This window comes from Nicotiana tomentosiformis, chromosome 12 (genome assembly GCF_000390325.3).
Source record: "Nicotiana tomentosiformis chromosome 12, ASM39032v3, whole genome shotgun sequence".
Lineage (NCBI taxonomy): Eukaryota > Viridiplantae > Streptophyta > Magnoliopsida > Solanales > Solanaceae > Nicotiana > Nicotiana tomentosiformis.
In genome coordinates this window covers 109,331,317-109,453,830 of record NC_090823.1, presented here as the reverse complement: position 1 = coordinate 109,453,830, position 122,514 = coordinate 109,331,317, and the positions used below count along the sequence as shown (strand labels likewise).

The window sequence follows — 122,514 nt, the reverse complement described above, 5'->3', positions numbered from 1 at the left end:
TACAAATTTGCCTAAGTCTTCTCTATCGACCATGAGCACTCTAACTGTCGTAACTCTCTCCCGAGTAATTACCACAATTTACTAGACATATTCTCCTGAATTACGCTAGCTGGCATTAAGTACAGCTCACTCAGATCGCACCAAGGTTTCGTTATCCCTAATCCCACCTTTAAACCTCCTTATTGATCCCTCATATACGTTTAGGAGTGATGTTGTTCAACAACTACCTAAATATGCACTCTCTTCCGAGTAATACATACTAAATAGGCACAGCTAATTGAGGGTCATTCAATCAACCACAAGACTAATATAGTTGAACAAATAGAAAAAATACTACGGCAAATTTATATTAACGTAACAAGAAAATCATCCTTCAATAGGTTCCATCAAAACCTTAGACTATGGATTTAGCTACTCATGATCAAAGTAACAATATCCAAAGTATGTTGCATAATTAAAATACAAGATAAAGATAAAGTGATGTAGAATTTATTGACTCTAACTCCCGGCGATTGTTCTATGAGCTATCCTTGCCTCCGGTTGCAAAAGTCCTTCCAAGTGATGTTTTTAGGTTTATTTATATGTGTAGGAAAAGACCTAAACGTGTAGGCCAAGTCCTAGTCAAACCCGAAAACGAATTAAGTCTTCAAAACTCGGATTGGACCTGGCCCCAGGCTTGGTGTCGCCAACCTAATGCCTGATGATCCTGGCTCCAAGCCTGGCGTCGCCAGCCTAACGCATGGTTCTACTTGGCCTTTGCCTTGCGTCGCCAGCCTAACCCCAGCTTCAAGCCTGGCCTTTTCCTTGCAACGCCATCCTAACACCAGCTTCAAGCCTAGCATCGCCAGGTTCTCTCATTCACTGCTCTTGCGCACGCTTTCGACTTGTAGATTTCATTTTTCTTCTACTTTCATGATCCAATTCACCTACATATAAAATGGACCCTATTACATGCAAATAAGGTGTACTTTATTATTAAAGCGTATAAAAATTCAAGGCGAATAATGTGCTAAACCATGAATTATAGCCACACATCAATACCCCATACTTAAACATTGCTCATCCTCGAGCAATCAAACTACACTCATAGACACAACCTATTAAGCAATTCCCTTAACTCATTATACCAAAAATCTTTAAAAATAGTTTAAGCACAAAGGTGCGACATCCTTGCCTCAAAATTCGACTCACAAATACCATGCCTTATTCACAATTCACTTACTTACTCTACATGGAAGTCAACAATATTACATTTCCTTTATGAATCATATGCCCTCACCCAATCAAAGAGCTTAGTTCCACACAATGAATTTTAAGAACATAGGAACTCCAGATAGACAAAATTCACTCGCTCTCAGAAATAACATTCATATGCCACAAATGATGCACCCCCGTAGTGTAATACTCTACTAATCGAGTTCATTCAATCTAAGATCAAGAAGGGCTTTCATTGGTTGTAATGTAGGATGCGGATCGGGTAGGATACATTTGGATATGAGTGACTACACCTCCCTTAAGCACTTTGATACATATACTTTAATACGCAACCCATACTTATGTCAACCCAACATTCCACCCTTACTTCAATTTATATTACCCCATATTTCTTTAAGCACACGTATATTAAGAGTCGCCACTGATCAAAGAATATTCTTTTTCACAGCAATACAACTATTTTTTTTTCTTTTTTCTTTCTTTCATTTTTCAATTCTAGCGGCTCTTACTTTTTCAAAACAGTGCACATTTCTCCTTATTTCATTAGTTCCACTTAAAAACCAAACCAACTACCCCACACTTTAACTTTTACAATGTTCATAATAATTCAAGTGCTCATTAGAGGTGAAAAGGTTCAAATAGATGGTTAATTCAAATAATTGGGTAAGACTTGTAGTGTGGTTGCCAAAGAAACAGGATTACAAGCTCAAAGGGGTTAACTACGTTACATAACCTTTAGGTGGGTAAATTATATATATATATATGGCTTTACAAAGAAACGCCTATATCACTTTTCAGACTGAACAAGACTACTATTTCGCTTTGCACACACACATGGCAAGTTTTAGACATCAAATGCAATGCACAGAATACATACAAAACTCACACACATGGCACATAACTCACTCAGGATTGGTTTCATCGCGACACTCCAGTCAAAGCAGTTAAGCAAAATTAGGAATCTATGATTTAAGGTATTTATGCTAGAGTAAAAAAAAATGAACCTAAGCGTCATGACCATAGTACTAACTATTCTCAAGGCATAACAAAGCTAAGAGATATTTCTACAATTAAAGGCATAGCTCTGTGATTCCTACTCCTAAAAATTAAAACTAACTATACCCGGTTCAACTAAAAACCCTTGGAAAAGAATCGCGGCCTAAAGAAAAACTAAGGGAGAATTACTACACTACCTAAAAAAAATCTTTTTGGTATTTTTTCTTCTAGACTTACTTCCCTCAAGAAAACTCTCTAGGAGATCCATCGTCGAGAAGAGTCCAATTTTTCTGTTTTTTTTTCTCTAACTAACACTAAATAACTAAAACACATATCAAAATCAATTACTAAACAAATACTAAAACACATACTAAAACAAAGCAAACAAATACTAAATAACTAAAATTAACATGTACAATTCTCCATCCCACACTTAGATCATGCATTGTCCTCAGTGCATGCACGAAATGACAAAACACGAAAAATGAGTAGGGTGTAAAGAAACTCTCTGATCAAGCAGCGTCTTCATCCTCTGACGCTCTCCACTCTTCATCATGTTCGTCCTCCTCATCATCACCATCTCCCTCACCACCGGGGAGTCTGTATCCATCTCCTAACCCAACCAGCTGCTGGGCATGAGCATTGAGCGGGTACAGGTGCTCCAATCCAGTCCTCTCCTCATATGTGGTCGGGCAACCTCCTATCCTTAGCTGCAAATCCATTATCACATAAAGATGGGCCATAAAACTATCATCCCGAGCATTGCGCTCGGTACTTGTCAAAGATGTCATGGCAGTCTCTTCTTTCAGCCGGAGACTAGTGATGTCTGTTTGTCGTAGGGGCTGATTGATGGTGTGGTCAAACTCTGGCTCCTCCTCAACCTCCTCGTGTCTTAAGTACTGATTTTGAAAATTGTCAAATGGCATTTGATCGACCTTTTTACTTATTCTGACTACAGACATCTGGTAGTGGATCAGATGACCCACATTACCCTTTGACCCGTCATGAGGAAGTAGAGCGCACAGGTCCTCTCGTGGCTAATGAGCGTGTCATGATTTCACGGTAGGAGCCATGCATTTATCAATTTAAGCCACACTTGAGCCTCCGCCCTCATCTTCTTCTTGGGGAACCTCTTTTACCGATTAGTTTTCTTATCCCGGACCCATGATGTCGTAGAGTCGGCACCACAAAGCGTGTGTCTCAACTCTCTATAGGTAGGCCGGCGAATGAAGTGGTCCAATGGCTCCACAGGAACATCCGGAGCACCTAAAAAGTTACATATGGTCGTGGCTGAAAAATCTATCAATCGCCCACGAATCAGCACCAGCTGTTCAGTACTCTACGGATCAAACCCTGTATGAAATTCTCGGACTAGGTTGAGATTAATGTCCCATGTGTTCTTGAATACATAGCTCAACCCCATATCCTGAATGCCCCTCCAAATTGCCTGATACTTTGCTTTCAAGCATCGTACGTGGATAGCTTCTTCCGGATGTACATGTTTAGGCCTACAGTGCCTGTACCAATCCTTAGTATGCGGTGGTATGTTGTTGATCCCAAACTCCCGTTGGCCTTGTGGTTGTTGACGCATGGCTGCTATAGCTGCCACAACTTGTACTCCACTTAGATTGGAGGTAGTTTCTCCCCTTTTTCTCTTCTTTGGGGGAGGTGCGAAGGTCGCCTTTGCTTTAGCCAGCGCAGTGGAAATAGCATTTCCTTTGCCTGTGTCTTTTCTGAGAGGCATCTTCGTTCTTACACAAATAAGCAGTAGTCAGATAAAACTGCATTACATACTACACACATAATCTTGCCCAACTTTTCGAGGTTACTCGGACTTCACCTCGTATTTTCTTAATATTAGAATCAAAGAACAACATATGGGCTACCCGTGAGCCACCCCAGACTTAAGATTTTAACGTGGTGCACGATTTCATAACACTAGTATATTAATCCCGGAGACTCGGGCTCCAATGGGGACAGGAATGCCATTGAGGCATTATATCAAACACTTAACATGCATTAGTGTCATGGGAGTTCTTATGGAACTGAGGGATTGCCTCATCCTCCCAAATCGGCTTGGGGGTTCCGTACTACCACATGTTTTCACAATCGCAGCAACATTCCTATGGGGTTCATGGGGTTGGCGCACACAAACTCAATACTACAATGAAGAACAACTACCAATTTTTGTGTGTAATTGTATACCTGTACCCAACTCGAAATTACAAAGGAAAAAGATCAAATCATACCTTTAAAGCTTTTGAGAGAAGGGAGCTGCCTGAGAATTTCTGATGAGTGTGAAAGAATAGCAAGACTAAGCTTGACTTCAATGGGGATAGGAGAGACAACTATGGCAATGTGATGTTGAGTATGTGTGGGTAAGCCAATTCGTGCAGTGTGTTTGGTTGAGAGCAAAGCTGATGAGCAGATGTGTGTGCTTGTGAATTATCTTTTTTAGAGCTTGATGTGTGTTTGTTTAGGTGAGGTTAGGGTTTTGTATTCTTTTCAGTGTTTAGGGCGTGTAACGTGAGGAGGTTCGACTAAAATAAGGAGAAAAAAAAATTAAACTGGGCCGAAATAACTTACCTGGCGTCGCCTGGCCCAGTACCTGGCGTAATCCAGGCGTCGCCAGCCTAACGTCAGCCTTACATGGCTTTACCCAGGCGTCGCCGGCCTAAGGCCTGGTAGACCTGGCGTTAGCCAGGCGTCGCCAGCCCCAACGCCAACTTTGCTTGGCTTTATCCTAGCGTCGCCTGCCGCAGCGCCTAGTGTACGGCAAGTGATGCTGAAACCCTGCTCGACTTGCCCAAACTCACCTACAAACTTGTTAGTACCTAAAAACAAAAAGAAAAATTCTAACTACACTAAAAATTAACTACGAATTGGGTTGCCTCCCAACGAGCGCCTTAGTTAACGTCGTGGCACAACGAATACAACAGTCCAATGAGTTGCCTCCCATGAAGCGCATGATTTAACGTCGCGGCTCGACGCAGATAATTGCACTTAAGGCTCGCTTAACCTTGGTGGCTCGAGCAAATGAGTCACCAATACTACTTTCTCATCTTCCATGCCCAAATAATGTTTTAACTTGTGCCCATTGACTCTAAACGTGCGAGAGTCATTTGATGCAACAATCTCTATGGCTCTGGTTGGGTGAATATCTACCACACTAAATGGTCCCGACCATCGTGACTTTAACTTACCCGGAAATAACCTCAACCATAAGTTGTATAGCAATACCTTATCTCCGGGTTTAAAACTTCGCTCAAGTATATTTTTATCGTGCATTATTTTCATTCTCTCCTTGTATAATCTTGTGCTCTCAAAAACGTGGTAACGAAATTCATCAAGCTCGTGCAACTCTGTGACTTTACTTGTGCCCACAACTTCTATATCGAGATTCAACTGCCGTAATGACCATAAAGCTCTATGCTCCAACTCCATTGGTAGGTGACATGCCTTCCCAAATACCAATTTATACGGCAACATACCAACAGAGTTTTGAAAGCGGTACGATAGGCCCAGAGGGCATCACCTAACTTTCTTGCCCAATCTGTTCTTGTAGCATTCACAGTCTTTGTCAAAACACTCTTTATCTCTCTGTTCGACACTTCTACTTGCCCACTCTTTTATGGATGATATGGGGTGGCGACTTTATGACGTACACCATACTTTTCTAACAGCTTTGCGAAGGCTCGATTATAGAAGTGAGTGCCTCCGTCACTGATTATCGGCCTTGGAGTGCCAAATCGGGTGAATATGTTCTTTCTCAAAAAGCCAATTATCCCCTTAGCATCATTGGTCGGGAGCGCTGCAGCCTCCACCCATTTTGACACGTAGTCCACAGCTACGCGTATGTATTTGTTGCCATATGAGCTGACGAAGGGCCCCATGAAATCGATTTCCCACACATCAAACACTTCTACCTCTTGAATTGGGTTCATAGGCATCTCATGTCGGTGGGAAATATTCCCAGTTCGTTGGCATCTATCACAACCTTTCACCCATAAGTGTGCATCTTTGAACACTGTCGGCCAGTAGAAGCCCGATTCCAGCACTTTCATAGTGGTCCTTACTCCCCCGAAGTGGCCACCATATAGTGATGCATGACAAACCTGCAAAATAGAAGATTGGTCTATCTCGGGGATACATCTCCGGATCATGTTATCAACACAAATCCTGAACAGGTAAGGCCCATCCCAATAATACATATGGCAGTCACGAAAGAACTTTTTCTTTTGAACAGAGGAAAAATCATAGGGGACAATACCGCTTGCCAGGTAGTTTGCAATGTCTGCATACCATGGCGCCTCCTCCAATGTCACTATTAGCAATTGTTCATCTGGGAATATCTCAGTTATATCTTCTACCTCGACTTTCTTTTCAGCTCCCTCCAACCTTGAAAGGTGGTCTGCCACTTGGTTCTCTACCCCTTTTCTATCGCGGATCTGCAAATCAAATTCTTTTAGTAAAAGAACCCAACGGATCAAGCGTGGCTTTGACTCATTCTTTGCTATCAGGTACCTAAGTGTTGCATAGTCAGTATAAACAATCACTTTTGAACCAATCAAATAAGACCTGAATTTGTCGAATGCAAACACCACAGCCAACATCTCTTTCTCAGTCACGGTATACTTGAGTTGTGCACCGCTTAGCGTTCTGCTTGCATAGTAAATTGGGTGCACCAGTTTGTCCTTCCGCTGCCCCATGACTGTTCCTATAGCATAGTCACTCGCATCACACATGAGCTCAAACGGTTGCTCCCAGTTGGGTGCAACGATGATTGGTGCAATCACCAGTATCCTCTTCAGCTCCTCAAATATGCTAACCTGCAGTCATAAGAAAACACAAAAGAATGATCCTTTTCAAGGAGTTTACACAAAGGGTTAGCAATTTTAGAGAAATACTTTATAATTCGCCTGTAGAACCCGGCGTGCCCAAGGAAACTTCTTACTGCCTTGACTGAAGTGGGCGGTGGCAACTTCTCAATCACGTCAACCTTAGCATGGTCAACCTCAATACCCTTACTGGACACTCGATGCCCCAACATTATACCTTCTTGTACCATAAATGGCATTTCTCCCAGTTCAGCACTAAATTTGTCTCCACACACCTTTTCAACACTCTTCTTAAATTGTGAAGACAGTCTTTGAACGAATCCCCCACTACAGAGAAATCATCCATAAATACTTTCATAATATCTTCAACCATGTCAGTGAAAATGGCTAACATACACCTCTGAAAGGTGGCCGGTGTATTGCATAGGCCAAACGGCATTCTCCGAAAGGCAAAGATGTCATACGGACACGTGAATGATGTCTTCTCTCTATCCTCAGGGGCTATGGAAATCTGATTGTACCCCGAATACCCATCTAAAAAGCAGAAGTGAGACCTCCCTACCAATCTATCTAACATTTGGTCAATGAATGGTAAAGGAAAATGGTATTTCCGGGTGGCTGTGTTCAGTTTTCTATAATCCATATAAATTCGCCAACCCATAACTGTACGAGTCGAAATCAACTCATTATTCTCATTGGGCACTACAGTCATTCCACCCTTCTTTGGCACACACTGAACTGGGCTGACCCAGTTACTGTCAGAGATTGGGAAGATGATTCACGTATCTAACCACTTGATCACTTCTTTCTTCACCACTTATTTCATGTTAGGGTTCATCCTTCTTTGATGTTCTCTGGAAGGTTTGTGCCCATCTTCCAGCAGAATCTTATGCTTACAAAATGTCGGGTTGATCCCCTTAATATCTGCAATGGTCTAGCCAATTACAGTCTTGCATTCCATTAACACCTGCAAAAGTTGTTCTGCCTTCACATCTAACAAACTGGATGAGATAATAATAGATAAAGTGGATTTAGGTCCCAAGAAAGCATACCTGAGGTGAGACGGTAACGGTTTTAACTCCAAGTGTGGTGACTCTTCAATTGATGGCTTAACTGGAGGTGTTTTTCTTTCTTCTAAGTGTAAGGGCTCGAATTCGAGCTCTCTTTTCCAGTACTCTCGCTCTTCAAGGGCCAAAACCCACTCTGTCAAGTTTTCACCAACCATTTCTTCAAAGTTCATGAGGCATGCTGCTAGAGGGTTTTTTGCGTTCAGAGTCTCATCTTCCTCCTCCAAGATCACATCCACAGCTTCTATCAGAGAGCAGTTAGCAAACTCACTAGATCGCCGCATAGATTTCTACACATTAAATGTTATCTCTTCATCGTTCAGTCTCATCTTTAGCTCCCCAGTTTCACAATCAATTAGGGATCTCCCAGTGGCCAAGAATGAACTTCCCAAAGTTATGGGAATCTTCTCGTCAACTCGGCAGTCTAGAATGACAAAATCTGCTAGGAAAACAAACTTCCCCACCTGTACTAATACATCATCAAGGATACCAGAGGGCCTTTTCACTGTCCGATCGGCCAACTGTAATAACATAGACGTGGGTCTAGCTCTTCCAATGCCTAACCTTTTGTAGATAGCCAAGGGCATCGAGTTTATGCTTGCCCCCAAATCACAAAGTGCCTTAGCAAATGCATAGTTGCCTATTGTGCATGGGATTGTAAAACTCCCTGGATCAGATAACTTCTCAGCTATGGGTCTTGTCACAATAGCACTACATGTCTGATTCAGTGTAACCGTGGCCAAGTCTTGAAAGTCGAACTTACAAGACATCAAGTCCTTCATCATTTTTGCATAACCAGGTATTTCCTTTAAGGCGTCAATCAATGGAATGTTCACCTGAATTTGCTTCAATATCTCCAAGAATTTCTTATATTTCTCATCTTTTTTATATTTAGCCAATCTCTGGGGGAAGGGTGTTGGAGGCCGCTTCTTTCCTGTGATTTGATTTTAAACCTGCTCTGGCACTGTTTCTACTACCTTATATTGCTCTGACTCAGTTTCCTTCGCGACTTCTTTTTCTTTGCTTGTTTCAGCTAGCACATGTTGTACCGTCACCTTTGTTAACCATGTTGAGTCATCTATCTTGATAGGTACTGGCACAAGTGTTTTAGTAGGTCGGATTTCGCGATCCATCTCTTGCTCCGGATCTAGGTCTCTACCATTTCGTAGACTCACTGCCATAAGCTATTTCACACCCTGTTCTTTTGGATTGACTTGTGTATCTGCAGGTAATATCCCTTGGGGATGATTGTTTAGGGCCATAGAAATCTGTCCTAATTGAATCTCAATACCCTTTATTGCTGATTCATGTGAGTCTACCCTCTGTTGCATTTTTCCCATGGATCCAATCCATTATTGCAGCATTCTGTTGTTGTTATCCAGCATTCCCTCAAGTTTAGTAAACCCATCATCTGGTCTCATAATCTGCTGTTGTTGAGGTTGTTGATAAGTCAGCTGCTGATTTTGCTGGATGTAGCCTTGTTGCCTTTGGTAAGGTGCAACTTGACCCAGTGGTCGCATAGCTCCAGGATTGTTATTGTTATTGTACTGCTGCTGCGTTGGTCTATATTGTTGATTATGTTGACCCCAATTCTGACCACCTTGCCTTTGTCCCCCATAGTTGGCTACATAATTCATATCTTCCTGATATTGCTAGTTGTCACCTTCTGCACTCCACGAGTAAACATATGGTTGGTTAATGCATGGTGTACATAAGCCCTCATTACTTGTATCAACTATGTGAACCTGCTGCTTTTGGCCTAATTCATCAATCTTTTTGGTGAGGATACTCATTTGTGTCATTAGAGTGGCCACATTCTCAGCTACAGAGTTGTTGGGCTCAAAAGCCACTGAGTGAACTACCTGAGTGATCGTAGAGGCTCTTGTCATCCATCCTGAGTTTTGGGCCATCTTATCAAATAGGATCTTGTATTCTGCAAACGTTTTACTCAGAAATGCTCCACCTGCTGAAGCATCAACATTGGCCTTTAAGCTGTCAGCCAGTCCCATGTAGAATCTCTGTCCCAATATCTGATCTAGAATACCATGATGTGGACACTTAACCAGCATGCCCTTGAACCTCTCCCACATTTCTTGTAGTGATTCTGTTGGTCTCTTCCTGTAGCTCAATATATCATCAATCTGTTGGGTAGTTTTATTTAGTAGGTAGAATTTGTTCAAAAATTGCTTGACTAATTCTACCTAAGTAGTGATGGAATTTATGGGGAGTAAATTAAGCCAAGTCTGAGCTTCTCCTGTCACCAAGAATGGGAACAACAAAAGCTTTATTGTGTCTGGTGTCAAGTTAGGTTGCCTTTGCGTTAAACATATCGATTTGAAATTCTTCAAGTGCTGCTGAGGATCTTCAATGTGTGACCCTGAGAACAGTCCCATGTTCTGCAACAAATGTAGCATATTGTTTGTTATTTGGAATGATTCTGCTTGTATCTGAGGGGCTGCAATTGCGGTTGCCAAATTGTCGGTGGTGGGTTGTGTCCAATCATATAATGTTGTTTCTAGTACAAGAGGTACCATACCCCGATTGTTTGGTTCATTCTCATTGTTTCTGTTGTTGATTGGATTTTCTATTCCGTAAGCCATGTATGGTTCGATTTGGTCTGTCGAGTTTCGTTGCTGTTTGCTTTTCTTGTTTGCACGATTTAGTGCCTTGAAAACTTTCTCATGATCTGATAATGCTTCGAGCAATTCATCAATTCTTGAGGAGTTCCTAGGCATGCACCTGTAACACCCAAGACTACAAACGTTAAAATTTCAATGTATTTGGTTAAGAATGGAGATAATTGACTACACTAAGAATTCTAGCACTTCTTTTAGCTGCAATTAATAACACCGTTAATTCCCTGACAACGGTACCAAAATTTGATCATGCCCAACTATGCCATATAAAAAGGACTTAGCGGTCGTTGTAAATATATTCCGGCTAATAAGTCCGGAGTTGAATCCTACAGGGAATTAACCTATCAAACACAACTACTAGACTCGCACAAATTCACGCAATCAATCTTCAAAAATATTTAAGTTACAATTTGGATTTTTATTAACTAAATATTACGTAATGAAAATGCAATAATTAATAACTAACTATGAACGGGTTGTAAACAAGAATTGGAATGATCTAAGGTTGTGATTTCCCCTATTGTCGGAATCTTTTTCGTTACGTTTTCTACAAATTTGCCTAAGTCTTTTCTATCGACCATGAGCACTCTAACTGTCGTAACTCTCTCCCGAGTAATTATCACAATTTACTAGACATATTCTCCCGAATTGCGCTAGCTGGCATTAAGTACAGCTCACTCAGATCGCACCAAGGTTTCGTTATCCCTAATCCCATATTTAAACCTCCGTATTAATCCCTCATATACGTTTAGGAGTGATGTTATTCAACAACTACCTAAATATGCACTCTCTCCCGAGTAATACATACTAAATAGGCACAGCTAATTGAGGGTCCTTCAATCAACCACAAGACTAATATAGTTGAACAAATAGAGAAAATACTACGGCAAATTTTATATTAACGTAACAAGAAAATCATTCTTCAATAGGTTCCATCAAAACCTTAGACTATAGATTTAGCTACTCGTGATCAAAGTAACAATATCCAAAGTATGTTGCATAATTAAAGTACAAGATAAAGATAAAGTGATGTAGAAAATGTTGACTCTAACTCCCGGCGGTTGTTCTATGAGCTATCCTTCCCTCTGGTTGCAAAAGTCCTTCCAAGTGGTATTTTTAGTTCTATTTATATGTGTAGGAAAAGACCTAAACGTGTAGGCCAAGTCCTAGTCAAACCCGAAAATGAATTAAGTCTTCAAAACTCGGATTGGACCTGGCCCCAGGCCTGGCGTCACTAGCCTAACGCCTGATGAACATGGCTCCAGGTCTGGCATCGCCAGCCTAACGCCTGGTTCTGCTTGGCCTTTGCCTTGAGTCGCCAGCCTAACGCCAGCTTCAAGCCTGGCCTTTGCCTTATAACACCAGCCTAACGCCAACTTCAAGCCTGGCATCGCTAGGTTCTCTCATTCTCTGCTCCTGCGCACGCTTTCGACTTGTAGGTCTCGTTTTTCTTCTACTTTCATCTCCAATTCACTTACACATAAAATGGACCCTATTACACGCAAATAAGGTGGACTTTATCATTAAAGCGTATAAAAATGCAAGGCGAATAATGTGCTAAACCATTAATATTATAGCCACACATCAATGCTACAAATCCCCAAAATCCGGCGTCACAAGTACATAAGCAATCTAGAGCAAGCAGCTCACCCCTAAGTCTTCGTAGATTATCGGCTACGCCCGCATGATCACTGGTGGAACCTGTCTCGGTACTTGCACATAAGTGCAGAAATGTATCTTGAGCACGAAGAACAACACGTACCCAATAAGTATCTAGTCTAACCTTAAAGAGGTAGGGACAAGGGGTCGACTTGACACTTACTAGAGGTCAATAATAATAATGAAAGTGTATAAAGTAGACATGGTGAACATACAACAGGTATCAATGAGACAAATAAAAGTAACTACAATAAATACAACAGGAGTCCGTAACACATCACCAACCTCTCATAACTAGCCGTGAAGACCCTAACTCAATTATATCCAAACTAGAACTCGTTTCGATTATTAAGCACAAAGTTGTCGAAGCGAACGTCCCGATCACATAAGAATAGTGGTACTCAGTACTGCCGAGGCGAACGACCCTATCCCATAAGAATAGTGTTACCATCATACTGCCGAGGCAAAACGCCCGATCCCATAAGAATAGCGTTATCATCATATTATCGAGGCGAATGACCCGATCCCATTAGAGTAAAGAAGTTTACCTCGCTCGCGGAAGTACTTGTGACGCGAGAGGACATAGATTTTTCATAATTATTAAGTATTCCCCAATTTTCCAAAATAATTAAGAAAGCTAAGTCGAAAATTGAAACTTTAAATCCCTAGTTTTAGCTCTATTCAAGATAGTTGATACACATGACAAACACAACAGTACAATTAAAAGCATGATGTGGATCTAAGACCACCCGGACATATCATGGAATATAGCTACGCATGGAGTCTCGTCACCTCGTGCGTACGTAGCTCCCAACACAAGTAATACACAACAAAGATACACCTAACGTGATGAGTTCCCTCTTACAAGATTAGGCAAGAGACTTACCTCGTTTCCAAGCTCACTCCTAGTTCACTAATCCGTGCTAAAAGCCCCAAATCGATGTCGAACAATCCGAAACTAGTCAAATATTGTATAATTTAATCAATATATACTCAAAAGTTCATAATTTAGCTATTAGAGTAATTACCCAACCCAAATTGGAAGATTCTTAAAATTCTTCCCGGGCCCACGTACCCGGATTCCGGAATTTTTTGAAGATAAATATCACTTATAGCCTTACAAACGCAAATATATAATTGTTTCTACTTAATTCCATAACTAATTTCGTGGTCAAATCTTATTTTTACCAAAACCCTAGGTTCTTCTCAAAATCCCATTAATTTTACCATTTTTTCATGTGAAATGATTCGCGTATTTAGCAAAAGAATTGATAGGGATCACTTACATCTCCCTCCACAAAATATTCTCAAAATCGCCTAAGACCAAGTGGAAAATGAAGGAAATAAAGGTAAGTCCCGTAATAAAAAGCTCTTGCACCAGTCGCAGATGACTAACATGGAGAATATTATTTCTGCCCATAAAATAATTCATATTTACTATTATACCCTTTATCGTACCTAAGCCTTCACTTATTATATAGTTAAAAAAGGTTAATGATCTTATTTATGAGATCACAAATCACACTTTTTTAGTAACCTAATAATTTGAAAAAAATTAAGTTGTCTGTATATAGGGTAAAATTTATTAGACTATTCTGAAAATGAATTATTTTTTATATTTCAAAATAATTTACTTTTGAATTTTCTAGTTTATTCTTAATGGTATGCTTTTAAAGTCACACAAGAGAAATATTTTTAAAAAATTAACACTCTAATTTTCAAAAGAATTTCTTTCTTTATTATCGCCCGTGTTTGACTAAAAAATATAGGTCTTGGTTCAAATATTTAAATCTATGTGAACAAGGATTAATCTTAGCTAACAATAATATCCTTTGATATGATTGTTAAAAAGTAGTAAATGTCATATAGGTCTGGTCGGACGATGGTAATAATATGTAATAGATGTTCGAGAAATCAGGATAAATAATATAGCATTCAATGATAATGAATAGCAATAAATAGCATTTAAGTAAATAGGAGGAATGATTCACCCAATAAAGGATGGAATGGGTGGATGTTCCTCGTGACAATGATGAATGATAGACAAATTCTTGAATATTCGAGTTATTCTCAGATCTGATGGAAAACTATGGACAAGAATCTTAGTGAAAATGTGGTATTTGTATCTTAGCAAGAGAGAGAGACGAATATTTTTGTTAAAGTGTGTTCTTTACAAATAAATATCACATACCCTTATCATTGTCTCCTTTTCTATTTATACGGGATATGTTCCTAAGAAATTATAATTGTACTAGTGCAAAGAATATCCACTAGAATATTCTCTTTAATGTCCTATCTCGAAAACTAACTGTTACAACTCTGTTAACGGTACTCGACCTCGTCCCTTGTTGGAACCTCGACTATGACTTTTATGGATAACGACCCTTGTTGACTACGACTCTTGTTGACTCTTCGGCCATAGACTTTGCTGCTTCTTGGACTATCTCGACAAATGATGACTTGGGAATTCTTTCTTTAGTATTATCTTGGCTTAAATATTCCAAAGATAGATTTTAACCCATACAGTTAGTCCCTCCGCTTATTGAGGCCGGCTTTAGTAGGGTTTGATGAGCGAATTTTGTTTGTCATGGTCGGAATAATCGAGCGAGATGTGCGGGTCATAGTGGTTATGGCAAACTGGAAATGTGGCCCTACGCGGGCCGCTTATTTCAAACGCTTTGATTTTCCCGGTTGGTTTGTTGGAGTTATGCTGTTCACGAATTAGGATGACGTCATGACGTTATGCGTCATTATGACGCATATTCCTGATGTGTTGCTTCGTTTCATGTGTGATCTTTGATTGAACTTGCCGCTTCGATTCTGGTGCCAGGTAATGATGAACCAACTTTGGTTATGGAACCAATATCCTTATAAATAGGGATGTTAGGGTATGATTTTGAAGTTTCAAGTTTTCTATTTCAATACCTTGCATTATTCCCTTGCCCTAAACCTCTTCTTTCTGTTCCAGTAACTTGCACTCGATCTCAGTTCTTCTCCATTCAATACTTCTTTTGAAATATGTCTAACATGCCTTCCGAGTCTAGTAAGGGGAGTGAAGCGATTCCTTTGGCGATGGTGTTTCCCCCTCACGAGGAAAATATTCCCGTTGCCGTCGATGATGGAAGTTTCCCGTTGGTGGAGAATATAGTTCCTCGCAACCCTGATACTAGGTCTGACTTCTCTAAATTACTTGATGTTGACACTGGAGCCTTTAGGTCTATGATAATGGAGAAAGAATTCGGAGAACTTTGGGCTAAGTTTGACCTACCCGACTACGTCGAATTGATTCCGGCCGGATGGGAATACTGTGCAGGTCCACCATACTGGGTATTGCGCCTTCTATGCCTATCCCTTCCAAGTCGACTACACTCTTCCTCTTCTTCCATTGGCGGATGAATTTTGTCCTTATTACAATATTTTCCCAACTCAGCTTGCGTCGTATGTCTATAAGCTTATAATGATGCTTATCAAATTCGCCGAGTTGGCCTAGGTCGAACTGACTCTTCGGTATTTAATACATATGTTCGCTCCCATCCTTTATAGAGGGACGATGTTGAACCTTTGCCATCGAGGAGGCAAGTGCCTGGTGGTGAAGATGGATAACAAAGCTAACCGCCAATTCTGGTTCAACTTTTTCTTTGTCAGAACCGAGGACGTGGTGGCCAACGTTGACGGTTTCCCTGAGACTTGAAATTATACTCGTAAGTATCTAATTTCCTTACATGTAGGTACTTGATTTGATTTTTTTTGTTTGGTCGTGGACTTTGACCTCGTGTCCTTTTCTCACACAGCCAAGACCTCGTGTCCTTTTCATTTTGCTTGCCTCTGTTGATATTTTCCTTTCCCTTGTTTTTCTTAGCTTCGGCTAGGGGATCTTCGAGGAGGTCGAGAGCTCCCATGCCCTCGTTTCAAAAGAGGAAAGTTACTGCATCCTCGACTCTTGTCCCTTCTTCGACTGCGGCTACTTTTGTGCCCCGGTCCCTTATTCGACAGCGACTGCTTTTGTTCGTGCCCCAGGCCCTTCAGTGGTTGTCCCTTCTTCGGTCGTAGAGGCTTCGACTGTAGAAACCTCGGCCTCTCCATTATACCGTCTTATTGATGAGGACGAGGAGCCTTTGCCTGGTGATGGGGATTTGAAACCTCATAAGAGGAGGTTCGTAGACATTAAGGGGGAGAGGTCGGTGGCTACCGATGTGGGAGACTGCGATTTCTTCCTTCGGAAGACAGCCAAAGTGCATATAAGGGAGATCCCAGAGGCTAGTCCCGAAACCATTTATTTTGGAGGATGCGGATGTTTGACCTGAGGGGGCTACAGTCGAAGGATGGCGGGTGACGACTCTGTGCTTCCAAGATGTGAAGAGGCTTCATCTTCAGGTGTTGTGGCAGATGTACCTCCTTTGATTGATGATATAAGCAAGGTTGTTGGTGAAGAGGATGTTGGATCTGATTCCAACATGGATGTGAATGAGCTAAGGATGATTGGCGAGGGGATTACTCAACTCGAAGTGAGGTTGGAAGGGGGTTCGAGGACTATTACGATCCTGATGGACTGTAATCTTCTTGTGAATACCGAGAAAATTATCCCTTCCCTTGTCCCTCTCAGTTCTAAAGTGGAGGGTATGACCCTCAAGGATATGAACGACAGCAACCTGTCGAATAATATTGTTGGCCTCGCCCTTCGAGTGAGTACATTAATTGTTAGTTATTTTTCCTTTGATTTTGTTTCTTCACGGTCTCTAACTTATTTTGTTTGTTTGTAGACGATCATCTTAAAAATTGAGAGTGCTAGTAGGGAGCAGAAGCGCAAAGACATTTACGTGAATTTAAAGGATAAGTGCTTTAGAGTTCTTGAGAAGTACCGAGAGCTTCGGCGTCAGCTTTGTGAGGGCGGCAGTCTGCTCTGAGGGAGGATTTGAAGGACCGAGACGAGGAGCTTGTGCGGATGGTGGGGAAGTGCAGTGACATGGGGGAGACGTTAAGGAGCAAAGAGGAAGAGCTTGAGCTCAGCAAGGGGGCCGAAGCCTAGTGTAGCGATCTCCAAGCTCAGGTGGTTTCGCTGCTTGCCCAACCTGAGGAGTGTCTATTCAGGGTGGAGGCTCTAAGTGGCGTGGTCATCGAGAAGGCAGAGGATTTAGAGAAGGTAGAGTCCGCTCGATTTGAGGCTTTGAGGAAGGCAGACTCTTTTGAGGTGGTGATTCGGACTCTCCGTTCCGAGCGAGAGAATGACTTAGCAATAACAAAGCTTAAAGAGGAGTGCCTCGATGAGAGGATTGGAGAGTTGGAGAAAGAGACTTCTTATCTCTATGATCGAGTCGTTAATTTGGAGGTCTAGAAGGCTCAACTGTTGGCACAACCATCTTCTTCCCGTACTTTAGATTTTCCTAACGTTCCTCGGGAATTGTACGAGGAGTGGATTCATATCGAGGCCTAGTTAGATGTGTTTCTAGATCTTCATAAGGTGGGATTTGTCTCTAAAGTCGCCTTCGAAAATGTTCATGTTAAAGCTCGTGAAGCTTGAGTCGCTTGTGGGTATGATCGCGCTATGTATGAGGACGGTGATGACGAGGGGGATGAGGGTGTGTACCAACTCGAGGAGAATGCCTGGTATGATGATGCATATCCTGCGGGCGAAGGTGGTGATGGCCAAGGAGGTAATGTATTGAGGACCAAGTCGGCGGGGATGTTGAAGGCCGTGATGGTAGTGTCCATTAGTTCTCTTTAGATTTTTTTGTATATGTTTCTGTTGGCTTCTTCACGAGCCTATTGTAAATAATTTTTTAAGTATATGAAATGTTAGAGTGTTTCCTTGCATATTCTTCTCTTCCTGTGCTTTATTTTCTATACTTGTGTATATTTTTGTTTCTTTGTTGGAGTGTGGCCGAGGGCCGATGGGAGTTTGTTCCAGCGAGATCGAACATAATATTTTGTTAGATTACGGTCGAGGTCTAGTAGGTGTTTGTTCGAGCGGGGTAGAACATAACCTTTCATTAAATTGCGACCAAGGGCCGATAGGTGTTTGTTCGAGCAGGGTCGAACATAACCTTTTTATTTAATTGCGGCTGAGGGCCAGTAGGTGTTTGTTTGAGCGAGGTCAAACATAACCTTTCATTAAATTGTGGCCGAGGGCCGATAGGTGTTTGTTCGAGCGGGTTCGAATATAACCTTTCATTAAATTGTGGCTGAGGGCCGGTATGTGTTTGTTCAAGGGGGGTCGAACATAACCTTTTATTAAATTATGGTCGAGGGTCCGTAGGTGTTTGTTCGAGCGAGGTCAAACATAACCTTTCATTAAATTATGGCTGAGGGACGGTAGGTGTTTGTTCGAGCGGGGTCGAACATAACCTAAATGCAAGAAAGATGTGTTGATAAGCGTAAAGTATATTGCCTTGACAGTGTTGTTTTGGTTACATACTTGGAGTAATTTACAGATTTTTTGATTGTTGGTTGGCATTCTAGTCCTAGTCCCGGTCTATCTAGTCCATTCATTGGTCGATCTGGATAATATTGAGAGGTTGAGCAATGAATTAGTAACCATAACCCTACCTTCGCTTAATTTAATTCGAAACGTTCCATTCGCCACCTTGTTAAAAACCTCCTTGAGAAAACCCAAATGGGACAAAACTCAAGTGAGGGAAAAAATGTACTGCTTGAAAGACGTTTTTCTCTCAGAAGTTGAAGTATTTGAGGTGGCTGATATTTCAATTGTTTGATAGCAGCTTTCCTTCCATTGTCTCTAATTGGAACGAACCCTTGTTTGCTTTGGTTGTGATTTTATATAGACCATCCCAATTTGTTCCCAACTTGCCTTCCCTAGGATTTTTGCTTGCTTGAGTTTTAGCTTTCAGTACTTAGTCCCCGACTTTGAGCGGCTTGATCTTTTCTTTCTAATTGTAATAGCGTTCTACTTTTTGTTTTTGGGCGACCATTCTTATGTAGGTCATATCTCTTCGTTCGTCGACTTCGTCGAGTTCCTGTCTTCTGCTCCCATCATTACTCGTGTCGCTCTCATAGGAGTATCTTAGGCTGGGTTCTCTGACCTCGACTGGTATTACTTCCTCAGTCCTGTAGACCAAAAAGTAGGGCGTCTCTCCTGTGATTTTTTTGGAGTTGTTCGGTAGGCCCATAATACTTCTGGTAGTATTTCCGGCCACAGTCCCTTGGAGTCTTCGAGCTTCTTCTTCTTGATGTTTAGTATTGACTTGTTGGAGAACTCTGCTTGTCTGTTACCAACGAGGTGATACGGGGTCAAGAGTATCCTCTTGATATGCCATTTCTCGAAGAATGCGGAGGTTTTCTTTTCTGTGAACTGGGGTCCGTTGTCACGACTGATTTCTTTGGGAAGGCTGAATCGGCAGATGATGTTTCTCCATATAAAGGTGATTACTTCATGTTCCCGTATTTGGGTGAATTCTCCTGCTTCCACCCACTTAGAGAAATAGTCAGTTAACACCAAAAGGAATCGTACATTACCTAGCCCTGCTAGTAGAGGGCCCACGATGTCCATTCCACATTTGATGAACGGCCAAGGGGATGTGACTGAGTGGAGGTGCTCACCTTCTTGGAGAATCATTGGGGTGTACTTTTGGCACTGCTAGCATCTCTTTACGAAGTCCGCAACATCATTTTTCATGGTGGGTCAGTAATATCTTACCCGTATGAGGCATCTGACCAGTGCCTGGTTGCTGGAGTGAGCCCCGCAATGGAATTTGTGAACTTCTTCAAAGATGCGCTGAGTTTGGTTCAGGCCCAAGCATTTTGCCAGAGGGGATGCCATGGGTCCTCTTGTACAAATCGCTGCAGAGGATATTGTACCTAGCCGCTTGCATTCTTAGTTTCTTGGCCTCTTTTTTGTCTCTATGGAGTGTGTCGTCCTACAGGTGTGCGACAATACAATTGTGCCAGTCCCAAGTTAAGTTCATGGTTCTTACCTCGACTTGTTCTAATGATGAGTTGACAAGATGGACCATGTTTTTGTCTCCGATTGTGATGTTTTTGGTGGTAGCGACTAGTTTGGCGAGGCCAGCTGTCTCGACATTTTGTGCTCATGGGATTTGGTCGAGCTGACATTCTTCGAACTCAGGTAGTAGCTTGTAGATTTTGGTCTGGTATTTTTGCAATCTTTGTTCCTTGATTTGGAAAGTCTGTGTGACTTGATTGACTATGAGCTGGGAATCGCAGCGCAGTTTCAACCGTTTTGCTCCATATTTGAGTGCTAGTCTTAGACCTGCAATTACAGCCGTATACTCAGCCTCATTGTTAGTCATATCCGGGCATCTTATGGACTAGCAAATCATTTCGCATGTTGGGACTTCGAGTACGAGTCCCAGTCCGCTCCCCGATATGTTGTAAGCGCCATCGGTATATAGGACCCAGAGGTCTTGTGTTTGGAGGGAGGTTTGGATGGCTTCCCTTTCGACTTCAGGCATTATTTTTGCGCTAATGTCGGCTACGAAGTCGGAGAGCACTTGGTAGTCAAGAGTTTCGGTATCCAATTAATGGCTTTGATTTGTTCTGGGTTGACCTCGATCCATCGCTGTGATACCAGAAAACCCAAGAACTTTCCCGAGGCTACACCGAATGCGCATTTCTCCGGGTTCAACTTCATTCCATACCATCTAAGTATGTCGAAAGTTTCTTTCAAATGATCGATGTGATCTTCTACCCTTTTGGACTTGACAAGCATGTCGTCTATATATACCTCCATTGTTTTGCCGAGCTGGTCTTTGAAAAACTTTGTCACCAACCTTTGATAAGTAGCTCCTACGTTCTTTAGTCCAAAAGGCATGACCCTATAGCAATACGCCTCTTGGTGGGTGATGAACGTGGTTGTTTCCTGATCTTCTTCTTCCATAAGGATCTGATTATAGCCTGAGTAAGCGTCCAAGAAACTTAGTAGCTCATGCCATGCCATTGCGTCAATGAGTTGGTCGATATGTGGCAACGAGAACAAATCCTTTGGGCATACATTGTTCAAATCTGTGAAATCCACACACATACGCCATTTCCCACTCTTCTTTTGACCATCACTACGTTAGCGACCCATTTGGGGTACTTCGCTTCCCTGATGGAACCATTTTCTAACAGTTTTTCCACCTCCTCGCGAACTGCATCATTAATTATGGAGTTGAATATACGTCTGACCTGTCTCATTGGGGTTGGAGTGGGTTGACATTTAATTTGTGTATGGCGGCATATCTACATGGCTAAAAGCAAATAAATTTGTGTTAGATGTTAAGAATTGACTGAATTTACCTGGTTCCCGAAGATTACAGCTGATATAGGCCTTCTTGCTGTGGTCGTTGAGATCCAACTGAACAGGGTCGAGGTCTTCTATGGTCGACCCAGCAGCTTCGACTATATTAGGGTCCTTGATGACGTCATCTATTTCATCTTGCTCCGACCTCAACCATGTTGATTGCTATGCCTCTTTCCTTTTTCTTTTCTCTGTTGGGTGGCCATACTGTCTAAGGAAATGTGGTAGCATTCCGATGATGTGAGATATTCTCCGCGTATGTTGAAAATTCCCCATAGAGTTGGGAATTTAATCACTTGGTATAAGCTGGAGGGGACAGCTTTCATGGGATATATCCATGGTCGTCCCACTATGGCGCTGTACGCAGTGGCTTGGTCCATGATGTGGAACGTTGTCTCCAGAGTTACGCCGCTGGCCAAAATGGGGAGTGTAATTTCCTTGAATGTTCGTTCAACTGCAGTGTTAAAACCAGTTAGCGTGATACAGCGCGACACTATCTTATCTTTAAGTCTTATTTGGGTAAGTACTCGGGGATGGATAATGCACACGCCGCTTCCGTCATCTACCATAATGTGTTTAACATCGGTATCTAAAATTCATAAAGTAATAACGAGGGCATCATTATGTGGAAAAGTCAAATCGTCAGCGTTCGACTTGTCGAAGATGATACTTTCTTCAAGTTCGTCATACCATTCGCGGGTGATGGATCGCTTGAGTTAGTTGGTAGTGGTGAACTTCACACTATTGATAGAGGCATCATCGCCGCCGTCGATAATCATGTTGAATTATTGATGGTACAAGCTGGTGAGGGAGGCTTTGGCGGTCCTTGGTGTTCGCGTCCTTTAGCGAAATTGGTTCTTCCCCTGTCGCTTAGCATCTCTTTGAGGTTCCTTTGTCGCAACATGTTCACAACTTCTTGCCTGAGGGCGATGCAATCTTTGATTTTGTGCCCTCGTTCCTGGTGGAACTCATAGAGGGCATCAGACTTCTTGGTGTTCGGGTCTGATCTCATCTTCGGCGACTATTTTACTTTTGGTTCGAGCTTCTCTAGGGCGTAGACTACCTCTGTAGGTGACACACAAAAATTGTGAGTAGATAATAAGGGAGGCGTACCTCTTTCATTACAATGAGTTCCTGCCCTTGGCCTGGATGGGCCTTCTTCGTGGCGGGGGAGAGGGAGGGGGGAGGGAAGAGGCACATCGGCCGTCCTGATATACGGTTGCTTAAATTGAGGTTAGTCAATGAGTTGGTCCGTTGAGGTCGTCCTCATCTGCACGGACCTCGGCACAATAGGCATTGTGGATTTCGTCCCAAGTGGTTGGGGGATACTTCATCAGCTGACTCAACAATTTTTTGGTTGCTCTCGAACCATATCTACTCAGCCCATTCTGAAAGGTTGTGACCTCCATACCTTTGGATACATTTGGTAGAGTCATCTTTACTCGATTGAACCGGGCGAGTAAGTTCCTTAGCCCCTCTTCCAAGGACTGCCTGACGGCAAATATGTTGTTAACTCTCGCCTTGGACTTCTTGGTTCCGGCATAGGCGGTTACAAATTTATCGGCTATTTCTTCGAAGGTTTCTATGGAGCGAGCTAGTAGCTATGAATATCACGCCAATGCTCCTCCCGTGAGGGTTTCGCCAAACTTTTACAGCAAAATGGAGGGCACTTGTTCTTTGGTGAGGTCGTTGCCTTTCACGGCTATGACATAATGAGTCACGTGATCTTCACGATCGGTCATGTCGTCGTATATCCTGAGCAAGGATTTATATTAGCTAACAATAATATCTTTATATAGGGTGGCATTTTGAAGGTCTTTGGTAAGGTATGCGGGGCTGCATCGTCACTATAGGCTATAATATCGTATAGTCAGCCGGCGTCCCTTTTTGGCAGCAGCTTAGGAGCGCCTGATGGTAAGCTATAATCTCGTATTTTAGTCATTTATTGCACTTTAATTTACTGCACTTTATTCTTTTTGAGATTTAATTGCTAGAGTTTTGCACTTATTGTGTGTTTTATGCCTTGTAGGAGTGATTCCGAGCTATGTAGATGTTATGAAATATTTTATGCCTTGTTAACATGCCAATTAGCCATGCCTCGAGGAGTTTTTTCACAGTTATGGGTGTCCCTTCCTCTGCAGACGTGAAGGCTCCTTTACCGCAGGGTTTTGTTATGCTGCACTGTGGGGGCGCTGACCCATCTCGTCTAAGGGATGTACTGAGCGTCGTGCCCTCATCTGTTATTTCACAGCTTTCGTTGATGACATTCATGAGGTTGGTTGGGAGGTCACTTGTTATCATCGTCCTTTCTTCTCGGTTACTTGTCATGTAGGGTTTTGTGTACACAAAGAGAGGAGGTCAAATTGTTTGATCAGAAAATATAGTTCTTGGTTCAAATAATTAAATTTATGTGAACAAGGATTAATCTTATCTAACAATAATATCCATTGATATGATTGTTAAAAAGCAGTAAATATTGTATGGGTCTGGTCGGACGATGGTAATAATATGTAATAGATGTTCGAGAAACCAAGAGTAATAATATAGCATTCAATGATAATGAATAGCAATAAACGGTATTTAAGTAAATAGGAGAAATAATTCACCCAATAAATGATGGAATGGGTGGATGTTCCTCTTGACAATTATGAATGATAGACAAATCCTTGAATATTCGAGTTATTCTCGAATCTGATGGGAAAGTATGAACAAGAATCTTAGTGAAAATGTGGTATTTGTATCTTAGCAAGAGAGAGGGACGAATCTTTTTGTCAAAGTGTGTTCTTTACAAATGAATATCACATGCCCCTATCATTGTCTCTTTTTCTATTTATATATTATATGGGACATGTTCCTAAGAAATCCTAATAGTACAAGTGGAGGGAATATCCATTAGAATATTCTCTTTAATGTCCTATCTCGAAAACTAGCCGTTACAGCTTTGTTAACAGACCTCGACCTCGTCCCTTGTTGGCACCTCGACTACGACTCTTGTTGATAACGGCCCTTGTTGACTACGACTCTTGTTGACTCTTCGGCCACAGACTTTGCTGCTTCTTGGGTTATCTCGACAAATAACGACTCGGAAATTCTTTCCTTAATATTATCTTGGATTAAATATTCCAGAGACAGATTTTGACCCATACAACCCGTGCCAAGTCAAACTCGGCTCTTCAAATGGAACCCAAAAGATGGTTTGAGATATTTTACGAAAAAAAAAAGTATAGTAACTTGTAAGTAAAGATTTTTTAACTCAGTTTTTTTAGCAGGGGGTTTGAACTTAAAAATGTGAGACTTAAAAATAATAATTTTTAAAGTTAAGTTGACAAATTTTTTAAAAAATAAATTGTATTTGAATATATATTTCATTTGAAAATATCTTTCAGTTTTATGAGTAAAAATATTATTTACTTGAAAAAATGACAATTGTTATACATTTCTTGTGTTTCATTTTAGGTGATGTTATTTCCTTATGAGTTTAACTTAAATATACATCATTAGAGTCACATTTGTCTATTATAATATGTAAATTATCTTATTTATGAGATTACAAATCACACTTTTTGAGTAACCTAATAATGTGAAATTTTTTAACTTGTCTGTATATAGGATAAACTTTATTAGACTATTCTGAAAACGAATTACTTTTTTTATATTTTAAAATAATTTACTTTTGAATTTTCTAGTTTATTCTTAATGGTGTGCTTTTAAAGTCACACAAAAAAATATAAAAAACAAAGATTAACACTCTAATTTAAAAAAAAAAATCTTTCTTTATTATCGTCCGTACCAAGTCAAAACCGTCTCTTCAAACGAAACCCAAAAAATGGATTGAGATATTTTACGAGGAAAATAAAGTATAATAACTTGCAATTAAAGATTTTCAAACTCACTTTTTTTTAGCCGGGGGTTTGGACTTAAAAATGTGAGACTTAACAATAATAATTTTTAAAGTTAAGTTGAAATTTCTTTTAAAAATAAATTATATTTGGATATATATTTTACTTGAAAATATATTAAAGTTTTATGAGTAAAAATGTTATTTACTTGAAAAAATGGGCACTTTTAAAATAATATTTGAAACTAATCTTCAAAAATTCATTGCTTGTCACGACCCAAAATCTAACCCGTCGTGATGGTGCCTATCGTGGTACTAGGCAACCCGACCTTTCATAAAACGGGGATAAAACCCAATTAAAATATAAGTACGGAAAAATAGCCCGACATCGGGGTGTCACTAAGTCACGAGCATTTAACAACCAATCTAGAAAATAGAGTCTACTACACTCTCCCAGATGCCAAAATAAGAGAGAAAAGATAATAAGAAAGGAGAAACAAGGACTGCGGACGCCGACAGCTACCTCGTAAGTCTCCGATAGTCAGCTCGCGCACAAACTCAGTGACCGCCAGAACCGTATACACTTGGATCTACATATGAAGTGCATGGTGTAGCATGAGTACAACCAACTCAGCAAGTAACATAATTAAATAAGGAACTGAGAAGCAGTGACGAGCTATAAAAATACAGTTCATTTCAAAGGTTTTCAGTAAAGAGTGAACATGCTTTCAATTCATGTGGTGTAAGTCAAATCAGTTCGAGCTCAAGTAAAACAGATATGAACCTTCTAGAAATTTCATCACAACAACAAATAAATAACTAAGTGCAACATTAAATAAAAGCAAGTACAAACTCTCAAGGCAACAGTCACTCAACTCATCTCAACAGCTCATACTCTCAGCTCTCAGCCCTCAATATACATTCTCAATAGGTACATGCGCTCACTGGGGGTGTGCAGACTCCGGAGGGGCTCCTTTCAGCCCAAGCGCTATATCGTTGCGGCGTGCAGCCCGACCCAATCATATAAGTAGCCATAAGGCTCGTTGCGGCGTGCAACCCGATCCATATAACCTCACATAGCTCACAGCTCGGCACTCAGGCCCTATCTCAGTCACTAACCTCTCCAGCCCTTCGGGCTCATAGAATATCATAATAATCAGCCCAAATAGAGAATACAACAAGTATCAACAAGAACTGAGAGGGAACAAAGATGTAACACACAAGTAAGACTGGGAATGAGTACAAGGAAACAATTAGCAGTCAATTCAACAAGTATACGACCGCTGCGGGTCCCAACAACGATATCATATGACCTAAACATAGTTTCTAACATGAAAGGCAATCAATTGCTCAAAGACAAGGACAAACAAGTAATAACAATGGCTATTCGACTTTACAGTCTCACGGGACGGACCAAGTCATAATCCCTCACGGTGCACGCTCACACGCCCGTCACCTAACATGTGCGTCACCTCCAAACACTCATATCATACCAATTCTCGGGGTTTCATACCCTCAAAACCAGATTTAAGACTGTTACTTACCTCAATCCAAGCAGAAAAATATCCTACTCCGCGATGCCTTTGCCTCTCAAATCGGCCTCCAAACGTCCTGAATCTAGTCACAAGTAATACAACATAATCAATAAAGGCTAAAGATGTCAATTCCACAAGAAAACTACTAAATTAAAGCCAAAATCCGAAATCGACTCAAACCCGGGCCCCCGGGCCCACGTCTCGAAATCTGACAAAAGTTACAAAACCAGAAAGACCATTCACTCACGAGTCTAACCATACCAAATTTATCAAAATCCAACCTCATTTGGTCACTCAAATCCCCAAAATCAACTCTCCGACTCTTAAGTCTTAAATCCCCCAAATTTCTAGTTCAAATCCCTAATTAGATGATGAATAAAGCCATGGATTCACGAAATTTATACCATTATGGCGTAGAATCACTTACCCCAACGTTTCTTCTTGAAAACCTTTGAAAAATCACCTCTCTCCCGAATTCCTCAAGACCAAAATTGGAAAATGAAAGACAAAACCTCGAGCTCGCGTTTTCTGCCCAGCAAAACCGTACATGCAGTCCTAGTTCCGCACCTGCAGAACCGCATCTGCGAAAAGAGCTCCGCTTCTGCGAAAATTCATTAAAAGACTGACTCTGCTCCTGCGATCACCTGACCGCATCTGCGGCCATCGCAGATGCGGGGCCCAAGCTGCACTTGCGATCCAACTGCGCATATGTGCCTCTTAATCTGCTTCTACGACCACCGCAGATGTAGGATTTCCATCGCACCCGCGGTCTGAGCCCAGGCCTTCCTTATCCACACTTGTGGCTCTTCCTTCGCTCCTGCGGCCTCGCACCTGCGGTTCCCATTCCGCAGGTGCGGAAACACCAGCAACAACAGCTTGAACTGCATTTTTCCAACTTCAAACGATTCGTTAACCACTTGGAATCACCCTGAGGCCCTCGGGACCTCAATCAAACATACCAATAGGTCATATAACCCTATACGAACTTAGTCGAATCCTCGAATCACTCAAAACAACATCAAAATACCAAATTACACTCGAATTCAAGCCTAAGAACTTCTAAACTTTCGAATTCCGCATATTGTGCCGAAACCTATCAAACCACGTATGAATGACCTCAAATTTTACACACACATCAAAAATGATACCACGAACCTACTCGAACTTCCGGAATTCCATTCCGACCCCGATATCAAAATTCCACTACCGATCAAAATTGCCAAAATTCTAACTTTCGCCAATTCAAGCCAAATTCTACTACGGACCTCCAAATCACATTCTGGATGCGCTCCTAAGTCCAAAATCACCTAACGGAGCTAACGGAACCATCAAAATTCAAATCCGAGATCGTTTACACATAAGTCAATATCCGGTTGACTTTTCCAACTTAAGCTTCTAATAAAGAGACTAAGCGTCTCAATTTAGCTCTGAAACCATTCTGGACCCGAACTAACTAACCCGGCATATTATAATATAGCTGAAGAACACAAAAGAAGCAGGAAATGGGGTAAACGGGGCTAACACTCTCGAAATGGACGACCGGATCGTTATATCCTCCCCCTCTTAAACAAACGTTCGTCCTCGAACGAGCATAGAGACATAATTGAAGTGGTGAAAATAAGAGGATAACGGCTGCGCATAACATGCTCGGTCTCCCAAGTTGCCTCCTCGACCGGCTGACCTATCCACTGCACCTTTACTGAAGCTATATCCTTTGACCTCAACTTCCGAACCTGCCACTCCAAAATGGCCACTGGCTCTACATTATAAGTCATATCACCATCTAACTGAACCGTGCTAAAATCCAAAACATGGGACGGATCGTTGATATACTTCCGAAGCATAGAAACATGAAATGCTGGATGCATACTCGACAAGCTAGGTGGCAAGGCAAACTTGTAAGCCACTTCCCCTATCCTCTAAAGTACCTCAAAAGGCCCAATGAACCGGGGGCTCAACTTGCCCCTCTTCCCAAACCTCACAACACCCTTCATGGGTGATACTTTCAGCAGAACTTTCTCCACGGCCATGAAAGACACATCACGGACCTTCCTGTCAGCATAGCTCTTCTGCCTAGACTGCGTTGTGCGAAGCCACTCCTGAATCAATTTCACCTTGTCTAATGCATCCTGGACCAAGTCTGTACCCAAGAGCCTAGCCTCACCCAGCTCAAACTATCCCACCGGAGATCTACACCGCCTCCCATATAAAGCCTCGTACGAAGCCATCTGAATGCTCGACTGATAACTGTTGTTATATACAAACTCCACTACCGGAAGAAACTAGTCCCATGAACCCCCAAAATCAATGACACAAGCACGTAACATGTCCTCCAATATCTGGATAGTGCGCTCGGACTGTTCGTCCGTCTGAGGGTGAAAGGATGTGCTCAACTCAACCTGAGTACCCAACTATCGTTGCATGGCCCTCCAAAACTACGATGTAAACTGTGTGCCTCTATCTGAAATGATAAAAACTGGGACACCATGAAGCCGAACAATCTCTCGGATGTAAATCTCAGCCAACCACTCTGAAGAGTAAGTGGTACCAACTGGAATGAAGTGCGCGGACTTGGTCAGCCGATCCACAATCACCCAAATAGCATCGAACTTCCTCGAAGTCCGTAGGAGCCCAACTACGAAATCTATGGTGATTCGCTCCCACTTTCACTCTGGGATCTCTAACCTCTGAAGCAAGCCTCCCGGTCTCTGATGCTCATACTTAACCTGCTGACAGTTGAGACACCGAGCCGCAATCCCAACTATATCTTTCTTCATCCTCCTCCACCAATAGTGCTGTCTCAAATTTTGGTACATTTTCCGGGCACCCGGATGAATGGAATACCGCGAACTGTGGGCCTCCTAAAGAATCAACTCCCGAAGCCCATCCACATTGGGCACACATATCCGGTCTTGCATTCTCAACACGCCATCATCACCAATAGTCACATCTCTAGCATCACCTTGCCGAACCCTGTCCTGGAGGACGAGCAGATAGGGGTCATCATACTAACGCTCCCTGATACAATCATAAAGATAAGACCTAGAGACCACACAAGCCAATACCCGACTCGGCTCCGAAATGTCCAATCTGACAAGATGGCTAGCTAAGGCCCGAACATCCAATGCTAAGGGTCTCTCTGCTACCGGAAGATACGCTAAACTCACCAAACTCACCGACTAGCAACTCAAGGCATCGGCCACTACATTGGCCTTCCCGGGATGGTACATAATGGTGATATCATAGTCCTGGAGAATCTCCAACCACCTCCGCTGATGCAAGTTAATATCCTTCTATTTGAACAGGTGCTGCAAACTCTGATGATCAATGTAAATCTCACAATGGACCCCGTACAAGTAGTGCCACTAAATATTCAAGGCGTGAACAATATCTGCTAACGTAAGATCATGGACACAATAGTTCTTCTCATGGGTCTTCAACTGGCGCGAAGCATAAGCAATCACTCTACCCTCTTGTATCAGAACACACCCAATACCGATCCGCGAGGCATCACAATACACTGTGTAGGAACCAGAAGCTGATAGCAGAACTAGAACTGGAGCCATGGTCAAGGAAGTCTTGAGCTTCTGAAAGCTCTCCTCGCACTCATCCGACAACTGAATGGAACACCCTTTTGGGTCAATCTGGTCAAGGGCGATGCAATAGATGAAAACCCTTCACAAAACGATGGTAATAGCCCGCCAAACCAAGAAAGCTCCTAATCTCCGTGGTTGAGGACGATCTGAGCCAACTCTACACCGCCTATATCTTCTTTAGATCCACCTGAATACCCTCACTGGACACCACGTGTCCCAAAAACGCCACTAAATTGAGCCAAAACTCACACTTGGAGAACTTTGCATAAAGCTTCTCCTCCCTCAATCTTTGTAACACAATCCTCAGATGCTAGGCATGCTCCTCCTGGCTACGCGAGTACACAAGGATATCATCAATGAATACAATAACGAACGAGTCCAAATAAGGCTGAAACACACTGTTCATCAAATGCATGAACGTTGTTGGGGTGTTAGTCAGCCCAAAAGACATCACAAGGAACTTATAATGGCCATATCGTATCCTGAAAGCTGTCTTAAGAATATCCGAATCCTGAATCTTTAGTTGGTGATACCCTGACCTCAAATCAATCTTGGAGAACACCATCGCTCCCTGCAGCTGGTCAAACAAATCATCAATGTGCGGCAAAGGATACTTATTCTTGACTGTGACCTTGTTCAACTATCTGTAATCAATGCACATTCTCATAGTACCATCCTTCTTCTTTACAAATAGAACCGGTGCACCCCAAGGTAACACGCTAGGCCGAATAAACCCCTTATCAAGGAGTTCCTGAAGTTGTCCCTTCAACTCCTTCAACTCCGCCGGTGCCATACGATACGGTGGAATAGAAATGGGTTGAGTGCCCGGCACCAAATCAATACCGAAGCCAATGTCCCTGTCAGGCGGCATGCCCGACAAGTCTGCAGGAAACACATCCGGGAAATCACACACCACAGGAACAGAATCAATAGCAGGGACCTCTGCACTAACATCCCTCACAAAAGCCAAATAAGATAGACAACCCTTCTCAACCATCCGCTGAGCCTTCAAGTATGAAATCACTATACTGGAAACATAGTCTATAGAATCGCTCCACTCAACTCTCGGCAACCCCGGCATCGCTAACGTCACGGTCTTAGCGTGACAATCTAAAACAACATGACATGGAGACAACCAATCCATACCCAATATCACGTCAAAATCAACCTTACTAAGCAACAAGAGATCCTCTCTAGTCTCCAGACTCCCAATAGTCATCACACATGACCGATATACACGATCCACAATAATAGTATCACCCACAGGAGTAGATACATGAATAGATGAAACTAAAGACTCACGGGGCATATCCAAAAAATGAGCGAAATATGAGGAAACATATGAATAAGTGGAACCAAGGTCAAATAATACAGAGGCATCTCTATGGCAAACTGAGACAATACATGTAATCACAGTGTCTGAAGCAATGACATCTGGACTAGAAGGAAGAGCATAGAAACGGGCCTAGCTACCCCCCGATCGGCCTCTGCCTCTCAGGCGACCCCTAACTGACTCAGCTCCTCCCCTAGCTAGCTGAGCGGGTGGTGAAGAGACTGGTGCTGATGTCGTAGACTAGCACCTCTATTGATCCGGACCTCTCATAAGGCGGGGATAATGTCTCCTGATGTGGCCAAACTCTCCACACTTATAGCAACTTCCCAATGCTGGTGCTGGGGACTGAAGGGAGCCTCGAGCACCGGGATGACTAGTAGAAGGACCTGGCATAGACGAGCTCTGACCCCATGGAGCACGGGACGAACTCTGAGCTGGGAGGGCACTGAGAGATGAATAGCCCTACTGATCGCTGTGTGAACCATGGCCAAATGATGCACCACGGTGGACTGGGCAAGCCATCTGAGCATGTCTGAAAGGACGACCCCTACCGTGGTGGAACTGCCCCCAGAAGGAACACCGCTAAATCCACCCTGTCCACGAGGCCTCTTGGCCTCCCTCTCAACCCTCTCCTGACTGCGAACCATCTCAATATGACGCGCAATGTCGACAACCTCATCAAAAGTAGCACCAGACACTCTCTCTCTCTCTCTGGTCATAAGCAATCGCAGATGAAAAGTGAGGCCATCTATAAACCTCTTGATCCTCTCCCTGTCTGTGGGAACCAACCAGATAGCATGACAGGCCAACTTCGAGAATCGTATCTCATACTACGTCACAGACATATCACCCTAACGAAGCTGCTCAAATTGCCTACGCAGCTCCTCTCTGCGGGACTGTGGTACGAACTTCTCCAGGAATAGACCGGAGAACTGCTGCCATGTAAGGGGTGTTACGCCGACTGGCCTACGCCTCTTGTAAGCCTCCCACCAACTGAAGGCAGCCCCAGAAAACTGAAAAGTTGTGAACGATACCCCACTGGCCTCTAAAATACTTGTTGTACGAAGTATCCTCTGCCACATGTCCAAGAAACCCTGTGCATCCTCTCCCTCGGTACCACTGAAAGATGGAGGTTGGAGTCTCCCAATCCTCTCCAATCTACGCTGCTCATCCTCAGGCATAACATGAACCATATAGTCCTGAGCAGCTGCAATCGGCTGGGCTGGTGGTGCCCCCGGTGTCTGGAATCCCTGTACCACCTGCTCTGGTGTGCGGGCAGCGGGAGTTTGAGCACCTCCACCGGCCTGAGAAGTGGCTACTGTGGCCGGAACAGAGACCGCCTGAGCAAGACTGGTACACGCAGTCAGAATCTGAACTAAGGCCTCCGAAGGCTTGGAATCACAAGAGGCATAGGTGGTGCCTGAGTTGTTGCATCAACAACTGGAATCTGGTCCTGATCTGGGGCAACTGGTGGATTTGCAGGTACTGCCCCAGCTGTTGTGCGGGCTGCATCTCTGCCCCTACCGCGGCCTTTACCGTAACCTCGGCCTCTCACGACCTTGGCTGGGGGTACTGGTGGCTGTCCATCTTGCCCGGTAGTACGAGTCTTCACCATCTATGAGCGAATGAAACATAAGATGTTTAGTTATTAGAATCAACAGATTCGCACGACAAGAATTTAAGAATGTGAAATTTCCTAAGGGTTCTGCAGCCTCTCAAAGATAAGTACAGACGTCTCTGTACCGATCCGCAAGACTCTACAAAACCTGCTCATGACTCGTGAGACCTATGTAACCTAGGCTCTGATACCAACTTGTCATGACCCAAAACCTAGCGTGTCGTGATGGCGCCTATCGTGGTACTAGGCAAGCCAACCTTTCCAAAACACTTTCAAAATTTAAAAGAAATAAATTAAGACATTTAAAATAACCGAAGTTTTTTTATAAAACGGGGGGAAAACCCAATTAAAACATAAGTGCGGAAAAATAGCCCGACGTCGGGGTGTCACTAAGTCACGAGAATCTAACAACCAATCTAGAAAATAGAGTCTACTACAATCTGTGCCAAATGCCAAAATAAGAGAGAAAACATAATAAGAGAGGAGAAACAAGGACTGCGGACGCCGGCAGCTACCTCGCAAGTCTCCAATAGTTATCTCGCACACGAACTCAGTGACTGTCAGAACCGTACACACCTGGATCTGCATATGAAGTGCAGGGTGTAGCATGAATACAACAAACTCGGCAAGTAACAGAATTAAATAAGGAACTGAGAAGCAGTGACGAGCTATAAAAATACAGCTCATTTCAAAAAATTTCAGTAAAGAGTGAACATGCTTTCAATTTCGGTGGTGTAAGTCAAATCAGTTCGAGCTCAAGTAAAACAGATATGAATCTTCCAGAAATTTCACCACAACAACAGATAACAACTAAGTGCAACAATAAATAAAAGCAGGTACAGCCTCTCAAGGCAGCAGTCACTCAACTCATTTCAACAGCTCATACTCTCGGCTCTCAGCCCTCAATACACACTCTCAATAGGTACCTGCGCTCACTGGGGGTGTGCAGACTCCAGAGGGGCTCCTTTCAGCCCAAGCGCTATATCGCTGTGGCATTCAGACCGATCCAATCATATAAGTATCCATAAGGCTCGTCGCGACATACAACCCAATCCACAATCCATAAATAGCCATAAGGCTCGTTGTGGCGTGCAACCCGATCCATATAACCTCACATAGCTCACAGCTCGGTACTCAGGCCCTATCTCATTCACTAACCTCTCCAGCCCCTCGGGCTCACAGAATATCATAATAATCAGCCCAAATAGAGAATACAACAAGTATCAACAAGTACTGAGAGGGAATAGAGATGTAACACACAAGTAAGACTGTGACTGAGTACAAGACAGTAATTAGCAGTCAATTTAATAAGAATACAACCATTACGGGTCCCAACAACGATATCATAGGGCCTAAGCATGGTTTCTAACATGAAAGGCAGTCAATTGCTTAAAGACAACGAAAAACAAGTAATAACAATAGCTATTCGACTTTACAGTCTTACGGGACGGACCAAGTCACAATCCCTCGCGATGCACGCTCACACGCCCGTCACCTAGCATGTGCGTTACCTCCAAACACTCACATCATACCAATTCTCGGGGTTTCATACCCTCAAAACCAGATTTAAGACTGTTACTTACCTCAATTCGAGCAGAAAAGCATCCTACTTCGCGATGCCTTTACTTCTCAAATCGGCCTCCAAACGTCCCCAATCTAGCCACAAGTAATACAACACAATCAATAAAGGCTAAAGAGATCAATTCCACAAGAAAACTACTAAATTAGAGCCAAAATCCGAAATCGACTCAAATCTGGGCCCCCGGGCCCACGTTTCGAAATCTGACAAACGTCACAAAACCCAAAAGCCCATTCACTCAAGAGTCTAGCCATACCAAATTTATCAAATTCCGACTTCATTTGGTCACTCAAATCCCCAAAATCCACTCTCCAACTCTCAAGACTTAAATCCCACAAATTTCTAGTTCAAATCCCTAATTAGATGATGAATAAAGCCATGGATTCACGAAATGTATACCATTATGGCTTAGAATCACTTACCCCAACGTTGCTCCTTGAAAACCTTTGAAAAATCGCCTCTCTCCCGAATTCCTCAAGTCCAAAATTGGAAAATTAAAGACAAAACCTCGAGCTGGTGTATTCTGCCCAGCATAACCGCACACGCAGTCCTAGTTCCGCACCTGCGGAACCGCATCTGCCAAAAGAGCTCCGCTTCTGAGGAAATTCATTAAAAGACTGACTCCGCTCCTACGATCACTTGACCACATCTGGAGCCATCGCAGATGCGGGGCCCAAGCCGGACTTGCGATCCAACTGCGCATCTGCGCCTCTTAATTTGCTTTTGCGACCACCGCAAATGCGGGATTTCTATCGCACCCGCGGTCTGAGCCCAGGCCTTCCTTAGCCGCACCTGCGGCTCTTCCTTCACTCCTGCGGCCTCGCACCTGTGGTTCCCATTCCGCAGGTGCAGAAACACCAGCAGCAGCAGCTTCAACTGCATTTTGCCAACTTCAAACGATCCGTTAACCACCCAGAATCACCCCGAGGCCCTCGGGACCTCAACCAAATATACCAACAGGTCATATAACCCTATACTAACTTATTCAAATCCTCGAATCACTCAAAATAACATCAAAATATCAAATTACACTCGGATTAAAGCCTAAGAACTTTTAAACTGCCAAATTTCGCATATGGTGCCGAAACATATCAAACCACATCTGAATGACCTCAAATTTTACACACACATCAAAAATGACACCACGAACCTACTCCAACTTTCAAAATTCTATTCCGACCCCGATATCAAAATTTCACTACCGACCAAAATTGCCAAAATTCTAACTTTCAACAATTCAAGCCAAATTATACTACGGGCCTCTAAATCACATTCCGGATGTGCTCCTAAGTCCAAAATCACCTAACGGAGCTAACAGAACCATAAAAATTCAAATATGAGATCGTTTACACATAAGTCAATATCTGATTGACTTTTCCAACTTAAGCTTCTAATAAAAAGACTAAGTGTCTCAATTTAGCTCCGAAACCATTCCGGATCCGAACCAACTAACCCGGCATATTATAATATAGCTGAAGAACACAAAAGAAGCAAGAAATATGGGAAACGGGACTAACACTCTCGAAACGACCGGCCGGGTCATTACAGTGTTGTTATAAAATAAATATTGTAAAGTAAAGACAAGTATAGAGAGAAATTGATATATTATTCAAACTTCAAACTTATGTACATAATGAACTGAAAACTCCTTTATTTATAGAATAAATGAAGAAGCAGCGAGGCTTTTCAGGAAATAGCTTCAAGGTTTTTCTTTAGCTGCTTGTAAGTTGTCTACATGAGCTGCTTGTAAACTGCCTGTTTAATAAGAAGTTGCTACAAATTATTTCATTGAGTTGCTTGCAACTTGCCTGCATCGGCTGCTTGTAGATAAACTTCAACAGAGTACTAAATGGATAATCTTCTTTAGGAAGATTATCTATAGCGGAGTAATAAATGGATATCCACAATATAATATTTTCATAACACTCCCCTTTGGATGTTCATTAAAAGATAATGTGCCTCGTTAAAACCTTACTAGGAAAAATCCAGTGGAAAAAATCTCAGTGAAGAAAAAAGAGTACACATATTTAGTAATACGCATTTCTAGCTGCCTCATTAAAAACCTTATAAGAAAAATCCCATGGGAAAAAGCTTAGTTAGGAAAAAAGAGTACAAAGCGTATTTCACTCCCCCTGATGAAAACCTTATTTCAAATATTTGAGTCTCCACATTTCAATCTTGTATAATTCTCTAAAGTTGAAGTTGTCAAAGATTTAGTGAACAAATCTGTTGGAATGTCACTTGAACGGATTTGTTGCACATCGATGTCACCATTTTTCTGAAGATCATGTGTGTAGAATAATTCTGGTGAAATGTGCTACGTTCTATCTCCTTTTATAAATCCTCCCTTCAATTGGGCTATACATGCAGCATTGTCTTAATTTAAAATTGTGGGTCTTTTCTCACATTCCAAACCACATTTTTCTCGAATAAAATAAATTATTGATCTCAACCATATGCATTCCCTACTTGCTTCATGAATAGCTATTATCTCAGTATGATTTGAAGAAGTAGCAACAATTAATTGCTTTGTGGAGCGCCATGATATGACAGTACCTCCACATGTAAACACGTACCCGGTTTGAGATCTAACTTTATGGGGATCGGATAAATAACATGCATCTGTATAACCAACAAGATCTGCACTACCTTTGTTAGCATAAAACAAACCCATATCAAGAGTTCCCTTTAAATATCACAATATATGCTTAATCCCGTTCCAATGTCTCCGTGTAGGAAAAGAGCTATATCTTGCTAGTAAATTAATAGAAAATACTATGTCAGGCCTTGTAATATTAGCAAGATACATTAGTGCACCAATTGCACTGAGATAGGGTACTTTGTGACCAAGAAGTTCCTCATCCTCTTCTGGAGGTCGGAACGGGTCCTTATTCACTTCAAGTGATCGAACAACCATTGGTGTACTGAATGGGTGCACTTTGTCCATGTAAACGCATTTTAAGACCCTTTCTGTATAGGCAGATTGATGTATAAAGATCTCGTCTGCTAAATGTTCAATTTGCAGTCCAAGACAAAGTTTTGTCTTTCCAAGATCTTTCATCTCAAATTCTTTTTTAAGATATTCAATTGCATTTTGGAGCTCTTTTGGAGTTTCAACAAGATTTATATCATCAACATAAACAACAAGTATAACAAATTCTGAAGCCATTTTTTTTATAAAAATACATGGACAAATAACATCATTTATGTAACCTTCTTTCAACAAATATTCACTAAGGTGATTATACCGTACAAAGATCTTTGTAATCTGATTGAATATATTTCCCGAGATTTCGAATATGCTTCAGGCATTTTAAATCCTTCATGAATTTTCATGTAAATCTCATTATCAAGTGACCCATACAGATAAGTTGTAACCACATCCATCATATGTATTTCAAGCCTTTCACGTAAGACTAAATTGATGAGATATCGAAATGTTATGGCATCCATAACGGGTGAATAAGTTTCTTCATAATCGACTCCAGGTCGTTATGAGAATACTTGTGCGACAAGGTGAGCCTTGTATCTTTCAACTTCATTTTGGTCATTCCTTTTTCGCACAAAACCCCATTTATGACCAACTGGTTTTATACCAGCAGGTGTTTGGACTACTGATCCAAAGACCTCTCTTTTAGCAAATGCGTTCAATTCTAATTGAATTGCCCCTTGCCATTTTGGCCAATCAGATCTTTGTCGACATTCTTAGACAGACTGGGGTTCAAAATCCTCACTATCTTGCATAATGTTAAGTGCAACATTATAAGCAAAAATATTATCCACCACTATTTCAGATCGATTTAAATTAATCCCATCACCAGTAGAACTTATTAAAAGTTCCCCGCTCACTTGAGTCTCGGGTTCAGTGATTTCTTCAGGAATCTCAGAACTAATCAGATCTTGGGTCTCTTCAGGAGATCCTTTTATAGTATCATTTTGATCATTTGACGATTTTCTTTTTCGAGGATTTAGATCCTTAGAACCCAAAGGCCTACCACGCTTTAGGAGTGCTTTAGGTTCACTAGCTCTCATGCTAGTAGATGGTCCTGCTGGGACATTAATTCGGATAGGCACACTCTCTGCAGGGATATGTGACTTAGTTATCCTTTTCAAATCAGTAAATGCGTCTTGCATTTGATTAGCTATATTTTATAAATGGATGGTCTTTTGGACCTCCTGATTACATATAGGGGTACGTGGATCAAAATGAGATAATGATAAAAATTTCACACAATTTCTCTTTTGATTTTATTTTTCTCTCCCCCTAATTGTGGGAAATTTGTTTTATCAAACCGACAATCTGCAAATCGAGCAATAAATAAATCTCTCATCTATGGTTCAAGATAGAGAATAATAGAGGGTGATTCAAACCCAACATATATTCCTAACCTTCTCTGCGGGCCCATCTTACTACGATGTGGTGGTGCTACTGGCACATATACAACACATCCAAAAATTCGTAGATGGGCAATATTTGGTTCATGAAAAAAAACTAATTGTGACGGAAAATTTTTATTATAATGTGTCAGTCTGATACGGATAAGTGATGATGCATGCAAGATAGCATGGCTCCAAACAGTAGTGGGCAATTTTATTTTCATAAGTAGTGGTCTTGCTATCTGTAATGACCCGACCGGTCATTTTGAGTATTACAACTCCGTTCCCCCATTTACTGCTCTATTACTGATTTATAACTGTATTATGACCTATCAGATTAGTTAGTTTGGGTCTGGAGAGATTTCGGAATGAATTGAGACACTTAGTCTCATAATGGAAATTTTAAGTTGGAAAAGTCGACTGGATGTCGACTTATGTGTAAATGACCTCAGATTTGAATTCTGATGATTCCAGTAGCTCCGTATGGTGATTTTGGACTTAGGAGCATTTCCGAAAAATTATTTGGAGGTCCGTGGAATAAGGCTTGAAATGGCAAAAGTTGAATTTTGGGAAGTTTGATCGGAGGGTTGACTTTTTGTTATCGAGGTCGGAATCTGATTCTGAAAAATTTGAATAGGTCTGTAATGTAAAATGTGACTTGTGTGCAAAATTTGAAGTCATTCCGCATTGATTTGATATGTTTCGGCACAAGATATAGAATTAAAAAGTTCAAAGTTCATAGATTTTAATTTGAGGTGTGATTCGTCGTTTTGATGTTGTTTGATGTGATTTGAGGCCTCGAGTAGGTCTGTGGTATGTTTTAGGACTTGTTAGTGTATTTGGTTGAGGTCCCGGGGGCCTCAGGTGAGTTTTGGACGAGGTTCAGATCAATTTTATTTTGTATTGCATTGTTGAAGGCTGTAGGCTCTGGTGTTTCCGCATCTGCGGAAGAATGAATGCAGATGCGAGTCCGTAGATGCGGATAGTTGGTCGCAAAAGTGAAGGAAGGCTGGGCTGAAATTGATCGCAGAAGCGGGAAATTGGGGAGCATCTGCGGCCCCGCAGAAGCGAAGGTCTTGGGCACAGAAGCGAGTTGTTGCATAGGTGCGGCGTTGTTCCCTCATAAACGGTTGCGCAGGAGCGAGCCCAGGCTCCACAGATGCGAAAATCCTGGGTAGAACCCTTTAAGTTTGGGGTTTCGCTATTTTTCACCATTTTCGGATTTTGGAGGTCAGTTTGGGCGATTTTGGAGAGGAATGTTTCCACACAACTTTGGGTAAGTGTTCTTGACTCCCTTATGATTATATTCCATGAATTAATCTTTGTTTTCGACGTTAGAATATTGATTTTTTGAGATAAATCAGAGGAATTTTCTATAATTTCATAAAATGAATTTTCGAGATTTGAACACCGATTCGGAGTTGGATTTGAGTGAAATTTGTATGGTTGAACTTCTAATTGGATGAGTTGTCAGATTTTGTGAGTTTCGTCGGATTCCGAGATATGGGTCCCATTGGCAATTTTTGGAGTGTAATTTCGAATTTTGTGGGAAAATATTGGTATTTTGATATGAATTAATTTCTATAAATTGTGTGGACTGAATCAAATTTATTGTGGCTAGATTCGAGCCGTTCAGAAATTGGTACGCACAGAATGGAATATTTGGAGCATTATTTAGCTTGCTCGACATTGTATTCGGCTTGTTTGAGGTAAGTAACTCTTCTTATCTTGGAGCTGAGAGTATGAACCCTAATTATATGTGTTATGTATTTGGTGTTGAGGTGACGTACATGCTAGGTGACGGGCGTGTGGGCGTGCACCGTGTGAACTGTGTAGTTATTTGAACTTGTTTGAAATCAGGAAATCTCTACGTACTAGAGTTATCAAAATGTGATTCATGCTATAAACTATGTTTAGACTACATGTTTATCCTGTTGGGACCCACCAAGGTCATTTCTGCTATTAAGTTATCTGTTTTCATTGCATTACATACCCAGTCATACGTATTCACATGCATATCATATCTTAGTATCTATTGTTATTTATTGATATATTATATCATCATTTTTGAGATATTTTTATGACATTGTGAGCCCACGAGAGAGAGACTGAAGAGATTGATGACTGAGTGAAGCCGAGGGCCTGATTGATTATGATATTGATACTGATTTATGATAGCGCTTGGGCTGAAGGAGCCCCTCCGGAGTCTGTACACACCCCCAGTGAGCGCGAGTGATATTATTGAGGGATGGATTTCCTTGGACATGGATTTTTCCGAAGTACTTGATACCTGGAGATGGAATTCTCCACAGGGTTAGATTGCCTCTTTTCCTCGGTACTAGGTGACTTATAGCCAGTGTTGTATATGTTCTGGGATGGATTTCCCTGGGCTGTATGGGCCATATACAGTACCGAGTGGTTGAGCATGATGAGTGGAAAGTGTGAGACAGTGAGATTAAGTACTCTGAGAGTGTCAGTACATGATTCATCTCTGAGATACATGGCATTGGCATGCACACATGACATACAAACATAGAGATATATTTTCCCCATATTGTACGGTATCACGTCATTCATGAATTTTTACACACATTGATATGTGGTCATAGAGAGGTATTTCACACTTGATATTTGGAAAGAAAATGAAATATCTAATTTATTGTGGAAAGGATTTTTGGAAAAATTTACGGTTTTCAAATTATCTCATATTTTATGACGATTTCGGTAAAGGATTTAAGATTTCACTGATATTCTTGAAAAGTGGAACTATTTTCGGAAAACTATGAAAAAGTTGAGCATTTTTATCGCTGAGTTACTTTCTTATTTATATGCTCTACGTTGTTAGGAACTGCTATTGGTTATTGGTGCTGGACCCGACCTATGTTCCAGCTCGTCACTGCTTTCAACCTAAGGTTAGGTTTGTTACTTACTCAGTACATGGGGTCAGTTGTACTGATACTACACTTCTGTACATTGTGTGCAGTTGTTGGCTGTTGTTGTTGCTGTGCGCGATGGTTGCCGGATTTGAAGATGTACCTGCGTTCCTATTGTAGCTGCCTCTTGTTCATGGTAGCCTTAGATTTATAAAAACTATATTTATGTACTTTTCAAATATAAGATGTATTTACTTCATATCATCTTTGTAAATTCTATTTTTAGAAGCTCATGATTTGTACTACCAGTCCTTGGAAAATGTATAAGATTCAGATAATTCCTTTGTTTAATTGTCTTATTAAAAAGTTAATTAAAATTGGATAGTTATTAGTTGGCTTACCTAGGGGGTTGGGTTAGGTGCCATTACGACTAGTGAATTTTGGGTCGTGATAAGGTGGTACCAGAGCTTTAGGTTCATAGGTTCTACAAGTCATGAGCAAGTGTCTAGTAGAGTCTTTCGGATCGGTATGATGACGTCCATACCTATCTTCGAAAGGCTACACGGCATTTAGGATATATACTTCCCATCTTTTGTTCCTTATTGTGCGGAATTGATTCAGCTTGAGACATAACTCTTTGAATTCCTTCCACGTATTCGTATGCGCACATGAGCGCTCGGTATCAGATGTGCATCACCGGCTTGTGATTCTATGAACGAGGTTCGAGATGTGTATTATGTGTTTTGGTGATGGGCCAGTCTGGAGGACTTGAGGCCATGGTTAGATCGTAGCTTAAGCTCGGTAACTTCAATTGTAACTTGTATATTTGGACTCATATGTCCCTACGAGTGGAATTTGTGGCTCGATGAGCGGTGGAATGGCTTTGTGATGGGTATGATGTAACTACGAGATGTGTTAAGACGATTTGAATATGATGAGAAGTGTTTCCTTAAAATGTAAAGGAAAGGCAATTGGGTGCTTGATTTTCGTTTTGATATGACGTACAATTTCGAGTGTAAATGTTTTGAAGGATCTTTTATGTTATTAAATTTTGGGACAAATTAAATTCTCATGTCTTGTTAATGAGTTTGGACTCGAAAAGATTAAGTAATTGCATAGTAATTGTGACTGCGAAAGGGTATAACAAGATACCAATTTGAGGCTAAGCAGGTGGGTTATCCCCTGCAGAGTAATCTACGTAGGTATGTTCCTTATAATGTGAGTGGAAAGTTTCTTTTCTGCCAGTGGGGTGTATGTATTAAGATTTAAATTTGAATCTGGTTGAGAGAGTTGACTTGACTGTCAAGAGAATAAATGCGAGCTTAGAGGATGATCGAGGTATTTTATGGTTGGTGTTATATGAGCTTGAGAAAAATTTTCATTGAACTGACTAAAGTATTATGGCAGCAATAGAGTATGGGTATTGTGAGTTATCGAATGTTTTGATTTATGGCTTTGAGCCAAGTGGGGGAGTCTGCTATTAACAATTTAATTCATGGCTATGGGTCAAATTTTTGTTTTGGTCTGAGGTTTACTTGGGAATTAGTGATGACTTTCAGAGGTGGTGTTCGAGAATAACTGGAGTAAGGAAATTTCTGGATACGGGTTATATTGCGCTTTATGAGTATATGAAAATTGTGGGATGAGTGAGTTATAATTTGTGAATGATGTAGTGCCCACGGAGTATGAATTTGATCGGTGGTATTAAAGTAAAGTTACTTCTTTAAGTGTTATTGTGCTAATGAGGCACGTGTCTCTTGGCCCATTTGGGCAGTGTAATTTGGATTTGAACAAAGGGGGAGACTCTCGAGAAAGTTCCAATAGGTTCGAGGTTTATATATAGCAATTGAGAATTTCTCCGGACTTGTGTATGGATAAAATATGAGATTTGCATTTAATGGCGCCTGGACTTGAGAAAATTCTATATGACTAAGGACTCTACATTACAGTATAAGAAAGGAAAGGGGGACAATTTTTAATTTACATAAGGTTTTTAAGAGTGGATGTCTCGTTTGTGGTGCTTTTGGGGTACTTAAAAAGAATACATTGACTTATGGGCCTTATGGCGGTGTGGTTTTATGTTAGGGTGTCTTATAGTGAGTTGTGGTTAACGATCGTGGTGTTTTAGCAAGGAGAAGTATCAATCTGAAGACAAATTCAGAGGGACTCGGAGAAATAGGACAACTGGGTAGTAGACTGGACCAGTATGGTAATGGTAGGATCGGTCCTTTGGGTAATTACGATGTGGTAAGACTTTACAGATATTTTGGTGGCAATATTCTTGGGTTTGGTGACTTGCGTGGCTTGTTTGAGTTAGAGATATTCAGTTCTAATGGCTTGATTATGTGCAAATGAATTCCAAAGTATTCTTGAAGGTTTCTACCATAGTTTAAGTCGGATACTTTTCTACCGGTGTGGGAAACGTGTTGTGTATTGTGATTTCCTCCTGGAAAGAAGCAAGAGAAAGGTTTCTAACTAATAGGGTATGTAAATTGTTGGTGACTCAAAGTTGATAATGAGATTCTTGTGCTTGTCACATGATGGCATAATAGATGCGGTGTGTTGTGCGGGATTAAAATATACATATACGAGGTGGCAGTTCAGTCTTGAAGGGAAGGTCCCAAATTTTGGACAACATGGTCAACTTCATATATTTAGATAAATGTTATAACTGCTTGGTAATCCCCGAGAAGGGTGCGCATTTCAAAAAGTGCATTGTGTTTCGATGTCATTAGTATTACGATACACACCTGGTTGATAGAATGCTGATATTCAAATTATTGCTATGCGGCACAGAAGTATTATGGAAATATTCCGAGTGGGATGATCGTGCATTAAGGATGTGATAGTCATTTGGGCGATGAAGATTGGATCAGAAATGGTGATTCATGTGTTCTAGGGATTTGAAGACTGAGAGTTTTCAGAAGCTTATTGTTTCATGGTTGTGGACTGTGAAGTAGTGGCCGAAGCCAGCCAAATGATAGTATGTATTATGATTTCAGTTATTATGGATTTTTGGAGGGTTATTTATCTATTTGTGGGTAACCAGAGCTGATTTGGGGGTCCATTGGTAGGCCCAATTAGGATGTGTGTTCCACGCCAAGTCGGATTGGTTGGCTTCATACTGCTATTATTGAGGGATGTACCATTCGCTTGATGTTGAGATTATTCGTGTTCTGAAATGATTTGTGAGTTACTCTTTTATGCTACGAGAAATTGTGATTCATTGGTTATGCACACATGGTGTGGTTCTATTAGGGGCCTTATGGCGGAATTTGAGCGAGATGAGTATTTGGGTATTGCATGATTGATTGCGTATTGGTTATGTTCTTTCAGGTTTTTTGTGGCATTGTGTCATTTGCTTCTCCGTGGTTATTGATTTTGAGCAGGGTGGCTCGAGGTATATAATATGGGCCAGCATTTGGATGGGGTCACACATTGCAGCGGAGTTATGTTAAGGTATGAACCTTGTGTTAAAATTGTGTGATGGTTCTACGGTGTGTGATGGATTTATTTTCAGTATTTCGTTGTGGTAGTGCTTGTTAATCTGGCAGACAGTTCTCTCACTTGAGTCATTTTCAGAATGTATAAGATTCAGAAAATTCTTTTGTTTAATTATCTTATTAAAAAGTTAATTGAAATTGGATAGTTATTAGTTGGCTTATCTAGCGGATTGGGTTAGGTGCCATCACAACTAGTGGATTTTGGGTCGTGACACTATCAATTGCAGGCGTTTAATAATGACTCTGCAAGGCATTTTGAGTATGAACATGAGCTACAGGATGTTCAACTTTTATCCCAACCGATAGACAGTAATCATCAAAAGTTTGAGATGAGAATTCTCCAACATTATCAAGGCGAATAGCCTTTATAGGATAATTTGGGAATTGTGCCCTTATTCGAATTATTTGGACTAATAGCTTTGCAAACGTCAGGTTGCGAGATGATAGTAGGTACACATGAGACCATCTTGAAGAGACATCTATTAGGACTATAAAATATCTAAACAACCCACTTGGTAGGTAAATGGGTCCACATATATCCCCATGTATACGTTCTAAAAAGGCAGGGGATTCAATGGCAACATTTATTGGTGATGGTCTAGTGATCATTTTGCCTTGATAACAAGCATCACAAGAAAATTTATTATTTGTAAGAATCTTCAGGCTCTTTAATGGATGCCCACTCGATTTTTTAGTAATTTGTCTTATCATTATTGATCCAGGATGGCCCAAACGGCCATGTCCAAGTACAAAAATATTTGAATCAGTAAACTTCTGGTTTACGATAGAGTGTGCTTCAACTGTACTAATCTTTGAATAGTATAAATCAGAAGATAAAGTTGGTAACTTTTCTACAATGTACTTCTGGCCCGAAACATTCTTTGTAATACAAAGATATTCCATATTCATTTCATCTATCGTCTCAACATGATACCCATTTCAGCGGATATCTATAAAACTCAATAAGTTTTTTCGGGACTTGGAGGAGAATAATGCATTGTCTATTATAAGTTTTATTCCCTTAGACATAAATACAACAGCTCTACCAGAGCCTTCAATCAAACTTATATTACCAGAAATTGTAGAAACATTTGCTTTTTTCCTATGCAAATAAGAAAAGTATTCCTGATCTTTGAATATGGCATGAGTTGTTCCACTATCAATTACACAAATATCTTCATGATTGGTCTTTGATCCAAACATAATTTGAGGATTATCCATATTCTTCAAAATGACATAAATAAAATATATTATAATAAACATCATTATCAAAGTATAACTTTTATTTATGTACATCAATTACATAACCATATTATCTATTACAAACAACCAAAATTAAAATATTTACATTTCTACAAATTCACCATCGATCACATGACTTGTTTCTCCTTCTGGGAGTGCAAAGTAATCAGCTACATCCAAATGCATGAAGTCTAAATTATCTTTAGAAATAAAATTTGCTTCAGTATTTTTCTCTGTCTTCTTCAGGGAGGCTTGATAAAGTTCAACCAGGTGCTTAGGCATACGACAAGTACGTGACCACTGCCCTTTTCCGCCACATCTATAGCATGCATATTTTGCATTTGTTGCTTGCACCACTTTATGCTTTTGTTCCTTCCTTTTCCACTGCGGGTGGTGAGGAGGGTTCTTTGGTGCATTATTATTACCATGATTAGAGTTTCTTCCCCGACCATGGCCATGACCATGATTGGAGCCACGACCTCTTCCACGCTTAGCTTGGTGGTAGTTTGTCTCATTCACTTCAGGGAATGGACAAGAACCAGTTGGTCGTCTTTCATAATTTTTCATTAATAGCCCATTATGTTGCTTGGCTACAAGAAGATGTGAGATAAGTTCAGAATAATTTTTTGAATCCAATCTCTCGATATTGCTGTTGCAGGAGCATATTCGAGGCATAAAAAGTAATGAAAGTTTTCTCCAACATATCATGATCAGTAATATTATCACCACATAATTTTAATTGGAAAATAATTCTGAACATAACAGAGTTATACTCACTGATAGATTTAAAATCTTGTAGCCTTAAATGAGTCCAATCATATCGTGCATGTGGAAGAATGACCATCTTCAGGTGGTCATATCTATCTTTCAAATTATTCCACAGTATGACTAGATCTTTAACAGTAAGATATTTTATTTTCAGGCCCTCATCAAGGTGATGGCGTAGGAATATCATTGCTTTGGCACGGTCTTGGTTTGATGCCTGATTTTTGTCCTTGATGGTGTCTGCTAGACCCATCGCATCAAAATGAATTTCGGCATCAAGCACCCAAGACATGTAGCTTTTGCCCGATATATTCAGGGCTACAAATTCAAGTTTAGAAAGATTTGACATTATTTTTTAAAAAAAAGTTCGTACCTCTGATACTTTCAAAGTATTTGCTCGAGATGGCAGAGTCTCGTGCTGATAACGTGTTATAAAATAAAGACTGTAAGTAAAGACAAGTACAGAAAGAAACTGATATATTATTCAAATTTCAAACTTATGTACATGATGAACTGAAAACTCCTCTATTTATAGAAGAGAGGAAGCAGATGCGAGGCTTTTCTTTAGCTGCTTGTAAGCTGTCTACATGAGCTGCTTGCAACATGCCTGCTTAATAAGAAGCTGCTGCAAATCATTTCATTGAGTTACTTGCAACCTGCCTACATTAGCTGCTTGTAGATAAATTTCAACAGAGTACTAAATGGATAATCTTTTTCAGGAAGATTATCTATAGCGGAATAATAAATGGAAATCCACAATATAATATTTTCATAACAAGTGCAATATATAATCAAATAATATTTTTAAAATGAGTTTTAAAAAAAAAAGGAAAAAATATTTATGGACAAACGGGTTTTTATAGTATTTAAAAAAGAATTCCAAAAATTAGTTTTATAGGCGATTGCTTGTCTACCGTCAGATCCCTGTTGACTTGGTGAAGATGATCGAGACTCATCATTATAAAAGGGACACCCATTAGGGCAAACATAACAACTGTTTCAGCAGCGCCGCCATCCTCCTCCTATAAATTCCCTCTCTACCATCACAAACACTACTTTCTTTAATCTTTTTTTACCTTGGTTATCTCTTTTTGTCTTTGATTATCAGTGAGTTTTTTTTTTTTAATAGAAATTGAGTGGTTATCATATCTTTGTAGTGAACTAGAAAGGGAAAGAATGATGAGATCTTTAGCATATGTGCAAACGCAGCATCGCCTGGTTAAACGTGGGTGCAGTGAGCGGCACTTTCCACACGAGATTTCTGACTCTCCCTTTCTCCTACTAAATTCGTCTGCTATTTCTTTTCTTTTTTTTCCAATTGAAAGAAAAAAAAGGATTGAACTTTGAAACTTTAGAAGAATATATGTGGTTGAACTTGAAAAACAAAAAAATTCTGTCCAGAAATGGGACCTGTTTGTCAGTTGGCCAATTTATTTGGCGTAATTTTTAATACCGATAGTTTTCGGGCCAGTTTAATTAGTTGAGTACTTGTTATCCATCAAAACATAGACAAATAACAAAAATCACTTGATGTTAATATCGATTAACTTTATTGACTTAACACATTCCTTGGTGCATATGCGGTTCAAATTAAATAGCAACCTCTAGGTCTTAATCTCATGGATATTTAGAGAGCAAAGTAATTAAAATGGTAGATGATTTCTAGTTTCAATGGAGAAAAGAGAAGGACCAAGCTTTGCTACTACATTTGGATGATTGATTGATTTGTTGAATCCATAATCATAGTAACACTAACTGTTTAGAAGAAAAAAATTAATAATGGAACCTCCTAAGAAGAAGAAAAACACAAGTCAGTTCTTACAATGCCTCAATATCTTCTTTGTCAATAAAAAGATCATAAATGTGCCAACCGTTTGTACAACGAACAATTTTTAAGCAAAGTTGTATTTTAGGACTCAAAGCCTAAACTTATTATATCCACAATTTCAGCATGATCTATCAAACAAAATGATATAATAAGCACTTGTACTTGTGTATGGGCCTTAATAGCTGGCCAAACTTATCTAATCCTACAAGTATTTTTTTTTTTCAAAGTTGAAATGTTTGGCCAAATTTTTGGAAGAAGAAAAAGTGATTTTGAGAAGCAGAAGCATACTAATTGATGTTCAGAAATGTTTTTCAAATTAATTAGTCAAACACAAACTGCTTCTCACCAAAAGTATTTTTGAGAAAAACACTTTTGAAAAAAAATACTTCTCAAAATAAGCTGATTTTTGTAACTTGGCCAAACAGGCTCTTAGCTTTAATGAAATTAAAATACAAGTAAGCAATCAACGAAATCTATATTGGGATATTGTGCTTTAAAAGTTTAATAATGGTATTGCATGAAAAAGAACAGTTTAATGGAAAATTAGTAGCATAAAGGAAGTTTACGAGGTTCAAATCTAATACTTTGCTCCTAACAGTATTTCGCAAATCTAATGCATTTGACGAAATGAATAAATGTAGACAATATTCAAAAGTTAAGAGGTAAATTTGACCCCTTTTTCCTCCTATTCCATAATATATCTCTATTACTAACCAAGGCAGGTGATTCTACACCTTCGGCATAAAGAATGAAAAGGGTATCTCTAATATCCTTAATAGATTTTTTCTACAATGTTGGAAATGAAATGATAAAATTAGAACTTGTATTCCAGAAAAGGTTCTCCTGGAAAATAAAAGCTAAAGAATGTTTTGGCAAGAAGCTATAACTTAAAGATTCATCTACGAAACTGAGTCTATGCAATACATTCAAGAATCACTGCACTTCACATTGAACTGCAAGGGCCTCTACTATGATCTTTATAGTTCTACAAAGTTTACACTAAACCATAGTGATTAGCAAACGGATTGTTACCCGATAATAAAAAATCCTACCAGTTCATAGCATCGAATATGATATATGGCACGAGAAAATGTTACAGTTAACAGAATATAGGCATCCAAAATGATGACAAAAAATACAATAGTTATAGAACAAAACACCAGAATCCAATTTCACTTCTTTTAGAATGGCAACAGTGGAACAAAAGTCCTTAAATTACTGATGAAAAAACATTTCCGTGTGATATCCCTTATTGAGAAGGGGATATAACTTATGACAACTAATCTTATCTTCTGTTGGGATTACAAATATTGGAACTCCACCCCTCCCCCCTTCTTCCAACTCCCAAGCAACAAATCCCAAAATGTATCAAAAAAGAATCAAGAAACACTTTGCAAAACAAATATCAATGTGTCTGCTACCTGCCTTTTAATCTATACACAACCACCAGAGCTCTTCCTCATATTCATTGATGATCAAAACAATAGTGTTAGGGGTTGAACTTCTTCCCCTATTTGAATATTTCGTTCGCATATACACTCGAGCCATTTATCGTGTCCAATTTCTTGATCTTACTCGCAATCCAACCCACATACTTCTAACACGAGTCCATCTCTTGACACGAATGGATTGATTCGGACCCACAACAACGAAAGGATAGAAGCTAGAAGGATAGACCACACAACGATGATAGTTGGAACATTGCTTTGTTTCCCCATCAAACCTTTGAGGAAGGGGTACAAATGAACAATGACCCATAAGGCGAAGAAAAGCTTGCCGAATAAAGGACCCCACGAATCATATCCGTTGTTGATTGCATCTGAAACTCCAACTACAACTCCTATGATGTTGATAATTAACAAGGTCATCGGAACAATCAACAAGGATGTCCACTTGAAGAGGTAAAGCTCAGAAAACTCCCCGTCATCTGCTGCTTTTGATGTGACAGTGAAGTTTGTGTTGACACCAGCCAAAACTTTAAGAAGACCTTGTATAAGAGCAAAAAAGTGGGACGAGACACCACCAATAACCCAGAATTGCTCATTTCTCCACATGTCATCTATGCCAACATCTCCCCACCGTATCTCCAGAATAGTGGTCGCAGCAATTGATATAAAAAGTGCCATGAACACAATGCTGGCATAGTTGCTAAGCTGCAGACAGCAAAGAATAGTCAGCAAAAATACATTAGATGAGTTTATGACGTTTTATTTTGGTTCTATCCTGTTATTAAAATTTTATAGGAACTGAAGATAGTGAAATTTCAAGTACGCGGCCAGTCGGCCACAATACACAGACACCAGAAATTGGAATCATGGTTTAAATGACAGACTGAATAGCATGCGAATATGGGGGGTGGGAAGGAAAATGTTTTTTTTTTTTTTCTTATTAAGATTAACAAAACAATAGCCAACGGTTGTCATGCTGTTTCTTGAAAGAACTCTCCCAGTTTGGGATTTAGTAATTTGTGTATCTCACACATCAAAAGAAATATAGCACTTCACATAAGATGCTATTTTGCTAGAAATCAATTAAGGGAATTCAAACATTCGATATGCATGGATTTTTTCAGAACAGAGGTTTATGCGACACAGAACTTAAAATACACAATTGATGCAACATGACCAAATGAATAACAACGAAACAATGAAGGGGAAGCCCTACCTCTGGAACGATGAATTTCCCAGTAAGCAAACAGAATGCTGGCAATGTACAATATGCAATCAGAGGGATGGAAGTCAATGGATAGACAACTGAATTTATGTATGAAAACCGCTCCAATGGTTTCAGACCACACCCATATCCATACCAAATGGGACAATGTCTACTAAAGAAAATCTCAACAGATCCCAAGGCCCACCGCAGAACCTGATGCAGACGATCTGAAAGATTGATAGGAGCTGACCCCTTAAATGCAGGCCTTTTCGGCATGCAGTACACAGACCTCCAACCATGGCAGTGCATCTTGAACCCAGTTAAGATATCCTCAGTAACAGATCCATAAATCCATCCAACCTGGTAAACATGGTATAAATTAATAAGTGAGCCCACCAAATGCAGAATGCATCTCGAGCTTAAAACAAATTTAAGAAACTAAGCAGTTCTTTTACCTCTTTACCCCATTCTGTTTTGTCTTCATAACCACAGCTAATAACATGGATGGCTTCTTTCAGGAGAGATGCTGAGGTTGCTCCTAGAGGAACACCGCCATCTTCTAAAAGTGTTGAAGCAACAAATACTGGTGATTGTCCAAATTTCTTCTCGAGTTTTATTTGGGGCATGAGTAATGCTTTTTCATTATCTATTCCTGTATCAAATGAGTTGGTTAGCATAGATTTATATCTAAAAAAGCTCTAGCATAAGAAAGGGAAGAACGTGCTGTGGAAAATAAAGAGGAAATTATTCTGTAATGAATATATGTGCAAGTAGAAAATAAATCCAAATTCAACTAATAAATCCAAATTCAACTATCTATTTAAGACTTAAGGCTAGATATTGGTCAGCGGTTGCATCTCAAAGTTCCTTTTTCTTACCTTCAATTCCTTCCTCAATATTCTCAAGGGCATGAATCTGAGTCGAAGCATCCTTGCCTTTTATCTTCTTTTTATCCTTGCTCGTTTTCCCTTTCTTATGCTTCTTTCGAGATTTACAACAAAAGCAACACCAGTTCGGCCAACAATTGCACGTTTTCCCTGGAGGTTTTGCCTTCTTTGGAGCATCATATCCATAAAGTGCTTGCCTCCTGAAGACGCATCCCGTTCCCACATAAATCGGACCCTGGATCCCATCAAGTCCTTTCATATTTATCTGTTCCCAAAAAGCATAAAATTATCTTCAGTAAGGTAGCTGAGGGTGCATATCATATCCATATGCACAAGCAAAAACAGATAACAAGATATGGATCTGTGCAAAATTACATAAGTCATAAATAACTAAAGAAGGCATTCTTACGCACATCAAAGAAGACCACATTGCGGTTTGAGTATCTATCATGTCGATCAATGCCATCAAATCTTTGAGGAAATTGTACATAGCATATTTTCTTTCCTGAAGTGGGGTCCATCATAAAGCACATAGCTTCTCGCAGTGCCTTACTGTTATTTATATAGTGATCACAATCCACGTTGAGTAAATAAGGAGCATTTGAGATGACCGCTGACACCCGCATCTACAATCACATTTTATAAAGTGGGTCAATAGCCACTAGATTAAGTCTAATGCTGTACTTTTAGAAAAAGATGGAAGATGACTTACCAAAGCATTCATGGCACCGGCCTTTTTGTGGTGATCAAACCCTGGCCTCTTCTCACGAGAAACATAAACAAGGCGAGGCAGAACTTTCCCTTCAATATCACGGACACCATCATGACCCAGGAAGACCTTTGTACAGAAATGAAACAGGTTAGTTCACAATTTTAACATCGTAAATTTGGAGAATGAAGAGAGCAAAAGCAAAACCTGGATCATCCCGGGGTGATCCCTGACATTATTCCCCGGCCAAGGGGTTCCATCTTGCATGGTCCAACCATCCTCAGGAACCTTTTGTGCCATGGAAACCAATCCATTTATTCGAACCTTAAATTCTTCATAGTCTCTCTGCGCCAAAAATGTTACCAAGTTTATGTCTTCAGCAATAGTTATTAACAATCATATCAACACACCTGGGAAATCGAGGATGCGGAATGAAAATTTGAATAAACAGCACACCTTCATGGCACGGCGTTCCCTCACAAATGATGGATTTACTTTGTTCTTCAAATAATCAACCTTCTCAGCAAAATACCACTCGGGGGCTCGAGGCTCTATGCTAAATTTCTTGCAGAATGGGACCCATTTCCTTGCAAACTCAGATGTCTCAGATAGTGCCTCAAAAGTAAGCATGGCAGCACCATCATCAGAGACATAGCATGCGACCTTGTCCACCGGATAATCCACAGCAAGAATAGAGAGAACAGTATTTGCAGTAATAAGTGGAGGCTCTTTTAATGGATCCACAGTACTAACAAAAACGTCGATATGGGCTAACTCAGAAGGCTTCCCTTCTTTCTCATACCTGAGAAAAATATATGGAAGAGAATAGGTTAGGACACAATTGAGGGGTAAGAATCATAGATATTGATGTGTACATAGACATAAAATGTATAGTAAATTATACATTGTATGTCTTAAAAAAATGTATACCTTAGTGACAGCCTATCTAGGTACGTCTCTCGCTTAATAGGTAACCATTTTGGGAACTGATCGAATATCCAGGATACGGCAAACCATATTTCACATATAATAGACACCAGCCACAATCCATAAGCACCATGGACAGGGTGCATTATTCTATAGTGGAAAAAGAGCCCAAGAATTGCAAGTCGAAGTAAAATCATTAATCTGTATGGGCTTAGCTTGCTAGAGGAAATAGGCATCTTTCTTGAAAGTGGTTGTCTACCTTCGTCCATCCTGCAAGATGGTTAAGGGAACAGAGATAAATCTCAAGATTCCGAAATACATTCAAATAAAGCACCAAACAACATTTAGAATAAATAAGGTCCTCACTGGAACACCTGAACATGTAGTACACACAAAACAATTAAGAGAAAACAAAGAGATTGAGAGAGAGAGAGAGAGAGAGAGAGGGAGGATGTGCTTTGTGCCTACTTCAGAGGACTCCAGTGGATAGTGAATCTACACTTCTCTAAGATATTATACCCGACAGCACATATACTGAATAACTTTGGCCACCACGGCTTAGGCAAATGGAAAGAAAACACATATCATCTATGTTGCTCGGACTCTCCGAAAATATTGATGGGTGCGTGTCGGATCCTCGAAAAATAGCCGACACGGTTGCGACAGTTGTTTTGGAGAGTCCGTGCAACATAGCATATCGTTTATCCTGATCTCTCATGACCTTATTAGTGGTATCATCAGTTTCCAGTTTTTACTAATTTTTAGAGCATCATATGAACCATACATAATGATGATTTGAACTCCCTTACTAGTCTCGGTGTAAAATAAAGGAGAGTGTATCGAACTAGCAGAATTTGTTTCTAATGATATTTACCCCCCCCCCCCCCACAACAATCGATCAGGGCAAGCGGGCAGCCCATCAAGGAAAAACGAAAAAGAAAAATAGTAAGGTATGAAGTTACTCCAAGTAGTAGAATCTATATTTGCATATTTTGCTTTCCATTTCTTTTTCTTATTTCCCCCTTGCTAATCTAACTAAAAAAAAAAAATTGAAATAAAACTCTTCAAAAGAAATGGTTTGTGCCCAAAAATCACACCTGAGATCCTGACTAATCCTACAACATTCCTCCATTTTCTTTTCCATTTTTTACTGGATAAGTAAGACTTGCGTCCGCTTTTTAGCTTTTGATTCAAGCCCCTTAATTAATTACTCGATGTGCCTGCTTAATTTTTTGTCCAAAAAATCCCATGGTCCTCCCACAAGAATGGGACATAGCAGAACTAATCCCATTGACAAGTTCCTCTTGCCATTAAGCATTTTTGGAAAGAAAAAAAAACAAAGTCAAAGCTGCTAAGACAGCGTGGAGATTCAATTTGATGAATAAGCAAAAGTACATATGAGTTCTCAAACCAATCCAACTCAAAAGAGAAAAGCAACAATTAAGTAGGGGACTCAGTTGTTTTTAAATTTTATCCCCACTCAAAACAGCTGCTATTTCCATTTATGTACTTAGTGAAATTATGATAATATTAGCTAATTTTGGAACATTCCAAAACTTGGATAGAGACTAAGAAGACGTCTGAAATGCTCCAAATTCCATGACTTAAGAAACAGGCTGTCTCCACATGTAGGACCTCAAAGATTTTGGCCTCATACTGAAGTAACAACAACACCACCTCATTTTCTTTAGCACATAATCACTCAAAATGCTATAAGATGTCTGCACTTGCTAGAAATCTTAAGTCAAATTACCATTGCCAAGAATATAACAAGCAAGTCATATCATCATCAGCGCTCACTTAAGAGATTGAGAAACGAAAAGAAAAGGAAAAAATACACCTACTTGGGCAAATCAGGATCCAGCTCATCTCCATCATTGTTATAACCACCTCCTTCATGCTTAACCATCTGTAATTTATCATTCTGTTTTTTCTTCCAATCCTCCATTCTCTCCTTCCATGCAACACTACCATACCCATAGACTGCCAGATCTTTCTTAGGATCCATAGGGCGAGGAGGCACTGCAAAGAGCGGCCATATTAAGCCTCTAGTTCACAAATTGGTCGAAGAATTATTATTATCATAAAAGAGATTCAGATTAACTTACAAGACATGGAAGAATCCGAAACTGGATGAACTTTCTTTCCACGACTCATAAATGGTGGGATAATAAGAGCATGCTTGTCAGCTGAAATTGTATCATCCTACAACACAATATCCTAAATGTTTAGCTAAAATCTAACAAACTATGAATACCAAGATGACAAATATTGAGTTCATTACCTCTTGACCATAAGTAAGAAGAGGGATCTCAGTGCCAAGGGCAGCAGGATCCATCTCCGATGGGGTAGCAGTCCCGGAAGCATTAGGATGGCCCCGACCAAAGTTAAGACGAGCTGAAAGGGCAGCCTCAGCAGTTTGTTGAGGGTCAAACTCATTGTCCAAATCATCAAATTCATCTTCTTCATCATCCCCTTCAACTCGAGGACTTCCTTTGATACGCTTGTACCGTGTTTTGCATTGAGGGCAAGCTTGATTCCCCTCTCTCCTTTCATACTCATAGCAGGGTCTGCAAACAGGGAATGCACATTCATTGCAAGCAACAAATGGCTCCTCATCTACTGTAATCTCAATCTCATCTCCACAAATCTGGCAAATCTGCCCACTTAATTCTTTTACAGAAGTTACCTGCAATCAAGCCACCATAGAAAAGATTAAACTCATCAGATCAAGAAATTCCATGCTTAGAATCTATATTCATACTTAACAAATTAATACTAATAATCTATTAGCCAGCCAAAAAAAAACCTAGGACACAAACAAATTTTGCCCAAATTATGCAAGAAAGAAAGCTTTAGCTAACTGGAAATTAATGTAGCTTGCTGAAATGAGCTGAAAGATCCAATTTTGGAAAGTTAATTGCTTGATACTAGGGAAACTTGGAACTTTTATTCTCTAAAGATCACATTTTTAGCACAAGAAAAAGGGAAATGAGCAAATAGGCAACTTCAAAAAGGACAAATGCAGTCAAGAACATTGCCACCGACACAAAAATGGACCTCAAAAAGCCATTTTTAGAGCACCAATTCCTCAAATCTCTTCAAACAACTCAAGATAAAGCTGCAAAGGAGATAAAAATAGAATAAAAATTAAGAAAGTTGGGATCTTGAAAGCACTTACTCTTCCCACTTCATCAGCATTGATGAGAACAAACTCATTCCTATTATGTGAACCAGCAATAAGCCTCCCTTTAGTATCCATTTCAACTCCCAAATCTCAACTTCAAAACACCTTTTACACACAAAACATTACCCAAATAACACACTAAGAAATCACTCAACAAGACCCCATTACATTACACATTCAAGAAAAAGCAAAAGCCTTTTATTCTCCTCTTTCTTCTACTGTTCTTGAACACCCATTAATTAAAGAATGACTGAAAATGATGTACAAACACACAGATACATACACATTATTAGTACTATAGAGAATTGGGTGTACAAAAATATAGGGACTATTTATTATAGGAAAAAATGTATGTGGGATAAAAAAAAAATAGTCTTTAGAGTTTAGGGTAGTGGGTTTTGATTCTTTTCTTGAATGAGAGAAAAAAACCCAAGTTAATATGGAAAATGGGTTTTCCTCTCTCTCTCTCTCTCTAGATATCACTTCAATGTTGAGCTGTAAGTGGGGTGGATCAGAAAATCAATCACACGGGCAGTTGAATAACAAGGGATCAGACAAAGACAGTAAGAGAGAGAGAGAGAGAGAGAGAGAGAGAGAGAGAGAGAGAGAGAGAGAAAGTGTGTGTGTGTTGAAAGTTCAACGCGTAATGTATAAGGGACACAGATCAGTTTGATGGATCTTTGATGATCAAAGAGTAAGGGGTGTGGGACTGTGGTAATTGGGGGTGGGGGTGCATGTGGGACCCAAGTCGGTGGTGGTAATGATGTGGGTCCCACAAGAGGTAACGGTGGTTCTTGGAAGGAGGTTTGGGAGGGGGGGGGGGGGGGTTTTGTATAATCTTACTCAAAACTGGTTCTTTTAGCTTAAATGAGCCTTTAGTTGACAGCAATTTTGGAAATAAAAAATGTAATAATGATGGAGATGATTGTGATGTCTCAACTTTTTACTGTTTTAAGGTTATTCTCGGGGATTTGAGTCAAATGAGAGAGAAGGGTATGACAAGGGGTGATTTATATATACGCATGTTCGACTGCATAAATGTAAAACATAATTTGAAATTGATTTAATAAATGCTTTACCTTCCTAACTTATATGCAAAAAAATTTGACACACCTTCGTTTCAAAGAAAACCTTTTTACATATCATTTTTTTTAACGTGCTTAACATACACCAATTTTTTTTCTTGCTAATACATACACCAATTTTGCTCAGCTAGTTTTTTAAAATCAAAAAAATAATTGCGTAAGGAGGGTTAAATTTTGTCCAAAACCTTATTTAAGTTCCACGTATCAAAAAACAAACCAAAAATATATCTTGAGCATGTATATCTAGGAAAACTGACCCATTTTCTGATTCTAAAAAATTTTGAACTTTCGAAAATTTTATTAATATCACTAAGTAGTGTGGTGAAATAGTTGAACCCTTTCATTCTTAATTAGAAGTTTCACGTTTGAGTTATCACAATGAAAAACTTGATAAAGAACACTTTATTCTATAGTAGGCTTAAATTAAACCCAAATTAGTCAGAAAATAACTAATTTTCCAATATGAATTGTTAAATCAAAAAGGAAAGAGAGAGAAAAAAAATAATACTAGCAATAAGAAATAGGTTCAAACCTCAATAAAGAAAATAAAATATGATAGGTAATTTTCTTTCATCTATTTGTAAGTTTTAATACATATGATAATGTAACTAATAAATACTCGATAAAATAATTGAGGTAGTGATTTTATGTCATTGTCATGAAAAAAATTAGAGAATAACACTAGCAAGTAGACCTCTAAAGCACATTAGAGAAACATTCCAAAGAATCGATATGAGAATCAATAGGGGGGGGAATAAATAGGATATTGGAAGACCAAAGCATGTGTACAGAAATGCATCCACATGCCCATTGTGGTTTCTCAGCAAGGGGACTCAGACAACTGGTTCTCTTTAATGGACATATTAATAACAAAACAATACAGTAAAGTGGACCCTTTGGATGCTTCTTCAACATGTTTGGCAAGAGCCGAATACAATATTTATTTGAACGCAATATTTTTAACGCAAAACATAAATTTTATGAGTGAACATATATTAAAAATAATAATAAATAATAAATATATAATGTGTTTAATATTAAAAACCTTAATATTTCAACTTATGCTATATATATTTTGAATCGGCTTATGAAGTTGGCCCTGTCAAAAGAAATTCATTCAACGCCCAACTCAGTCCCTTGCCCACACTCCATTAAATGTTCATCTGACGTATCTGTAGAGTGAAGTGGTTTTCATTTAATTTTTGTTTAGTTTTTGCAAGTCTCTTTAAAAATATATTTTGAGAAAGAGTATCTGTTGGATTAGCTTTTAAGAAGATCTATTTGGAAGGGTTAGTTTTTGAAAACATGTTAGGTTCAATTTGTTTTTTTAGTGCTTAACGACATTTTACTTTGATCTTCGAGAAGATTAATCTAGATCTACTTTTTAAATTGAAACGTCAACGGATTTGGTTTCTGGAAAATCCTTAATTAAGAAAAAATATTAGATTAGTCGCTTTTTCAGATTTAGACTTTTGATAAACTCTTTACCTTTAAAATTGGATAACAATAAAACTTATAATATGGTTCTAAGGACACGTGATTTCACCTAATACCAATTGATAAATGTGAGGGTGGGTAATAGAAATTAACAATAAAGTAAAGCAAACCGGTGTTAGAATGGAACTCAGCCCTCGAGTTTGGATACCCTCGAACTGGTTGATGCGAGAGCAATTACAGTATAAAAAGCTGATGAACAATAGTATAAACGAGAAAGAGAATTATATTGTTTTTTATCTCTGTCAACCATGTCCTACAAATGATTAGAACCCCCCTTTATATAGTAGAGGAATCTCACTCATGGTATGATTCTAATTACAGAAGGAAATCCCCACGATTAGCTAATTAACCGTTTCTGATTTGATTCGTTCCGAGATTTACGCCATGATCCTCGACCAATCACCGAGGTTTACGTCGTGATCCTCGACCAGTTAAGGATAGCTCGCCTTTCTATCTTTGATGATTTTGTTAAAGCATTTCTTACTTAATTTCATTACATGCAGACCTTGGCAAAGATGCTGTCATGAGGTCCCTATCTGTGAGGAACAGACTTCGATCCCGTCACCGAAACCGGCGAAGGACAAAAAGAGGAAAAAGACCTCAACCTCCGAGGATCCAAAACCTAAGAAGAGGGCGGCTTGTAAGCCGAAGAAGAACATCATCCTTCTGACCGAAGACTATGTTCGGCGTCTAAGGGAGAAAGACGAAGAAGAGGAAGAAGACAACTCCGGGTTGGTGGCCCGAGTAGGAATGAGCACCGAGGCCCCAAAGGCCACTGAATCGGTGAAGGATGCAGAGACTTCATCTCGAGATGAGGGGGTCTCAGGAAGAGACTTGGGAGAAGTCCCCGAGTCATCGAGGATTGAAGATGCCTCCCACCATAATGAGCCAACGGTGGGTTCGGCTGTAGGGGCTGATATCGAGACCCCCTCGAGATGGAGAGAACGCCCCAAGTGATCCACTTGGGACAATAGAAATTGGAGGCTCCCCGCTGCTCCCCTCGTTTTCTAAGGAGATGATTCAAGAGGCTCGGGCCTTGAAGATCCCCTAAATTGAAGGAGCCCACGGAAGGGAGGATCCCTTCCGTGATTACTTTACTGGGGTCGAAGATACTACCGTCTTGAGCGACTTGGAGGTCTCAAGGAAGGACTCGGGCGAGGCATCGAGCCTTCTCAACGAAGCGCAGCAAGCTCTGAATCGGGTAAGCCTTAACTCCCTTTGTTGGTATTACCCTTGTGTTCATTTTTCTTTTCCCGTCTAACTTCTTTTATTCGTTTTGCGTAGGCCTCAGCGCTTCATCGGGAAGCATTTTCTCGGTCTCAAGTTGAGTTGAGTCGGTACGAGGCCGACATTCAAAGGCTTACCGAGGAGAGGAATGTCATCAACCCTCTCGGTGGGCAAAAAGAAGAAAATATCAAGGACCTCTGAGCCGAGTTGGCCGTGGCTCACAAAGATCAGACCGACCTGATCGAATAGGTAATGAAAATCTTAAAAGCTCATGGGCTTGATTCGGGAACGGTGGCTAATATTTCAATCTCACAGCTGCAGCAGAAGGTCGAGAGGATCGAGCAATTCCGTGAAGAGGTCGACATGATGAAGGCGGAGATCTTGGGGTGGAAAGAAAGTATGGACCGCTTTCCTACTGGAAAAGAAGTTGCTCGAGCCCAATTGTCGTCGGTCGAAAGTCAGCTTCGAGGCATGAAGGAGAAGAGCTCAGCTCAGGCAAAGCAAATAGAGGAGCTTGAGGCTCGGTTGGCTTCCGAACTTGCAAAGGCCAAATCTGAAGCCGAAAAGGCAAAGCCCGATGCAGATACTATCGTGGCCGTCTATCGGGCTGATGTTGAAACCGCTCAAGTCCAAGCGAGAGAGGCAACCAAGACTGCTCAAACTCAAGCACATTGGATTGCTGAGCTCGCCAAATGCCAATCTCGGAGGGAGACCCTCGAGGAGATCCATGCTCGAGGTTTCGATCTTACCGACGAGATAATAAAGGCTCGAGAGATTAAAGCTGATGTTGGAGCGCTGGCCTCTTCCGATGGTGATGATGATGATGGCAGCAACATCGGGTCCGAGAATGGGGAGGACCTCAATGGAGAAGAAGCTGCCCCTGAGGAAAATTAGGAATCTTAGGCTTTTTCTTTTTTGATTTTTTGTACGGGACCCTGATCGGTCCTTGTAAATATCTTCGTATATATAAAAGATCCTTTTTCTCTTTGACTTGTGTTTATTCTATTTCCTGCCTCGTAAAAATTCTGTTTCGTTCATACTTCATGAAACTTTTGCTCATAAGTTTGAGGCTTAGGCAACTTGATCGAAGCCGGACTAGTATAGTCTTAATCGAGTGAGTACTTGCTCGAACTCAAAATAGGGTGACCCTTAGGTTTTTATTGAGTGAGAATAATTTCTCGAATTCAAAAAAATAAAATGGCCATTTAGGCTCTTGAATTAGGCTGATACAACCATAGTAAAAAGAATGGCTTTCTCCCCCTTTTTGGCTTGAAAAGTTTATTGTTTAATCATATAAAAGTTGTTGTACCTAGCATGAAATAAGGGATTTGCTCGAGAGTTCGAACGATTCCGTACCCGTTAGGGTTTTTAAGGGTCGATATTATCGAGACCCTTTGGTTCGTAATGCTTTAGCATAAAATAGAGAATTTGTTCAGAGTTCGAATGACTTTGTACCCTTAGTAACTCAGCAGAGGGTAGCCTTTTTAACCGGTTTTATGAAAATATTCGAAGGCCTGTTTTATAACGAAAATCGGACGTCCTCGAACCATGTTAATTTGGCCGTAGCCTTTAGCTTTGGGATTCGCCTTTTGGGCTTGTTCCCCTATTATACTTAGAACTTGTTCGAAGTATCAATCCCCGAGTGGGGTGGCCGTGGCCTATAAAATTGAGGGTTGCCTTTTTATGGTCTTACGATCTCGAGGTTTTAGTAATTCGATCATGTCAATTTTTCCCCGAGTGCGGGGTCAATGGTTCGAACTTTAGTTGTGACCGGTCCTTAAGCTAGTTTCCACAATAGATCACAAGCACGACATTATAAAGTAAAAATTTCTCTAAGGCATGCAATATCTGGCAAGGAAAAATACTTTTTTCAATAAATTAACATGCGTACATGTTTGCCATTAGGGCTCGAGTAATCTACATGGGCATGGTTCGTTCGACCGTTTGACCCTTACAAAATTTAACTATCAAACTCCTGTCGGCACGAAGTATTTTCCTTATAACTATCTGAGGGTGATGCCCTCCAGTATCCGAGGTTGATTGTAAAGGATCCTCGGATACTGTTGAATTGCTCTAAGTTTAGCACGAACAATGGTTGCCTCGTTAAGAACCTCACCGAAAAAACCCATTTGGGACAAAAACCGGTCTAATGGAAAAAGAATGTAACGCGTGCTTTCAGACCTAAGGACTTTGTGTTTGAAGAATCCTTTGATGTCTTCGATTAAACACCTGCAAATGGTTAGTATAAAATATAAACGAAAGTGGAGAAGGTCGTACCTTAGCAGTAATATCGTTTAAGGAGTGATATGCTCTAATTATTTGGTAATTGTTTGTCGTTCATCGTGCCAAGTTTGTAGGATCCCTTTCCGATGATATCGATGACCTGATACGGTCCTTCCCAGTTCGGGCCAAGTTTTCCTTCGTTTGGGTCTCGAGTATTGAGGGTGACCTTCCTCAGAACCAAGTCCCCGATTTTAAAGTGTCGAAGATTGGCTCTTCGATTGTAGTACCTTTCGATCCGCTGTTTCTGTGTGTCCATTCAAACGAGGGCGGCTTCCTATTTCTCATCTAGAAATTCAAGGCTTGTATTCATAGCCTCATGATTTGACTCTTCCGTTGCATATCGAAACCTGACGTTGGGTTCCCTGACTTCAACCGAGATCAGAGCTTCGATGCCATATATTAAAGAGAACGGTGTTGCCCCCGTACTGGATTTTGGTGTTGTTCGATATGCCCAAAGGACTTCGAGCAATATCTCTCTCCATTTTCCCTTAGCATCGTTCAATATTTTCTTTAGATTTTGAATGATGGTCTTGTTTGTCGATTCGGCCTGTCCGTTCCCACCAGGATGATATGGCGTTGAGAGGATCCTTTTTATTTTGTGATCTTCTAGAAACTTTGTTACTTTGCTGCCGATGAATTGCTTTCCATTGTCGCATACGATCTCGGCAGGCAACTCGAATCGGCATATAATGTGGTCCCAGATGAAGTCTATGACTTCTTTCTCTCTAATTTTCTCGAAAGGCTGTGCTTCAACCCACTAAGAGAAATAGTCAGTCATAAACAAACTAAATTTAGCTTTACCTGGGGCCGATGGTAGAGGGCCGACGATATCCATTCCTCATTTCATGAATAGCCATGGGGATAAGATCGAGTGGAGTTGCTCTCCGGGTTGGTCAATCAGCGGCGCATACCTTTGACATTTGTCGCACTTTCGAACAAACTCTTTTGTATCATTTTCCATATCGGCCCAATAGTATCGTGATTTGATGACTTTGTGAACCAATGATTCGATACCATAATGATTTCCATAGGTGCCCTCGTAGATTTATTGTAGGACGTAGTCGGTATCTCCTGGTCCCAAACATATTGCCAATGGTCCATCAAACATCCTTCTATATAGTGTTCCATCTTCGGCCAATGTGAATCGTGCGACCTTCATACGTAGGGTCCTCGATTCCTTAGGATCCTATGGAAGCTTCATGTTCTTTAGGTACTCGATATATTTGTTCCTCCAATCCCAGCTCAGACTTGTGGAGTTGATTTCGGCGTGGCCTTCTTCGATTACTGACCTTGAAAGTTGTACGACAGTCCCCGAGCTAATCTCGTCGTCTTCGACTGATGACCCCAAATTTGCAAAGGCATCGGCCTCGCTGTTTTGTTCTCGAGGCACATGTTGTAGGGTTCATTCTTTAAACAGATGTAGAGTCACCTATAATTTGTCCAAGTACCTATGCGTTCGATCTTCTCGAACCTCGAAGGTTCTGTTGACTTGGTTTACCACAAGCAGGGAGTCACATTTGGCCTCGATGACCTCTGCTCCCAAACCTTTAGCTATCTCGAGACGTGCAACCATGGCCTCATACTCAGCCTCATTGTTAGTTAACTTAGAAGTTTTGATAGCTTGTCTAATTGTATTACCAATGGGCGGCTTCAAAATGATGCCTAGCCCGGACCCCTTCACGTTCGAAGCGCCGTTTGTGAAGAGGGTCCACACCCCCGATGATGTACCCGACTCTAATAATAGTTCCTTTTTGACCTCGGGTATGAGGGCTGGCGTAAAGTCGGCCACGAAGTCCGCTAAGATTTGAGACTTGATGGCCGTTCGGGGTTTATACTTGATATCGTACCCACTAATCTCGACGACCCATTTGGCCAATCAGCCCGAAAGTTCGGGCTTATGCAAAATATTGCGAAGGGGATAAGTAGTTACCACACAGATCAGGTGACACTGAAAATATGATTTTAATATCCTAGAGGCGCTTATTAGGGCAAGCGCTAAATTTTCTAAGTGTGGGTACTGGGTCTCGGCCTCACCTAAAGTTCGACTAACATAGTAAACAGGAAATTGCGTACCTTGCTCTTCTCAAACTAGGACTCCACTTACCGCGATTTTCGAGACTTCTAAGTACAAGTAGAGTTGCTCGTCCGCTTTCGGAGTATGAAGCAGTGGCGGGCTCGAGAGGTACCGCTTTAATTCTTCCAATGCTTGTTGGCATTCCGGGGTACATGCAAAATTGTTCTTCTTTTTGAGCAGTGAGAAGAACTTGTGACTTCTATCTGAAGACCTCGAGATGAATCGTCCTAGGGTGGCTATATGCCTTGTTAATCTTTGTACGGCCTTAACATTATCTTCGACTGTGATGTCTTCGATTGCCTTGATCTTATCGGGGTTGATCTCGATATCCCGATTCGATACCATAAAGCCTAGGAACTTGCCTGAGCCGACCTCGAATGCACATTTCTCCGAGTTGAGTTTCACGTTATATTTCCTTAGTATATCGAAGGTCTCCTGCAAATGTGTCAATTGGTCCTCTGCTCACAGGGACTTAACTAGCATATCGTCAATATAAACCTCCATTGACTTACCTATTTGTTCTTCGAACATTTGATTTGCTAAGCGTTGATAAGTGGCACCAACATGTTTTAATCCAAATGGCATTACATTATAACAATAGGTGTCGTACTTAGTGATGAACGAAGTCCTTTCTTGATTCTCCAGGTTCATTTGTATTTTATTGTACCCGGAGTAGGCATCGAGAAAATTAAGGATCTCGTGGCCGGCCGTGGCATCGATCATGCGATCGATATTCAGCAGAGGAAAAGAGTCTTTAGGACATGCTTTGTTTAAATCTTTATAGTCTACGCACATTCTAAATTTATTTCCCTTTTTAGGGACTACAACTACGTTTGCTAACCATTCGGGAAATTTTACCTCCCGAATGGATCCTATTTTGAGAAGTTTGGTTACCTTGTCCTTGATGAATGCATGTTTAACCTCGGACTAGGGCCTTCTCTTTTGTTTTACCGGGTGAAATTTCAGGTCCAAGCTCAGTCGATGTGTAGTGATCTCTGGCGGGATCCCTGTCAAATCTAGGTGGGACCAAGCAAAATAATCCATATTATTGATAAGAAATCTAATGAGTTTTTCCCTGAGCTCGGGGGTTAACCCCGTACCCAGGTATACCTTTCGATCGGGTAGATGATCGATCAGTATGACTTGCTCCACCTCTTCGACTATCGATTTGGAGGCGTCGGAATCCTCGGGGATTATGAAGGATCGAGGAATCCAGTAGTCACCGTCCTCATCCGTTCCCTGCTTCTCCGACTGAGTCGAGGCTGGTGGCTGTGGTTGCTATTTAGCTTTATGTTTTCCTTTGGACTCTGATCCCTTTGTTGACGAAAGCGCCGATACCGGTATTACTTTGACGACCACGAACATTTCTTTGGCAGCATGTTGTTCCCCATACACCGTTTTTACTCCATATGGTGTCGGGAACTTCAGTATTTGGTGAAGGGTTGAGGGGACCGCCCTCATGTTCTGAATCCAGGGTCTTCCGAGTAGTGCGTTGTATCTCATATCGCCCTCGATCACATGGAACTTTGTTTCTTGAATAGTCCCGACTACATTTACTGGAAGGATGATTTCGCCTTTAGTTGTTTCACTCTCCATGTTGAAGCCATTGAGAATCCGAGCTGTGGGTATGATCTGATCTTGTAGGCCGAGCTGATCCACGATCCTCGATCGAATAATATTGGCCGATCTTTAAGGATCAATTAAAACACGTTTAACCTGAATTTTATTCATAAGGATAGATATTACCAAAGCATAATTGTGGGGTTGTGAGATCCCTTCTGCTTCCTCATCATTGAATGATAAAGTGCCTTATTGCACACAATCTCGAGTTCGTTTTTCCCTGGTGATTGATACTTTAGTACGTTTGAACACGGGCCCTTGTGGAATATCGACCCCACCAACGATTATGTGAATCACGTGTTGTGGTTCCTCTTGCTCGTTTTTCCTGTTCACATCCCTGTCTTTGAAATAGTTCTTAGCTCGGTCGCTCATGAATTCTCGAAGGTGACCCTCGTTAAATAGACGGGTTACCTCCTCCCTTAGTTATCTGCAGTCTTCGGTTCTATGACCATGTGTACCATGGTATTTGCATATTTGATTGGGATTTCTTTGGGATGGATCGGTTTGTAGGGGTTTAGGCCATCTAGTATCTTTGATTCTCCCAATGGTTGACACAATACCTGATGCGTCGATGCTGAAGTTATATTCTGATAACCGTGGTGCTTTTGTGGGATCGGCATGTTTATTGAAGCCATTTTTTCTCATGAACCCTCGGGAGCTCTGTCCTCGATCGTTCCTTCGATCATTTCGGATGGGATTGCGTCCTGGACTACTTTTTCCACGATCTGCGTTGTATGGTTGATACCGATCTCTGTTCGACCGGGGTTCTCTGTCGATATCCCTTTGAGTTTTGCCGACGGGCCTTTTTGGATAAATGGAACCGGAAGGGGTTCCATATTGGTCATCCTCGACCCTAATCTTTGACTGGTACCGATTATGTATATCGGCCCAGGTTACCACTAGATATTCAATTAAATTTTGCTTTAACTGTCGTGATGCCACCGAACTTCGTTCATTCAAACCCTGAGTAAAGGCTTGAACAACCCAATTGTCTGCGATCGGTGGTAGTTCCATGCGTTCCATCTGGAACAGAGATACAAATTCCCTCAACATTTCGTTATCTTTTTGTTTCACCTTGAAGAGGTCTGGCTTTCTAGTTGCAACCTTTATTGCTCCGGCATGTGCCTTTAAGAAGGAGTCTGCAAGCATGGCGAAGGAATTGATAGAATTAGGCGGCAAATTGTGGTACCATATCATTGCTCCTTTCGACAAGGTTTCTCCAAATTTCTCCAGTAAAATAGATTCAATCTCATCGTCTTCCAAGTCATTCCCTTTTATTTGTGCATGTATAAGAAGTGACATGCTCGTTAGGGTCGGTGGTCCCATTGTACTTAGGAATTTCTGGCATTCAGAATTTCTTCGGAATAGGTTTTGGAGCCGCACTTGGAGGGAAAGGCTTCTATACGAATTTCTTTGAATCCATACACTTTAGAATCGGCGGTGCCCCCCGTATTTGGTCAACTCGGGAGTTGTATGTCTCTACTTTCTAGTCATTTGCCTCGATTTTCTTTTCTCCTGATTCAATCTATTTAATGAGCTCCTCGAGCATTTTCATAATGGCGGGGTCAGTCCCCGATTCGTTGGCGTTCGACCTTTCCGGCACAGGCTCGGTCCTGTGGACGACTTCTGGTTCGATCGTACTCGGTGTTCGGTGTTGATTCTGTAGTTGTGCTATAGTGGCTTGTTGAGCCTGTAACATTTTGAATATCAATTAGAGGCTAACTCCACCATATTTTTCGCCCTGCGTACCTCGACCACCTGATCGAACTTCTCTGCGTACGCTACCTTCGGGATCAACGCCTAAATTTGCATTTAGGGTGACATGTGAACTGACATCGATGGGATTTGCAATTTGTGCTTCTTCGAGTTTAGCCTGAGGCACTCGATCCCTGGAGCAGCTATATTGTCATTTTTCTCGTGAAATCCGAGGTCGTTGTCACCATGTGTAGGCGTTGCTTGTGAGTTTGACATGTTTATCCTGAAAACAAAGATTCTTATGAGAACAAGTGTAAAACAATGTGTGTTATCGGAATCAGTATTAAGCAATCACTATTACCCTTTGCTCCACAGTGGGCGCCAAACTATTTACCCTTAAATTGGATAATAATTAAACTTATAATGTGGTCGTAAGAACACGTGATTTCACCTAATACCAATTGATAAATATGAAGATTAATAGCAGAAAATGAACTATAAAGTAAAGCAAACTAGTGTTCGAATGAAACTCAGCCCTCGAGTTTGGATACCCTCTAACTGGTTGATGTAAGAACAATTACAGTATAACAAGCTGATGAACAATAGTATAAACGAGAAAAAGAATTATATTGCTTTTATATCTGTCAATTGTGTCTTTTACAAATGATTAGAACTCCTTTATATAGTAGAGGAATTCCACTTATGGTATAATTCTAATTACAGAAGAAAATCCCATGATTAGCTAATTAATCATTTTTGATTTGATCCATTCCGAGATTTATGCCACAATCCTCGACCAGTCACCGAGATTTATGCTATGATCCTCGACCAGTCGCGGATATCTCGTCTTTTTGCTATTATGCTATCTTCGATCTTGCTCGATGTCTGTCTCATTTGGCTTCGATCTCTACTAGCCTCGATCTCGACAGGTACCGCGATTCTGAACTCGGTACCTTATCCTCGTGATTCAGTATGTTCTGTTACGAGGCCGTCCTTCGATGCAACCTCCCGGTCTCGGTCAAATAGTAAAATCGGGTGGGCTCGATTTTAACCGTATACAGATAACAAAAAAAAATTGTAAGAAAAAAAAAGATTGAGAGTTATATTTTAACAACTCGGCTCACTTATATTATTCATAGGATCTGGCCCTGCATACCTTTAAAATGCATTAATAGAATCAAAATCATGCTCTTTTAAATATATTTAGAGGCTAAATATCGATGAAGTATGTCACACTATTGCCCAAGATCACAAGCAAATTTGTGCTACTGTTAAATTTAACACTCCAAAATGTTACACCTGAGTTTTAATGATGACAATAGTGCAAACCTAATCCAATCTACTTGATTCTAGAAAATCAGGATGACAATGCTAAATCAATGGGAGCCCAAGAAAGATGAGGATAACAATGCTATCAAAAAGGAAATAACATCAAGTGCAGCTGATATGGAAGCCAGTCTGTTACACCCTATATTATTTTGTACGTAAAACTGCGTCGTGAGCAAACTAATGTAGGACCCAAAAATGAGATCATCTTTGAAAATATATAAAGCAAGTTAATCATGTTACCTCAGAAGTTACAAATATTGAATATCATGAACAACAAGTACAAAGAGGGTTAGAAGGTTTAGAAGCTAAAGGAATTGAAGAAAATAATGTTTCATCGAAAGCCGACAAATTGGGAATGTTATAGCATGTACTTTTGGGATGAGACCAGGGTGTTTTATATAATAAGGAGGCTATGTTACGAGTTATGTTATTTGTATGATATTCATGTGTTATGTTTTGAAGTCAAGCGAGTGGTGGAACAAAAGTCGATGAAAGTCGTCACAAGTTACGTTCATAAGTTTTACTGAAACTTTGGGTCAAATGTAACTGCGATTTTATCCCAATATACTTAGAGTTATGGGGTGTTCCACCTATCAAATTAAAGATCTATGAGTCTACTTTCCAGCGCATTAAAATGTTTGTCAATACGATATTGGAGTAGATAGATATGGGCATTTTTTGCGAGACTGCACAGACTGTCACCTACTTGCTTAAACGAGAATCCAAAACTGGGCCAGTTCGGGTCGTCCAAAACTGGGCCAGTTCGGGTCGTCCAAAACTGGGCCAGTTCGGGTAGTTCAAAGAGGCATTTTTAAAGGCCTATCCCCTTCATATATTAGGATGATAATAGGTCAAAATAACTAGACTTAATTTCTGCAAAAATCCTCCCAAAACAACTTCCCACAAACCCCAATTGATTTTCTCTCCCTTTCAAGTTCTAATTGGAGGTAAAGCCTAGAGTTTGAAGAACCAAGATAGGAGCTGAGTTATCCCACAAATAAGGTAAGTTTACTGCTCTCTTTCATCCATTCTTTACAGTTGTAGATGCATGGTAAGTTGTTCTATATTTGTAAGAACTCACGGGACGGTGATCGGAAGCCGTGAGTTCGAGTTATTCACTTGTAGCGGACTATTTTATGGATTGTTTTGTGGACTGTTTGGTGTTGCTGTTGGGCTGCATGATTTACTACTGTTTTGTGGAGTTTTGAAGGAGGAAGTGTGTGGAGAAATACCACATAAATGCAGGATGTTGGGCTGGTCGTTCGTCATAACATTTTTGGGGTTGTTGACACTACTACGGTGGTCGTTTTGTGTATGAAGAGATTGGGGTGTGTTGGGCTGTTTTGTAGTATTGTGTGGTGTACATAAGGTTGGAAAATAATGTATATATGTTGTCATTGTTGTTTTTGGTGTTGTTGGTGTTATCTTGAATTTGGAGGAAGTAGGGATTATAGGGGAGATGCTGTCCGTTTTAATACAAAATAAGCATGTCGTTCGTTGTGCGATAGTTATACGTTTCATAACTTAATGATAGCATTATTATCGTTGTTGTAGATTAAGGTGAGAAGAGGCGAGTTCAACTTGGTTATTGGAAAGAGTGTGATAAGGTATGTTAAGGCTAAGCCTTCCTTCATTTTGGCATGATCTCGTAGCTACATGTGTTAGTAATAAGACATAAAGAGAAGTTCGTATTCATGAATTTATTCACATTATTCTAGTCTCATAAGTTACAATATTATTCCTTATCGAGACTCTATATTCAATTTAGTATTGTCTTCTTCCAGTCAAGAGAGCGGCAAGCCTATATATACAGTATTACAGTATTTTCATTACCATCAAGCTATAATCGATGGGCAGGCCCCTATTGGGCAACCTCTGATCAGATGGAAAGTTATATACCGAGCCTACTGTGGCCGAGCGCCTATGAGCGAGCCAAGCATGTCCGAGATACGTAGCCTAGTATGGTCGAGCGCCTATAAGCGAGCCTACTACAACATAGCAGTTATATATATCGAGCCTTATAAGGCCGGACAATTATTTTACTTACTATATTGAAGGAGTTGAGTCAGTATCAACATGTGAGTATATCTCCAGATCATCTTTGACTCCCAATTACTTTCAGTTATTATATTATCAGTTCAGTTTTAACTTTCAGTTATGTTAATTGCCTTATATACTCGGTACATTAATTTGTACTGACGTTCCTTTTTTGGGGACGCTGCATTTCATGCGTGTAGGTTCAGATAGAGAGACGGGTAGACCTCCTCAGTAGGTGTTTCCAGATTTCAGCCTGATCGGTAAGCTCCACGTCCTTCGGAGTTATCGGGTCTAGGTTTTTGTGTACATCTTCTGTATGTATGTATATATGTTATGGGTAGGTCGGGGCCCTATTTCGATCACAATATATCCATCAGTAGAGGCTTGTAGACATATCCTGTCAGTTAGTGCACTATGTTGGGCTTGTAGGCCTGGTATGTATATTTTGGTAGTTTGTCAGTTGTAGTAGTTATGACGGCCTTGTCGGCCCAACTTTATATTGATGTTTAGCCAGCGCTAGTTTCCATTCAGTTTTATATTTTAATTCGCAAATTGTCTTGCAAGGTGGCCCCATGGCCAAATTATGACATTATATGTTCAGAGTCCTTTAGTCGCAATTTGGTACACCAGGTTAGTTGAGGCACCGGGTGCCAGTCTCGCTCCCAGGTCGGGGCGTGACAAAGTCCGTAAATTAAGGAGAATTATGGTAAAAGAAATCAAAAGATTCTAGTGATTGATCAATCAAGCCAAGTCACAAATCACTCCTTTAATCAGAAAACGTGAAAAGGAAGGAGATCATTGAATCCAGCCCACCTTGTAAGCAGGATTCAGAGGCAACTCTTAGGTCAAATCTCTTAGAATATTCTTGCTCAATCAATGGTCAATTTGCAATGGCTATCTCAAAAAGAAGATTACAAGATCTCAAGACCCATATAAGAAGGCTGGAAGACAGAAGAAGAAGTTACACAACTTAACACCTGTTTGTATATCTTTCTAGTTCTTAGTACAAACACTGTATTCTTGAGTTTACAAGTGTAACAAAAGATAGGAAGAGTTAGAAAACAAAATAAGAGTTGTGTCAAGTTTAGACAAACACTATTGATGACTGTCGTTGGTGGTGAACGAACTAAAACTACTTCTGTTGTAACAAAGTATTAAAGATCTAAGAGAACTCCCGTGACCCAAGAGAATTGGATGTAGGTACCACACCGGTACTGAACCAGTATGAAATTCATGTGCCTTCATAAATTTTATTCTGTACAATTTACTTCTGCTGCAAATCGAACCTGCTGGAAACGTTTAGTCGACTAATTCCTTTCTGAGTCAACTAAATTTTTAATTTGGCTACAATTCACCCCCCTTGTACTTTCAATTGGTATCTGAGCAAGGACTCACAAGTATTGCATAACAACAAGTGAGGAAAAGCTCATGGCGTCAAACATAGTCGTTGGAGCACTATTTTAAGAAGGTACCTCTCAGGCAAGGCCACCTTACTTTAATGGCAAGCACTTCTCATACTGGAAAGTGTGTATGCAAACCTATACGATGTCATACGACATTAAAGTATGGCGTGTGATCAAAACGGAAAATCTTTCAATTCCACCAAGATAAGATAAAGACGGTGAGATCATAACATCATCTGATCCTCTTGACTTAGATGATTACACTGAAGAATAAATAGCCGTTATTCAAGTGAATGTTAAGGCTAAGAATCTCTTGTACAATGCCATAAGCGGTAAAGAGTATGAAAAGATATCAAGTTGTGAAACTGCGAAAAAAATGTAGGACAAGTTAGAAGTCACATATGAAGGAACAAACAAAATGCAGAAAACAAGAACAAATCTCCTGGTTTGTGACTATGAATTATTTCAAATGAAAGATGGAGAATCAGTCGAAGAAATATTCTCTCGATTCAGCAAAATTTTTGGAGACTTAAAATCCTTTGGTAAACCAATCAGAAGTGGAGAACATGTCAGGAAAATACTAAGAAGTCTACCCACCATTTGGTAACCCAAAGTTATTGTTCTGGAATGTCAGGATCTTGACAAGATGGCATATGATGAACGTAGAGGTGATCTAATTGCTTTTGAAAAATCTCACTTAGACATGCAAGTTCATCAAGAAAAAAGGAAATAACTGCATTTAAAGCAATTGTGGCTGAAGAAGAAGAAGAAGAAGAAGAAGAAGAAGAAGAAGAAGAAGAAGAAGAAGAAGAAGAAAAGAAGAGAAGTAGAAATAGTAGAAGAGGTAAACCAAATTTGAGAAATGGAAAGATGGAAATGAAAATGAAAAAAATGAAGGAAGATGCTATGAATGTGGAAAACACGGACACATTCAAGCAGAATGCCCTGAACTTAAAAAGCAACTCAGCAGAAATTTTCAAAAGAAGAAGTCATTTGGAGCATGGAGTGATGAAAAGGAATCTAATCATGAGAAAATTGCCAACATGTGCGTTATGGCCATCAAAGAATACAATGATGAAGATTCAAGTGAGCTTGGGCTCATGGCAGACGAAGGAACAAGTGAGGTACGTTCACCTATGTATCCTAAATGCAATGAAGTTCAAGAATTTATTGATATTGCTCTTGCAGACATTGAGAAAGTTCACATGAACTTCGAAAGATTCAACGAGAAAAGAAAGAGTGGGCACTAAAACTAGAAATATGTAAAATTAAAAGAGACATGCTTTAAGAAGAAGTTCATGAACTTCAACTTCAACTAAATGGACTACGAAAATCCACCAGTCACAATTCCGTCAAATCAAACCACTCAACTTCTCGTAATTACTCATCTAGGACAAGAAATTATACTACATGCATTCACTGTGGCAAAGATGGTCACAATTCTAAGCATTGCAGGTTTAGAAACAGCATAGGAAAGACTTCTGAAAGCCCTAATGATCCATCTTGTTTTTATTGTGGAAAACCTAGCCATACATCTAACCATTGCAGGTTTAAGAATAACATAATATGGGTTTGGCAACACAAGGCCTCGAATCCGGCTAACAATCAGAATATTAACCGTCTAGGACCCAAGCAAGCTTGGATACCTAAAAACAAGTAATATATTTTTGCACGAACACCGCAAGAAGAATTAAAAACGGAAATGGTATCTTGATAATGCGTGTTCCAGACACATGACAAGTGACAAACAATTATTCAAATCTGTCACTAAGCTCGATAGTGGATCAGTCACTTTTGGAGATAAATCAAAAGGAAATATAATTGGAGTTGGAAGAGTCCCTCTCAACTCATCATATGATGTAGGAAAAATCTACTTGGTAGATGAACTTGGTTACAATCTACTCGGTATCAGTCTACTATGCAACAATGACTATGAGGTTCGTTTTTAAAAAAAAATGGTTGGTTCATTGAAGAAGAATTAGGTAAAACCATTCTATCTGGAAATAGAGATAGGAATGTCTATACTCTCAGTAATACTGATAGTTTAGGAAATCAAATTTTTCTACCTTCTATGATTGATGATCCCTAGGTATGGCATAAAAAGCTTGGTCATGCTAGCATGCATACAATTCAAAAACTTTCCAAACGCGGTCTTGTCATTGGTCTTCCAAAATCAGATTTTTTAAAAGATCAAATTTGTGATGCATGTTAGTTAGGAAAGCAAACGCGTTCCTCTTTTAAAGTCAAAGACATAGTCTCTACTGCAAAACCTCTTCAACTTTTGCATATGGACTTCTTTGGCCCAACCAGAACTACTAGCTAGGGCTGTTCAAAATCGAACCGTAACCATTAACCGAACTAAACCGATGGCTTATTGGCTTATTAGTATCGGGTTATCGGGGTAATGTATGGTGAATAGATTGAAAGTTTATAATTAACGGCTTAGTAGTTTGGGGACGGATTACTCAATTTTCTTATCAGATAAATCGTTAACCCGTTAAGAATTTTTATATTTACACTGTTACTCATATATATATAAAGTACTATTGAAACCCTAAATGGCTAAATCATTAATTTCTAATTCTCAATTGAATTCAGTCCGCAACAGGGAGTGAGAAGTCGGCCAGTCATCATAGGAACAATCTCAGTGTTAATTCTCAAGTTAATTCTCGGTTTTCTCCTTTTAGTTTTCTTATCCAATATTGATGAGTACTTGTAATGGCTTGTTATGTATGATTTATAGCCACAGAATAGTATTATGGAATCCTGCTATTAAAAAATACAAAATGATTCCCAAGCCTAATCATTACATGTTGCGACGTGCTAATATTAGTCTTTACGAATCGGCACTATATGGTTTTGCCTATGATTCTGTTACTGAAGATCTACACTTGTGGTTAATGCAAAGGATCGAAATTACATTATTGGAATGTACTCAATGAATAATGAATCTTGGAGAATGATTGGCACTATTCCTGATGGTTATTGGTTGTTCGACCAAAATTCAGCTTTACTATATGGTACACTTGATATGATAGTGACTACTTTAGTTCAAGAAAATGGAAGCAATACGTTTAATAAATTTGGTTTAGCTGATAAATCGCCCGATAATCGTTAATCCGATACTAATCGACCCATTGCCTTATTGGATGGCTAGCAGATTACTACATTTATAATCCGATAACCTATAAGCCAAACCGTTAAGTATAATTATCCGCCCGATCCACCCGATAAGCACCCCTACTGCTAGCATTGGTGGTAGAAAATATGCTTTTGTTATAGTAGATGATTTTTCTCGATTTACCTGAGTTATTGTTTTGAGTCATAAAGATGAAACATTAAGGAATTTTGAAGTCTTCTGCAAGAAGGTACAACGGAAAAATGGATATTATATATATTCCATAAGGAGTGATCATGGAGGAGAGTTTGAAAGCAGAGCTTTTGAAATTTTCTGCAATGATCAAGGAATTTCTCACAACTTCTCTTCTCCAATATCACCTCAACAAAATAGAGTGGTAGAACGCAAAAACAGAACATTGCAAGATATGGCAAGAACCATGATTGTGGAAAACTCTTTTACACATCACTTCTAGGCAGAAGCTGTAAGCACCGTATGTCATATCATTAACAGATGCCTGATTCGACCTATTCTAAAAACTACTCCATATAAGTTATGGAATGGTAAAAGACCCAGCATCAGTTACTTTCATCCATTTGGATGCAAATGCTTTATCCATAACAATGGAAAGGACAACCTTGGTAAGTTTGATCCAAAAAGCGACGAAGGGATTTTTTTTTGGATACTCTCCCTCAAGTAGAGCATATAGAGTTTTTAATAAAAGAACCTTATCTATCGAGTAATCCATTCATGTTATTTTTGTAAATACTAACCCTCGCTCAAGGAATGAAAAACTTCCCGAAGATGAGGAAATTTTCATAGTCCCAAAGTCTGTTCTTACAATGAAGGACATTCACGATGAGGTGACTAATCAGCAACATCAGTCGACTGACAGCCATATAGAAAACGTGGAATCACCTACAACTGAACAATCAACTCCTATTGAAAAGGAGTCAGTCTCAACCATCCCAAATGAATGAAAAAGTGAACCTGGATATCCCCATAAGTTCATCATTGAAAATCCATAGGAAGGTATTGCCACCAGAAGATCTCAGAAGCTCAAATCTCACATGGCTTTAATATCTCAACTTGAGACAAAAAAAGGTTGATGAAGCTCTCAAAGATGACAACTAGGTCAAAACCATGAAAGAAGAACTTGATCAATTTGAATGAAATAAAGTATGAATCTTAGTTCCAAAACCTTCTGATGCATCTATTGTGGGAACTGAATGGGTTTTCAGAAATAAGCTAAATGAATCTGATCAAGTAGTTCGCAACAAAGCAAGGCTAGTCGCCTAAGGTTATTCATATCAAAAGGGAATTGACTATGATGAAACTTTTGCTCCTGTGGCAAGGTTGGAATCCATTCAAATATTTCTTGCCTTTGCTGCTCATAATGGATTCAGACTATTTCAGATGGATGTAAAAAATGACTTCTTAGTAAAAATGCAAGAAATAAAGAGGTATTTTAATTATTTTGTAATGAAATAAAAATATTATAGGTGAAATCGCAAGAAAATAGATGATAAAGTGCAAATCAAAAATGAAGTATACTTTAGGGGTACAAAATACAAAGAACTCCACTTTAGCGACACTAAAGTAAAGTTCTTTTGTAACAGTAATATTTTATATTGTAAAAAGCAGGAGAAAAAGCTTAAAATAACTCTGTATCTTTTAGATGGAGTATTAATAGTCCACATTCTTTAAGAGGGTAGTTTATTTTCAGCTGAATCCTAACTAATGTAAATTTTTTAATGGAGAAGAAGTATATGTGAAACAACCTCTTGGGTTTGTAAACAAAAGTCTCCCAAATCATGTCCTCAAGTTCTCAAAAGCCTTATATGGACTCAAACAAGCCCCCCGAGCCTGGTATGAAAGACTAAGCTCATTTCTTTTAAATCATGGCTTCAAACGAGGTAATATTGATACAACTCTATTTAATAAGCGTTTAAATTCAGGTTATCTTATTTCTCAAATTTATGTAGATGATATTATTTTTAGAAGTTCTAACTTTGTGTTATGTGAGAAATTTGCTCATACTATCAAAGAAGAATTCGAAATGAGCATGATGGGAGAGTTGACTTTCTTTCTTGGATTATAAATCAGGCAATCTTCCAAAGGAATCTTCATCAGCCAAATCAAATACACAAAGGTGCTTATTAAAAGTTTGGTATGGAGAATGCAAAGCCTAGTGGAACTCCAATGAGTCTGTTAACAATTCTTGAAGAAGATAAAGACGGGAAAAGTGTCGATGAAACTATGTATAAGGGAATGATTGGATCCCTTCTATATCTCACGGCTAGTCGACTAGATATAATGTTCAGTGTTTATAAGTGTGCAAGATTTAAGTCTGCTCCAAAAAAATCTCATTTGACTGCAGCAAAACTTATCATTAGATATCTCATTGGAACCACTGAATTGGGTTTATAGTAGTCTCATTCTAACAATTTTGATCTAACAGGTTTTTCAGATGCAGATTTTACAGGTGATACGACTGATCGGAAAAGCACTAGTGGTACTTGCCAACTACTGAGAAATACACTAATTTTCTGGTATAGCAAGAAATAAAATTGTGTTGTCTTGTCAACTGCTGAAGTAGAGTATTTAGTTGTTGGAAGCTGTTGCACTTAAATTCTCTTAATTTTGCATCAACTTCTTGATTATGATCTTAATCTTAAGTCTACTCCTATTTTATGTGATAACACTAGTGTTATTTATCTATCAAAAAATTTGATACATCATTCTAGGGCAAAGAATATAGAAATTAAGCATCATTTTATTCGTGATCATATTGCTAAAGGTGATATAGTGTTAGAATTTATTAATATAGAGTCTCAAATTGCTGATATTTTTACAAAATCTCTGTTGGAAGAACGTTTTCGCCTATTGCTTAGTAAGATTGGTATCCTGCCTATTGTGTAAAATATCTTTTAAATATTTATAAAATATTTTACTTCCTTTTATAAGTTTGCTTAATTGATAGGCTTCATTAATTTGATGTGAGTGTAATTATTTTCCTTCCATTGGTGCCGCTGAAGCAGCTCCTCAGAAATGTCACTTCAATCTGTACCGGCCCTTCCTCTAACCAATTCAGCCCTTCAATCTCCCAAGCACCTAAATAAGTACCCTCATCTTCTCTCATTCTTCCTCATTTCTTACCAAACTCCTCCACTATGGCTAAGAGAAATCTCTCAACTTCTACTATCACAAGACGAAGCAGGCGGTTCTAAAAGACTCAAAACCCTGAAGAAACTATCGACCTTGAGTTATCCCTTGACTCAGACCCTCTCAAAACTGATAATGAGAGTAGTGACTCATCGGAGGATCAAACTCTAAGCCATAAAAAAGTCGGGAAGAGACTTATGGATCAAACCCCCCAAAAGACCTACATGCAAGAAGAAAAAAGTGGAAAGCACCGATTTTAGGCCCGAGGACAAATTGAACTTCTACGGTAAAACTAAGAAATCAAGGTTTTAATCCTATAAGTCAAAATGTACTGCTTATGGGCACTCTGTAAGTCTCTCTCTTACGAAGGATATTCACTGTGATGTTGTCTCAATGTTTGACTTTCAACGCCTTTCTCCTCTATTTGATACTGTTGGAAATACTGTGTATGAAGAACTTGTGCGAATGCCCTATGCCAATCTGTTTGTAAATAACAAAGATGACTTGGAGTCAATAGTTCTAGGTACTCATATTGTTCTTGATGAAAGAAAAAAATTTCTACTAAGTTTCATGGGTATGATGTGTTTGTTCAAAATTCATGGCCAAAAAATTTCAAAGTGACCCTAGAAGAGGCAAAAGCTTTCTTATCTGAAAATTCCCCTAATATTGGTCCTATAAGTCTTAAGTTTGAACATCGTGTATTAGCTCACATAATTGCTACTACTCTTCTTTCTAGGACTGGATCCTTCAACACTTTAATCACTAGGGATATCTTTGTCATGTATTGTCTTGTGAACAACAAAAGTCTTGACTGGTTTGTGTGGATTCGTCAGTATATGCTTGAAAGTATTAGAGACATACCTTCATCTGCTGCTTGTTTACTCTATGATTTGCTTATCTCACATATTCTAGAAGTTATGAAGGTTGACCTGGCACCTTTTTCTCCCAAGTTTATCTCAAGTACCTGTGATAAGATAGGATTTGCTATGATGGGCTACACTTTAAGTAAAGATGGATGGGTTAGACGTGCCAAGATTGGAAGGACCCCCCATGCAGGTTGAGACAACCACTGAATCACCAGAGACTCAGTCGACTGCTACCAACAACTTACAGCAAATTTAGCAAGTACTAGATGGAGTAAACCTTTTGCTTATTGCCATGAAAGAATAGGTGGACAAGATTAGGGAGGTCACTAATGAAACATGTAAAGATGTGGCTAATCTTAGGATGGACATGGCGGCCATAAAGAGGCAAGGAATCAGGGCATTCAACTCCATGATAGAGAAAATGGACAAACTCACCAAAGAAGTTGAAACCTCTGATGACTTTTTCTGCACCAAAGTGATCAATACCCTAAAATACTTTATGGGAAGGAACTAACGCCACTATGTGTATGTTTAAAAATAATTTCTTTTGGTACTATTTTTTTTTTTGCTTTGGTCTGTAAGAACCATTAATATGTGCCTTAGCTAAGGGCATAATATATGCTACCTTATCTGCTATTTTTATTATCTGCTATATTACATGCTACTTTATGTCTGCACTTTCTTGTTTCTTTTTGATTGATGTCAAAGAGGGAAAAATATTAGAGTAAAGCAGAGCAGCAACTCAGGGGGAGCAGTATTAACATAAAAAATTCAGGCGTGCACAAAATCAGGGGCAAAAAGGGAAGTATGCTCTATTTACTCCTTTTGATTATCATCATAAAAAAAAGGAGAGATTGTTACACCTGAGTTTTAATGATGACAATAGTGCAAATCTAATCTAATCTAATCTACTTAATTGCAGGAAATCAGGATGACAATGCTAAATCAAAGGGAGTCAAAGAAGATCATGATGACAATGCTATCAAAAAAGAAATAAGATCAAGTGTAGTTGATATGGAAAGCCAGTTCGTAAATTAAGGAAAATTATGGTAAAAGAAATCAAAAGATTGTGGTGATTGATCAATCAAGCCAAGTCACAAATCACTCCTTTAATCATAAACACGAAAATGAAGGAGATCATTGAATCCAGTCCACCTTGTAAGTAGGATTCAGAGGCAACTCTTGGGTCAAATCTCTTAGAATATTCTTGCCTCAATCAATAGTGAATCTGCAACGGCTAGCTCAAAAAGAAGATTACAATATCATCAAGACTCTCATGCAAGAAGGCTGGAAGACAGAAGAAGAAGTTATGCAACTTAACACATGTTTCTATATCTTTCTAATTCTTAGTACAAACACTGCATTATTGAGTTTACAAGTGTCACAAAAGATAGGAAGAGTTAGAAAACAAAACAAGAGTTGTGCCAAGTTTAGACAAACATTGTTGCTGATTGTCATTGGTGGTGAACGAACTAAAACCACTACTGTTGTAATGAATTATTGTGAAGATCTAAGAGTAACCTCTGTGACCCAAGAGAACTGGATGTAGGTATCACACCGGTACTGAACCAGTATAAAATTCCTGTACCTTTACTATTTTTATTGTGCACAATTTACTTCTGCTGCAAATCAAACCTACTGGAACAGTTTTGTCGACTAATTCCTTTCTGAGTCAATTAAGTTTTTAATTTGGCTACAATTCACCCCTTGTACTTTCACAAAACATTAGTAATATTGTGTGCTAATGTGTTTTAGATTTAGCATTGAACTTTAAAACACGTCAAACTTCCAAGACTTACGTCGCATTGTACCGTCTTGGAATTCGCTTAATTAAATAAAAATAGAATATTCTTGTTAATTTAGTTGTTTATTTTCCAGAAAATCTTTAGGCGATTTCAGGAAAAAGGCCACGCATATAAATAATGTAAAAATGAAATATAAGTAAGCGAGGGACGGATGTCGCATTGCTTCGGTGATTTTTTTTGAAACCAAGTCATAGTGTGAGGTGCTTCTGGCAAAGTTTTCTTAGTTCATAACTTCATATCTACCTTTATTGCAAAGTAAAATACAGCAAAAAAGGAATAAAGTCATATTAATCAAAATATTCTATCTTAAGAAAAGAGAAAAGCAAATTAGAAAAGAGAAACGGGCCAAATTTCCTTCCTGCTTCCCAATGGAAAATCATTTCTTCACATGTCACTTTCAAACAATTCATCCTTTCCCCCACCAAACACAAAACAGCTCACTATAAGCTCTCTCTTGACATATTAAATCAAGAAACACAGATCCTTCTGATTGACAAATAAAAATAATCCTCAGATTTTGGTATTATTGGAAACATATAAAAGTTTAGGAAAAAATATAGATCTATGTTCATGGTTCGCTTAATTTCCATGAATAAAATATTGCCATCTCTTCTTGATTAAAAAAAGTAAAAGAAAAGTATAGTTTGAAATAAAAGGCTGGATCAATATGACTGAAAAATATAAACACCACTCAAAAGTAACATGCAAATCGAAATGTCAAAGCCCTAGTGACCATATACCTTGAATGTGACACTGAAAAAAATGTTCTAACAAAAAAGAAATATTAAAAAAAAGACATGTTCTAACCACTATATTCATAAATAAATATCAATTTGTGGTGCGTTTGCATGCAACACTACTTAAAACCAACTTGATATGCAGGTGATAAAATTATTAACTAATGAAGAAGCATTTCATTAATTTATTCATATGTTTGATATATCTTGAGTTAGCATAGACTTTCTCAATTAACGAAGTTAATTAATGTGGAGACCATATTGGTCAAGAGATTGTAAATTAACTAAACACTTTTGTCGGGCATATAAAAAATGTAAGCAACTCTTAATTTATTTTTACCCATTAAACTGTAGACAATGGTATCTGAAGTGAACACAACCTTTTTTTTTTTACTCGTTCGGTGTTCGATATCTGTATTGGAGGTCGATTATATTCGGATTCGCGCCTCATAGGACCCCATTCGAGAGAAACGCTCCCTACCATAAAAAAATTCATACTCAGGATTTAAACTCAAAATCCCTAGTTAAAGAAAGAACCATCACTGCACCACATTTTTTGTCGGTAACACGACATTTACTTGGTCTTTGTTTCTCTTTCTTAAATACTTTTATTTATTTTGTCGTGACTTCCTAATAAAATAAAACAAATAGCCACGTCTTCTACGCTAACTCTTGTTGTGATTTGCATTTTTCTTTTCTCGTTACACGCAGATAGTAGTACTTAGTTGAAGAGTAATACCATAATTAAGTCAGTAACACATTTAATGCATCATTCCTTTCTCCTTATAAAAGCTTTAAATAATTACACGATATATTTTTAGGCGTAAAGCAAAACATTTAAAATGAAAAGAACAAAAAGCTAATAAGTTGGGCATTGCCAAATTTGTTTTCCCAAAAAAAAAATAATTAGAAGCATAAGTAAATGAAGCTTTTTTTCTTCGGATTATACCACTAGCAAGCTTTTCCATTTTTGGCAATCTATTCAGATAATAACAAGAAGCATGCAAACTAAGAAGATTTGGCCATTATGTAATCTACTTTTTAAGAAAATGACGAAAAAGAGGTTCATAATTGTAATTATTATTACGTCATTATTTTTTGTGTGTGAAAGGTTTTGCATTAAAAAAGAAAAGTTTACCTTTTTTTGATTGATTTGTCAAGATAAGGATCATAGAGATATTTACATTTTAGCTAATTGGGAAAATCATTTAAAATTAAGAATTAAACCAACAACCTCCAGTCTTTCAATCCTAGCTCAATATATTGCTTCGTTTTCTTAGAATCATTTCTTCCATACCTTTTTAATATACTTTTAAATATGAATGCAGCATCTCTTATACTTGTATAGAGTTTTAAATATACAATTTTATTTTTAGACTTTTCTATTTTGCTTTAGAAGAAATTTAAATTGATAATTTTAAAATAATGATATTCAAGCACGAAGGATATAAATGTAACTAAATCCACTTATATAAAACTATGAGTAACATAAATATTTACTATAAAAGAAGGATAAATATATTCTCTACTATGACGCGTTACAAGGAATGTCAGTGTAATTAATAAGCATGTTTTTAAAAAACCAATGATGGAAAATAGAAGCAGAACACAAAATTAAATGAGTACCTCATATGTGTTGGTTATTTTGTAAACGCAAATTGTAGGCAAATCCTCAAACCTAAATGGTTATGTCCGTAACGTATAATATGATTCCATTAATTGAAGAGTTGTATTTTTCCCATAATAAAAAGTGTTAAGTAAACTAGTCAAATGCTAGCTCCAAGAGTCAGAGAATTTGTAATGTGTGAACATAGATTTGCATTGCCTTTCACTTTAGCTTTGTATTCTTCACTGTTCCCTGTGTTGGACGGCAACAGTGATTACTCCCTCGATTCAATCTTCGCACGTTTTGATTTTTCACGTCTCTTAAAAAATAATAAATAAAGTATATAATTTATCATAATATTTATATTAATTGATGCATATTTTATTAAATTTAAGAAAATAATTTGAAATGAGTAATAAATACTGTGGGTATAACAGAATTTTTTTTTTGTCCTCTCTTAATATGCGTAAAGTGACAAGTAAAAATAAAAATCTATTTTTAATATACATGACATGTAAAAGTGAACGGAGTGAGTACCTTATTAGTAAGTGATGATCAATGATTGAAGGCTCCATTAGTAGTAAAAATGTCTGATTTTTACAACAAAATATATTAATTTAATACTCCTATTTGATTAAATGACTTAATGAAGTAAGAATATATACAAATTAATAATGACTAAGTGAAAAAAAAATTATGTGCAAAAACATATTATGCATCCAGTAGTATAATTTAAATATTCAGTGCAAATACGTCTTTACTGCTTTTTTATTGTCTTAATTTTGTCCTTCACCTTCTCGCTCTGTCCAACATTTAAAAGGTACCTAAAACTTTATTTTCCCCCTGTTACTAACTCGCGTTATATATTATTCTTTTTTTTTCTTAAGCATATTTAATAAAATTAGTGAATCTCGAACTTCCTTCGATAAAATAATTAAGTCATTCTCACATTTGTCACTGCTAAGTGCTAACTACTCTTATGAAGTCAAATGTATCCTACTCCTAGGGGAAAATCCAACAATTTTGTTATGGATTTAGTTGAATCCATAACTTATCATAAACCTAAATTTTTAGAATAAAATTTATTAAAATTGCTAAAATCTTAATTCCATAGAATTAAAATCTCAGATTATTCCATTAATTGAGCAAACCCATGTATACGGTAAAATTCGATCTCAGGAGTTTGGTGACTTAGAAAACGACACGTGTCAAGGATGACCGGTCGACATTAGCTCAACCAGGGTGACACCGGATGCGAACCTGTGATCGGATAAGAAGCAATTCAAGATATGACCGTTATAGAAATATTACAGAAGACCCCAAGATTTCTCCGGCCTTTATTAGGCTTTATTACCTTTTATTATTCGTTATTACCTTTTAATTACTTTTTTTGCAGCATTAATATTAGTAATTATGGGGGCAAAATTTATAGATCATACACCCCATAACTCTAGTATAAATAGAGGCTTTCATTATATTATAAGAAATCAAGAAATACTTATAGAAAAAGACTAGTATTCTTTTTCTCAAGTTCTATACAAGTATTGTCGAGATTTTCTAATTATTCTTGATTCTGATGGGAACATTTTGAAGCTCAGACTTGCCTTTTCTTCAATTCTCCTTATTTTAATCGTTTTGTTCTCAGATCGATTTAATTCACGTGTTTATAAATCACGTTACAAATGCAACTGTACCGTTTTATGGGTAAACAGTTTGGCACCAACCGTGGAGCTTAGATAATTGCGGTATTATTTTGATTTGTTCATTTTTTACTAACATACTTTGAAGTTTTTTCTGTTGTAAGCATAAAATAGCTATGCAACCCAATGATGTCAACAACGAGCTCAATATTGGGACAAATAATAACGGCGAGCCTGTAGATAGGTTCCATGATAGAAATCAACAGAATGGTTCAACCACTGAAACCCGTCTCAATGGGAATGAGTCAACTCCTAAACGAGTAGAAAGAAAAACTTGGCAGGCCAAGGAGTTCTATCCCTGATGATATGGATGATGAAACCGTTGCCAATACTGTTAAAGTTTTGAGAGTGCAACAAAAGGAAATCATGAATCATCTCTCAAGAGACCAAAATAATGACTGAGCTTCAACAAGCAATATCGGAGGCTTTAAATAATTCAAATGGTGGAGTTCGAGTCTCTCCCGACATGCCAATAAGTCAAGCGGTCTCAGGAACTAGAAATATTGCTTTAAGAAGAGATCCGTTTAGATCAAACTACAACCAAGCGGATGGAGTAGACAATGAATTTGAAAACGAGAACAACGTAGTTGATCTTTTCAAAGTCGAACTTATGAAGTTCGTGAGAGAAATAAATGCTCGAATGTATCAGAATGCTAAAGAATTTCATGCCTGCATATATCAGATTCTGGGATAGGTAGTCCTAAAGGGCCCGGATTCGAGAAAATATATTCAATAGCCGTTCAAATCGAGTGCGACTCCATAGTTGATCCCAAAGAGATTCAAGATGTCCGATATTTCAAAATATGATGGAATATCGAATCCACAGGAACATATTACAACTTACACTACAATTGTGAAGGGAAATAATTTGGCTCCATATGAGATTGAATCAGTCTTGTTAAAGAAATTTGGTGAAACCATAGCAAAAGGGGCTTTAACATGGTACTCACGTTTACCTGAATACTCAATTGATTCTTTTGAAATGATTGCAGACGCTGGAGCAAGGAAAGTTCAAGCTAGAAAAATAGATATTTTCAGAATCGCTTAAGGAGACTCAGAGTTGCTAGGAGAGTTCATGATTCGATTTCAAAAAGAGAGAATGTTGTTGTTGGCAGTACCGGATGAATGGGCAGCGAAAATATTTACCAATGGTCTCAACCCTCAAGCTCTGATGCCTCAAGAAAGTATAAAGAGAGTCTATTGGAATTTCAAGCAACAACGTGGGGCAGAAGTTCATAACAGGTATAAGTCAAAGATTTGCGTAGAAGATGATCATATAATTATATCGACATCTTCTGCAGCCAGGAATCAAGGTCAACTGGACTTTGATCGGAGGCATTCCAGACATCAGTTTAAACTATTTATATTAGGATCACGAACTGACAGGAGGCAGGAATGTTCCCCCCAGCGAATCGCCCAACAATTACTAGTAATATCTACTAACATTGGGGATTGTTGTATCAGAGCAACAGAAACACAACAATAAGTACCAGAAGCATCTGAAGATATCTTCGGAACATTTCGTACATGACACCGGAGATAGCTGAACTGGCTCCGAAATAAATAAATAAAAGGTCTAGGGACTGCCAGATCAGCCCCGAAAAAAAAAAGAAATATAAGGAATCGGAATCAAGAACCGGCTAGACCCAATAAATATCAGTCCGGCCATAATTCTCTTGCAATGTATTTTTGCTCATTTTCTGTAAACTGTCGTATATGCAAAGTTTTAAACACTTGTATATGTTCAAGTAATGGAATGAAGCAAAACTTGCACCTTAAAAGAAAATAAAGATTACAAATCCGAATAATTGTGTCTGGATGAACATGAGGCGTTCTCTTCATAATTATCATAAACATAATGGCCCTCTCTTATAAAGCCATCCAATCAAATGGCTAAAGGTCGGATGCCTTAATTTCGATCGTAAAGTTAGCCGGATGCATTAAATTTCTGGACTTTATCAAAACCAGAGGTACGAAATTCATGGTCATCCCCGGTCTCTAAGGTTGTGAGGTTAGAAAATTTTTTGGGTATAATTAAGATTTCAAGAGTCAAAACTCAAAGAAAAGTTTTGGGGTATAACTAAAAACCTAAGAGTCAAACCTCAAAGAAACGTTTCTGGGTGAATACTAAAAATCCGAGATCAAGCTTTTTGTGATGATAGTACTTCTTCAGTACCAACTGGACATCGACAAAAGAATAATAAATGGTTGAGTTGTCATCTGAATTCCTAAGTTCTGCACACTTTGTTCCAATTAGGAAGCGACTACTTGTATACGATAAAAATCGATCTCAAGAGTTGGGTGACTTAGGAAGCGACACGTGTCAAGAATGACCAGTCGGCAATGGCTCAATCAGGGTGACAACGGATACAAACATGCGACTGGATAAGAAGTAATTCAAGATATGACCGTTATAGAAACGTTACAGAAGACCCCAAGATTTCTCCGGCCTTTATTAGGCTTTATCACCTTTTATTATTCTTTATCACCGTTTAATAACCTTTTATTGCATCATTAATATTAGTAATTAAGGGGGCATAACTTGTAGATCATATACCTCATAATTCTAGTATAAATAGAGACTTTCATTCTATTGTAAGAAATCAAGAAATATTGATAGCAAAAGACTAGTATTCCTTCTTTTAAGCATTATACAAGTGTTGTCGAGATTTTCTTATTATTCTTGATTCCGGTGGAAATATTCTGAAGCTCAGGCTTATCTTTTTTTCAATTCTTCTTATTTTAATCTCTTTGTTCTTCATTACTGTTATTTTGTGGCTTGAATTATTTCCTTGTATTTTGAATAAACCCATAATACCTATAAATTTAGGTAAAAACCCAGTATCTTAATAGATTTGGGAAAGAAAAACCTATAGTCCTTGTCAAATTGGGAAACCTTTATCTTATAGGTTTGGGACTATTTGGGATCTATATATAGGGGTTGTAGTTTGAGATTCTATAGATTGTATTGTGCTTTTCTTCTCATTCATAGTGGGAAACTCTCTCTGCTTCTGCCCCGAGGATTAGGCTTAGCTGAACCTCGTTAAATCCTTGTGTTGATTTTTCTTCTCTATTTGCTTTGTGTGTGATTGTGTGCTAGTTAACTCATGATCTTCCGCAATAATTGCTATCAGAGCAAAATTCGGGTTTCAACATATATTCTAGGGTTAAGATGTCTTCATCATCTTCAACAAAGTACGAAGTAGAGAAATTTGACGGGGGTTCTAGTTTCAGTCTATGGAAGATTAGGATGAAATCGTCACTGGTGTTACAAGGGTTATGGAAGGCAATTGATGAGGATTTTCCTGAAGGAATGACAGAGACAAAGAAGGCAGACCCGAAAGAGAGGGATTTGAGTGTGATTTTCATAAGTGTTACAGATAGTGTTCTTCGGGAAATTGCTGAAGAAATTTATGCAACAACAACATGGAAGAAGTTGGAAGATCTGTATTTTAATAAATCGCTAACAAACCGCCTCTACTTGAAAAAACGTTTATACAATATCCGTATGAACGAAGGTACACCTGTTAAAACTCACCTTGATGAGTTTAATTCAATTATAATAGACCTGAAGAACGTGGATATCAAAATTGAGAGTGAGGATCATGCCTTGATTGTGTTGTGTTCTTTACCACCATCTTATGATACTTTTGCCGATACATTGCTATATGGGAAAAATAACATTTTATTGGAAGATGTTAGTAATGCACTAAAATTTAAAGAGTTGAAAAGGTGCTTTCCAGACAGCAGAATTGAGGGCGGGGGTCTTTTGATTAGAGGAAGAACACAACAAAAGGACTTTAACAGGAAAAAGTCAACCGCTAGATCAAAGTCTAGATCAAGGAAGCAAAACTGTTATGAAAGAGGGAGCAAGGTCACTACAAGAGAGATTGGCCTAAGTTGAAGGAGAAAATAGGGGAACAGAAAATAGGTAATCCGGCAAATATTGTTGACGCTGGAAATAAGTCTGATGATAGTGACTATGTAGGGAAAGTCTGTGATGTGAGTTCTAGTTATGGGCAGAATTCTCGTGTTCTTGATTCTGGGGCTACTTTCCACATGTGTCCACACAAGAATTGGTTTACAACTTACAAGCAAATGAGTGAGACTGTCTACATGGGAGATGATAATCCATTACCAGGAGGGGATTGGTAACATCAAATTGAGAATGTTCGATGGAATTATCAAAAATATTGAGTGTTGACATGTTCCTCGGATAAAGAGAAATTTGATTTCTCTTTTGACTTTGGATGATCAAGGGTATAAATTTCACTTCGAGAATGGAATACTTAGAGTGTATAAAGGCTCCATGGTACTCATGAAGGGTAAACTACATTCTAAATTGAATCATCTTCAGGCCAGTGTAGTTAAAGGGGAAGCTGTTGTAGCTTCTGGGAAAAGTGATCTTAAATCAGTCTCAGTTATGGCATTTGCGACTTGGTCAAATGAGTGATAAGGGATTGTCTTTGTTGAATAATCAGAATTTGCTGAATGGGTACAAAAATCAAGTTTTGAATTTTTGTGAGCATTGTGTGTTTGGTAAATAGACAAGGGTAAAGTTCAGCAAGAAGGCCGAGCACAAGACCAGAGACAAGTTAGATTATATACATTCAGACTTGTGGGGTTCAAACAGAGTTCCCTCTAAGAGTGGTGCCAGGTATTTTATGACTTTGATTGATGAGTACTCAAGGATGGTATGGGTGTATTTTCTGAAAACAAAAGATGAGGCATTTACGACATTTGTTAAATGGAAGACAATGGTTGAGAGACAGACGAAAAGAAAAGTTAAACGTTTTCGAGCTGACAATGGGTTAGAATTTTACAATTCTGAGTTCGATAATTTCTGTAACAGAGAGGGCATAGTGAGACATCGCACTTGTGTCAGAACACCACAACAAAATGGTATTGCAGAACGTATGAACAAAACGTTTTATGATAGGGCACAGAGCATGCTTTCACATTCAAGTGTTAGCAAGGATTTTTGGGCTAAAGCAATCAATACAACTTGTTATTTGGTCAACAGATCTCCATCCACAGCTATTGAGTTCAAAACTCCTTTTGAGGTATGGTCTGGTTCGCCTGCTAATTATTCAAATTTAAGGATATTTGGTTGTCCTGCTTATGCTCATGTGAGGGATAGAAAACTTGAGCTGAGGGCAAAGAAGTGCATATTTCCAGGGTATGCAACTAGAGTGAAAGGTTATAGGTTGTGGTGCACAGATCAAAAAACTCTAGGGCTAATTATCAGTAGGATGTAACATTCAATGAATATGCCTCACTAGACAGTCAGAGGGAGAAGGCAATAGGAGAAATAGATCGTGGTGTCAGTGACCGCATAGAGCTAGAAATTAAATCTCCACTAGCTCAGCTCAGTAGTTCTAAAGGAGAGGAAGTTGAGGAGGTGCAAAATACTGATCACGATGATAATGTTAATGCACCTGTGCAACAACAACCATATAGCATTGCAACAGGCAGAGAGAAGAGAGTGATCAACTGACTGCAAATGTTTGCAAACGTAGTTGATGTGAATCTTCTTAGATGTACGAATCCTGTGGGATTTGCTTTGCCAGTTGCAGAGACCATTGATGCGTTTGAGTGTTATAGCTATCCAGAAGTTATTCAAGGTACAGAACCAAATCGACGGATTAGTGTTATTGCTGAAGAGATTGAGTCTCTTAACAAGTTTAGGTGTTGCCTAGACTTGGTTGATGTGCGCGGCAATGGGTAGTGTAACGACCTGACTGGTCATTTTGAGCATTTACATTCCGTTCAGCTATTTGAAGCCTTGAGCAACATCGCATAATGTATTATGACTTGTGTGAATCGTCGGTTTTGGTTTTCAGGTTATTCGGATTTGATTTGGAAGAATGAATTTAATGATTGAAGACTTAAAGTTGGAAGAGTTGACTAAGTTTGACTTTTTAGTATTTGACCCCGGGTTGGAGTTTTGATGGTTCCGTTCGGTCTGGATGGTGATTTTGGACTTCGACGTATGCTCGGATTTGCATTTGGATATTTCTAGAACGTTTCGACGTTAATTGGCGAAAGTTGAAAATTTAAAGTTTGAAAAGTTCATAAGTTTGACCGGGAGTTGACTTCGATAATATCAAGTTCGGATTGTGGTTCGAGGAATTGGAATAGCTTTGTTATGTCATTTCAGACTTGTGTGCAAAATTTGAGTTCATTTCGAGTTGATTTGATATGTTTCGGCACGAGTTTTGAAAGTCAGAAGTTCGAAGTTCATTCAAGTTTAAATTGAGGTGCAATTCGTCATTTCGATGTTGTTATGTATGATTTGAGGCCTCGGGAATGTCCGTGTTATGATATGGGACTTGTTGATATATGCAAACGGGGTCCCGAGAGGCTCGGAAGAGTTTCGGGCATGATTCGGGTCTTTTTGAAAATTTTGTTAAGGCTCGTTTTTAGCAGTCCTGGTATGATCGCACCTGCGGAATGTTGGGAACATAAGCGGACTTTCTGCCGTAGGTGCGAGGGCAGGCTACCAGTGGTTATTCACAAGAGTGAAACTTTTGCCACAAAAGTGGTTAAGTGAGTCGCAGATACGACAATACGTAGGCAAAAGCTATATATCGAGGAATTGGCTATTTTATTCACATTTTGAGTTGGGGAGCTCGGATTTGGGCGATTTTGGAGGCAAATTTTATCATAAGGATTGGGGTAAGTGTTCTATACTCGGTTTTGATTATATTTCGTGAATCAATCTTCATTGTTTTGGCAATTGGTTGATGATTTTAAAGAGAAAATTGGGGTTTTTGTTTAAAGTTTCATAAAGTAAATTTTTGGGTTTTGAACATCGATTTGGAGTCAGATTTGAGTGAAACTAGTATGGTTGGACTCGTAATCGGATTTTGTGAGTTTCATCGGATTCCGAGGCGCGGGCCCAGGTTTGACTTTTGGTCAATTTTGGACTTTTGATTAAAGATTCGACCTTTATCATTTGGAATTTGTTTCCTTAGGCATTATTTGATGTATTCGAGTTGCTTTTGACTAGTTTCAAGCCGTTCGGAGGTCGGTACATGCGGGATGGTATTTTGGGAGCATTGTTTGGCTTGCTCGGTGTTGGATTTGGCTTATTTGAGGTAAGTAATACTTCTAAACTTGGTGCGAGGGTATGAACCCCTGAATATGTGTATTATGTGTTTGGTGTTGAGGTGATACACATGCTAGGTGACGGGCGTGTGGGCGTGCACCATGTGAATTATGACTCAGTTATTTATGTGGTAATGTGTAGTTACCTAATCTTATTTGTAACCATGAAATCTCTACGTGCTAGAGTAATTGAGCTGTGATCCATGTTAGAAATCATGCTTAGGCCACTTACTGGTATTGTTGGGACCCACAAAGGCCGTGTTACATGTTGAATTAATTGCTTAATTTGAAATTTATTCTCGGTCACAACTATTATTTGAATATCATATCTTAGTCTCTGTTGTCCTATATTCATACATCATATCATCACTATTTAGGCCGATTATCATGATTCTTGTGAGCCCGAGAGACTGGAGATATTGATGACTGATTGAAGTCGAGGGCCTGTTGTGAGTGATATTTATGGGATCGGGTTGCACGTCGCAACATGCTTTATTGATTCATACCAGGATTTGGCTTATTATAGCGCTTGGGCTGGATCGACCCCTCCGAAGTCTGCACATCCACAGTGGGAGCATGTGCTATGGATTTTTGGGCTGGATCTACCTTGGATTCATTTGCATTGGGCTGGATCTGCCCTGGATTTATTTATGCTTGGGCTGGATCTGCCCTGTACAGTATCGAGTGACTAAGTGTGCTGAGTATTGAGCATGGTGAGTGAGAATACAAGACAGTGAGATTAAATACCCTGAGAGTGTGAGTACATGAGTTCATCACTAAGATGCATAGCATGTGACATGCGTACTTGAGATACATGCATAAAGATGCATTTCCTCATGCTACCCGGTTTGGTGACATTCATGATTTCACCTGCATAATTACATGTAGGTATAGAGATGTACTTTTCTCATGCTATCTAAAAATAAAATATCTTATTTATTGTTGAAAGGTTTTTTGGGAAAATCATAATTTTCAAACTTACTCATATGTTTTTGGTGTTTTCGGTGGAAGATTTGGGATTTGTTATACTTGAAAAGCATGCCTATTTTCCGTAACTGTGAACGAGTTGAACATCTTATCCTTGAGTTATTTTCTCGTACCATTTTCATTATATTGTCATGAATTGTGGCTGGTTATTGGAGTTGAACTCTGACCCTTGTCCCAACTCGTCACTACTTTCAACCTAAGGTTAGGTTTGTTACTTATTGAGTACATGGGGTCGGTTCTACTCATACTGCACTTCTGCACTTTGCGTGCAGACGTTGGATGTTGATGTTGCTGCGTACGACGGGAGCTGGATCTGAAGATGTACCTGTATTCCAGTTATGGCTATCACTTGTCCTTGGTAGCATTAGATTCGAATTCTGTTCATTTATATTTCAAATAGATGTTGTAATTATTTCAATTCAGTCTTGTAAAAATCTAAATCTTAGAAGCTCATGATTTGTACTACCAGTCCTGGAAAAATTATTTGTATAAAAGCAGTTGTATTATCATTTCTTCTCTTAATAAATCTCATTAAATTGGATAGTTGCTAATTGGCTTACCTAGCGGGTTGGGTTAGGTGCCATCACGACTAGTTGGATTTTTGGGTCGTAACAGGTAGAGCCCTCGCGAGGGCTGAGGGCAAGGTAGAGAGACGTTGTTCCTGTTAATGAAGAGAATTCAAGCCAAGGGGAAGATTTGTTATTTTGTGGCTTGAATTATTTCCTTGTATTTTTAGGAAACCCATAATTCCTGTAGGTTTAGGAAAACCATTGTCCTAATAGATTTGGAAAAGGAAAACCTATAGTCATTGTCAAATTGGGAAACCTTTCTCTTATAAGTTTGAGACTATTTGAGATCTATAAATAGGGGTTGTAGTTGGGGATTCTATAGATTGTATTGTGCTTTTTTTCTCATTCATAGTGAAAAACTCTCTCTGCTTCTGCCCAGAGGATTAGGCTTAGCCGAACCTCGTTAAATTCTTGTGTTGATTTTTCTTCTCTATTTGCTTTGTGTGTGATTGCGTGCTAGTTAACCCACGATCTTCCGCAATAATTACTTTATTTTATCGGATCAATTTAATCCACATTTCTATAAACTACGTTACAAATTCAACTGTAGCATTTTACGGGTAAACAACTCATAGTAGCCATATGGGATTATTCAATCATCAACGATACCACTAGTCAAGGAACAATTCTCTTTGTCCCTCTTTCTTAATTTTTGTATGTTAGAAAACTTGAGTTTATTAATATTATTATTAAGTTTTGTAAATTTAACGCAATAACTTCTTAGGTCAAATTTTATGTAGGTTAAAAGAAGACAAAATGTGACAAGAGCTATCCTATTACTCTGAAATAATTATTTCAATAAATCGTAAAGTCGGGGTTGGGGCCAGCTTTTACAATTGAAGTGAAGGATTTACCAAAGCGTAGGCGCATTTTTTTCTTTCTCATTTACCCCTACCGTGGCGTAATAGAAATATTAAAAAGAAAGATGGTAGATCCAATTTCCTGATTATCCAAGAAGATTAAAGGAAGCTAATTACAATTAAGAATCATAATAAATTTCTTAACAACGTGGATAAAGTTACTAAAGGTAGTACTGTAAAGCAGCCAGCGTTGGATTGACTGAAAAAGCTAAATCACTATTTCTGTTATTGATTAGGTAAGAAATCCCATTTTACAGAAAGATTAAAGCTAGATTAGGAAATGACAATCATTAGGAATTAACATATCATAGTGAAATTATACACATAAGCAAGAGGGGCCCACATTAAATGAGAAACCCTGGGCATCTCCTAAGTGGATGTACATAAACTTTGTAACACAAAAAGTGAAAGCTGGCATTGTCTTTCCTATTTTTTCTTGCGCCGTGTTTGTCGGTGGCAAGCGGCACCGAAAATAGATGGACGTAATAAAAAAATAAGGAAAATTTGTAAATATTTCACTTTATTTTGGTTTCAATTTTTATGATATTATTGTTATTTTAGGACGTCCTAATACATTAGAAATCATTTTATTTCTTTACATATTTCATGATTTTTAACAACTTAAATTTCTCACATTTTGAGTTTAGTGTGACCTTTACTCTTTTTTTATCAATACTTTATAACTTCTTTTATTATTTAAAAAAACACTTCAAACCCCATCAAAGTTAAGTATCATTATAAAAAATGGAAAGGCAGAAGTAAATAACTTTTTCGTATTTGATTAAGTATATAGCCAACGGATTATAATAATTATATATAATATGATGATAAAATTTTAACTACATTTCAAATATTAAAGTATGAAAATGATATATCGTTATTGATGACACAAGTTAAATGAAGTAAAAACTGAAGTGTTCGTAAAACGAATGATTTACTTATGTGATATAAATGTTGAAAGTCCTCGACAAATGATATTACTATTTTTCTTTTTTGGGTCAACATACTATTATCTGATAATCTAACATAAAATTTACATATTTCATTTGAAAAATGTTTTCATTTGGTCCAACACAATAAACGTCATTGTCTCATTTTATGTTACACATTTTAACTTTAGTTTATTAAAAATAATATTTTTATATTTAATTTTTTTAACATAAAAATAAAAATTATATTATGCAAATATTTATAATTTATTTTAGATCAGAAGTTTTAAAAAAATTCTTTCCTTTTTAAATTTCGCATTGAGGTAAGAAAAATAATACAGTAACTTTTTTCTAAAGGAAGAAAAGAGAAGTGGAATAGTCGTATCTTTGGGTCCAACATCAATGTCACGAACAAGTGGTACTGAATATCCAGTATCCGCACCGCCGACAGAATGATCGGAGGGTAGAAGAAGTTCCACGTGGCAGATGTGTGGGCCCAGTACCGACAGCTTAAAGTTAACTTTGAGTGATGTTTGATGTGTTGATGTGTTGGTTTTATTAGGTGTCAAGCAACAGCTATTGAGTTGTCTGAATTTTGGTACTTATTATTATTATTACTATTGACGTTTTGATATCTTGTATTTCTGATTTTTATTTTCTTTTTTTGGAGGGATTGTGCATACTTTTGTAGAAGCACCAGTGAATTTTAATATTTGGTTGCCTTAATTGTTTTGGAAATGATTGATGAAGGGTAGGTCACCAAGAAAATATTTGGACATGTATTAAAGGCGGGAGAATAGTAGGGGTTCAACTTTTATAAATTTGGAAAAAGAGGGAACCAATAGGTATTATCAAATAAAAGTAATTTAGTAAAATATAAATAATACTCACTTCGTTCTAATTTATGTGAACATATTTTTTGTTTTGGTCCGTTCAAAAAAGAATGACCCTTTTCTAAATTTGGAAATAATTTAGCTTAAACTCTCAATTCTACCCTTAGTGAGAAGGTTTTATAACCACACAAATACTCTGGACCCCTTTTTGACTTGTTTAGGACCACAAATTTCAAAAGTCCTATTTTTTCTTAAACTCCTTACCCAGTCAAACAGGTTCACATAAATTGGAACAAAGAGAGTTAATGGAGATAGAAAGGAGCAATTTTTCTTCTTCAATGGTGTGTCATTTATAATTTGATTACATGCCAATTATTAGGCATAAAAAGGTCGAGAACACTATAATAAAATAGTGCAAGGGACAGGGGCGGATGTAACATATACTTGGCGAGTTCAATTGAACCCATAACTTTCAACACAGAGTAAAAATTTATATGTAAAAATTCATTAAAATTACAAAAATAGTAGATAAGATCCATAACTTTAAAAATGTAATGGGTTCAATGCTAAAAAAATTAAAAGTTGAACCCATAAGGTTTAAATCCTGAATCCGCTTATGGCAAGGGATGGACACAAAATGTGGAAATCCATCCACAAACTATTCACACATGGACATTCATCCACGTACTATTTACAACACTCCCCCTTGGATGACCATGTAAAGAAAAAATATGCATTGTTAAGAGCTTAACAAGAAAAACCTAGGAAGTACATAGTTATTTGTAATACACATTATTTGCTGCCTCATTAAAAACCTTACCAGAAAAACTCAATGAGACAAAACCTTAGTTAAGAAAAAAAGAGTACAACGCGTAATTTAACCCCTGATTAAAATATCACTTAGGGGTCATTTGGTATGAGAGATAAGGTGGGATAAGACGTGAGATTAAATTTATACCGTGTTTGGTTGCTGGTATAAATTTATCATGAATTAAATTTATAACCACCAACCAAAAACGATATAAATTTAATCCCAGACTTAATCCGGGATATCCCACCTTATCTCATCAAAGTTGAGATTATTTTATCCCACATTCCATGTGGTATAAATTAGATGTAACGACCCGACCGGTCATTTTGAAAACGGAAAAGGTCCAAAAATATCCTCGAACTATCGGAAATAGCTCAATTATACCCTTCATTTGCTTTTGGTACCAAAAATATCCTTGCCGTCATTTTTTGGGACCATAAATGCCTCAGAACTAACAGATGGCCACATGAGCTTTTTGGGACCTGTTTAATAATATAAATAAGCTGATATGGCAGTCCAACATGGCAAATCACCCTTCTTTATATAGATGGTCTCTCTCATCATAACCCTATTTTCACATTTTCAAAAATTTTCTAACAAAAGTTCTATGAATTCACGTGAAATCCAGTATGTAGAAATGTCGTTGCAGATTAATTACTTTATTTTTGACAGCTTGGATAGTTGTTAATGCAAGGTGGAGGTTTTATCAAAAGTAAGTCTTAAATTTATTTTCTTTTTTGGTGGGTTTAGTGAATTCACTTTCTTTTGCTACATTTAGGTTCAGATTTGCTGAGTTTCTTTGAAAGCCTTCTTAATTATTAGTAATTATTTAGTCGAAAATAAATGATTATTTTTATTGATTAATCTTATATTTTATAGGTTTTACCGAAAATAGCCGCAAAAATAGATTAAAAGATAATAGTAATAATGGAGCAAAAAAGTGGACGAAACTAGCAGTAAAATCATATATCCAAATAATACAGCAGAACTTGTCAAGAAATGACCAAAATAGTAGCAAAATTAGACCAAAATCTACAGTAAAACTGGACTAATTAAGAGCCAAAATAGCAGCAAAATTGAACCAAAAATTCCAGCATTACTGCATCAAGAGTAGACTAATTTCACAGCAAAACTGAACCAAAAAGGCTGAAAAATTGCATCAAGACTAAACTAATTTCAGCAGCAAAATAGGACTATAATATGCAGCAAAACAACATCAAGGTTAGATTAATTTTAGCAGCAAAATTGACCAAAATAATAGCAAAACCAATCCAAAAATACTGTAGTAAAACTAAAAACAAGACCAAAAGAGCAACAAAACTCGACAAAAAGAGCAGCAAAATCAACCAAAAATGCAGCAAGCAAAATTATACCAACTTCAGAAGCAAAAATAGACCAAAACTGCAGTTTGAAATTGCAAATAACTAAAATCAAACCACACCGCACAAACTAATACCAAACTGTACATATTAAATATGTCATTATTTTGACTTGCCAGAGCACTAAGGACCAAAACTAACAATTCAAATTCCAACAACTAAATTATGCAAAAACTTATCAGATTTGGTTGTTGGAAATTAATTTCTGGCACCAAAGTTAAAAGTCCTACAATTACCCAACAACTACTAGTAGTAGATTTGAGAGTTTTCATTGGCTTTCTTAGACTTCAACTTCGTCACCTTCTTCTGCCTTGCCACTTCCAACTGATTGCCAGTGACCGCTTCTTTACCTTTCCAACTGACCTTAGGGGGTGAGTATGGAAGATCTGGGATAAATAATCTTCAATTTGTCTTGTTATTACTCTAAAAACCCTCCTCTGAAATTGCCTCTCTAAGACACTTTTAGAAGGGTAGTGAGAAATGAGGGGTAAAATTATTTTGCCCCTTTAATTAGACGATCGGATCGCGGGATACCATTTAGGTTAATGGGTAAATTATATGGGTTAGTGAGTTGTTAGGTATTTTATTACACGTAGGATATGCATGTGGCCATCTGTTAGTTCTGAGGCATTTATGGTCCCAAAAAGTGACGGCAAAGATATTTTTGGTATCAAAAGCAAATGAAGGGTATAATTGAGCTATTTCCGATAGTTCGAGGGCATTTTTGAACCTTTTTTATTTTGAGAATTGTAACACTGTTTCCTCACTTACTACTCATTTTATACTTTATAACTATTATATGACTTGCTGGGGTAGTCAGTTCGGGCCCGGTGAGGTTTCGGACTAAATTGAGACACTTAGTCTCAAGGAGGAAAAACTTAAGTTGAAAATATTGACTGTGTATTGACTTATGTGTAAACGACCCTGGAATAGAGTTTTGATGATTCTAATAGCTCCGTATGGTGATTTTGGAGTTAGGAGCGTGTCCAAAAAATTATTTGAAAGTTCGTAGTTAAATTAGGCTTGAAATGGCTAAAATAGAAATTCAAGTTTGGAAGTTTGACCGGGGAGTTGACTTTTTGATATCGGTAGGTCCGTTAAGTGAGTTATGACTTTGTGTGCGAAATTTGATGTCAATCGGACTTGATTTGATAGGTTTCGGCATCGAATGTAGAACTTGGAATTCCTTAGTTTCATTAGGCTTGAATTGAGATATGATTCGTGATTTTAGTGTTGTTTGATGTGGTTTGAAGTTTCGACTAAGTTCGTATGATGTTTTAGGACTTGTTTGTGTATTTGGTTTTGGTTCCGGGGGTCTTGGGTGAGCTTTGGATGGCTAATGGATCAATTTTTGGACTTGGAAGATGGCTGAAGCAACAAATTTCTGGTGTCTGGTTTCCTTCTTTGCGTTTGCGGAGGGCAATTGGAGGGAGGCGAAGATTTTTTCTTCACGTTCGCGAAGAAAGGGATGCGTTCGCGAAGGTGAGGGCCAGTGTGTATCGCGAACGCTAGTGGGTAGGTGCGTTCGCGAAGAAGAGTGAGGGCTGGGGTGGACTTCACACGTTGGCCTACGCGTTCGTGAGTGAGCCATTGCGTTCGCGAAGGCCTGGGATCCCTGGTCATCGCGTTTGCGAGAGAACCCTCACGTTCGCGTAAGAGGAATTTTGGGTAGTGAGATTTTATCCCATTTTCTATTTTTATCGATTTGGAGCTCGGGGAGAGGCGATTTTCGGAAGATATTTTAAGGAAAATATCGGAGTAAGTGTTCTTAACTCAATTTTAGTTAAAGTACCCGAATCTATGGTAGTTTTTAACATTTAATTGGTGAATTAATTTGGAAAATTTTGGAAACCCTCTTGGTTAAATTTGAAGATTTGAGGGTCGAGTTGATGTCGAAATTTAATAAAATTTGTATGGTTGGACTCGTGATCGAATGCGAATTTATATTTTGTAACTTTTATTGGGTTCTGAGACGTGGGCCCCACGGGCGATTTTTGAGTTAAATTTCGAATTTTGTTGGAAAATTAGTATTTTCATGTGGAATTAATTCCAATAATTTGTATTGACTGAATCAAAATTATTATGACTATATAGAAGATTTCATAGGCCAATTCACGAGGCAAAAGCATAGCGGAGTAAAGACCTTCACGGTTCAGGGTAAGTGACTTGTCTAACCTTGTGTGGGGGAAATTTCTCTTAGGATTGGTATTGATGTGAAAATTATGATGTGTTGAAAGTCTTGTACGCGAAGTGACGAGAGTGTACACAAGCTAAATGTGGAAAAATTATGTCTTTAAATTGGGTAGATCAGTGTTGCATATTAATTAAATTATTTTATCCTGTTATATTCATCATCATTGATCTAATTTGCTTTATATTTTAAAATTGCCCGACCTTTTCCTCTAATTATTTTACCTGTTTAGTTGAAACTTTGTTTCTTTTATTCTGTGCATTATTTGAATGTTGGATTTCTTAATTTAAATATTATTAATATGAAGTATTTGACATTTTTAAAATTTGGTATTGAGGCAACGTGTTAAAATCGTGAGATATTATTTTTGTTGAATTATTTCCTCGCAAATATTTTGTTAATTTTTTTAATTCATTTTGATTGAGCCGTGAGCTCGTTATTGTGGAGAATAATGTTGTTTTTGATTTGTTTTGGCAAATTAAAATATTTGGGCACTTGAGGTGCAAATTGTGATATTGATACGCATGCAGTAATATAAGGTCTGGGTGTTGAAATGCATGCGGTGAGATAAGGGTGGCTCGATACGCATGGCTAGTAGGGAAACTACTAGAAGTCATGCGGTGTGATAAGGGTGGCTAAAACGCGGGATGTTATTTCGGAAAAAATGATTTCTTTAAAATTAAATGTGAAGGCTCCCGCGGTGATATAATGAAATGAGATATTGTAAATTTATTTATAATTTGGGACTACGAGGGGAAACCTCGAGAGTCCCCTTGTTGATATTTCTCTATGGCTACATTTGCCTTTGGCCATTTTGTGTTTTCATTGAATATGTAAATTCCCGTTTTCCATCTGTGAGGTATTATTTTTCCTTATTTGTGATGACCCAAAACGTCATCTTATGTTTTAGAACTCGAATCTGCGCTATTAAGCCTTAAAAATCTCATTTAACCCTCATCGATTTGCGTGCGCAGTCTGAACGTGTTTTCGACAAACTTTTATGTTAAAAACTGATGAAAATAAGAATTTATGCCTTAAAAGTTAATTTTAGTTGACTTCGGTCAACATATTTGGTAAGCGTGCCCGAATCCATGTTTTGACGGTCTCGGTGGGTCCGTATCGAATTATGGGACCTGGGCGTATGCCCGGAATCGAATTCGGAGGTGTCTAGCTCGAGTTATGAATTTTTGATGAAAATTAAAAGTCTGAAAATTATTTGCTTTTAAGAATTGAGTGATGTTTGGTATTGTTAGTACCGGGTCCGTATTTTGGTTTCGGAGCCCGGTACAGATTCATTATAATATTTATGACTTATCTGTGAAATTTTGTGAGAAACAAAGTTGGTTTGACGTGATTCGGACGTCCGGTTGTGAAGATAGAAATGTTAAAGTGTTCTTGAGAATTTTATTTGATTTGGTGCTAGATTCGTAGTTCTAGGTGTTATTTTGGCGATTTGATCACACGAGCAAGTTCGTATGATATTTTTAGACTTGTGTGCATGTTTGGTTTGGAGTCCCGAGGGCTCGGGTGAGTTTCGGATAGGCCACAAGATGTTTTAAACTTAGGAAAATCTAGTATTTTGCTGCAGCAGGTGCTGGTATGTCCTTCTTCGCGTTCGCGAAGGCTCTCTCGCGAACGCGAAGTGTAAGCTGGTCAGGCTGGAATTTTCTTCTTCGCGAATGCGAAGGCTTGGTCGCGAACGCGAAGCGATGGGGGAGTTACACTTCGCGAACGCGACAAGCTCAAACACGTAGTGTTAGGAACTGGGGGGGGGGGGGGGGTCAGTCTTTCCTTCATCAGAAACGCGAAGGTCAGGGGGTAGCCTACGCGAATGCGAACACGGTCTCGCGAATGCGAAGGATTGACAACCAATGCTCTTCGCGAACGCGACAGGAGCCTCGCGAACGCGATGCACACTATCGCCCAACACTTAAAATAGAATCAAAATGGGAATTGGCCATTTATTTCATTTTCTCAAAAACCAAACGGTTAGAGGCAATTTTCATGAGTTGTTTTCTTCCCCAAAATGTTGGTAAATGATTTTGAACCATTTTCTTTCAATTACCCATTACATATTATGAATTATCAACCTAAAATCTAGAGTTTTCATGGTAGAATTAGGGGTTAGGGTAGAAACTAGGGATTTCGGAAATTTTGGGATTTAGACCTCAATTTGAGGTCGGATTCCAAAACCAATTATAAATCCGGGCTTGGGAGTGAATGGGTAAATGGATTTTGGTCTGAACCTCGGATTTTGACCAAGCGGGCCCGGGGTCGGTTTTTTCGACTTTTTGGAGGAAAATTGGGGAAATTTAATTTATGCAATATAATTAATTTCTTTAGCAATATTTGATATTATTGAGTCAGTTTTGAATAGATACGAGTGGTTTGGAGGTGAATTCTAGAGGAAAAACTGTGATTGAGAATTAAGTAGCCTTCAGAGCGAGGTAAGTGTTGTGCCTAACTCTGACTTGAGGGAATTAGGAACCCAGTCTATTTGTTTTGTGAAATTTATGTGAGCGGCGTATATGTGAGGTGACGAGTACTTATGCGCCACCAATTTACCCGTTTTCCATGTTTCTCGCATTTTTCTTATATTGTCTCTTTCCTATGCCAAATTGCTACGTGTTTATACTAGAGTTCTTAAATTGATCGTTCTTATCATATTTATGGATTTTCTGGTTATAATTGAGAAGTTATTTCAAAGTTGAGATTGATATTGTGGAACCAAATGTTGAAGTAAGGCTTGTACTTGCTATTCTATCTCCCTGTTGTTATTTATGCATTGCATTATGGTAAGGGAGAGTGTTAATGCACGAAGGGTGATGTCGTGCCATATTGTGAGTGTAAAAGCACGAAGGGTGATGCCGTGCCATATTGTGAGTGTAAAAGCACGAAGTGTGATGTCGTTCCATATTGTAAGTGTTAATGCACGAAGGGTGATGTCGTGCCATGCTATGTGAGTTAATGCACGAAGAGTGATGCCGTGACGTTTCTATTTATTTTATGGTGAGATTGAGAGTAAAAACACGAAGTGTGATGTCGTGCATTTTTCCTTTACTGTATTCGTTGTTTCTCTTGATTCATAGTACATTGGTTGTACCAGTTATCATTCTGCTACAGTTCTTTATCTCGTATTTTCCCCTGCATGTTTCCCCCTCCCGATATTTCATGTCTAGCTCTTCATTACTATTATTTGTATATACACTGTTAAATTGTAAAGGTTGATTTGTAGGTGCCTTGCCTTAACCTCATCACTACTTCGTCGAGGTTAGGCTCGATACTTACCAGTACAAGGGGCCGGTTGTACTGATACTGCACTCTGCACTTTCTATGCAGATTTTGGTACCTACTCGGGTTGATCGAGATTTTTCTGTTGGACTGCTATCCGGGGACTCAAGGTAGATCTGTCAGCGTTCACAGACCTTGATGTCTCTGTCTATCCTTTCTGTTCTACTATTTCTTTCATTCAGACAGTTGTATTTCTTTCAGACTATTACTTGTAGTGAATTCTAGAATGCTCGTGAATTGTGACTCCAGATCCGGGTAGTAGTAATTAATGCAGTCTTTATATTATTCTGCACTCATTATATTTTACCTTAGCTAAATTGCTGTTATTTATTGAATGGGATAAGAATTGGTTTAATGATTCTCTAACGTTGGCTTTCCTAGCAAGTGAAATGTTATGCGCCATCACGGTCCCGACGGTGGGAATTTCGGCTCGTGACAAGTTAGTATCAGAGCACTAGGTTGCCTAGGTCTCACGATTCACGAGCAAGCTTAGTAGAGTCTGTAGGATCGGTACGGAGACGTCTGTGCTTATCTTCCAGAGGCTATGAAGTTTAGGAACAAATTTCACTTCTAATCTTCTCTGTCGTGCGATGTTGTTTTCTCAATACTGATTGAACTCTTCTATTCTTATTCTTTCGTAGATGGTGAGAACACGTACCGCTTCCTCAGCTGAGCAGCAGCCAGAGCCTCCAGTGGCAGTTCCTACACGGGGCAGAGGTCGTGGCTGAGGCCGAGGTAGGGGCATGGCTCATCCCAGAGCCCAAGTAGCAGCCCCAGCCATGGAGCCTCAGATAGAGCATGACGAGGAGTTCCCAGCCCAGACTGTTCCTGCCAAGCCAGCTCAGGTTCCAGAGGGGTTCATTGCCACCCTAGTACTTCAGGGCGCTTTGGTCTGTTTGGTGGGCCTTATGGAGTGTGCGGCCTAGAATGGCGCATTTCCCATAGCACCAACAGTTTCTCAGGCTGGAGGAGGAGCCAGACTCCCACTACTCCTGCTCCAAAGCAGATAGCTCCCCGGTATCAGGTTCTAGTAGCTCATCCAGTCGGAGTAGTTCAGCCGGTTGTTGCGCCACAGACCGGTGATGGGTCAGCTATGTCTTCTGAGGCTTTATGGAGATTGGATAGGTTTACCAAGCTTTTCCCAGTTCACTTCAGTGGTGCTCCTTCAGAGGATCCCCAAGAGTATCTCGACAGCTGTCACGAGGTTCTACGGAACATGGGTATAGTGGAGACCAATGAGGTCAATTTTGCTGCATTTCAGATGACTAGTTCCACCAAGAAATGGTGGAGAGATTATTTGTTGACCAGACCATCTAGGTCGCCTGCTCTTACTTGGGACCAGTTCTCTCAGCTCTTCATAGATAAGTTTCTGCCTATCACATTGAGAGAGGTGCGTCGCCATTAGTTTGAGCGTCTCTAGTAGGGAAGTATGACTGTTACTCCGTATGAGACCCATTTTATGGATTTGGCCCGTCATTCTATTCTTCTGCTTCCCACCAAGAGAGATAGAGAGAGGGTGAGCAGGTTTATTGATGGACTTGCTCAGCTTATCAGATTGCAGATGGCTAAGGAGACTAGGAGTGAGATTTCTTTTTAGGTGGCTGCTAATGTCGCAAGACGAGTCAAGATGGTTCTTACTTAGGGAGGTTAGGGGTCTGACAAGAGACCTCGTTATTCCGGTGAGTTCAACGGTGCCTCATCTAGAGGCATGGGTACTTTTGGTAGAGGCCATCCTCCCAGGCCGTTTCATTTAGTACTCCAGGCATCCCACTGTGCCTCAGGTAGTCGTGACCCTCAGATGCATTATTCCGACCAGCTAGCCTACATTGCACCACCAGCTCCTATTAGTGCACCTCCACTCCAGAGTTATTAGGGTGGTTATTCAGGTCAACAAGGTCAGTTTCAGGGTCATCAGTCACAACAGCTGAGGTTATGTTATACTAGTGGTGATCCGAGGCACATTGCTAGATTTTGCCCTTGGGAAATGGGAAACTCACAACATCAGAGTTCCCGTGCCATGGTTCCGGAACCAGTTGCTGCACCACTTGCTCAGCTAGCCAGAGGTAGGGGTCAGGCAGCTAGGGGTAGAGGCCTTGCCGTTAGAGGTGGAGGTCAGGCCGTTAGAGGTAGAGACTAGCCAGTTAGAGGTCATCCCAGGGATGTAGTTCAGAGTGGTGGGGCCCAACCCCGGTGTTATGCTTTTCCAGCTAGGCCTGAGGCTGAGTCATTTGACGCTGTTATCACAGGTACTGTTTCAGTTTGCAGTAGAGATGCTTCAATTTTATTTGATCCGGGGTCTACTTACTCCTATGTGTCATCCTATTTTGCTTCATATTTGGTTGTGCCCCGTGATTCTTTGAGTGCTCCTGTGTATGTGTCCACACTAGCGGGGGATGCTATTGTTGTAGATCGTGTTTATCGTTCGTGTGTAGTCACCATTGGGAGTCTTGAGACCCGTGTAGATCTTCTAATTCTCGATCTGGTTGATTTTAATGTCATGTTATATTAGATTATCACGCTAAGACGGTGACCTTAGCTTTGCGGGGGTTGCCTCGATTAGAGTGTGGAGGGACTCTTGGCCATTCTGCCAACACGGTTATCTCTTATGTGAAGGCTTGGCATATGGTCGAGAAGTGGTATCTAGCTTACTTGGCTTATGTCCGCAATTCTAGTGCGGAGCTTCTTTCCATGGATTCAGTGCCCGTTGTTCGTGAGTTTCCAGAGGTGTTTCCTGAACACCTGCCGGGAATGCCACCCGACAGGGATATTGATTTCTGCATTGATTTGGCTCCGCGCACTCAGCCCATTTCCATTCCTCCATACCGCATGGCCCCGCTAGAGTTGAAAGAATTGAAAGAACAATTGCAAGATTTGCTTGATAAGGGCTTCATTAGACCTAGTGTCTTGCCCTGGGGTGCACATGTATTGTTTGTGAAGAAAAAAGATGGATCGATGAGGATGTGTATAGATTATCGGCAGTTGAACAAAGTTACCATCAAGAAAAAGTACCCATTGCCGAGGATTGATGATTTATTTGATCAGCTTCAGGGTGCCCAGGTGTTTTCGAAGATTGATCTGAGATCTAGCTACCATCAGTTGAGGATTAGGGCATCCGATGTTCCTAAGACAACTTTTCGGACTCAATATTGGCAATATGAGTTTCTAGTGATGTCATTTCGACTGACCAATGCCCCAACAATATTCATGGATTTGATGAACAGAGTGTTCAAACCCTACTTGTATATCTTTGTGATTGTGTTTATTGATGATATCTTGATCTACTCCCTCAGTCGAGAAGAGCATGAGCTGCTATCTTCGGATCGTTCTTCAGACTCTGAGAGATTGCCAGTTATATGGTAAATTCTTAAAATGCTAGTTTTGGCTGAGTTCAGTTGCTTTTTTGTGTCACGTTGTATCAGCAAAGGGTATTCAGGTGGATCCTAGGAATTTTAAGGCAGTTCAGAGCTGTCCTAGACCCACATTAACGACAAAGATCCGTAGTTTCCTGGGTTTGGCGGCTACTACCGTCAATTTGTGGAGGAGTTTCCATCCATAGTAGCCCCGTTGACCAGGTTGACCCAGAAGGCTACCCCGTTCAGGTGGTCAGACGAGTATGAGGCGAGCTTCCAGAAGCTCAAGATAGCTTTGACTACGGCACCGGTATTTGTGTTACCCATAGGTTCAGGATCTTATACAGTATATTGTGATGCATCTCATATTGATCTGGGTGCGGTATTGATGTAGGGTGACAAGGTTATTGTATATGCTTCGCGGCAGTTTAAGGTTCACGAGAAGGATTACCCTGTTCAGATCTAGAGCTGGTAGCCATTGTTCTAGCGCTGAAGATTTGGAGGCACTATCTTTATGACATGCCATGTGAGGTATTCACGGATCATCGGAGCTTGCAGTATTTATTCAAGCAGAGGAACTCAATTTGAGGTAGATGAGGTGGTTGGAGCTATTGGAAGACTATGATATCACCATATTGTATCATCCCGTGAAGGCCAATGTGGTGGCCGATGCTTTGCGTAGAAAATCAGCTAGTATGGGTAGCCTTGCATATATTCCAGTTATTGAGAGACCGCTTGCATTGGATGTCTAGGCCTTGGCCAACTAGTTCGTGAGGTTGGATATTTTTGAGCCCAGCCGTGTTCTAGATTGTATAATTGCCCGGTCTTCTTTGTTTGAGTGCATCAGGGATCGACAAGATGATGATCCTCATTTGCTTGTCCTTAGAGACATAGTGCAGCACGGTGGTGCCAAGCATGTTACTATTGGAGATGACAGAGTTTTGAGGATGCAGGGTCGTATTTGTGTGCCAAATATGGATGGACTTCGTGAGTTGATTCTTGAGGAGGCCCACAGTTCCAGGTATTCTATTCATCCGGGCGCCAAGATATATCAGGACTTGCGGCAACATTATTGGTGGAGTAGGATGAAGAAAGACAGTTGCATATGTAGCTCGGTGTCTAAATTGTCAGCAAGTACAGTACGAGCATTAGAGACTTGGTGGTTTGCTTTAGAAGATAGATATTCCTGAGTGGAAGTGGGAGCGTATCACTATGGATTTTGTTGTTGGACTCCCACAGACTCAGAGGAGGTTCGATGCAGTTTGGGTCATTGTGGACAGGCTGACTAAGTCCGCGCACTTCATTCCTGTGGCAATTACCTATTCCTCGGAACGGTTGGTAGAGATTTACATTTGTGAGATCGTCCGTCTTCACGGTGTGCCCGTGTCTATCATATTTGATCGAGGTACGCAGTTCACCTCGTACTTCTGGAGGGCAATACAACATGAGTTAGGTACATGGGTTGCGTTGAGCACAACATTTCATCCTCAGACGGACGGGCAGTCCGAGCGCACTATTTAGAACTTGGAGGATATGCGCCGTGCATGTGTTATAGACTTTGGAGGATCGTGGGATCAGTTCTTGCCCCTTGCAGAGTTTGCCTACAACAACATCTACCATTCGAGCATTCAGATAGCTAGGGGTGTTCAAAACCAAACCGAAATCGAAAATCAAACCGAAATTGAAGCTTAATGGTTTATTGGTATCGGGTTAACGGTTTAACGGATGGGGAACAGATTGAAATGTTTTTATTAACAACTTATCAGTTTGGGGGCGGATTATTCAATTTTCTTAACGGATAATCCGTTAACCCGTTAAGAATATATATATATATATATATGAGATCAAAAACCCTTCCACTTCTTCCAGTACACTATCTCTAAGTTCTAACGCCTAATTCCTAAATAATCAGAACCGTTACGTACTATGCATCAAAAGATCCCTGGCTTGGCTTAGCTTAGCTTATTCTCCCACCCTACAACAAGATTGTTTAAGTTGATATCTATGGTTCACCTTTGCTTTTATTTTTTAAAACTAATTCATGTTGTCTATGTTTAATAGAAGAACAACAGTGCTGTGCCACATATTTTTTTATTCTACAACACATGCCACACTACATCATTTTTATGTAGGCGTTAACAGACATGTATATCTAGACTCAATGTATAATTTCCTATTCTGAATTTGTATGATAGGCGGTCAGCAAACAATTAATACACGTAATATAGATTGAATTAGGCCGATAAACCGCCCAATAACCGCCCGATAAGAGCTAAACCAATACCAATCCGCCTGATATCTTATCGGGTGGCTAGCAGATTAATACATTTAAAAGCCGATAACCGTTAAGCCAAACCGTTAAGAGTAATAACCGCCCAATCCGCCCGATAAGCAGCCCTACAGATAGCTCCCTATGAGGTATTATATGGTAGGCGGTGTCGATCGATAGTTGGGTGGTTCGAGCCGGGAGAGGCTCGGTTGTTGGGCACAGACTTAGTATAGGATGCCTTGGATAAGGTCAAGATTATTCAGGATCGACTTCGCACAGCTCAGTCCAGGCAGAAGAGTTATGCTGACCATAAAGTTCGTGATGTTGCATTCATGGTCGGGGAGAGAGTGTTGCTTCGGGTATCACCCATGAAGGGTGTAATGAGATTTGGAAAGAAGGAAAAGTTGAGCCCTAGGTATATCGGACCTTTTGAGATTCTGTAGAGAGTGAGAGAAGTGGATTACAGGCTTGCGTTGCTACCTAATTTAGCAGTTGTTCATCCGGTATTCCATGTGTCCATGCTTCGAAAGTATCATGGCAATCCATCCCATGTGTTAGATTTCAGCTCTGTCGAGTTGGACAAGGATTTAACCTACGAGGAGGAGCCGGTGGCTATTCTAGCCCGGCAAGTTCGCCAGTTGAGACCAAAGAGTTACCCTTCAGTTCGAGTGTAGTAGAGAGGTTAGCCTATTGAGGCAGTTACTTGGGAGTCCGAGTCCGATATGTAGAGTAGATATCCCCACCTTTTCACCAGCCCATGTACTTTTCTATGTCCGTTCGAGGACGAACGATTATTTTAGAGGTGGAGAATGTGATGATCCAAAATGTCATCTTATGTTTTAGAACTCGAATCTGCGCTCTTAAGCCTTAAAAATCTCATTTTTACCGTCCTCGATTTGCGTGCACAAGCCGAACGTATTTTCGACAAGCTTTTATGTTAAAAATTGATGAAAATAAGAATTTATGCCTTAAAAGTTAGTTTTAGTTGACTTCGGTTAACATTTTCTATAAACGGGCCTCGATCCGTGTTTTGACGGTCCCGGTGAGTCCGTATCGAATTATGGGACCTTGGCGTATGCCCGGAATTGAATTCAGAGGTCCATAGCTCGAGTTATGAATTTTTGATGAAAATTAAAAGTCTAAAAATTATTTATTTTTAAGAATTGAGTGATGTTTGGCATTGTTAGTACCGGGTCCGTATTTTGGTTCCGGATCCCGGTACATGTTCATTATAATATTTATGACTTATATGTGAAATTTGGTGAGAAATGGAGTTGGTTTGACATGATTCGGACGTCCGGTTGTGAAGATAGAAATTTTAAAGTGTTCTTGACAATTTTATTTGATTTGGTGCTAAATTCATAGTTCTATGTGTTATTTTGGCAAATTGATCGTGCGAGCAAGTTCGTATGATGTTTTTAGGCTTGTGTGCATGTTTGGTTTGGAGCCCCGAGGGCTCGGGTGAGTTTCGGATAGGTCACAAAATGTTTTAGACTTAAGAAAATCTTATATTTTGCTGCAGGAGGTGTTCTGGTATGCCCTTCTTCGCGTTCGTGAAGGCTCTCTCGCGAACACGAAGGGTAGGCTGGTCAGGCTGGAATTTTCTTCTTCGCGAACGCGATGCACACTGTCGCCCAGCACTTAAAACAGAATCAAAACGGGAATTGGCCAATTATTTCATTTTCTCAAAAACCAAATGGTTAGAGGCGATTTTCAAGAGTTGTTTTCTTCCCAAAAATATTGGTAAGTGATTCTAAAAAATTTTCTTTCAATTACCCATTACATTTTATGAATTATCAACCTAAAATCTAGAGTTTTCATGGTAGAATTATGGATTAGGGTAGAAACTAGGAATTTCGGAAATTTGGGGATTTAGGCCTCAATTTGAGATCGGATTCCAAAACCAATTATATATCTGGGCTCGAGGGTGAATGGGTAAATGGATTTTGGTCCGAACCTCGGGTTTTGAGCAAGCGGGCCCGTGGTCATTTTTTGACTTTTTAGAGAAAATTTGGAAAATTTAAGTTATGCAATATAATTGATTCCTTTAGCAATATTTGATATTATTGAGTCGTTTTTGAATAGATACGAGTGGTTTGGAGGTTAATTCTAGAGAAAACGTTGTGATTGAGAATTAAGTGGCCTTCGGAGCGAGGTAAGTGTTGTGTCTAACCCTGATTTGAGGGAATTAGGAACCCTAGATTATTTGTTAAATTCATGTGAGCGGCGTATATGTGAGGTGACGAGTATTTATGCGCCGCCAATTTATCTGTTTTCCCTGTTTCTCTCGTTTTTCTTATATTGCCTCTTTCCTATGCCAAATTGCTACGTGTTTATACTAGAGTTGTTAAATTGATCGTACTTATCATGTTTATGGATTTTCTGGTGATAATTGAGAAATTATTTCAAAGTTGAGATTGATATTGTGAAACCAAATATTGAAGTAAGGCTTGTACTTGTTATTCTATCTCCCTATAGTTATTTATGCATTGCATTATGGTAAGAGAGAGTGTTAATGCACGAAGGGTAATACTGTGCCATATTGTGAGTGTAAAAACATGAAAGGTGATGCCGTGCTATATTGTGAGTGTAAGAGCACGAAGGGTGATGCCGTGCCATATTGTGAGTGTTAATGCACGAAGGGTAATGTCGTGCCATGATATGTGAGTTAATGCACGAAGGGTGATGCCGTGCCGTTTCTATTGATTTTATGGTGAGAATGAGAGTAATAGCTTATTTGCCCAAGCTGGAGAAATCAGTTTATTTTGAGAAGTATTTTTTTCAAAAGTTGCAGAGAAGCAGTTTGTGTTTGGCTAATCACTCTGAAAAGCACTTTTGAACAAAAATTTGTGTTGACAAGTGAGGCTTGCTCAGTTGGTAAAAGCACCTCCACCTACGACCGTTAGGTCCTAGGTTCGAGTCACACTGGAGGGGAAGTCTGGAAACACTATAGATCCTCTTAATTTGGGAGGGGTTAAAAAAAAAACAATAATTTATGTTTGGCCAAACTTTTCAGAAAGTGCTTTTAAGTATCAAATTATGAATAAGGACATTAATAGATTTGCTTAATAGTTAATATTATAAGTAAATAAATAATCTCTAAAATTTGTTATTACAGGCAATAATTAAATCTTTTCATTTTATTTAAGTAAAATATGAAAATAAAATTTAAAAGTACTTAGTTCTTTTAATATAAGTTAAATATATTAAAAATTATTCAACAAATATAAAAGTATTCACCCCTAAAGTCACTATATATTAGAAAGTTATCCTAAAAATAATAAAAAATATTTATACATTAATATCCTAAGTATTAGGTTTTACGGTTATTTTGGTATATACTATATTTTGTTAACGGTATTTTTGGTAAGAAGAAAAGTCAAAACTGCTTCTGCTTCTGCTTTTGGGAAGAAGCTATTTTTTTTCTGCTTCTCAGAAACTGCTTCTGCTTCTTGCCAAAAGTACTTTTTTCCCTCAAAAAAGCTTGGCCAAACACCTCAAGTTAAGGAAAAAAGTGCTTTTGATAAAAAAAGAAGCACTTTTTCCCTCTTGAGAAGCTTGGCCAAACAGGCTATAAAAGCACGAAGTGTGATGATGTGCATTTTTCCTTTACTTTATTCGTTGTTTCTGTTGATTCATAGTACATTGGTTGTTCCAGTTATGATTCTGCTGCAGTTCTTTATCTCGTATTTCCCCCAGCATGTTCCCCCTCCCGATATTTCATGTCTAGCTCTTCATTACTACTATTTGTATATACATTGTTAAATTGTACATGTTGATTTGTAGGTGCCTTGCCTTAGCCTCGTCATTACTTCGTCGATGTTAGGCTCGACACTTACCAGTACATAGGGTCAGTTGTACTGATACTGCACTCTACACTTTTTGTGCAAATTTTGGTACCGGCTCGGGTTGATCGAGATTTTACTATTGGGCTGCTATCCGGAGACTCAAGGCAGATCTGTTGGCGTTGACAGACCTTAAAGTCCCCGTCTATCCTTTATGTTCTACTATTTTTTTCATTCAGACAGTTCTATTTATTTCAGACTATTACTTGTAGTGAATTCTAGAATGCTCGTGAATTGTGACTCCAGATCTGGGTAGTAGTAATTAATGCAGTCTTTATATTATTCCGCACTCATTATATTTTACCTCAGCTAAATTGCTGTTATTTATTGAATGGGATAAGAATTGGTTTAATGATTCTTTAACGTTGGCTTGCCTAACAAGTGAAATGTTAGGCGCCATTATAGTCCCGACTGTGAGAATTCTGGGTCGTGACATTATTCTGTGTAGTTAAATTGTGACATACTCCTTAGAAAATTCATTCAAATTATTATTATTATTATTATTATTATTATTATTATTATTATTATTATTATTATTATTATTATTATTATTATTATTATTATTATTATTATTATTATTATTATTATTATTATTATTACTACTACTACTACTACTATTATTATTATTATTATTATTATTATTATTATTATTATTATTATTATTATTATTATTATTATTATTATTATTATTATTATTATTATTATTATATTGTTAAACTTTTTACCCTGTCTTTTATTATTTTCAGTAGGGCCTGGCCTGACCTCGTCACTACTCTACCGAGGTTAGGCTTGACACTTACTAGGTACTGCTGTGGTGTACTCATACTACGCTTCTGCACATCTTTTTGTGCAGATCCATGTACTTCCTACCAGACCATGTATCAGTGAGCTAGACTGTTCGCGGAGACTTCAAGATATATCTACCATCGTCCGCAGACCTCGGAGTCCCCCTCTATCCCTATTATGTTGTTTTTCCTTATTCTCATTAGGCTCTGATGTATAGAGATACTTAGAATAAATTTTGAGAAGCTTGTGACTTATTCCTACCGGGTTTTGGGAGTTGTAACTATTTGAATCGCGGTTTGATTTATTTTATATGTTGAGATTTGAGTTTCAGTTTTTTAATCCGCATAATTGATAGACTTACCTAGTCTTAAAGACTAAGTGCCATCACGACATCCTACAGAGGGAAATTGGGGTTGTGACATTAGTTTTGGGATTATAATCCTAGGATTATAATTCCGGGGATAATTTAGTCCGCATACCAAATGACTAGTAAAAGTCTCGGAGACGTCGCATTCCAATTTTGTATATTAACTTCTCAAATGTTGAAGTTGGAAATGCCTTGGTAAACAGATCCACCAAATTATCACTTGAACGAACTTGTTGAACATCTATTTTACCATTCTTTTGAAGATCATGAGTGAAGAAAATTTTTGGTTAAATATGTTTTGTTCTGTATCCTTCAATGTACATGTAACATTGTCTTCATACAATATTGTTGGAATATTTCCTTTCAAATAAAGGCCACATGTTTCCTGAATGTGTTGAGTTATTAAATCTCAATCAAATGCATTCTCGACTTGTTTCATGAATGACTATTATCTCTACATGATTTAAAGAAATAACAACCATAGTCTATATCGTTGAATGCCATGATATGATTATACCTCCACATGTAAATAAGTAGCCTATCTGAGATCGAGCTTTATGTGGATCAGATAAATATCATGCATCTTCATAACCAACTTATCATGACTTGGATTCATTTGAATAAAATAAACCCATATCAATGGTCCCTCGCAAGTATCTGAATATATGCTTAATACCATTCCAATGTCTTTTTGTTGAGGAAGAACTAAATCTTGCTAACAAGCTTTTTGAGAAAGCTATATCTGGTTGAAAATTGTTGGCAAGATACATTAACGCCCTAATTGTACTAAGATATGGTATTTCGGCACCAAGAATCTTTTCATCATTTTCATGAGGTCGGAATGGATCTTTATTTATATTAAGTGATCTTATAACCATCTGGCTACTCAATGGATGTGCTTTATCCATATAGAATCGCTTTACGATATTTTCGGTGTATGTTGATTGATGGACAAAAATTCCATCTTTCATATACTCAATTTGTAGACCAAGACAAAATCTCGTCTTTCCAAGATCTTTCATTTCAACTTCTTTCTTCAAACAGTCTACTGCTTTTGAAAGCTCCCCAGTAGTTCTAATGATATTTAAATCATCAACATACACAACGATTATACCAAATTCAGATCCAAACCTTTTTATAAAGTCACAAGGATAAATTGGATCATTCACGTACCTTTCTTTCAACAGGTACTCACTTAGGCGATTATACCATATGCGCCCTAATATTTTCAATCCATATAAATATTTCTGAATTTATTGAACAAGTTTCTCAAAATCTTTTATATGCTTCTGGCACTTTAAATCTTCAGATATTTTCATAAATAAATCATTATCTAATGATCCATACAAATAGGCTGTGACAACATCTATTAGACATATATCAACCTTTTCATGCACTGTAAATTTATAAGTGTGATGACCCAAAAGGTTATTTTTAAATTTATTAATTATTTCGGTGTTCTGAGACCTCGAATAGCACTATTCATCATTCCTTGACTTGCGTGCGCAATCCGTATAATATTTCAAAAAGTTTTTATGTAAAAAATAGATTAAAATGTGAAATAGAGCTTCAAAACTCAACTGAGTTGACTTCGGTCGACATTTTGAGAAAATGGATCCAGATCAGTGTTTTGACAGTCTCGGTAGGTCCGTATCGTAATTTGGGATTTGGGCATATGCCCCGAATTTAATTTAGAGGTCCCTAGCTCAAATTATCGCCATTTAACGAAAATTAGATATTTAAAGGCCGATTTCCAAAGTTTGACTACGGATTTGAATTTTTGATATCAGGGTTGGAATACGATTCTGCAAATTTGAGTAGGTTCGTTATGTCATTTATGACTTGTGTGCAAAATTTGAGGTCCATCTGAGTTGATTTGATTGGTTTCGGCATCGAATATAGAAGTTAAAAATTCTTAAGTTCCTTAAGCTTGAATTGGGGTATGATTCATGGTTTTAGTGTTGTTTGATGTGATTTGAGGTCTCGACTAAGTTCGAATGATGTTTTAGGACTTGTTGGTGTATTTGGTTGAGGTCCCAGGGGCCTCGGGTGGATTCCAGATTGTTAACGAATCAAAATTTGTACTTAAGGAAAGTCTGAAATTTTTGGCTTCTCGTGAAATCGCACCTGCGGATTTTAGACCGCAGGTGCGAGCTCGTAAAAGCGAGCCACGCCTCGTAGAAGCAGACGGTCCGCAGAAGTGGCCCACACATCGCAGAATCGGGAAAAGGGGGAAGGGGGTGCCTTGCGCAGAAGCGAGTCCACATAAGCAAGCTAGCCCACAGAAGCGACCCCAACCTCCGGAAAAGCAGAACCGCAGATGCGGTTAAGTGTCCGCAGATGTGAAAACGCCTAGACAGAACCCATAAAATCAGAAGTAAACCATTTGTACTCATTTTTGAGTTTTGGGTTTCGGATTTCGGCGATTCGAACAGGATGTTTCATGACTTTGAATTGGGTAAGTGTTCTCTAATCAAAAGTGATTATATTTCATAAATCCATGTCTATATTCATCATTTATTTTGGATTTATATGGAAGAAATTGGAATTTTTGTAAAACTTTCCAAAAACGAAAATTTAAGATTTAAAGGTCTATTTGACATCGGAATTTGATAATTTTATATGGTTGGACTCGTCTCGGAATGGGTGTTCGGATTTCGTAAGTTTTTCGAGATTCGAGACGTGGGCCCCACTGTTGATTTTTGAGATGAATTTCGGATTCTAATCCGGAAAATTAGAAAATTCATATGGAATTAATTCCTACGATTTGTATTGAGTATATTAAATTGTTTATGCCTAGATCTGAGGATCTCAGACACAAATTCGCGAGGCAAAGGTTTATTGAAATCTTGAATTTGGTTGCAAAGCGAGGTAAGTGTCGTGGTTAACCTTGACTTGAGGGAATATGATTTATTTGTTTATTTTCTATGTGATTTAATGTGCGGGTACAACGTATATGTGAGGTGACGAGTACTTATGCATTGTGGTTGAGTCAAAGCATGTTGGAGAAATTTAATTCATTTTAAATAATTATTTATTCAATTAAGATATTCATGCTTAAGTTTATTATTGATTATTTGAACATTATTTGTGGAATTCTTATTGATTTAATTATTGTTGAATATGGTGAGAAAAAGCGTAAAAGCACGAAGGGTGATGCTGTGCCATTTTTATTATTTATACTATCATTGTCATGGTGAGAAAGAGTGTAAAAGCACGAAGAGTGTTGTCGTGCCATTTTTAAGTGTAAAAGCACGAAGGGTGATGCCGTATCATTTTCATAGTGTAAAAGCACGAAGGTTGATGCCGTATCATTTTCAAAGAGTGTAAAAGCACGAAGGGTAACGCCGTGCCAAAAGAGAGTTAAAGCACGAAAGGTGATGTCGTGCCAATTATTATTATTATTATTATTATTATTATTATTATTATTATTATTATTATTATTATTATTATTATTATTATTATTATTATTATTATTATTATTATTATTTATTTATCAGTTTATGGGAGGAATGAGAGTAAAAGCACGAAGGGTGGCGCCGCGCCATTTTCAGATTACCAGTTGCTTAATTTATTGTTGATGAATTAATTGGCTGCTAAATGATAATTATTCCAGCTGAAATTATTATATCACCCCCCCTTTGCATGTTCCTTCCCAAATTTATAAAGTGTTATTTATTGTATTATTGTTGCTTCATATTTGTATATACTTGTACTTGTTGTTTACGTATGTGTCTTGTCATAGCCTCGTCACTACTTCATCGAGGTTAGTCTCGATACTTACGGAGTGGCACTAGCCGTCTCACAAGCTGGGGGAGGGGGGGGAGAACAGACTCCCACTACTCCCGCTCCGAAGCAGGTGGATCCACAGTATCAGGCTCCAGCAGCCCCACCAGTTGGGGTAGTTCAGCTAGTTGTTACGGCACAGGTCGGTGATAGGCCCGCCATGTCTTCTAAGGCTTTATTGAGGCTGGAAAAGTTTACTAAACTCTTTCCAGTTCACTTCAGTGGTACACCTTCTGAAGATCCACATGATTATCTTGATCGCTGCCATGAGGTGCTGCGGAACATGGGTATAGTTGAGACCAATTGGGTCGATTTTGCTGTAATTGAGATGACGGGTTCTGCCAAGAGGTGATGGAGAGATTATATGTTGACCAGACCAGTTGGATCGCCTGCATTGACTTGGGAGCAGTTCTCACGGCTATTTCCTGAGAAGTTTCTCCCTATCACATTGAGAGAGGATTACCGCAGGCAATTTAAGCGTCTACAACATGACAGTATGACTGTTACTCAGTACGAGACCCGTTTTGTGGATTTAGCCTATCATGCTCTCCTTTTACTACCTACTGAGGGAGAGAGAGTGAGGAGATTTATTGAGGGACTCACTCACCCTATCAGGGTTCAGATGGCAAGGAGACCGGAAGTGAGATTTCCTTTCAGGCGGCTGTTAATGTTGCGAGGAGGATCGATATGGTTCTTGCACATGAGAGAGGGCAAGAGTCTGATAAGAGGCCTTGTCAATTTGGTGGGTTCAGTGGTGCCTTGTCTGGAGGCATGGGTAATTTTGGCATAGGCCATCCTCCCAGGCCATTTCATTCAGCGTTCTAGGCATCCCACAATGCTTCAGGTGGTCACGACCTTTATGTGTCTCATTCCGACCAGCTAGCTTACAATACACCACCAGCTCTTATTAATGCACCTCTGATCCGGAGTTATCAGAGTGGTTATCCATGTCGACATGGTCAGTTCCAGGGTCAACAGTAACAATATCCGAAGACCTGTTATACTTGTGGTGACCCGATACACATTGCTAGATTTTGCCCTCGGGCATGGGGCAGTTCACAGCAACAAGGTTCCCATGCTATGATGCTAGCACCAGCTGTTCCGCCACCTGCCCATCCAGCTAGGGACATGGGTAAGATATTTAGAGGTGGAGTCCAGCCAGTTAGAGGCCGTCTCAGGGACGCAATGTAGAGTGGTGAGGCCCAGTCCCAATTTAATGCTTTTCCAGCAAGGTCTGTGGCCGAATCATCCGATGCTGTGATTACAGGTATTGTTCCAGTTTTCCATAGAGATGCTTCAGTTCTATTTGATCCATGATCTACTTATTCGTATGTGCCCGCTTATTTTGCTTCATATCTGGTGATGCCTCGTGATTGTCTGAGTGCTCATGTCTATGTGTCCACTCCAGTGGGAGATTCTATCATGGTAGATCATGCCTATTGTTTGTGTGTCGTTACTACTGGGAGTCTTGAGACTAGTGTAGATCTTCTACTTCTTGATATGGTAGATTTTAATGTCATCTTAGGTATGAATTGGCTGTCACCTTATCATGTTATATTGGATTATTATGCCAAGACGGTTACCCTAGCCATGTCGGGGTTTCCTCGATTAGAGTGGAAAGGAACTCCTGGTCATTCTACTAGCAGAGTTATTTTTTATATGAAGGCTCGACATATGATCGAGAAAGGGTGCATAGCCTATTTGGCTTATAGTCACGATCCCAGTGCGGATGTTCTTTTTATGGACTCAGTACCAGTTGTTCGTGAATTTCCGGAAGTATTTCCTGTA

At 39.1% G+C, this 122,514-nt stretch overlaps 3 protein-coding genes across 3 annotated transcripts; 1 reads left to right on the top strand and 2 right to left on the bottom strand.

Annotated features, from left to right (window-relative positions):
• Positions 1 to 8,406: 8,406 nt before the first annotated feature.
• On the bottom strand, positions 8,407 to 9,297 carry LOC138903210 (uncharacterized). The gene is made up of 3 exons (XM_070191141.1): positions 9,070 to 9,297; positions 8,757 to 8,952; positions 8,407 to 8,675 (listed from the first exon to the last, which is right to left on the bottom strand). The coding sequence occupies exons 1-3, from the start codon at positions 9,295 to 9,297 to the stop codon at positions 8,407 to 8,409; spliced, it is 693 nt and encodes a 230-aa protein (XP_070047242.1).
• Positions 9,298 to 50,895: 41,598 nt separating this feature from the next.
• On the bottom strand, positions 50,896 to 58,715 carry LOC104095471 (cellulose synthase A catalytic subunit 2 [UDP-forming]-like). The gene is made up of 13 exons (XM_009601618.4): positions 58,111 to 58,715; positions 57,214 to 57,618; positions 57,038 to 57,134; positions 56,774 to 56,951; positions 54,933 to 55,199; positions 54,459 to 54,804; positions 54,210 to 54,347; positions 54,006 to 54,131; positions 53,707 to 53,919; positions 53,285 to 53,558; positions 52,862 to 53,058; positions 52,416 to 52,766; positions 50,896 to 51,904 (listed from the first exon to the last, which is right to left on the bottom strand). Exons 1-13 carry the CDS (start codon positions 58,189 to 58,191, stop codon positions 51,323 to 51,325), a joined length of 3,255 nt encoding a protein of 1,084 aa, XP_009599913.1. The 5' UTR covers positions 58,192 to 58,715; the 3' UTR covers positions 50,896 to 51,322.
• A 3,462-nt stretch (positions 58,716 to 62,177) lies between these two features.
• Positions 62,178 to 62,819, top strand: LOC138903209 (uncharacterized). Its single transcript, XM_070191140.1, has one exon. The coding sequence runs from the start codon at positions 62,178 to 62,180 to the stop codon at positions 62,817 to 62,819; it is 642 nt and encodes a 213-aa protein (XP_070047241.1).
• Positions 62,820 to 122,514: the final 59,695 nt, after the last annotated feature.

Excerpts from the sequence above, each read along its gene's own strand:
- LOC138903210 (XM_070191141.1), bottom strand. The coding sequence starts at position 9,297 with ATGGCAGTGAGTCTACGAAATGGTAGAGACCTAGATCCGGAGCAAGAG. Across the intron at positions 8,953-9,069 it reads TAGAAACAGTGCCAGAGCAG|GTGAACATTCCATTGATTGA; the intron begins GTTTAAAATCAA and ends AAGCAAATTCAG. Across the intron at positions 8,676-8,756 it reads TACAATCCCATGCACAATAG|GCATTGGAAGAGCTAGACCC; the intron begins GCAACTATGCAT and ends ACAAAAGGTTAG.
- LOC104095471 (XM_009601618.4), bottom strand. The coding sequence starts at position 58,191 with ATGGATACTAAAGGGAGGCTTATTGCTGGTTCACATAATAGGAATGAG. Across the intron at positions 56,952-57,037 it reads TTCGGATTCTTCCATGTCTT|TGCCTCCTCGCCCTATGGAT; the intron begins GTAAGTTAATCT and ends CGCTCTTTGCAG. Across the intron at positions 53,920-54,005 it reads CCGGTGCCATGAATGCTTTG|ATGCGGGTGTCAGCGGTCAT; the intron begins GTAAGTCATCTT and ends ATGTGATTGTAG.
- LOC138903209 (XM_070191140.1), top strand. The coding sequence starts at position 62,178 with ATGAAAATCTTAAAAGCTCATGGGCTTGATTCGGGAACGGTGGCTAAT.